Here is a 133,240-nt window from a genome sequence, read left to right on the forward strand (position 1 = left end):
GCTGTGAAATGAAATTTGGTGTGGAGCCTCCCCCACAATCCTTGGATCCAGCGTTCACTCAACCATGCTACAAGCAATGTAATTACACTCTTTATAATCTTTTAGCTAAATTTTTCATTTTGGTTGATTAAATTAGTAATACTAATATACACATATTTGTACAGGCAAGGCCACTAAAGGTGTCTCCAATGGCGGACGTCCCGGTAGGACGTCGCCGACGTCCTACCCGACATCCGCCGTAGTGAAGGGGAAGGGCGCCCACGCCCGTCCCATGTGCCCGTCCCATGTCCTCGCCCCTCAGCTCGACGTCCTACCTGACGTCCACCACTGTGGCGTGGGTAGGACGTCCCACCGAAAATTATTTAAAAAAAAAAAAACTCAATAAATACTGCTCGTGTCGAAATTTTAATTCCGTAAATTTTAATTTTAATTGTGAATTTATTAATTTTATTGCGGCAAGTCCTAGTGGGAAGTCCTAGTGAAATGGGAAGTCCTAGTGATGACGTGGCATAAATTTTATATGGGAAGTCCTAATGGAAAGGGCGCAACTGGAGACACTCTAAAAGAAACCACAACTGCGGAAGCTAATGATGAACGTGGCTGTTTCATACTATAAACTTCCTACTTAAAACAATGTTTATCACTCTTTTCTCTCGCCTTTTGATCCTTCTAACTCTGTAAAGCTTTTTATTTTGGCATATCGATATTTGAAATTACTCTTCTACCTTTGTTGTTCTGATTATGTTTATTCGAACCACTTTCCATTTTCTTCTTTTCACCACCTTTGTTTAATACTTCCTTCATCCTACTGAAAATGTCCATATTTTTTAATGACACAAAATTTTAGGAGAAATTGTTAAGTGGAGTAAGTAAAGATAAAAAAAGTTGAATATTTTAATAAAGAAAAAGGAGAGAGAGAATTATTTTTAAATATAAAAAGTAGACATCTTGAATGAGACTAACTAAAAATGAAAGATGAACATTTTGAGTGGGTTGGAGAAGTATTTCTTAAAACCCGTGTTGAACTTGTATAAAATCAATGTAAGACCAATTTGACTGGGCACAAGTTTTAAGAAGTGTAGTAGAAAACGAGCGGGTAAGGTTAGTGGAAGATGGTCTTATTTTTATAGTATTAGTTTTATAGTGAAATGTGAGTGAAATAAAGTTTGAGCAACTCCAAAGGGAGAAGGTAAATAAAAAGGGTATATCATGTTTATACCTTCTCAAAAAGTGCAATATACCTTTCTAAAAATCAATCAACTCCAAGGATAAAAGTTATATAGAAAGGTATATCGTTTAAAAAAAATAAAATAATAGTACAAAAGCATTAAAAAAACATAAAGTGTAATACCTTCTCAAATACCTTCTCCCTTGGAAGATGATTTTTTATGAAAAGAAGGTAAATATGGTGGTTATATGATTTTACCTCTCCATTGATGGAGAGGTAAAGATACCTCTTCAAAATGGGAAAAGATATAATACCTTCTCAAATATCTATCCCCTTGGAGAATGATTTTTCATGAAGAAAAGGTAAATATGGTAGTTATATTAGTTTACCTCTCCATTTACCTCTCTCTTTGGAGAATGATTTTTTCATGAAGAAAAGTTAGTGGAATATGAGGACCATTATTAAAAGGAATAAAAAAAAGGAAATAAGATATTTATTGGTTTTTGGGATGAAATTCTAATTGAATTGGAATTTAATTTTACATGTAAAATGGGGAAAAAATGGAAATTTAGCTGAGGATAATTATTGATAAATGGATGGAGCATATATTAAAATGGACAAGTAATGAAGTAATTGAGGTTAATGGCAAACCATTTGGCTGAAAAAGTAGTTAGTTTTGTAGGGTTTAAGGGCAGCAGAGATGGGACTTTAACAGTCTTCCCACTTCACACTAATAATAAACACACATTTGGTGCTTTTGAATGAGATTAAACTATGAGGATCCTCCACTATTGAATATCATTTTACATTTATCTTTTATTTATATTTGTATGTATATGAAAGTGATTTCGCTTGATCTCATTTCCAGGAGTACATAATACTTGTGTTAAATTGGATGGTGTTGTGATATTCAACAAATTCTTTTTAATTAAAAGTTAGTTACTCGACCATAACTAAATTGCATATGTAAGTCATTTCCTTTTTTTAAAAAAAATAAATTGACCATATAAGTAAATTATATATGTAAGTCATTTTTTTTTTTTTTTTAAAATATGTTTTCTTATTTTATTATGCTATCTCTCCCTTTTCATCTCTCCATTTATTTACTCTCTTAATTTAATTATGCTCTATTTAACTCACTAAACATTACTCCATTTCTTAAACATTATGCTCAAAAGAATGCATCACTTAAATAAATAGAAGCGATAGAGTATTTATCTAAATCTACAATATATTCACGAGATGATTATTTTCAAGAGATGTTTTTAAAATTAAAAACTTAAATGTTAAGTGAAAATATCACTAAAGTCCCGAAGGCTCGAAATTCGAGTTCTAAAGCCTAATAAAGTTGGGCTCTGCACACCTGTGTCGGCCCATTTGTGACCATGAATTTAAAATCATTATAAAAATGTTTAGAAAATAAATCAATAAAGCATTGCATAAGATTTTATATATGCAGGTGAAGCCCTAGAGCACCCTGAGTAAATTTAATTTTAACTATATTATTATTATTATTATTATTATTATTATTATTATTATTATTATTATTATTATTATTATTATTATTATTATTTATATGTCTAATAAAATTCTTACTTAACATTGCATGCATTGTAGTTGGATAGTACATTCGCCTCGTGAATTTCACACATATTAATATTTATTCATATATAAATAAGTAAATATTTTTAATTTAAAATAATTTACAGTCCGAGGATTGAAAATAATCTTTTAATAACATAAGTATGTAAATAAATCGTACTCCTTCTGTCCCTGAAGAGTATGCACTATTTCCTTTTTTGTCCGTTCCCAAAAAGTATGAACATTCCAAATTTGGAAACTCTATTCTCTCTAATGAGGGACTCATTCTCTACTAACAATACTTAAAAAACTTTCTCTCTCTCTCTCTCTCTCTTACTTTACCAATAATGCATTAAAACCTGTGCCGAACCCAAAGTTCATACTCTTTGGGAATGGAGGGAGTATAAAAATTTCAGAGGAAAAAAGGAGAAAAAAAGTGTAGGAGGATAGAATGAGAAGAAGAAAGGAAAATGTGAGGTTACCAAAATTCTGAATAATCCCGAGCACTTGTACAATGTGCTCGCAATAATCCCGATCACTTTGGAGCTCACAATGTGCTTGGTAAAAAAATCTCAGAATTTGAGAAAACTACGAACAATATTATTATTGTTAATTAATTTATAAATTTTTTTATATATATCCCGAGCACTTTGGAGCTCTGCATTTTCCGAGCATTTATATGGTCCTCTGAAATCGGTAAAAATATTTCGGTCGAAAACATTATTATTGTTGATTAATTTATTCTACATATATATATTTATTTTGCATACCGCTAGCACTTTGTTGCTTGGCATTTTCCGAGAACATATACGGTGCTCGGTTATATCAGTGAAAAATAATTCGGACATAAGTTTAGCTGACAATGTATTGCATATATTCCAAGCATGTTTGTGGTGATTGTATGTTTCATAAGGGCCGAGCACATTCGGTGCTCGCAATAGTTCCTGACTAAAATTACTGAGCACAAGCATACCAAACATGTTCTTGAGATGCTCAAAATTTCTTTACCGCCAAAACTTTTGTTCGAGCATATTGATCGTGCTCGAAATTAATAGTGATTTTTTTGTAGTGTATAATTTACGTACAAACAAATTTATGATTTTTTACTAAAGGTCACAATACCACCTCTTACAAAACTTATAATAGTCACATTTTAAGAGACACTAGTATTAACATCCGAGCTATGCACGGGACATAAGAATTTCAAATAATACATATGAAATATTATAAATATATAGTAGAAAATAAGTATTGAAAGCAATATAGAGATTAAAAAAACAAAATGTATTTATTTTGTCTCACTCAAATTGAAGAATTTACTACTCTCCAGTGAATGAAATATTTATGCAATTTTAATTTATAATCTAAGTGGAGTAAAAACAATAAAATTAATGACAAAAATAAGATATGTGACTAATGATCAAAGAATATGAATTAATTAGAATAAGATATAGAAATAAAGAAAATATGTGTGAGTAAAGATGTTTATTGAAAGTGCTATACAACTCATTAATCCAAATTAAAGGTAAATTAATATATAAATTTAATAGCTTAATTTATAAAAAAATAATTTGAAAAACATATATGGAATATTAAACATATCCACATTAAATATATGAATAATTTAAATCATAAAAATTTAAAACTTCTTTGAGAAGTCAAGTTAGAAAATTTGTATTATCCAATAATTACATTTCAGTTGACTATTTATTACATTCTTTTAATTTCACACCATAGCATAACTTGATATACATTGCCAAAGACTAAATGATTTTTTTTATTGAAAAGAATAAATTTCTTACTTCCCAGTTCCCACCACATATGCGTATAAAAAGTAAATTACTACTATCACTTAAAATAATGATAATATTTTATGCATCTTGTTTGCTTTGAATAATGTGACAATTTATACTACTCGTTATATTAAGAAGTTATACAAACTTTATAAGTTAGATTTAATTTTAAATATATATAATTTTACTTTATTCTTTAGTTTAATCTATAAACTTAGTAGTATTGTTTAATTAGAGGCCAATTAAAATATTAGAATTAAAAACTTTAATTGAGTAAATATAGGATGAAAATTGTAAGCATTACATATATAAGTTGTCGTTTAGCTTGTGAATTAATTCGGAAAAAAAATATTGCAATAAATGATTAAATCTCAATTTTAACTTAAATAAATGGAAGACAAACTAAACTCTCTAGCACAATTCCAATTTAACTCAAATATAAGGCTAATTAATATATAACTTAATAACTTAATTATAAAAAAAATTAATGGTAGTGCACTATTTAAATGTGATTTAAAACTGCTTCAAGAAGTTAGTATTTTATTTGGCTATTATTTGTCCAATTGTTTTTGCCATAAAAAATTATTTTTGGATAGAAGATACCTCATCTTTCCATTTTCCCTCCAAAAAGGGCATTAAGGTCTTTTCATCAAACTTGCACTTTAGATTAGGAAAGATTTCAATTTTCTTCTGCATTTCCAATCCGATGAGTACTTTGCGCGCGCACACACATATTGAATGACATATACAACAAAATAGCGTTAAAGGCTTATAGCGATGAAAGAATGTAGAAATAATTTGCTCGAAATTTCTAGGTAATATTTTTATTAAAATTATTACAAAGTCAGGTTGTAATTGCAAAATTAGGTAGCGTAAAATGTTTAAACTCAGCTCTCTAAAATAATTATAATTAAAAACCGAATATGCAAATGCAAATCAATTATAGTAGTACTCCATAATTCATAGATACACCTACGCATGAATAAAATCAAAATATATCATATACTATTATTCTATTGGAAATCGCTTTCTACACAAAATCACAACTCGAACTGGAAATATTCTTTTCAAACTTGGAAATGGTCAATCACATACAATAAAATTCATTGAAATTTCAAAAGCATGCATGCTTCACACACCAATCATTGATCCCAAATCCAATGAGAATAAACCTAAAAATGAAACAAACAAAACTCATTTGGTAAAGAAAATCTCTATATTTCTTCAGTCAAACAGCCAGATTCATTTTCCACCTAGTTTTGGTAAATGAGGCAAGCCCTTTTTTTAATTCTAAAAATAAAATAAATACATTCTATTTCCAAGTTACCTCGTGTTATTTATTTTTCTCACAGGGAACCAAAGTTTCCCTCTTTATGTTACATGCATCAAGACAAAAAATCATCACCAATAATGATACAGCTTCGCTAGTCTGCCACTGGCATTTTCCTTCACTAGCTAGATATATAGGACAAGTTTATAGTAATTGATACAACTATGGAAATCATTTCATAAAAGTTGTTATAAAATTGGGAATGAGCTTTCAAGTATAGCAAAATAAGAGGTGAAAAGTGGATGCATCTTCCCCCACCATTTAAGAGGCTTTTTCCCTATCATCACATGGTAGTCCCATTCTTGCTTCTCTTAATTGTTAACTTTTGATAATCTAGGTCCATTTCTATCTTCCAAAGTACTGTCTTATATGCTAAGCTTGTGTCACTTCTAGCATGTGAGTTATAATGCCAAATACTACTTATTACATTACTTATTTCGACATTCTATGTATGTGGGCTTGGTGGTTATTATACTTCCATTTACTCACGTACATAATTTTTTTTCCCCAATTTGATAGTCTTTTTATAATTAAAGTGAAGAGTGAATATTTGTATCCGAGATATCAATCTTGTATACCTTAAGCTCCACCAATCATTTTGGTTTTACTAATCTTCTAAGACCATCTAATATATGATCATAACTAAGAACTATTTTGGTCGATAGAAATCCATAGGTTCCATCCTAAAATCAATTGGTGATAGAAGGAGGGACCCATGAGACTTATAGTTTTCAATTGGTGATAGAAGGAGGGGTCCATGAGACTTATATACTAGTTTCAGTTTTCTCTTGACATCGATGTGAGACAATTATATGTTACATTTTTAGTTTCAATTGCCAAGTGAACCTTGGAGGGGTTGGACTTTTTTCTAATCGATTGGACAATCGGCCCAATTTTTTTCGATTGGTTGGACCACTTGGCCCATATTTTAAGTCCAGATATACTGCTGGGTCAGTCATTTTTTCAGTTTCGGCCCAGATATACTGATGAGTCAGTTAAATTTGACCCACAGTCGGCGACCCGCTCTGATACCATGATAGAAATCCATAGGTTCCATCCTAAAACCAATTGGTGATAGGAGGAGGGGCCCATGAGACTTATATACTAGTTTCAGTTTTCTCTTGATACCGATTTGGGACAATTATATGTTAAATTTTTAGTTTCAATTGCCAACGGGTCCATTAGATTGTAAATAGTTGGTCTCCATATTCCTAACTTCATTATCAATTCATAGGTCATGAATATCAATTGGGGTGAAATGGATTCCGAAATATGTAAATCGACATTATTATTAAAGAATTGACATGCTTTAAAATGCAAACTGGTATGTTTTGCATTATAAATCGATATTCCTTGTTAGTGTTGAAAACAAGATAAAATTATTGTTAAGATACAGACTGATATTAATGAATCAGTGAACTCATTTGTTTTATTCCCTAATGAATTTACCCATTAACATGAATGTAATTTATGAATGCATATTTTCATTCAAAAGGGAAAATAGAAAATTATTTGGAAAACCTCACCGAGGGACCCTCTTAGCTATGGATTTAGGGTTTAGCTATAGATGGAATTGCGTAGGTAGACCAACGTCTGAATGGTCAGGTTGCGATCATTGAATTCATATCTTGTGATCATTTATCACGAGTTCAACAAAGATCCTATCATTACGAAAATTCGAATTTAATTTTGAATTAAAATACCTCGTCTTAAAATAATTGATGACAAATTGGGATTGACATAATTTCTAAGCATGGACCATCATTTATCACGAGTTGAACAACGATCCTATCATTGCAAAAATTCAGATTTAATTTTAAATAAGCAAATACTCATATTTCATTTTTGATTTGTCTCGTAAAAATAATCGCTCAATTTCAACTATATTTTCTCCTTCTCTTATTTTATCAATTATATATTAAAATTTATATCACGACTTAGTTCTATGAGCAGAGTTAGTATTAAAATACCTCGTCTTAAAATAATTGATGACAAATTGGGAGTGGCATAATATCTAAGCATGGGCCAACTGTCCTTCTAGTTTCCCGATGGTTATGTCAAATAAAAAAACTGGAAAATTGTTGATCACATCAAAGGTTACGAATTCGGCAAGATAGATTTTCGAAACTCAAAATACAAGATAAAAAATAGATAAAAATTACAAAGCCAACGCTAAAAAAAAAAAAATCCAATAATGACACTTTTTAATACTATTAGGAACGCTTATTTATATTCCCTCCATTTCATAGTAATAGAGTCATTTTGTCATTTTGGTACATTCTATAGTAATAGAGTCATTTCCCTTTTTAGTAAAAGTCAACACATTTTTCCACACCTACTTTACTCTCTTTTACTTTTTTCTCTCTTAATTTCTCTATCTTTTTATTTTCCACTTTGTTATTCATTTACTTAACTCATCTAACACAAATTTTCTTAATCTATGTACCGACAAGAAATGTGATATCCCTAACCCAAAACATGCATCATTTTACATAATTGCATGTTTTTATTATTATTATTATAGGACAAGTTTATGTTATATCAAGCTTAGTAGTATAAATGATATAAATATGTTATATAAAATATAGTATATATATATATGTATGTATTACATACTAGTTTTGGCAAAATGAATTATACAAAGTATGCACGTAATTATCTAATTTCATTAGATAGTGTATGAAAATAAGCATAATGCATAGAAATATAAAATAAGTCAAACACCTTGACAAATATGATTGGAAATAAAAGATAATTTCCTAGTAGTGACACATAGTTAGAAACATGTCTCACGTTAGCTTCCCTTGGTGATTAGCGTACTTGCTTTTTTTTTTTTAAAGAAAGTTTGGGATATTAAATCTTTTATTATTAAGTCGGTTACAAGAGGTATTATTTAAAATAGTAGAATTCTTGAAAAAAAAAAGGGAGAAACGAGAAAAAAGGGATAAACTTCTTCTCAAGGTTAACAATCTAATATTTTGAAGGTGATACTTATTCAATTTTTGTTTAGCCACATATGTACTCTATTAGCTTGATCTTTGAATAATAATATTAAATGATATTTCTTTGCCTAAGGTTCATAAAATACTCGTCGTGAATGGATCTAATTAGTAAACTAAAATATGTAATGATTTTTTTAACACGTGTGGTAAGCTAAATGGCTAATCTTATCCATAATTAAATAGTAATATAAGACATGTTAATAGAATCTGTACGTTTATGCAACATGTATGTGTACATATATATTGATATAATAAGTTAATATTCATTTTTCATATATATATGTATATATGTACGATTATATATATATATATATATATATATAGTGTGTTAGGCTCATTTGCATCCTAAGTGTCCTATTTCCTTCTTAATCTTAACCCTTGGATCCTTAAATTGGATGGTTGTGATCAATGCATTATTAGTCTATAATGTTGCATTATTAGCCACTGTGCATTATTAGAATGAAAATGTGCATTATTAGTCTATAATGTTGCATTATTAGCCGCTGTGCATTATTAGAATGAAAATGTGCATTATTAAATGACACGTGGCATTAATCTAACCGTCAGATGACAAAATCGTGGGGCTAGGATTAAGAAGGAAAAAGGACAAAAGATATGAAAAGGATTTGAATACATCCCTATATATATATATATATATATATATAGGTTTGTGTTAAAATGACAACTCCTCTTAAAATGACAACGTGACAACGCTTATACAGCAATATTATTAACGCTACACAGCAATATTCAATACGGTAGACATCAATCTATAGATTGTTGTATAGTGTGTCGGATATTGCTGTTCAAGAAAAATTGCTGTTTAAAGAACAGCAGATTGCTGCCCGTCTTTTTCCAGAATTTTTTTTTTTTTTGCCACGTGGCAGCTTATTATTCGTCCACGTGTACAAATGATTGGCTAGAAATGATGGTATGGTGTTATTTTAAGGGGTGGTGGCACCCTAACATGCCCCTATATATATATATATATATATATAGGAGTGTGTTAAAATGACAACACCTTTTAATATGACACCATACCACCAATATCAGCCCTAGGATCTAGAAATCAAATGGTTCATAGTCTGCCACATGGCAGGCGAAATTATATTTAAAAAAATTAAAAAGGGCATTTACGGAATTAACAATTCTAGCGCTATTTTCCATCATTCACGATCTTTTTCCTTATTTTGTTCCATCAAATCTCATAAGATAGATCTTGTTCCTTATTTTGTTCCATCAAATCTCATATGATATTCATCGTGATGATGAAGATAAATATTGAATTCACTCATCCCATTCAATATCTCTCTAATTAGTCGTTCAATTATTCAATCTCACATCCATTCTTAGTTCCAACGAATTTGGTTCCAGATTTCCTCCAAATCGGTGATAATTTGGGCACGATTTTGCATTTTGCTTCCACCAAATCAATTCGCCTACAATTTGTTCTGCAATTTTTATTCCAATTCAATCAAATTTCTTAAGTTTCTGCAAATTTGAGTGAAACCGGACAATTCTGCATTGCGATTCAAATTGCAAACGATATGACATGCGATTCGATTCTCAGTTTTGATTTGGATGTTTTTCCAGAAGGTGAGCAATTACTTGTTGTAGACAACAAATTGTTTTGATTTTGGATAATTATTTCTTAGATTTATTACGAAATTACATGTTGCAAATCATCGGGGTTTAGTTTTTACTTTTATATGAATTTAGTGATTATTTTTTTATCTGAAATTAGTTTTGATTTTGAAACTTAGTTATGTTGACTGTGATGGCGTTTAGAAATTGAGTACTCATCGAATTTATGATGTATTCTGATATGTGATTCTTATGATTTTATATCAATACTCTGTTTCTGAATCTGGTCTTCTATATGTATTAGATATTGCAGGTTTATGTATAAAATATTGCAGGTTTATGTATTAAATATTGCAGACACCTAATTGTTATTTGCATTCAATTGTATTTGAACTAATTCAAATTTTGTTTTATCGTGTGATCCAGCGTGCCTCGACGATATTCGACCCAAAGGTTCAACAAATGATTTTTGCAAGCCATTTGGTGTCCATGAGAGAGAATGCTATAAAGTTGAACAACAAACCATTATATCAGTGTAAAATATATGGAGAATTGGGTCACTATGACTCTAGGAACTGTGGCCGACAAGTTTACTTCACGAATTTCATATACAATTGTGTGCATAGTTTTGGAGTGTATTGTTAATTGAAATCCATGGATTTCGTGAATTTCATCATGCAAGTTGAAATATGTAATTGAACTCCATGAATTTTGATCTATAATTGATCTCCGTGAATTTAATCTGCTCAAATTTGCAGCAATTTACTTCGTATTCTCCCCTTTGATTTCTATGAATCTCTTCTTGCTCCATGTTATAAATGTTTCATTTTCTATGTGTTCGATGACTATTATTGAAATTTGGTTCTATCTTTTTTTTTGTTAGCACTAGTTCAGTTGTATATTCGATTTGTGTAGAAATTACATAGTATTTTACTGCCCAAATTCGCTCTGATTCATTTTTGATTCAATTCTTATGGCCATACTCTGTTTTTACCAGATTGCTACATTATATGGTACATATTGCAGTCCATACTCTGCCTAATGGTTAATTGGACTTGTTCAGTTGTGTGTGTCGATTTGTGTCGAAATTACATGGTGTTTTGCTGCCCAAATTCACTCTAGTTCATTTTTGATTCAGTTCTTATCGTCATACTCTATTTTTACCAGATTGCTGCATTATATGGTACATATTGCAGTCTACCATATGGCTAATTGCAGTTTATATATGATTTGCCTAATGATCAGTCTTTTCATTTTATCCTGTTGCAGTTTATATTTTGATGTACATGAGATCAAAATATTGATGTTTATTCTTTGACTACATTAAGCATCCAAAAGTTATAGAATTATAGAAGATCAAACAAGTACACAACAAAGGACATTCAAATTACATCTCCAACATTGTCTACATCATAATAAAACCACCATTTTTCAGTACGTGTAGCTACCAAATATACATCAACCAAACCAGAATTCATGTTCAAAACACCAAGAGTTCACATCAACTTTGTCGATGTGCTTGCAATCAGTCTCAGACCCTCCTATAGGTAGGCCACAAGCTACTGGATTGAAATATGCTACAAGCCAATACCCGAGTCTCGAAGGTATATAGTTCAATTTGAAGTTGATTAGGGCACCGAAGCCATTTCCATAATATCCCTCTTCTGCTTCAAGTTTAAGTATTCCACGATATTCGCAAACGATTCCGGCTCAGGGCCTGCCTTCACCCCCTTATTTACTTTCACCAAAACTACAAAAAAAGAAGAGTATTTCCGTCATGATAACCAAATATTGAAATATTCTAATGGTGCATTGCAATATTCTAAATGGTGCACTGCAATATTGTAAATGATACACTGCAATATTTGGTGATAAACAATACTGCAATATTGTAAATGATGCACTGCAATATATAACCAGCAAAACTGCAATATATAACTAGCAAAACTACAATATCAGTATCACATATTTAACAAGCACAACTCAGTACTGTTTAGGCATGCAACTATACAAATTTGTAAAAGATGAAATATATGAAACTGGAATTGCAAGATGCACATCATAATACACATGGATTCAAAATAGGGTACAATGCACTACACAAAATCCACAAATCAGTCAGGAAACAAAAAGCATAAAGCAAGCAACATAATTCATATTCATCAATGTTTAGTAATAATCAAAGTTTAGTAATACTTAACATAGTACAAAACTCAGAATTTTCATTAGTTTGAGAAAGCAAACAATTGAGTCATGGATCGAAATTGAGAAACCAGATATTCAAAGAATAACCACAAACATGCACTATATAATGCATTAGTATGCAATCACTTAATATAAGACATGCTATTTTTCAAAACAAACATGAACAACATAAAATAGAATAACAAACCTACCAAAATGAACATAACATAATCAAAATCTTCCTAATCAAAGTAATTAGCTAGCAGAAAAAACAAAAAAGAAAAAGAATCAAGCACAAAATCCACAAATCAGATAGCAAGTAAAAAGCATTCAACAAGCAACATAATTCAGATTCATCAATGTTTAGTTATACTAAACAGATTGCATAACTCTAATTATCAATAGTTTGAAAGAACAAGCAATTGAGTCATGGATAAGGATTGAGAAGCAAACATAGTTAGAAACTAATCAACTCAGAATTGAGAAACACAAACTCTCCAATTGCGCCGCTAAACAGAGTAACTCAGAAATTTACCTAGGTGTAGTCGGAGAAACAAGCAGTTAAACTCCGTTCACAATCACCAACAAATATCCTTCGTTTCGCCAAGCAAATCCCTTCTAATCGTCGGTGATATTGGATTTTCGAGGGTTTCCTTTCGATTCGCCGTCGCCGTCCCTTCATAATCGCGATTATTCACCGATCGTTGATGGGAATTAACTTTTGGTTTCAGATCGCCGATTCTCGAAGTAGTTGTGGCTGGAAATCGCCAATTCTCGAAGTAGTTGTGGCTGGAAATCACCGATTCATGGCGTAGAGGCGGAGGCGGCAGATTTTGTGTGAGATTTTCATAATTTTAGGGTTTCTATCGATTATTTGAGGGTTGAAGAAGAATTAATTGCAGCGTGGAGAAAGAGAGAATGAGAGAGAGAGAGAGAATGTAGAGAATGACGTGATTGTGAGGAATATCCCCCAATCTGATTTGATTTTTAAATTAAGAAATGACCAAAATGCCCCCGCCAGCAATTCATAATACATTTGACAGCAATCTGTAGTCTGTTTGCGAAACTTAATCTTGTGCGTTGGATTTCCAGATCCTATGGCTGATATTGGTGGTATGATGTTATTCTATCTATGGTGGCACCATAGTGCACCCCTATACATATATATATAAAAGATCAGATTATGTTTAATTATAGTTATAGTTGTATATTTGTACATGATAAATTTTTACATTTTTTTCAATAATAAAGTAGATATTATATATATGCAAATAGTTTTATTAAATTAAATATGTATGTATTATATAGGATCAAGGGCTATAGATCGAGAAACAGGAACCAATACCCTACCAGATTATCTATCTTAATCAGGTGTGTATAAATCACACTTTTAATTTCATATGTTTTATGTGCTTCTTTGCTTGGTATTTACATAATGTGAATAATTGGATTATATGATGTGACTCCGATATGATTATGTGTTATTTGATATCAATGGTAGAATATGAGATTGATATTTAATTGATGCAATTAATATGTTCCCACATGGTTTTAGAATTATCTGAATCATTGGATTAAAGAGGATCTGTGACATTCATGCACTGGGTCTGATATCAATGGCAATGGACCTACGGGTCACATATATACAATGGCAATGGACCTTCGGGTCATATATATGTATACAATGGCAATGGGACCTCCGTGTCATATTATACAATGGCAATGGACCTATGGGTCATATATATACAATGGCAATGGGACCTTCGGGTCATATTATACAATGGCAATGGACCTACGGGTCATATATATACAATGGCAATGGGACCTTCGGGTCATATACAATGGAATCTCGGGCAGATACCAGGCTTGATTTGTCACAGAATAATAAGCTGAACAAAGTGACATGTGCATATGCATAGAATTTGTTTTTATTATTTATGGGTTATTGCTATATATATCGGTTGAAGAATATGTGCGATATTTTGGGATATGGAATTAAAGGTAAGATTTATATACACTGAGTTGTGGCTCATATAAACCACTATTATTTTTCAGGAATAAGATATCAGTAAAGCTTTTTGGTTGACGTGGGTCGTAGGAACTGCACGTATCATCAGGTTCGGCGGCTGACGCGTTTTGGCAACCTTCTCCTCCTCATCATTTTTGCATGTAGATAAACGTGTAGTATATAGAGTGGTGAGAGGGTCCCACTACGGTTTAGAATGTTTTGAAATATGTACTTGATAAATGTAGGTATTCATAATTTTATAATGTGTGTTTTATTTACTTGATGTGTGGATTATTTAAATTAAACTTTGAATTTATTTTATAGTAGGTTTATAAGTCATAAGTGTTGAGGTGTGACAAGAAACGTCTCCATATTACTATGGAACGGAGGGAGTATAACTAATTTTACCACCAACGTTTCCTAAATGGTTTTTATTGTTAGTGTGCCAAATAAAATTAGGAGACACAAATAGAAACGTCCTAAAAGCAAAAAGATTAAAATGATATGCTATCAACTTAGGGATACTTTCCTTTGCATCTTAAATTATATGGTTATTTTAAAAAATTTCCAAACGCTGGTAATTGTGTCTCAGTTTTTATGTCCCTAAAAGATAGTAAGTTATTTGTAATGCGAGTGAAAAGTTGAATTTCGTAAATTGTGTAGGACATACTAATACTCCCTCCGTCTTCAAAAGAATATTAACTATTTCCTTTTTCATCCGTCCCCAAAGAGTATGAACTTTCCAATTTTGAAATTTTCAAATAACATACTACCCCTACACATTATTTTATTTACAACTTAGAGCTCCGCTCTTGCTATTGGGTCGTTGCGATTACGGGTTGTCATCACCATTAACACTTATACCATTATAATAATGTGGACCTCACTCTCTACTAACATTATTTCCACTACCCTTTCTTTCTCTGTCTCTCTCTTACTTTTCCTCTTGGTTAATAAAATAATCCATACTGAACCTAAAGTTCATGCTTTTTGGGGACAAAGGGCGTATAATTCATGCGCCCAATATTTACTTTTGCAGTAAATGGATAAAATTAAGAAAATAGAGATAATAAAAGGGGAGCGAATTTTACTAATGAAAATCAACATGTTTTCTACAAATTGAATACATTGTAAAACAAACTGAACTTGACCACATTTTACCTTTGAAGCCTTGTATTAATAATTGTAACTTTTTTAATTTGTTAGATATTCCTAATGTTATCCAAAATAGAGACTTTGGGCGACTGTCATTAGCTTTATTGAAAATTGATAAAGTATAAGAGATAAAGAAAAAATAATTGAAGTAGTATTAACGAAATCCACGTCATTACTAGCGCATGAGAAAAATTTACGTGGTGCATGGTAATAGCGCGGCCTAAACAGTATCAAATTTCAGATGTGTCGCAACCGCCATACTAAAGATAGTAAACCATGGTTGAATCATGATTGGGAAGTGTTAAAAGCAAGGAAGAAATAAGGGATGGGGAAACAACGACAAAAATCAATTCAAAAAGACTTTATGATTATATTAACTCAAAACCATAAAAGAAATATTCGAACAATAGGGGGAATTAATCAATGCAGCGGAATCAATGTCTCATATTGTTGGGTTACAAACCCATCCCACATCGGATGAGTGAGGGAAGTTGGAAGGTGTATATAATTCCTGTCCAACCCCAATTAGTTTGAGGCCTTTTGGGAGTGACTCAAAAACAAATCCGTGCGGGCTTGACCCAAAGCGGACAATATCAAACTAATGTTGCAGTCGACCGTCCTAACAAGTGGTATCAGAGACAGGTTGCTTTGGGTTGGGCCTGGATGAGCCCCGTAAGGGTCGGGCCTTGAAAGACTCAGGTTAGAGTCGGGCCTTGGATGACCTAGGGGCCAGGGCTGGAACGACCCATGTTCGTGTCGACTGCGTTCCCGATGTAGTCTCGGTTTGAGGGGAGGTTTGGGTTACAAACCCATCCCACATCGGATGAGTGAGGGAAGTTGGAAGGTGTATATAATTCCTGTCCAACCCCAATTAGTTTGAGGCCTTTTGGGAGTGACCCAAAAACATATTCGTGCGGGCTTGACCCAAAGCGGACAATATCAAACTAATGTTGCAGTCGACGGTCCTAACAAGTGGTATCAGAGCCAGGTTGCTTTGGGTTGGGCCTGGATGAGCCCCGTAAAGGTCGGGCCCTGAAAGACTCAGGATAGAGTCGGGCCCTGGATGACATAGGGGCCAGGGCTGGAACGACCCATGTTCGTGTCGACTGCGTTCCCGATGTAGTCTCGGTTTGAGGGGAGGTTTGTTGGGTTACAAACCCATCCCACATCGGATGAGTGAGGGAAGTTGGATGGTGTATATAATTCCTGTCCAACCTCAAATAGTTTGAGGCCTTTTGGGAGTGACCCAAAAACAAATCCGTGCGGACTTGACCCAAAGCGGACAATATCAAACTAATGTTGTAGTCGACATTTTTCTTTTTGGGTCACTCCCAAAAGGCCTCAAACTAATTGGGGCTGGACAGGAATTTTATACACCTTCCAACTTCCCTCACTCATCCGATGTGGGATGGGTTTGTAACCCAACAAACCTTCCCTCAAACCGAGACCACCACGGGAACACACAGTCGATACATCGAGACATTACGGGTCCGACTCAAACTAGAGTCATCCATGCCCCACTCGATCCTGGGTCATCCAGGCCCGACCCTTTGGTCACACAGGGCCCGACCCAAAGCCACCTGGGCTCTGATACCACTTGTTAGGATCGTCGACTGCAACATTAGTTTGATATTGTCCGCTTTGGGTCAAGCCCGCACAGATTTATTTTTGGGTCACTCCCAAAAGGCCTCGAACTAATTAGGGATGGATAGCACTTATATACTAATCCAACTTCCCTCACTCATCCGATGTGGGATGGGTTTGTACCCAAACATATGACATAGTATCGTCGGAGTACACATATCGCCAATGGAAGACTTATAAAATGAACGAAACATGACAATGAAATATAGTCTATCGAGAGTCAAAGAGTAAAGCTCATGTATGGAGACAAGATGCACTCGGAAATCATCAAAGCTCATCTCAACATCCGTTGTGCCATCATTCTTAAACTGCGCGTAAGGAAAACATATGCAGGGTTGAGTATTTGATATACTTAGTGGACATATTGCCAAAACATTCTATCAACAGATATGTCACTCATACCACAACGAACTCGAATTTTACTTTATAAATAATAATCGAGAATCACTAACATTTCATGGACTGCAGTCAACTCTCTTCATTCTCATCAATCTTCCGTCACAACCTCTTTCCATAGTGCGACAAAAGTGTGGCCACATTTTTCGCCTACGAAACCGGCCAACTAGCAAGGACGGCTCCCGACCCCATCCCCTCATTCACAAGCCTGGTAGGGATTGAGGCCCATACTGAGGCTTGAATTCGTTTCACATAACCATACAATGTTCTATTGTTTTAAATTAATCTGCAATAATTTACTAATTAAAGGCAACACCACACATAACCATACTCAGTCCTGAAGACTGAAGTTCACAGCCAACGCCTTACATGCAACACAAAGAAAAAGGAAAAAAGCTCTTTCAATCTTGCCAACACCACACATGCAATGCAACACAAAGAAAAGCCCTCTCAATCTCCCTTTATCTCTTTTTCTCTTTTACCTTTTGTTTTTCTTGTAATTTTCATAGTTACAGTGTGCATGTTGCAAAAGTGTGTTAGGATCGTTGTCTTATAATTAGACTGAAGCAAACATTCAACAGTGAAATGTAAAGGGCATAATACACTACTAGAACTGGTTACAAAATTAAAATAAATGCCTTAATTAGGAGTTGAGAAAACCAACTTCCTTCTAGGCAAGGACGGTAACGTTGCCTTGCTACTCAACTCTAATGCCGCTAGGTCTTGAATGGCCTCACCGATGAGATCCTTGAATATTAGTCGTTCGATGTCCAAGATGGCCTCGGACATCTCCAACGGGCAATCCTCCCAACCAAAGATCCCGTCTCCAGCTAAGTCTTTCTTGAGTACGCCACAAATGGTGCCAAACAGATCCTGAGCTGTGTCACTCTCCCTCTCCCTCACTCTTTGGAATTCCGACCACACCTTGTCCAAAGACCCAGATGAGGGCACCTTCCACGGCGGCAACCGCCTATTCCTATCGAGGATCTCGTGCACAGTATCGAAGATGAGCTTCCTCTGCAGCCTCGACACTTTGCCTGTGTCCTTTCCTTTGAGATACTGTTGGTTCTCTAGCAACAGGAAGCAGTCCGACTCTTGTGGTAGATAACGGGATGCCCTTACAACATCTGAGACGTACATGAAATCATAGTCTTGTGATGCGACGATCTCAGAGGTCCATTCCTCTTCATCCAGTCCAACACACTCATTTGTTTGCATCATTCAAACAACAAATTCATCTTGTAATGTTTTTATTTAGAGCAAAGGTGTGCATTAGTTACATTTTCCATATCGAAAAATATGGTTCCTAAAACAGTAGACTACACCATTAAATTTGAGATTTTTTTATGACAAGATGCAAGATTGTTACTAACCAGAGCATCATATATATGTATACAATGGCAATGGGACCTCCGGGTCATATTATACAATGGCAATGGACCTACGGGTCATATATATACAATGGCAATGGGACCTCCGGGTCATATTATACAATGGCAATGGACCTACGGGTCATATATATACAATGGCAATGGGACCTTCGGGTCATATACAATGGAATCCCGGGCAGATACCAGACTTGATTTGTCACAGAATAATAAGCTGAACAAAGTGACATGTGCATATGCATATGAATTTGTTTTTATTATTTATGGGTTATTGCTATATATATCGGTTGAAGAATATGTGCGATATTTTGGGATATGGAATTAAAGGTAAGATTTATATACACTAAATTGTGGCTCATATAAACCACTATTATTTTTCAGGAATAAGATATCTGTAAAGCTTTTTGGTTGACGTGGGTCGTCGGAACTGCACGTATCATCAGGTTCGGCGGCTGACGCGTTTTGGCAACCTTCTCCTCCTCATCATTTTTGCATGTAGATAAATGTGTAGTATATAGAGTGGTGAGAGGGTCCCACTACGGTTTAGAATGTTTTGAAATATGTACTTGATAAATGTAGGTATTCATAAGTTTATAATGTGTGTTTTATTTACTTGATGTGTAGATTTTTAAATTAAACTTTGAATTTATTTATAGTAGGTTTATAAGTCATAAGGGTTGAGGTGTGACAGTTTAGGTGGTATCAGAGCGGGGATAGAATCCCGCTGGGACATAACATTCATGCATATAATATGATAAGTTTTGGTTATAAGTTGCAATGCATTTGAATAATAAGGAACATGGATATTCATGAACATGCGTCACCGAGGAGAGAAGGGTCAGCCGCCTTGCATCATTCATTCACTGTTCAAGGATCTCATATACCTGCTGCATCATCTGGGGATAACCAGCATACACCTAGACTGGTTAAACAGGAAGTACAAGGGCCAGTGTTGAGGCAAAGAGGTAGAAACTTTAAAGAACTCCGAAAAATGGGAGCTGTTGACTTTTATGGGACCATTGATCCAGCTGAGGCTGAGGTATGGCTGAAGAGGACAGAGCGTGTCTTTAATCAGATGGGTTGTATTCTAGAAGAACGTTTTGATTATGCAGTGTCTCTTCATCAAGGTGATGCTTACAATTGGTGGGAAACAGTCCTGCACGCTATGATACAACCTCCAGTACTCAGTTGGGATGACTTTCTTAGAGAATTCAGTGACAAATATATGCCAGCAGTTTATCGTGATGAGAAGCAGAGAGAGTTTTTATCCCTTAAGCAGGGAGCTATGTCGGTTGCTGACTATGAAGTGAAATTTACTCAGCTTTCTCGATATGCATCTGCAATGTTGCCTACAGAACAAGATAAGTGCAGACGTTTCGAAGAGGGGTTGATATACGAGATAAGGAGCAAGATCACACCTTCAGACCTTCATTCTTATAGTGATTTGCGTGAAGCGGCTATTCGAGCTGAGAGACTGGTAAAAGAAAGACATGTTTATCTTCAGAGACAGAAGAGAGGACCACCACAATATGCCAATGAGTCGAGTCCCAGATTTGCTAGACGACAAGGCTCTTTTTCTACAACATCTAGTTTCAGTAGAGGAGGTCCATCTATTCAAAGAGGTGGACGTGCACCATCTTTTAATACTGAGTGGGCACAGGGATTCGGTATGACAACATATACACGATCTTTGTGCGTACACTGTGGAAGACCACATGTGGGGGAGTGCCGAGCTATTACAGGAACTTGTTTTTATTGCGGGCAGCAAGGGCATTGCTATAAGGAGTGCCCCTCACGACCTGATAAAATTTCCAGTGGTAGAGCAATGACACAACCTACGGTATAACCTGCAGCATCGAGTACTAGTTTTGGCCGAGGTCATGGTAGAGGGCAAACTATGAATGCTCCTATGGGTAGAGGACGAGGACAGTCAGAGGCACAAGGATCTACACTTCAGGGACATGCTCATGTGTTTGCTATAACCCAAGATGAGGCATCAAGAGCACCAGAGGTCATTACCAGTAAACTTTACTTATTTGACACTATGATATATACATTGATAGATCCGGGATCTACACATTCATTTATATCACCTGTCATAGCATCGCATTTGCATAAAGCATCTGAACCTCTGGAACATAGCTCAGGTGTACACACACCTTTGGGTGAAGTGATTATAGTATACACAGTTTACCGAGATTGTATAGTACGAGTTAATTCAGTAGACCTGCCAGCAGATTTGATTCCCTTGTTCATACATGAGTTTGATATCATCCTGGGTATGGATTGGTTGTCACGTCACCGAGCTAAAGTAGATTTTTATGCTAAAGAAGTAGTGATAGAATCGCCCGGACGAGATCAAGTGATATTCTATGGCAATCGACAAACTGTTCCAACTTGTCTTATTTCAGCTACATCAGCTTTTCGATTAATACAAGGTGGACGTGAGGCATACCTTGCTCACGTTATAGAGTGTGCTACAGTTCTTGATAATGTAAAAGATATTCCTGTTGTTAGAGATTTTCCTGATGTTTTTCCTGAAGATTTACCTGGGTTGCCACCTGATCGAGAGACAGAGTTTACAATTGAGTTGCTACCAGGTACCGCATCTATTTCGATTTCTCCTTATCGAATGTCTCTACTTGAGTTGCAAGAGTTGAAGAAACAATTACAAGAATTGTTAGATAAGGGATTTGTACGACCTAGTGTTTCACCTTGGGGAGCACCAGTATTATTTGTGAAGAAGAAAGATGGCACATTGCGACTTTGTATAGACTATCGAAAGTTGAATCAAGTGACGGTGAAGAATAAATATCCATTGCCGAGAATAGAAGATTTGTTTGATCAGCTTCAAGGTGCACAAGTGTTTTCAAAGATAGATCTTCAATCAGGATACCATCAGTTGAAGATAGCCAAAGAGGATATTCCGATGACAGCTTTTCGAACACGATATGACCATTATGAATTTTTGGTAATGCCTTTCGGACTGACAAATGCACCTGCAGCTTTTATGGCACTAATGAACAAAGTATTTCAACCATTTCTGGATCAGTTTGTGATTGTTTTTATCGACGATATATTGGTTTACACGCGAAGTAAGGAGGATCATGTCAATCACTTGCAATTAGTACTACAAGTTCTGCGAGATAAACAACTTTATGCAAAGTTGAGTAAATGTGAGTTTTGGCTAGATCATGTGGTATTCTTGGGACATGTGGTGTCAGGTCGAGGAATAGAAGTGGATCCTCATAAGGTTGAAGCAGTTTTCAAATGGAAAGTTCCTACTACAGTCACAGAGGTTCGAAGTTTCCTAGGTATGGCGGGATATTACAGACGTTTTGTGGAAGGGTTCTCGATTATTGCAGGGCCAATGACAAAGTTGTTACGAAAGAATGCTCCTTTCATACGGAGTAAAGGATGTCAGAAAAGTTTTGATGAGTTGAAGTATCGATTGACCACAGCACCTATATTGACTATTCCCACAGGTACAGGAGGGTTTGTTGTTTATAGTGACGCTTCTCAACAGGGACTCGGTTGTGTTTTAATGCAAAATGGAAAGGTAATCGCTTATGCCTCACGACAACTACGATTACATGAAGTTTCTTATCCTGTTCATGATCTGGAGTTGGTAGCTATTGTTTTTGCTTTGAAGATTTGGCGTCATTACCTTTATGGAGAAACGTTTCGAATTCTGACCGATCATAAGAGTCTAAAATATTTGATGAGTCAAAAGGAGTTGAATATGAGACAAAGATGGTGGATGGAATTGCTTAAAGATTATGATTGTACCATTGAATACCATTGACATACTTGGATTTTACATGGTTTTAGAGGGTGGTTATGTATGAATTTGATCATATTTTGTCTATTATTGGACATGTTTATATCTACTACTCTATTATGTTGGTATGTTGACCATTTTGTTAAGAATGTATAGAAAAAGGTACAAAATATGTGGATGTGCAGCAGCCTTGCTTTGAGACAATATTTACTTGAGATTTTGAAGTCCAATCAGCCCATAATACATATCATTCTCTTCGTCTTTGAAAGAGCTTCGCGTGGGTATCTTGCACGCCTCAATCGGAGTTCAGTAGAAGAAGTTAAGGCTGTTACAAGAGCACTGCGCCATCCAGAAGCTTACACGCGGCCGGGTGAATTATTACACTGTAAATTCACCCGGCCGGGTACTGTAATTCTGCGCGAAAATGGCCAGAAAGGAGTCGAAAATGACCACCCGGCCGGGTGAATTTTTCTCTTTATAATTCCACCCGGCCGGGTACGCTATTTTGGCGTATTCTTTTGCCAAAAACGCGATTTTTTATGGGAGATTAAAGGGAAAACGCCTAGGGTTAAAGAGGATTCTACACTTACCGCCTCCAACACTCACACACACCCCCAAGAACACCTTTGAGAGAGGAAATTGAAGATTAAAGACTTCCAATCGGAAGATTGAAGTTGCCATTCCATAGATTCATTCTCACATGAGTATCTTAATCTTTTCTCCATGTATTTCATAGAATCTTTTGTTTTGAACATGGTTTTTATGAAGAACATGAGTAGCTAAACCCTGTTTTATAGAATTCTTGGTGATGATGCATTGATTTCATAGTTTTTATCCAATTAATTTTGTTCTTACCTTGCTCTTGTAGTTATTTGATTATTCTTGGGCTTATTCCTTTCAATTGCTTGATCGCCACTTGATTGTGTAGGATTAATTAGATTAATCGGGAGATGAAATAATTAATCTAGAAATAAGAATAATTCACACCTTAATGCAATAAAACTCGGGAAAGTTGAGGTTTTGAGTGAGGTCTTTGACCTAATCGAGCTTTTGGGAGTTAGGGGTTTTAGGATTAGAAGGGGACTTCAATCTTAGCACCTAATCTACAGGTTTCTCACCTCGGGAGGAGGTTTAATCTATTATTGAGGTCGACTTAGTAACTCTAGAGACATCAAAAGGTAAGGCAATTTGATTGGATAAGAGCTTGGAATTGTGCATCGGATCCTTGAGTTCTACAATTTTCTCCATATTATCTTTTGACTACGTGTTTACTTGCTTTTATTTATTTATTTGTTCATTATATGCTTTTCGTAGTGTTAGAACAAAACCAAACATTTCCCGATTCTCTAGATAGTAGTCAATATTTGTTCGTGGTACTTAAGTTGATACAAATTAGTCTCTGTGGGATACGATACTCTTGCTTGCTAATTGCTACACCAGCCCCGTACACTTGGGTATCACTTGTGTTAAAATAAGTTGAGTCAAGTTTTTGGCGCCGTTGCCGGGGACTATTTTGTGTCGTTAGAGCTTAATATCGTGATAATAATTGAGGTTACTAGTCTAGATTTTATTTGCTTTATTTTCATTTTCATTTTTATTTTATTTTTTTGAGTTCTCTAATCTTGGTGTTTCTTTTCTCGGGTTGTATGCACACTCGTTCTAATGGTCCACCTTTAGAACCCATCGATCCCGAGATCGAAGCATCCAACAGGAGGAGGAACGCCCAGAGGAGGTTGAACCAGAGGATCCGCGTATCTTCACCGGGTCATAGGCGTCCACCATCCCCCGTTCAGAGAACTCCAGTACCTATTCCTTCTCCACCTCCAACACCTATACAGTACGAGCATAATTCTCCAATCCTAATGGAGAACAATGAGAACAACAATGAGGATCCAGTTATTCGTCAACTCCGAGATCAAATGGCCAACATGCAGAGGCAGTTGAATGAGCGGAACGCGAGACCACCAGTTCAGCCCGTGCAGAATCTGTATGCATATAGACGAGTTGCTAATCCACCAATCAATAATGCCGGGATTGCGGCCAACAGCTTTGAGTTAAAGTCGGGATTGATAAACAGGGCAGAAGCACATGCATTTGGTGGAACAGTTTCGGAAGATGCCAACAAGCATTTGACCAAGTTCATACAAATCAGCAACACGGTGAAGGCTAATGGGGTCTCCGATGATCAGATTCGCCTCAGACTGTTCCCTTTTTCTTTGAAGGATGATTCTAGGGATTGGTACGATAGCATGGATCCCAACTCAGTCGAAACTTGGGATGCAATGGTTGAGCTCTTCTTGGATAAATACTACCCACCGAGCGAGGCACTCAAGCGCCAAGCTGAAGTCATCTCTTATGCAATGCATCCTCAGGAGAATATTCACGAGGCATGGAAGAGATTCAAATACCTGATGAAGAGATGCCCCAACCACGGGTTAAGCCCGGGGCAACAGGTTGTAACTTTCTACAGGGGAGCCACTCCGGAGGCAATACGCGAGTTGAATATGAGCGCAGGGGGGTCACTCCTTAAGTTGGGAGAAGACGATGCATTAGAGGTGATTGAGAGGGTGGCCTCCAACGATGATGGGTGGAAGAATGAGAGAAGCAAAGCCTACAGGATGGCGTCCGCATCGGATGTTGACAAGATGGACATGATGTCCAAGCAGCTGGATTTCCTGACTACTAAGTTTGGCTATATGGAATCAGAGCCAACCGGGCTTGAAAGTGAAGCGGTGAATTACGTGCATCAATGCGGCAACAATCAGAATTTCAACAACAACAACGGCCACAATCAAGGGGGTGGTAACTTCAACAACTTTGGGAATAGAGTGTTGGTGCACGCAGCGGAAGAGCATGTAAATAAATCACATAATAATCAGATCTATTTAGCAGATTATTTAGACAAAATCTATTCGCGTAATTATCACATGTATCATGCTCATAACTTGAATTAATCATGCTTTAAGAATATTGAAAACCTAAAACATGCTTTTCTACGGAGTAGAATAATACCTAATTAATTCTCCAAAGAATTGAAGATGGCTAGCGACTTCTCCACGTGTAGCTTTAAGTACTAGACCACAAATCTTCTCTCTGGTTCCCGAACTGTACTCTAATATCAGTGTGGGCTGATCTTACTAGAATACTAGGACTTAAATAAAGAAGACAGAAGAAATCCTTTTTGGAATAGGACTCAAATTCGAAATCTCCTACAGCTGGGAGAGATCGAAATTTTCGAAAATTGCAATATGAGATATTGTGTATTTTCTGTCTCCTTTATTCTCCTATTTATATTAAGTTCCTTTTGGGCCCAGACAGGGATCTATGGAAGGCTTTGGATATGGGCTCATCCAATTTACTTTTTACTAATTAAATTGAACCCACAATTTAATATAAGTTATAATTGGAATATTACGAGCAGCCACTACAGAAGTAATATTGAACTCTCCCCATCCAAATCCGAAATTATAAGTAATCCGGGTTTCCGTTTATCTTTCATTTCCCGTGCTTAAGATTAATATGTCCATTAATTAATTAATGTCTGCTATTGACTTAATTAATTAACTTCTTATTAATTCCAAGAGTGGACTTAGCATGAAACACTCATTTATTATTCATAGAGTAATCATACTCCAACTAGCTAGGTTCCGAATAATAAAACTTAGTTTCGCGCTCCTCTTGAGGACATTATCAAACGAGACTCACCTCGTGCACGATTCAATATAATAGCAATCCTAGCACCGCTAGATATCGATCACCACTGCCCAATATATCAGGATAATTGGGCTACGAAAAACCCGCACCATTTGATAAGTCAAAGCAATGCATAATCAATACCGTATGCTCAATGCTAACCTACATTGATTAAGAAATAAATATTTATCAAGACCTCGCCTTTCAGTAGATAGCCCAAGGCAAGTCTTGCTGTTAGATCCGTTCAGTGCTATACCACACCAATGTCATCTTATTTCAGTAAGGCTTAGAAATATACGGACTGACATTGCAACCTTTCTCGATGGGTAGTCTAATTCCATCTAGGTTGTGAAATTCATATTTTTCTTTGTTTAGAACTGACCGTATTACCTTAAAGTGGACGACGCCCACAACCGGTCTACTAAAACAAAGACTTAGACTTTGTTAAGTTAACTTATACATTTAAACATGCATTAACATCCATTAAATGTAAAACATAACAACATTATGACAAAAATAATCTGTTTTATTCATTGGAAAATAAAATAAGAGTTTTACAGTATTCAATCACTCGAAACGTGATTTCTAGTATACAAACTCTAACAATCTCCCACTTATACTCAAAACACTTTCGAGTATACAAAATGTGCTAACGTCTAAATCTCCCACTTATACTGAAAGCGGATTGAGGTCTTGAATTAGTCGAACTCCCATTCCTTCAACATGGCTTTCATACGGCTTTACCGCTAACGCCTTCGTGAAAGGATCTGCCAGGTTGTTTTCTGACTCAATCTTGACCACTTGTATGTCTCCTCTCTGCACTATATCTCGAATGATATGATACTTCCTCTCTATGTGCTTGCTCGCCTTATGAGCCCGTGGTTCCCTCGAATTTGCCACAGCACCAGAGTTATCACAATAAACGGTGATGCGCTTGGGCATATTCGTAACCACACCTAAGTCCAGAAGGAAGTTCTTAAGCCATACAGCCTCCTTTGCAGCCTCCGAAGCGGCTACATACTCGGCTTCCATGGTAGAGTCTGCAATGCATTTCTGCTTTACACTCTTCCAAACTATAGCTCCACCTCCTAAGGTAAACACATATCCGGAAGTTGATTTTCTCGAATCCAGATCAGCCTGAAAGTCTGAATCTGTATATCCTAAAGGACAGAGCTCGGCTGCATTGTAAACTAGAACATAGTCCTTAGTCCGATTAAGGTACTTGAGTATGTTCTTTACGGCAGTCCAATGTCCTTGGCCGGGATTTGATTGATATCTTGCTACCATGCCAACAGCAAAGCAGATATCGGGTCTAGTACAAAGCATAGCATACATGAGACTACCAACTGCCGAGGCATATGGTATTCTTCTCATCTCTGCTATCTCAGATGCTGTCTTAGGACACATCTCTTGAGACAACTGGATGCCATGTCTAAAAGGTAGGAAACCTTTCTTGGCATCTTGCATGCTAAAGCGTCTAAGTACCGTTTCGATGTAAGATTCTTGGGATAAGCACAACATTTTCTTACCTCGGTTCCTAAGAACCTTGATACCGAGAATGTGTCCCGCATCACCCATATCTTTCATCTCGAACTGGCTGGACAACCAAGTTCGCACTGATGACAACATCTTTTTATTGTTTCCAATTAGAAGAATGTCATCTACATACAAAACTAAGAACACAACATTTCCTTTTTCAACCTTCTTATACACGCAGCTTTCATTAGGGCATTTTTCGAATCCAAACTTTTGAACAGTTTGATCGAAACACTGGTTCCATGATCTAGATGCTTGCTTGAGACCATAAATGGCCTTCTTAAGCTTCCAAACCATGTGTTCCTTGCCCTTCACTACATAGCCTTCGGGTTGTTCCATGTAGATGGTCTCCTCAAGACTCCCGTTTAGAAACGCAGTCTTAACGTCCATCTGCCATACTTCCCAATCCATGTAAGCTGCTATAGACAAAAGTATACGGATCGATTTGAGCATGGCCACTGGGGAGAAGGTCTCATCGTAATCGATACCTTCCTTTTGGGTATACCCCTTAGCCACTAGTCTTGCCTTGAAGACTTTAACTCGTCCATCGGGTCCACGTTTACGTTTGTATATCCACTTGCTCCCAATGGCAGTACAGCCTTCGGGTAGGACAGACAAATCGTAGACGTCTTTGTCTAACATAGATTGTAGTTCCGAATCCATTGCTTTCACCCATTCGCAATGATCGACATCAGCCTGCGCCTCTGCAAAATTCCAGGGATCCAGTACATTGCTGTCCGAGGAGTGATCCATACACTCACCCAAACCAATGTATCTATCGGGCTCATGAGAGACCCTCCCACTGCGGCGCGGCACTACAATATCTGGAGTATTAGTTGAAGTTTCTGGAATTGTTGTTACACTTGGTAATTGTTCTTGGTTAATGGAAGTTGAAACTTGAGTTAGCTCTTCTAGAGCAATCTCACTGCTGGACTTATGATTCATTACATAGTCTTCCTCTAAGAATGTGGCATGAGTGCTCACAATCACTTTCTGATCTCTGAGACTATAGAATTCATAAGCTTTCGTTCCTCTAGGGTATCCTATAAACACGCAAACCTCAGTCCTAGATTCCAGCTTAGTTGGATCCTTTTCCAATACATGAGCCGGACACCCCCATACTCTGAGATGTTCTAGATTGGGCTTACGCCCATTCCACAACTCATATGGGGTAGTAGGAACAGATTTAGAAGGTAAGACGTCTAAGAGATAGTTTGCAGAAGGCAAAGCATGACCCCAAAACGAAACAGGTAACCGTGCATAACTCATCATCGATCTGACCATATTTAATAAGGTCCTATTCCTTCTTTCAGCCACGCCATTCTGCTGGGGTGTGCCCGGCGCAGTCGTTTGGGATTCAATCCCAGCTACCGATAAATAGTCCAAAAACTCGGCACTTAGGTATTCGCCTCCGCGATCAGATCGCAGGCATTTGATACTCTTACCATGTTGCGTCTCTACTTTAGCCTTAAACTCCTTGAACTTGTCAAAAGTTTCAGACTTGTAGCGCATCAAATAGATGTATCCGATTTTCGAGTAGTCATCTGTAAAGGTGACGAAATATCGAAAACCGCCCCTTGCCTCGGTTGACATTGGTCCACACACATCAGTATGAATGAGCTCAAGTACTTCTTTGGCCCTATTCCCCTTTGATCTAAAAGATCTCTTAGTCATCTTGCCTTCGAGACAGGACTCACACTTCGAAAACGGTTCCTTCTCAAGACCTTTAATAAGATCTTGATCAACCATCGCATGAATCCTTCTTTCGTTGGCATGACCAAGTCTAAGGTGCCATAAGTACGTTTCATTCATTGAAGTTGAAGGTTCTTTTCTTTTCTTAGAAATTTTCGATGTAGCATTGAGTTCTGATTTACGTTGATTAAATTGTGTAGAAGTGATCGTGTACAGATTGTTTTCCATGATACCACGACAGATATAAGAGCCATCTTTCTTAATAACGCAATTGTCATCAAAAGAAATCGAATATCCATCAAAAGACAATTTAGAAACTGAAATTAAATTTCTTCTAAAAGAAGGTATCAACAAAACATTCTTCAAAATCAAAAATCTATCACTAGAAAAACGTAAATAAACGTCTCCCACTGCAACGGCCGCCACTTTCGTAGCGTCGCCCAGCTGGACCTCTATCTCACGATCATGTAGCCGTCTTGTCACCTGCATCAAGTCAGGATCAAAACATATATGATCAGTTGCTCCAGTATCAATAACCCAAGTATGAGTAGATGTCAAAGCCAAACATGACTCGACTACTAGAGCATGGTGCATACCTGTAGCCTTGCCCTTTTTAGGACAATCTGGCTTCCAATGACCTTTCTCTCCACACTTGAAGCATTTTCCAGTTTGCTTCTTGTCACCCCGCTGTTTCTTCTTTCCCTTAGCATTGTTGACTGCTACTTGGTTCGGTGCCTTTTTCTTTCCTCTTCTAGCCTTAGAGCCAGAGGAATTAGGCGCGATACTCATCATAGCTACTTTAGCTTGAACCATAAGGTCCTCCGCCGACTGAAGTTCAGTCAGCAACTCTGCTAAAGTATAATTCCGTTTGTTCATCTCAAAGTTGAGCTTGAACTGCTGGAAGCTAGGGGGAAGACTCTGAAGGATTATAGTAACCTGGGACTCGGGATCGATCGTCCCTCCCAATACCTCAATCTGGTTGAGGTGACTCATCATCTCGAGGACGTGTTGCCTCACAGACGAGCCTTCCTTCATAGACTTCGTCATGATACTCCGAAAGGCTTGAGACTTAGCCGTTCGATTCTGAGTACCAAAAAGATTTGCGAGATTTGTCATGATCTCGGCGGCAGTTTCCATGGCAGAATGCTGATGCTTGAGTACTGATGACATAGAAGCCAACATGTAGCACTTAGCCATCTCATTCGCCTTATGCCACCGTCTATGCGCATCTCGCAATGCTTGGCTGGCACTAGCAGCCGGGACAGCTGGGCGTGGAGTAGTGAGTACGAACTTGTACTCTTCTGCTGTGAGAACGATATCCAAGTTTTGTTTCCATTCGATGTAATTTTGGCCTTCGAGTTTGTTTTCTTTGAGAATGGCAGAAAGAGGATTAAAAGACATCTTGACGAATTTTATTGCACTGCAAACAGAAGATTTTACTATTTGTCATAAACTTATGTAAGGAAATTGAGTAGATTAACCATAAAACTTTTCAAAATCTTACAACAGCCAAATTAATAAATTGTATCCTCCTCTGGAGGTTAATACGCATTAAAATTTTGACAATTTACTGGTCACAACACCGACATATCAATAGCTTCCTCCTCTGGAGGTCGACATATCTAATGCTGCCTAAGCACGACCATCAGGTTTAGCATTACAGAATTTTATTTCTACAACACACTCCCATAACAATGTTCATGTGTTGATAACAAAACCAAGCTATCTCATAAATTCTGATTGAACCCTGAAACTCGCAGTTCCTTAGGATTATTGTCCCTACTCTGTAGGTGGCGATAATATTAGGAACCACTTTCTAGTTCATTCTATTTATTATTTGAGAAGTCCGCCCTTATGAACTTACTGTTTTCGTAGGATTATTGTCCCTACTCTGTAGGTGGCGATAATATTAGAAAATCAGCTTCACAAAATGTGGCAGTCCAACCGATGGAGACCATATATAAACTATAAGTTCATAATTATCGCTTAGACATTTGGGTTATGGTTTTAATTAATTATCCTTTAGCCTTAAGGCAGATTAAGACTAATTAAATTCTGTTGGTATTTAATTTACTGGATAATTAAATCTTTTATTATCTTTAATATCTTAGTTTAGGAATTATTGTTCTAGAATTTAATTCTTATTCACGTCATTCTATAAGATATATCTAAAATAAAGTACATTATTTATAATCTTAATTAGACATGAAAAATTAAATTCATATAATTTCCAAGTTCAAGATTAGGAAGAAAATTAAAATATATTATTTAATGTAATCTTATATATATCTTATCTTATTATAGATTCTAGATATATTATATTTAGGAAACTATTAAATTATTCTTATCTATATCATCTAGGATATAAAATATTCATAGATATAGAAAATAATCCAAATATTCCTAAAATCTAGGGAAATCTTCCCAAAATATTTTATTTCATTAAATAATATTATTTTTAATGATTTCTATTAATTTAGGAATTAAATAATCATTAAAATAATCTTTCGTCATTATCTTGCGATTCGAGGTTTGCACGAATCAACACGACGAAGATTTGAAGACTCCTCCCGGAGATGCTCGCCGGAGCGGCGTGTTCGCCGCCCGACCACCGCCGACAGTTCGCACCGATGGCGCGCTGCTTCCTTCTCCCTTCCGCGGCATCGCCGCATCTCCCTCCGTCAACGTCAAGCCAGAAAGCACAGCCGGAGCCGCGACTTTCCGGCGATCTCCCACTGCCCAACGAGCTCGCGCGCTCCAGCAGACGCCGCCTGCCGGCGTTGCTGCTCTCGGTTGCGCCTCGTTAGGGCTGGGTCGACTAGGATTCTAGGGTTAGGGTTAGGGTTTCGTCGGATTCTTGGCGCCTCGGCAGCTCTCGGACGAGCCACCACGCCGTTTTCCTTTGCACGACGTCGCAGGCTGCCGGCCAAGGATCGTGGTCTCGACCGGCGACGCGCACGAGCCCATGCTCGTCGGCGTGTCGCCGCGTGATCGCGTCCTTCGGCTCCCTAATTTACGTCGGCGATAGTCGAGTTTTGGTCGGGGCCGGCTAGGGTTTTGCGGGTTCGGCCGGTGGCGCGCGCGAGTCCAATCTCGCCGGCGCGTCGCCCCTTGCCCGTGACTCTCGGCTCCCACTCAATTCGACAACCCTACTTCGATCGAACATAGTGTGATTCGTCCCGGCGCAAGCGCCGACGAATCACACATCTAGTACGTTCGAATAATTCAAGTTCTATGATTCGAAAGTTCTTGAGTTCATCATGCATAATCAAAAATAACAAAAACACAAGAACATGCTTCGTAATCAAATAAGACATGCATACATGAATTTCGCGAAATTTAAATCCAAATAATCAGAGCCAAAGACTGGCTCTGATACCAGTTGTTGGTGCACGCAGCGGAAGAGCATGTAAATAAATCACATAATAATCAGATCTATTTAGCAGATTATTTAGACAAAATCTATTCGCGTAATTATCACATGTATCATGCTCATAACTTGAATTAATCATGCTTTAAGAATATTGAAAACCTAAAACATGCTTTTCTACGGAGTAGAATAATACCTAATTAATTCTCCAAAGAATTGAAGATGGCTAGCGACTTCTCCACGTGTAGCTTTAAGTACTAGACCACAAATCTTCTCTCTGGTTCCCGAACTGTACTCTAATATCAGTGTGGGCTGATCTTACTAGAATACTAGGACTTAAATAAAGAAGACAGAAGAAATCCTTTTTGGAATAGGACTCAAATTCGAAATCTCCTACAGCTGGGAGAGATCGAAATTTTCGAAAATTGCAATATGAGATATTGTGTATTTTCTGTCTCCTTTATTCTCCTATTTATATTAAGTTCCTTTTGGGCCCAGACAGGGATCTATGGAAGGCTTTGGATATGGGCTCATCCAATTTACTTTTTACTAATTAAATTGAACCCACAATTTAATATAAGTTATAATTGGAATATTACGAGCAGCCACTACAGAAGTAATATTGAACTCTCCCCATCCAAATCCGAAATTATAAGTAATCCGGGTTTCCGTTTATCTTTCATTTCCCGTGCTTAAGATTAATATGTCCATTAATTAATTAATGTCTGCTATTGACTTAATTAATTAACTTCTTATTAATTCCAAGAGTGGACTTAGCATGAAACACTCATTTATTATTCATAGAGTAATCATACTCCAACTAGCTAGGTTCCGAATAATAAAACTTAGTTTCGCGCTCCTCTTGAGGACATTATCAAACGAGACTCACCTCGTGCACGATTCAATATAATAGCAATCCTAGCACCGCTAGATATCGATCACCACTGCCCAATATATCAGGATAATTGGGCTACGAAAAACCCGCACCATTTGATAAGTCAAAGCAATGCATAATCAATACCGTATGCTCAATGCTAACCTACATTGATTAAGAAATAAATATTTATCAAGACCTCGCCTTTCAGTAGATAGCCCAAGGCAAGTCTTGCTGTTAGATCCGTTCAGTGCTATACCACACCAATGTCATCTTATTTCAGTAAGGCTTAGAAATATACGGACTGACATTGCAACCTTTCTCGATGGGTAGTCTAATTCCATCTAGGTTGTGAAATTCATATTTTTCTTTGTTTAGAACTGACCGTATTACCTTAAAGTGGACGACGCCCACAACCGGTCTACTAAAACAAAGACTTAGACTTTGTTAAGTTAACTTATACATTTAAACATGCATTAACATCCATTAAATGTAAAACATAACAACATTATGACAAAAATAATCTGTTTTATTCATTGGAAAATAAAATAAGAGTTTTACAGTATTCAATCACTCGAAACGTGATTTCTAGTATACAAACTCTAACATAGAGCACATCCCAACTTGTCTTATGGGAATCCTAACAATGCCCTATAGCCACCTCCGGGGTTTCAAGTGTCGAATGGACAAGTCGTTGAGCCGAAGAAGAATGAGCTTGGAGATGTCTTGATGACGTTTATGAAGCAGACAGGGGAAATTATGGCCAATTCTGATAAGAGACTGAAGCAGGTAGAGACAGATGTGCAGAGCTTGAGTATTCACATGAAGAGCATCGATACTCAGATGAGCCAGATTTCACAGGCTGTGGGTATTCAACATCAACCGGGCCAGTTTCCCTCACATACCATTGTCAATCCCAAAGACTGCAAGGATTGCAAAGCCATCTGTGCGACCATTCAACCCGATGAAGTGGAAAAAGAGGTGGATGAAGAGACTGCAGAGGATAATGTTGTTGAGAAAGAGAAGAAACAACCTGAACCACCTCGATTGGAGCCATATACTCCTAAGATACCGTTCCCTAGCCGAATCAAGAAGAAGGTTGTGGATGAGAAATTTGAGAAATTGTTGAACATCTTTAGGAAGGTGAATGTGGATATCCCACTAGTAGAGGCTCTTCAACAAATGCCTATGTATGCAAGGTTCCTAAAAGACGTGATCTCCAAGAAGAAAAAGTGGGTAAACTACGAAACAGTGAGCATGTCGGAGAATTGTAGTGCCATAATCCAGAAGAAATTGTCGGCAAAGCTTAAGGACCCTGGAAGTTTCAACATATCATGTGCCATTGGTGACGACAAACACATGAAGGCACTTTGTGATTTGGGGGCGAGCATCAACTTGATGCCCCTATCCTTCTTTAGGAAGATGAAAATCGGCACTCTCAAGCCGACTAGAATCACGCTCCAAATGGCCGATAGATCCGTCACCTATCCTGAAGGGATCATAGAAGATGTGTTAGTGCGGGTAAATGACTTTATATTTCCCGTTGATTTTGCCGTGCTTGACATGGAAGAAGATAGGAATGTGCCGCTTATCCTTGGTCGGCCATTCTTAGCGACGGGGAAAGCATTGATTGATGTTTCAAGGGGAGAGCTTACCCTCCGCATGGGCACCAAACACCATATCTTCTCCATCTACAATGCCATGGGGAGTCATAAGGTGGAAGAGCTTACTATGAAGAAAGAGTGCAAAGTTGTGCCCGTTGTACAGGTTCAGAAGGATCAAATGGTAAAGCCCAAGGTCGAGAATATTTCCTTACCACAGTGTCTATTTGGCCCATGTGGTGGATCAATTCACTGCAAAGGAAGACAAAGAGAGCCCAAGAAGGCGAAGGAAAAGGAAGCAATAATATCGATCACACCGAAAGTAGAGCTCAAATCAAATGATAACATGGTGAAGAAGACTTGGTGGAAGAAGAGGTTGTTGGCAAGAATGTACCTGGTTGAACACGAAGAAGAAGCCAACAATCCCATTGATATGGGAGTGAAATGATGAAAGCTGTATGAAGACGTCGAGCCAACGACGATAACCAAAGGCACTATAGGGGAGGTAACCCCTAGTAGGTAACTTTCAGATTATTTTTGCTTTAGTTTGCCTATCATATAAGTCTCCCTTCTCCACCAACTTTTCAAACTTATTCTTTGCATAGCCTTGAATAAGTTTGGGGGGTGATATGGTGGATAGTGAGCCTTATGAGGTATTTTACTACTTTATTTTTGTTTCAAATTGATTAGTTATCTTTTGTTGCTTTTATTTATGTTTTAGGGTAGATTTGTTTTGCTTTAGACCTCTGTGAGTTGTTTTGGTTTTGGTTGTTGTGGAATTGAATTTTGATTTTCTTGGGATAAAGACTAGTTGTTAATGATAAAAACTTAATCCATCTTTTAAGCTATCATGGTTTTTGACTTAAGAGTTTGAGTAATAAGTGCATAAGTAACGAATTGCTTGTTTGCCTTGATTCATGCTATTACCCGAGTGAGATTTGAGCCAAAACTTCTTTTTTTGTGTGATTTTATCATATGCTTGTTGTTGTTTCTAGAACTTGCTCCTAATCATATGAAATCAACATAGTGAATGTGAATTTAGGAGATGACGTTAGGCATTCTTTGTTCTCCCCTTCACAAGTGTATATATTTTTGTCTTAATCCCTAGTTAGCCCTCCTAGCCTAAAAAGTGTCACGATGTCAAATAATTGTTAAGTCACCGTCAAGAGTGATAAGCCTACAAACTTGGAAGCACATATGGGGCGTTGTAAAAAATAATAATAATGGAGGTATAAGCTAGACGAAGTCTAGAGGAACAAGAAAAAAAAAACAATAAATTTGTGGAGGTATAAGCTAGACAAAGTCTAGAAGAGTTATTGGTTGGGTTTCTAAATAAGTGGGGACCGGATGGGAGGAAGAAGTTCGACAAAGTCTTACTTATCTGAGATTTGTTATGGAAAATGGTCTTTTGTTGGGATTTGTATTATGCGAGTACTTGGGCTTCTCTTACTTTTCAGCCACTTTAGCCAAAATGTTCCCTACCGTCCAAAAAGCCACATTACAACCTTAATAAAGTTCTTTCTGATTTTAGATTCACATTCACATTCTAGTAGAGGAGATGTTTGATTTGGAACAAGCCTATGGTAAACACTACTTGTATTTTGATTTGAGAGTATTATTTCTATACATACACTTTTGAGAGTGAGATACACACACACATATCTTGAGAGAAGCATGAATCCAAGGTGATATACAAGTTAGTAGTAAAAGTGCACTCAACGGCTTGACTTAATATAATTTGTATTTTGATATGCTCTTTTATTCCATACTCTTTGAAACAGTGATGATGTCTAAACCCCTTTAAATCCAAGTCTTCTTTTAGTTCTTTTTCTTCATTACTCGAGGACTAGCAATTATTTAAGTTTGGGGGAGTTGACATAATTGGATTTTACATGGTTTTAGAGGGTGGTTATGTATGAATTTGATCATATTTTGTCTATTATTGGACATGTTTATATCTACTTCTCTATTATGTTGGTATGTTGACCATTTTGTTAAGAATGTATAGAAAAAGGTACAAAATATGTGGATGTGCAGCAGCCTTGCTTTGAGACAATATTTACTTGAGATTTTGAAGTCCAATCAGCCCATAATACATATCATTCTCTTCGTCTTTGAAAGAGCTTCGCGTGGGTATCTTGCACGCCTCAATCGGAGTTCAGTAGAAGAAGTTAAGGCCGTTACAAGAGCACTGCGCTATCCAGAAGCTTACACGCGGCCGGGTGAATTATTACACTGTAAATTCACCCGGCCGGGTACTGTAATTCTGCGCGAAAATGGCCAGAAAGGGGTCGAAAATGACCACCCGGCCGGGTACGCTATTTTGGAGTATTCTTTTGCCAAAAACGCGATTTTTTATGGGAGATTAAAGGGAAAACGCCTAGGGTTAAAGAGGATTCTACACTTACCGCCTCCAACACTCACACACACCCCCAAGAACACCTTTGAGAGAGGGAATTGAAGATTAAAGACTTCCAATCATCGGAAGATTGAAGTTGCCAATCCATAGATTCATTCTCACAGGAGTATCTTAATCTTTTCTCCATGTATTTCATAGAATCTTTTGTTTTGAACATGGTTTTTATGAAGAACATGAGTTGCTAAACCCTATTTTGTAGAATTCTTGGTGATGATGCATTGATTTCATAGTTTTTATCCAATTAATTTTGTTCTTACCTTGCTCTTTTAGTTATTTGATTATTCTTGGGCTTATTCCTTTCAATTGCTTGATCGCCACTTGATTGTGTAGGATTAATTAGATTAATCGGGAGATGAAATAATTAATCTAGAAATAAGAATAATTCACACCTTAATGCAATAAAACTCGGGAGAGTTGAGGTTTTGAGTGAGGTCTTTGACCTAATCGAGCTTTTGGGAGTTAGGGGTTTTAGGATTAGAAGGGGACTTCAATCTTAGCACCTAATCTACAGGTTTCTCACCTCGGGAGGGGGTTTAATCTATAATTGTGGTCGACTTAGTAACTCTAGAGACATCAAAAGGTAAGGAAATTTGATTGGATAAGAACTTGGAATTGTGCATCGGATCCTTGAGTTCTACAATTTTCTCCATATTATCTTTTGACTACGTGTTTACTTACTTTTATTTATTTATTTGTTTATTATATGATTTTCGTAGTGTTAGAACAAAACCAAACATTTCCCGATTCTCTAGATAGTAGTCAATATTTGTTCGTGGTACTTAAGTTGATACAAATTAGTCTCTGTGGGATACGATAATCTTGCTTGCTAATTGCTACACCAGCCCCGTACACTTGGGTATCACTTGTGTTAAAATAAGTTGAGTCATGTTTTTGGCGCCGTTGCCGGGGACTATTTTGTGTCGTTAGAGCTTAATATCGTGATAATAATTAAGGTTACTAGTCTAGATTTTATTTGCTTTATTTTCATTTTCATTTTTATTTTATTTTTTTGAGTTCTCTAATCTTGGTGTTTCTTTTCTCGGGTTGTATGCACACACGTTCTAATGGTCCACCTTTAGAACCCATCGATCTCGAGATCGAAGCATCCAACAGGAGGAGGAACGCCCAGAGGAGGTTGAACCAGAGGATCCGCGTATCTTCACCGGGTCATAGGCGTCCACCATCCCCCGTTCAGAGAACTCCAGTACCTATTCCTTCTCCACCTCCAACACCTATACAGTACGAGCATAATTCTCCAATCCTAATGGAGAACAATGAGAACAACAATGAGGATCCAGTTATTCGTCAACTCCGAGATCAAATGGCCAACATGAAGAGGCAGTTGAATGAGCGGAACGCGAGACCACCAGTTCAGCCCGTGCAGAATCTGTATGCATATAGACGAGTTGCTAATCCACCAATCAATAATGCCGGGATTGCGGCCAACAGCTTTGAGTTAAAGTCGGGATTGATAAACAGGGCAGAAGCACATGCATTTGGTGGAACAGTTTCGGAAGATGCCAACAAGCATTTGACCAAGTTCATACAAATCAGCAACACGGTGAAGGCTAATGGGGTCTCCGATGATCAGATTCGCCTCAGACTGTTCCCTTTTTCTTTGAAGGATGATTCTAGGGATTGGTACGATAGCATGGATCCCAACTCAGTCGAAACTTGGGATGCAATGGTTGAGCTCTTCTTGGATAAATACTACCCACCGAGCGAGGCACTCAAGCGCCAAGCTGAAGTCATCTCTTATGCAATGCATCCTCAGGAGAATATTCACGAGGCATGGAAGAGATTCAAATACCTGATGAAGAGATGCCCCAACCACGGGTTAAGCCCGGGGCAACAGGTTGTAACTTTCTACAGGGGAGCCACTCCGGAGGCAATACGCGAGTTGAATATGAGCGCAGGGGGGTCACTCCTTAAGTTGGGAGAAGACGATGCATTAGAGGTGATTGAGAGGGTGGCCTCCAACGATGATGGGTGGAAGAATGAGAGAAGCAAAGCCTACAGGATGGCGTCCGCATCGGATGTTGACAAGATGGACATGATGTCCAAGCAGCTGGATTTCCTGACTACTAAGTTTGGCTATATGGAATCAGAGCCAACCGGGCTTGAAAGTGAAGCGGTGAATTACGTGCATCAATGCGGCAACAATCAGAATTTCAACAACAACAACGGCCACAATCAAGGGGGTGGTAACTTCAACAACTTTGGGAATAGAGCACATCCCAACTTGTCTTATGGGAATCCTAACAATGCCCTATAGCCACCTCCGGGGTTTCAAGTGTCGAATGGACAAGTCGTTGAGCCGAAGAAGAATGAGCTTGGAGATGTCTTGATGACGTTTATGAAGCAGACAGGGGAAATTATGGCCAATTCTGATAAGAGACTGAAGCAGGTAGAGACAGATGTGCAGAGCTTGAGTATTCACATGAAGAGCATCGATACTCAGATGAGCCAGATTTCACAGGCTGTGGGTATTCAACATCAACCGGGCCAGTTTCCCTCACATACCATTGTCAATCCCAAAGACTGCAAGGATTGCAAAGCCATCTGTGCGACCATTCAACCCGATGAAGTGGAAAAAGAGGTGGATGAAGAGACTGCAGAGGATAATGTTGTTGAGAAAGAGAAGAAACAACCTGAACCACCTCGATTGGAGCCATATACTCCTAAGATACCGTTCCCTAGCCGAATCAAGAAGAAGGTTGTGGATGAGAAATTTGAGAAATTGTTGAACATCTTTAGGAAGGTGAATGTGGATATCCCACTAGTAGAGGCTCTTCAACAAATGCCTATGTATGCAAGGTTCCTAAAAGACGTGATCTCCAAGAAGAAAAAGTGGGTAAACTACGAAACAGTGAGCATGTCGGAGAATTGTAGTGCCATAATCCAGAAGAAATTGTCGGCAAAGCTTAAGGACCCTGGAAGTTTCAACATATCATGTGCCATTGGTGACGACAAACACATGAAGGCACTTTGTGATTTGGGGGCGAGCATCAACTTGATGCCCCTATCCTTCTTTAGGAAGATGAAAATCGGCACTCTCAAGCCGACTAGAATCACGCTCCAAATGGCCGATAGATCCGTCACCTATCCTGAAGGGATCATAGAAGATGTGTTAGTGCGGGTAAATGACTTTATATTTCCCGTTGATTTTGCCGTGCTTGACATGGAAGAAGATAGGAATGTGCCGCTTATCCTTGGTCGGCCATTCTTAGCGACGGGGAAAGCATTGATTGATGTTTCAAGGGGAGAGCTTACCCTCCGCATGGGCACCAAACACCATATCTTCTCCATCTACAATGCCATGGGGAGTCATAAGGTGGAAGAGCTTACTATGAAGAAAGAGTGCAAAGTTGTGCCCGTTGTACAGGTTCAGAAGGATCAAATGGTAAAGCCCAAGGTCGAGAATATTTCCTTACCACAGTGTCTATTTGGCCCATGTGGTGGATCAATTCACTGCAAAGGAAGACAAAGAGAGCCCAAGAAGGCGAAGGAAAAGGAAGCAATAATATCGATCACACCGAAAGTAGAGCTCAAATCAAATGATAACATGGTGAAGAAGACTTGGTGGAAGAAGAGGTTGTTGGCAAGAATGTACCTGGTTGAACACGAAGAAGAAGCCAACAATCCCATTGATATGGGAGTGAAATGATGAAAGCTGTATGAAGACGTCGAGCCAACGACGATAACCAAAGGCACTATAGGGGAGGTAACCCCTAGTAGGTAACTTTCAGATTATTTTTGCTTTAGTTTGCCTATCATATAAGTCTCCCTTCTCCACCAACTTTTCAAACTTATTCTTTGCATAGCCTTGAATAAGTTTGGGGGGTGATATGGTGGATAGTGAGCCTTATGAGGTATTTTACTACTTTATTTTTGTTTCAAATTGATTAGTTATCTTTTGTTGCTTTTATTTATGTTTTAGGGTAGATTTGTTTTGCTTTAGACCTCTGTGAGTTGTTTTGGTTTTGGTTGTTGTGGAATTGAATTTTGATTTTCTTGGGATAAAGACTAGTTGTTAATGATAAAAACTTAATCCATCTTTTAAGCTATCATGGTTTTTGACTTAAGAGTTTGAGTAATAAGTGCATAAGTAACGAATTGCTTGTTTGCCTTGATTCATGCTATTACCCGAGTGAGATTTGAGCCAAAACTTCTTTTTTTGTGTGATTTTATCATATGCTTGTTGTTGTTTCTAGAACTTGCTCCTAATCATATGAAATCAACATAGTGAATGTGAATTTAGGAGATGACGTTAGGCATTCTTTGTTCTCCCCTTCACAAGTGTATATATTTTTGTCTTAATCCCTAGTTAGCCCTCCTAGCCTAAAAAGTGTCACGATGTCAAATAATTGTTAAGTCACCGTCAAGAGTGATAAGCCTACAAACTTGGAAGCACATATGGGGCGTTGTAAAAAATAATAATAATGGAGGTATAAGCTAGACGAAGTCTAGAGGAACAAGAAAAAAAAAACAATAAATTTGTGGAGGTATAAGCTAGACAAAGTCTAGAAGAGTTATTGGTTGGGTTTCTAAATAAGTGGGGACCGGATGGGAGGAAGAAGTTCGACAAAGTCTTACTTATCTGAGATTTGTTATGGAAAATGGTCTTTTGTTGGGATTTGTATTATGCGAGTACTTGGGCTTCTCTTACTTTTCAGCCACTTTAGCCAAAATGTTCCCTACCGTCCAAAAAGCCACATTACAACCTTAATAAAGTTCTTTCTGATTTTAGATTCACATTCACATTCTAGTAGAGGAGATGTTTGATTTGGAACAAGCCTATGGTAAACACTACTTGTATTTTGATTTGAGAGTATTATTTCTATACATACACTTTTGAGAGTGAGATACACACACACATATCTTGAGAGAAGCATGAATCCAAGGTGATATACAAGTTAGTAGTAAAAGTGCACTCAACGGCTTGACTTAATATAATTTGTATTTTGATATGCTCTTTTATTCCATACTCTTTGAAACAGTGATGATGTCTAAACCCCTTTAAATCCAAGTCTTCTTTTAGTTCTTTTTCTTCATTACTCGAGGACTAGCAATTATTTAAGTTTGGGGGAGTTGACATAATTGGATTTTACATGGTTTTAGAGGGTGGTTATGTATGAATTTGATCATATTTTGTCTATTATTGGACATGTTTATATCTACTTCTCTATTATGTTGGTATGTTGACCATTTTGTTAAGAATGTATAGAAAAAGGTACAAAATATGTGGATGTGCAGCAGCCTTGCTTTGAGACAATATTTACTTGAGATTTTGAAGTCCAATCAGCCCATAATACATATCATTCTCTTCGTCTTTGAAAGAGCTTCGCGTGGGTATCTTGCACGCCTCAATCGGAGTTCAGTAGAAGAAGTTAAGGCCGTTACAAGAGCACTGCGCTATCCAGAAGCTTACACGCGGCCGGGTGAATTATTACACTGTAAATTCACCCGGCCGGGTACTGTAATTCTGCGCGAAAATGGCCAGAAAGGGGTCGAAAATGACCACCCGGCCGGGTACGCTATTTTGGAGTATTCTTTTGCCAAAAACGCGATTTTTTATGGGAGATTAAAGGGAAAACGCCTAGGGTTAAAGAGGATTCTACACTTACCGCCTCCAACACTCACACACACCCCCAAGAACACCTTTGAGAGAGGGAATTGAAGATTAAAGACTTCCAATCATCGGAAGATTGAAGTTGCCAATCCATAGATTCATTCTCACAGGAGTATCTTAATCTTTTCTCCATGTATTTCATAGAATCTTTTGTTTTGAACATGGTTTTTATGAAGAACATGAGTTGCTAAACCCTATTTTGTAGAATTCTTGGTGATGATGCATTGATTTCATAGTTTTTATCCAATTAATTTTGTTCTTACCTTGCTCTTTTAGTTATTTGATTATTCTTGGGCTTATTCCTTTCAATTGCTTGATCGCCACTTGATTGTGTAGGATTAATTAGATTAATCGGGAGATGAAATAATTAATCTAGAAATAAGAATAATTCACACCTTAATGCAATAAAACTCGGGAGAGTTGAGGTTTTGAGTGAGGTCTTTGACCTAATCGAGCTTTTGGGAGTTAGGGGTTTTAGGATTAGAAGGGGACTTCAATCTTAGCACCTAATCTACAGGTTTCTCACCTCGGGAGGGGGTTTAATCTATAATTGTGGTCGACTTAGTAACTCTAGAGACATCAAAAGGTAAGGAAATTTGATTGGATAAGAACTTGGAATTGTGCATCGGATCCTTGAGTTCTACAATTTTCTCCATATTATCTTTTGACTACGTGTTTACTTACTTTTATTTATTTATTTGTTTATTATATGATTTTCGTAGTGTTAGAACAAAACCAAACATTTCCCGATTCTCTAGATAGTAGTCAATATTTGTTCGTGGTACTTAAGTTGATACAAATTAGTCTCTGTGGGATACGATAATCTTGCTTGCTAATTGCTACACCAGCCCCGTACACTTGGGTATCACTTGTGTTAAAATAAGTTGAGTCATGTTTTTGGCGCCGTTGCCGGGGACTATTTTGTGTCGTTAGAGCTTAATATCGTGATAATAATTAAGGTTACTAGTCTAGATTTTATTTGCTTTATTTTCATTTTCATTTTTATTTTATTTTTTTGAGTTCTCTAATCTTGGTGTTTCTTTTCTCGGGTTGTATGCACACACGTTCTAATGGTCCACCTTTAGAACCCATCGATCTCGAGATCGAAGCATCCAACAGGAGGAGGAACGCCCAGAGGAGGTTGAACCAGAGGATCCGCGTATCTTCACCGGGTCATAGGCGTCCACCATCCCCCGTTCAGAGAACTCCAGTACCTATTCCTTCTCCACCTCCAACACCTATACAGTACGAGCATAATTCTCCAATCCTAATGGAGAACAATGAGAACAACAATGAGGATCCAGTTATTCGTCAACTCCGAGATCAAATGGCCAACATGAAGAGGCAGTTGAATGAGCGGAACGCGAGACCACCAGTTCAGCCCGTGCAGAATCTGTATGCATATAGACGAGTTGCTAATCCACCAATCAATAATGCCGGGATTGCGGCCAACAGCTTTGAGTTAAAGTCGGGATTGATAAACAGGGCAGAAGCACATGCATTTGGTGGAACAGTTTCGGAAGATGCCAACAAGCATTTGACCAAGTTCATACAAATCAGCAACACGGTGAAGGCTAATGGGGTCTCCGATGATCAGATTCGCCTCAGACTGTTCCCTTTTTCTTTGAAGGATGATTCTAGGGATTGGTACGATAGCATGGATCCCAACTCAGTCGAAACTTGGGATGCAATGGTTGAGCTCTTCTTGGATAAATACTACCCACCGAGCGAGGCACTCAAGCGCCAAGCTGAAGTCATCTCTTATGCAATGCATCCTCAGGAGAATATTCACGAGGCATGGAAGAGATTCAAATACCTGATGAAGAGATGCCCCAACCACGGGTTAAGCCCGGGGCAACAGGTTGTAACTTTCTACAGGGGAGCCACTCCGGAGGCAATACGCGAGTTGAATATGAGCGCAGGGGGGTCACTCCTTAAGTTGGGAGAAGACGATGCATTAGAGGTGATTGAGAGGGTGGCCTCCAACGATGATGGGTGGAAGAATGAGAGAAGCAAAGCCTACAGGGTGGCGTCCGCATCGGATGTTGACAAGATGGACATGATGTCCAAGCAGCTGGATTTCCTGACTACTAAGTTTGGCTATATGGAATCAGAGCCAACCGGGCTTGAAAGTGAAGCGGTGAATTACGTGCATCAATGCGGCAACAATCAGAATTTCAACAACAACAACGGCCACAATCAAGGGGGTGGTAACTTCAACAACTTTGGGAATAGAGCACATCCCAACTTGTCTTATGGGAATCCTAACAATGCCCTATAGCCACTTCCGGGGTTTCAAGTGTCGAATGGACAAGTCGTTGAGCCGAAGAAGAATGAGCTTGGAGATGTCTTGATGACGTTTATGAAGCAGACAGGGGAAATTATGGCCAATTCTGATAAGAACTGAAGCAGGTAGAGACAGATGTGCAGAGCTTGAGTATTCACATGAAGAGCATCGATACTCAGATGAGCCAGATTTCACAGGCTGTGGGTATTCAACATCAACCGGGCCAGTTTCCCTCACATACCATTGTCAATCCCAAAGACTGCAAGGATTGCAAAGCCATCTGTGCGACCATTCAACCCGATGAAGTGGAAAAAGAGGTGGATGAAGAGACTGCAGAGGATAATGTTGTTGAGAAAGAGAAGAAACAACCTGAACCACCTCGATTGGAGCCATATACTCCTAAGATACCGTTCCCTAGCCGAATCAAGAAGAAGGTTGTGGATGAGAAATTTGAGAAATTGTTGAACATCTTTAGGAAGGTGAATGTGGATATCCCACTAGTAGAGGCTCTTCAACAAATGCCTATGTATGCAAGGTTCCTAAAAGACGTGATCTCCAAGAAGAAAAAGTGGGTAAACTACGAAACAGTGAGCATGTCGGAGAATTGTAGTGCCATAATCCAGAAGAAATTGTCGGCAAAGCTTAAGGACCCTGGAAGTTTCAACATATCATGTGCCATTGGTGACGACAAACACATGAAGGCACTTTGTGATTTGGGGGCGAGCATCAACTTGATGCCCCTATCCTTCTTTAGGAAGATGAAAATCGGCACTCTCAAGCCGACTAGAATCACGCTCCAAATGGCCGATAGATCCGTCACCTATCCTGAAGGGATCATAGAAGATGTGTTAGTGCGGGTAAATGACTTTATATTTCCCGTTGATTTTGCCGTGCTTGACATGGAAGAAGATAGGAATGTGCCGCTTATCCTTGGTCGGCCATTCTTAGCGACGGGGAAAGCATTGATTGATGTTTCAAGGGGAGAGCTTACCCTCCGCATGGGCACCAAACACCATATCTTCTCCATCTACAATGCCATGGGGAGTCATAAGGTGGAAGAGCTTACTATGAAGAAAGAGTGCAAAGTTGTGCCCGTTGTACAGGTTCAGAAGGATCAAATGGTAAAGCCCAAGGTCGAGAATATTTCCTTACCACAGTGTCTATTTGGCCCATGTGGTGGATCAATTCACTGCAAAGGAAGACAAAGAGAGCCCAAGAAGGCGAAGGAAAAGGAAGCAAGAATATCGATCACACCGAAAGTAGAGCTCAAATCAAATGATAACATGGTGAAGAAGACTTGGTGGAAGAAGAGGTTGTTGGCAAGAGTGTACCTGGTTGAACACGAAGAAGAAGCCAACAATCCCATTGATATGGGAGTGAAATGATGAAAGCTGTATGAAGACGTCGAGCCAACGACGATAGCCAAAGGCACTATAGGGGAGGTAACCCCTAGTAGGTAACTTTCAGATTATTTTTGCTTTAGTTTGCCTATCATATAAGTCTCCCTTCTCCACCAACTTTTCAAACTTATTCTTTGCATAGCCTTGAATAAGTTTGGGGGGTGATATGGTGGATAGTGAGCCTTATGAGGTATTTTACTACTTTATTTTTGTTTCAAATTGATTAGTTATCTTTTGTTGCTTTTATTTATGTTTTAGGGTAGATTTGTTTTGCTTTAGACCTCTGTGAGTTGTTTTGGTTTTGGTTGTTGTGGAATTGAATTTTGATTTTCTTGGGATAAAGACTAGTTGTTAATGATAAAAACTTAATCCATCTTTTAAGCTATCATGGTTTTTGACTTAAGAGTTTGAGTAATAGGTGCATAAGTAACGAATTGCTTGTTTGCCTTGATTCATGCTATTACCCGAGTGAGATTTGAGCCAAAACTTCTTTTTTTGTGTGATTTTATCATATGCTTGTTGTTGTTTCTAGAACTTGCTCCTAATCATATGAAATCAACATAGTGAATGTGAATTTAGGAGATGACGTTAGGCATTCTTTGTTCTCCCCTTCACAAGTGTATATATTTTTGTCTTAATCCCTAGTTAGCCCTCCTAGCCTAAAAAGTGTCACGATGTCAAATAATTGTTAAGTCACCGTCAAGAGTGATAAGCCTACAAACTTGGAAGCACATATGGGGCGTTGTAAAAAATAATAATAATGGAGGTATAAGCTAGACGAAGTCTAGAGGAACAAGAAAAAAAAAACAATAAATTTGTGGAGGTATAAGCTAGACAAAGTCTAGAAGAGTTATTGGTTGGGTTTCTAAATAAGTGGGGACCGGATGGGAGGAAGAAGTTCGACAAAGTCTTACTTATCTGAGATTTGTTATGGAAAATGGTCTTTTGTTGGGATTTGTATTATGCGAGTACTTGGGCTTCTCTTACTTTTCAGCCACTTTAGCCAAAATGTTCCCTACCGTCCAAAAAGCCACATTACAACCTTAATAAAGTTCTTTCTGATTTTAGATTCACATTCACATTCTAGTAGAGGAGATGTTTGATTTGGAACAAGCCTATGGTAAACACTACTTGTATTTTGATTTGAGAGTATTATTTCTATACATACACTTTTGAGAGTGAGATACACACACACATATCTTGAGAGAAGCACGAATCCAAGGTGATATACAAGTTAGTAGTAAAAGTGCACTCAACGGCTTGACTTAATATAATTTGTATTTTGATATGCTCTTTTATTCCATACTCTTTGAAACAGTGATGATGTCTAAACCCCTTTAAATCCAAGTCTTCTTTTAGTTCTTTTTCTTCATTACTCGAGGACTAGCAATTATTTAAGTTTGGGGGAGTTGACATAATTGGATTTTACATGGTTTTAGAGGGTGGTTATGTATGAATTTGATCATATTTTGTCTATTATTGGACATGTTTATATCTACTTCTCTATTATGTTGGTATGTTGACCATTTTGTTAAGAATGTATAGAAAAAGGTACAAAATATGTGGATGTGCAGCAGCCTTGCTTTGAGACAATATTTACTTGAGATTTTGAAGTCCAATCAGCCCATAATACATATCATTCTCTTCGTCTTTGAAAGAGCTTCGCGTGGGTATCTTGCACGCCTCAATCGGAGTTCAGTAGAAGAAGTTAAGGCCGTTACAAGAGCACTGCGCTATCCAGAAGCTTACACGCGGCCGGGTGAATTATTACACTGTAAATTCACCCGGCCGGGTACTGTAATTCTGCGCGAAAATGGCCAGAAAGGGGTCGAAAATGACCACCCGGCCGGGTACGCTATTTTGGAGTATTCTTTTGCCAAAAACGCGATTTTTTATGGGAGATTAAAGGGAAAACGCCTAGGGTTAAAGAGGATTCTACACTTACCGCCTCCAACACTCACACACACCCCCAAGAACACCTTTGAGAGAGGGAATTGAAGATTAAAGACTTCCAATCATCGGAAGATTGAAGTTGCCAATCCATAGATTCATTCTCACAGGAGTATCTTAATCTTTTCTCCATGTATTTCATAGAATCTTTTGTTTTGAACATGGTTTTTATGAAGAACATGAGTTGCTAAACCCTATTTTGTAGAATTCTTGGTGATGATGCATTGATTTCATAGTTTTTATCCAATTAATTTTGTTCTTACCTTGCTCTTTTAGTTATTTGATTATTCTTGGGCTTATTCCTTTCAATTGCTTGATCGCCACTTGATTGTGTAGGATTAATTAGATTAATCGGGAGATGAAATAATTAATCTAGAAATAAGAATAATTCACACCTTAATGCAATAAAACTCGGGAGAGTTGAGGTTTTGAGTGAGGTCTTTGACCTAATCGAGCTTTTGGGAGTTAGGGGTTTTAGGATTAGAAGGGGACTTCAATCTTAGCACCTAATCTACAGGTTTCTCACCTCGGGAGGGGGTTTAATCTATAATTGTGGTCGACTTAGTAACTCTAGAGACATCAAAAGGTAAGGAAATTTGATTGGATAAGAACTTGGAATTGTGCATCGGATCCTTGAGTTCTACAATTTTCTCCATATTATCTTTTGACTACGTGTTTACTTGCTTTTATTTATTTATTTGTTCATTATATGCTTTTCGTAGTGTTAGAACAAAACCAAACATTTCCCGATTCTCTAGATAGTAGTCAATATTTGTTCGTGGTACTTAAGTTGATACAAATTAGTCTCTGTGGGATACGATACTCTTGCTTGCTAATTGCTACACCAGCCCCGTACACTTGGGTATCACTTGTGTTAAAATAAGTTGAGTCATGTTTTTGGCGCCGTTGCCGGGGACTATTTTGTGTCGTTAGAGCTTAATATCGTGATAATAATTAAGGTTACTAGTCTAGATTTTATTTGCTTTATTTTCATTTTCATTTTTATTTTATTTTTTTGAGTTCTCTAATCTTGGTGTTTCTTTTCTCGGGTTGTATGCACACTCGTTCTAATGGTCCACCTTTAGAACCCATCGATCCCGAGATCGAAGCATCCAACAGGAGGAGGAACGCCCAGAGGAGGTTGAACCAGAGGATCCGCGTATCTTCACCGGGTCATAGGCGTCCACCATCCCCCGTTCAGAGAACTCCAGTACCTATTCCTTCTCCACCTCCAACACCTATACAGTACGAGCATAATTCTCCAATCCTAATGGAGAACAATGAGAACAACAATGAGGATCCAGTTATTCGTCAACTCCGAGATCAAATGGCCAACATGCAGAGGCAGTTGAATGAGCGGAACGCGAGACCACCAGTTCAGCCCGTGCAGAATCTGTATGCATATAGACGAGTTGCTAATCCACCAATCAATAATGCCGGGATTGCGGCCAACAGCTTTGAGTTAAAGTCGGGATTGATAAACAGGGCAGAAGCACATGCATTTGGTGGAACAGTTTCGGAAGATGCCAACAAGCATTTGACCAAGTTCATACAAATCAGCAACACGGTGAAGGCTAATGGGGTCTCCGATGATCAGATTCGCCTCAGACTGTTCCCTTTTTCTTTGAAGGATGATTCTAGGGATTGGTAGATAGCATGGATCCCAACTCAGTCGAAACTTGGGATGCAATGGTTGAGCTCTTCTTGGATAAATACTACCCACCGAGCGAGGCACTCAAGCGCCAAGCTGAAGTCATCTCTTATGCAATGCATCCTCAGGAGAATATTCACGAGGCATGGAAGAGATTCAAATACCTGATGAAGAGATGCCCCAACCACGGGTTAAGCCCGGGGCAACAGGTTGTAACTTTCTACAGGGGAGCCACTCCGGAGGCAATACGCGAGTTGAATATGAGCGCAGGGGGGTCACTCCTTAAGTTGGGAGAAGACGATGCATTAGAGGTGATTGAGAGGGTGGCCTCCAACGATGATGGGTGGAAGAATGAGAGAAGCAAAGCCTACAGGGTGGCGTCCGCATCAGATGTTGACAAGATGGACATGATGTCCAAGCAGCTGGATTTCCTGACTACTAAGTTTGGCTATATGGAATCAGAGCCAACCGGGCTTGAAAGTGAAGCGGTGAATTACGTGCATCAATGCGGCAACAATCAGAATTTCAACAACAACAACGGCCACAATCAAGGGGGTGGTAACTTCAACAACTTTGGGAATAGAGCACATCCCAACTTGTCTTATGGGAATCCTAACAATGCCCTATAGCCACCTCCGGGGTTTCAAGTGTCGAATGGACAAGTCGTTGAGCCGAAGAAGAATGAGCTTGGAGATGTCTTGATGACGTTTATGAAGCAGACAGGGGAAATTATGGCCAATTCTGATAAGAGACTGAAGCAGGTAGAGACAGATGTGCAGAGCTTGAGTATTCACATGAAGAGCATCGATACTCAGATGAGCCAGATTTCACAGGCTGTGGGTATTCAACATCAACCGGGCCAGTTTCCCTCACATACCATTGTCAATCCCAAAGACTGCAAGGATTGCAAAGCCATCTGTGCGACCATTCAACCCGATGAAGTGGAAAAAGAGGTGGATGAAGAGACTGCAGAGGATAATGTTGTTGAGAAAGAGAAGAAACAACCTGAACCACCTCGATTGGAGCCATATACTCCTAAGATACCGTTCCCTAGCCGAATCAAGAAGAAGGTTGTGGATGAGAAACTTGAGAAATTGTTGAACATCTTTAGGAAGGTGAATGTGGATATCCCACTAGTAGAGGCTCTTCAACAAATGCCTATGTATGCAAGGTTCCTAAAAGACGTGATCTCCAAGAAGAAAAAGTGGGTAAACTACGAAACAGTGAGCATGTCGGAGAATTGTAGTGCCATAATCCAGAAGAAATTGTCGGCAAAGCTTAAGGACCCTGGAAGTTTCAACATATCATGTGCCATTGGTGACGACAAACACATGAAGGCACTTTGTGATTTGGGGGCGAGCATCAACTTGATGCCCCTATCCTTCTTTAGGAAGATGAAAATCGGCACTCTCAAGCCGACTAGAATCACGCTCCAAATGGCCGATAGATCCGTCACCTATCCTGAAGGGATCATAGAAGATGTGTTAGTGCGGGTAAATGACTTTATATTTCCCGTTGATTTTGCCGTGCTTGACATGGAAGAAGATAGGAATGTGCCGCTTATCCTTGGTCAGCCATTCTTAGCGACGGGGAAAGCATTGATTGATGTTTCAAGGGGAGAGCTTACCCTCCGCATGGGCACCAAACACCATATCTTCTCCATCTACAATGCCATGGGGAGTCATAAGGTGGAAGAGCTTACTATGAAGAAAGAGTGCAAAGTTGTTCCCGTTGTACAGGTTCAGAAGGATCAAATGGTAAAGCCCAAGGTCGAGAATATTTCCTTACCACAGTGTCTATTTGGCCCATGTGGTGGATCAATTCACTGCAAAGGAAGACAAAGAGAGCCCAAGAAGGCAAAGGAAAAGGAAGCAAGAATATCGATCACACCGAAAGTAGAGCTCAAATCAAATGATAACATGGTGAAGAAGACTTGGTGGAAGAAGAGGTTGTTGGCAAGAATGTACCTGGTTGAACACGAAGAAGAAGCCAACAATCCCATTGATATGGGAGTGAAATGATGAAAGCTGTATGAAGACGTCGAGCCAACGACGATAACCAAAGGCACTATAGGGGAGGTAACCCCTAGTAGGTAACTTTCAGATTATTTTTGCTTTAGTTTGCCTATCATATAAGTCTCCCTTCTCCACCAACTTTTCAAACTTATTCTTTGCATAGCCTTGAATAAGTTTGGGGGGTGATATGGTGGATAGTGAGCCTTATGAGGTATTTTACTACTTTATTTTTGTTTCAAATTGATTAGTTATCTTTTGTTGCTTTTATTTATGTTTTAGGGTAGATTTGTTTTGCTTTAGACCTCTGTGAGTTGTTTTGGTTTTGGTTGTTGTGGAATTGAATTTTGATTTTCTTGGGATAAAGACTAGTTGTTAATGATAAAAACTTAATCCATCTTTTAAGCTATCATGGTTTTTGACTTAAGAGTTTGAGTAATAGGTGCATAAGTAACGAATTGCTTGTTTGCCTTGATTCATGCTATTACCCGAGTGAGATTTGAGCCAAAACTTCTTTTTTTGTGTGATTTTATCATATGCTTGTTGTTGTTTCTAGAACTTGCTCCTAATCATATGAAATCAACATAGTGAATGTGAATTTAGGAGATGACGTTAGGCATTCTTTGTTCTCCCCTTCACAAGTGTATATATTTTTGTCTTAATCCCTAGTTAGCCCTCCTAGCCTAAAAAGTGTCACGATGTCAAATAATTGTTAAGTCACCGTCAAGAGTGATAAGCCTACAAACTTGGAAGCACATATGGGGCGTTGTAAAAAATAATAATAATGGAGGTATAAGCTAGACGAAGTCTAGAGGAACAAGAAAAAAAAAACAATAAATTTGTGGAGGTATAAGCTAGACAAAGTCTAGAAGAGTTATTGGTTGGGTTTCTAAATAAGTGGGGACCGGATGGGAGGAAGAAGTTCGACAAAGTCTTACTTATCTGAGATTTGTTATGGAAAATGGTCTTTTGTTGGGATTTGTATTATGCGAGTACTTGGGCTTCTCTTACTTTTCAGCCACTTTAGCCAAAATGTTCCCTACCGTCCAAAAAGCCACATTACAACCTTAATAAAGTTCTTTCTGATTTTAGATTCACATTCACATTCTAGTAGAGGAGATGTTTGATTTGGAACAAGCCTATGGTAAACACTACTTGTATTTTGATTTGAGAGTATTATTTCTATACATACACTTTTGAGAGTGAGATACACACACACATATCTTGAGAGAAGCACGAATCCAAGGTGATATACAAGTTAGTAGTAAAAGTGCACTCAACGGCTTGACTTAATATAATTTGTATTTTGATATGCTCTTTTATTCCATACTCTTTGAAACAGTGATGATGTCTAAACCCCTTTAAATCCAAGTCTTCTTTTAGTTCTTTTTCTTCATTACTCGAGGACTAGCAATTATTTAAGTTTGGGGGAGTTGACATAATTGGATTTTACATGGTTTTAGAGGGTGGTTATGTATGAATTTGATCATATTTTGTCTATTATTGGACATGTTTATATCTACTTCTCTATTATGTTGGTATGTTGACCATTTTGTTAAGAATGTATAGAAAAAGGTACAAAATATGTGGATGTGCAGCAGCCTTGCTTTGAGACAATATTTACTTGAGATTTTGAAGTCCAATCAGCCCATAATACATATCATTCTCTTCGTCTTTGAAAGAGCTTCGCGTGGGTATCTTGCACGCCTCAATCGGAGTTCAGTAGAAGAAGTTAAGGCCGTTACAAGAGCACTGCGCTATCCAGAAGCTTACACGCGGCCGGGTGAATTATTACACTGTAAATTCACCCGGCCGGGTACTGTAATTCTGCGCGAAAATGGCCAGAAAGGGGTCGAAAATGACCACCCGGCCGGGTACGCTATTTTGGAGTATTCTTTTGCCAAAAACGCGATTTTTTATGGGAGATTAAAGGGAAAACGCCTAGGGTTAAAGAGGATTCTACACTTACCGCCTCCAACACTCACACACACCCCCAAGAACACCTTTGAGAGAGGGAATTGAAGATTAAAGACTTCCAATCATCGGAAGATTGAAGTTGCCAATCCATAGATTCATTCTCACAGGAGTATCTTAATCTTTTCTCCATGTATTTCATAGAATCTTTTGTTTTGAACATGGTTTTTATGAAGAACATGAGTTGCTAAACCCTATTTTGTAGAATTCTTGGTGATGATGCATTGATTTCATAGTTTTTATCCAATTAATTTTGTTCTTACCTTGCTCTTTTAGTTATTTGATTATTCTTGGGCTTATTCCTTTCAATTGCTTGATCGCCACTTGATTGTGTAGGATTAATTAGATTAATCGGGAGATGAAATAATTAATCTAGAAATAAGAATAATTCACACCTTAATGCAATAAAACTCGGGAGAGTTGAGGTTTTGAGTGAGGTCTTTGACCTAATCGAGCTTTTGGGAGTTAGGGGTTTTAGGATTAGAAGGGGACTTCAATCTTAGCACCTAATCTACAGGTTTCTCACCTCGGGAGGGGGTTTAATCTATAATTGTGGTCGACTTAGTAACTCTAGAGACATCAAAAGGTAAGGAAATTTGATTGGATAAGAACTTGGAATTGTGCATCGGATCCTTGAGTTCTACAATTTTCTCCATATTATCTTTTGACTACGTGTTTACTTGCTTTTATTTATTTATTTGTTCATTATATGCTTTTCGTAGTGTTAGAACAAAACCAAACATTTCCCGATTCTCTAGATAGTAGTCAATATTTGTTCGTGGTACTTAAGTTGATACAAATTAGTCTCTGTGGGATACGATACTCTTGCTTGCTAATTGCTACACCAGCCCCGTACACTTGGGTATCACTTGTGTTAAAATAAGTTGAGTCATGTTTTTGGCGCCGTTGCCGGGGACTATTTTGTGTCGTTAGAGCTTAATATCGTGATAATAATTAAGGTTACTAGTCTAGATTTTATTTGCTTTATTTTCATTTTCATTTTTATTTTATTTTTTTGAGTTCTCTAATCTTGGTGTTTCTTTTCTCGGGTTGTATGCACACTCGTTCTAATGGTCCACCTTTAGAACCCATCGATCCCGAGATCGAAGCATCCAACAGGAGGAGGAACGCCCAGAGGAGGTTGAACCAGAGGATCCGCGTATCTTCACCGGGTCATAGGCGTCCACCATCCCCCGTTCAGAGAACTCCAGTACCTATTCCTTCTCCACCTCCAACACCTATACAGTACGAGCATAATTCTCCAATCCTAATGGAGAACAATGAGAACAACAATGAGGATCCAGTTATTCGTCAACTCCGAGATCAAATGGCCAACATGAAGAGGCAGTTGAATGAGCGGAACGCGAGACCACCAGTTCAGCCCGTGCAGAATCTGTATGCATATAGACGAGTTGCTAATCCACCAATCAATAATGCCGGGATTGCGGCCAACAGCTTTGAGTTAAAGTCGGGATTGATAAACAGGGCAGAAGCACATGCATTTGGTGGAACAGTTTCGGAAGATGCCAACAAGCATTTGACCAAGTCCATACAAATCAGCAACACGGTGAAGGCTAATGGGGTCTCCGATGATCAGATTCGCCTCAGACTGTTCCCTTTTTCATTGAAGGATGATTCTAGGGATTGGTACGATAGCATGGATCCCAACTCAGTCGAAACTTGGGATGCAATGGTTGAGCTCTTCTTGGATAAATACTACCCACCGAGCGAGGCACTCAAGCGCCAAGCTGAAGTCATCTCTTATGCAATGCATCCTCAGGAGAATATTCACGAGGCATGGAAGAGATTCAAATACCTGATGAAGAGATGCCCCAACCACGGGTTAAGCCCGGGGCAACAGGTTGTAACTTTCTACAGGGGAGCCACTCCGGAGGCAATACGCGAGTTGAATATGAGCGCAGGGGGGTCACTCCTTAAGTTGGGAGAAGACGATGCATTAGAGGTGATTGAGAGGGTGGCCTCCAACGATGATGGGTGGAAGAATGAGAGAAGCAAAGCCTACAGGGTGGCGTCCGCATCGGATGTTGACAAGATGGACATGATGTCCAAGCAGATGGATTTCCTGACTACTAAGTTTGGCTATATGGAATCAGAGCCAACCGGGCTTGAAAGTGAAGCGGTGAATTACGTGCATCAATGCGGCAACAATCAGAATTTCAACAACAACAACGGCCACAATCAAGGGGGTGGTAACTTCAACAACTTTGGGAATAGAGCACATCCCAACTTGTCTTATGGGAATCCTAACAATGCCCTATAGCCACCTCCGGGGTTTCAAGTGTCGAATGGACAAGTCGTTGAGCCGAAGAAGAATGAGCTTGGAGATGTCTTGATGACGTTTATGAAGCAGACAGGGGAAATTATGGCCAATTCTGATAAGAGACTGAAGCAGGTAGAGACAGATGTGCAGAGCTTGAGTATTCACATGAAGAGCATCGATACTCAGATGAGCCAGATTTCACAGGCTGTGGGTATTCAACATCAACCGGGCCAGTTTCCCTCACATACCATTGTCAATCCCAAAGACTGCAAGGATTGCAAAGCCATCTGTGCGACCATTCAACCCGATGAAGTGGAAAAAGAGGTGGATGAAGAGACTGCAGAGGATAATGTTGTTGAGAAAGAGAAGAAACAACCTGAACCACCTCGATTGGAGCCATATACTCCTAAGATACCGTTCCCTAGCCGAATCAAGAAGAAGGTTGTGGATGAGAAATTTGAGAAATTGTTGAACATCTTTAGGAAGGTCAATGTGGATATCCCACTAGTAGAGGCTCTTCAACAAATGCCTATGTATGCAAGGTTCCTAAAAGACGTGATCTCCAAGAAGAAAAAGTGGGTAAACTACGAAACAGTGAGCATGTCGGAGAATTGTAGTGCCATAATCCAGAAGAAATTGTCGGCAAAGCTTAAGGACCCTGGAAGTTTCAACATATCATGTGCCATTGGTGACGACAAACACATGAAGGCACTTTGTGATTTGGGGGCGAGCATCAACTTGATGCCCCTATCCTTCTTTAGGAAGATGAAAATCGGCACTCTCAAGCCGACTAGAATCACGCTCCAAATGGCCGATAGATCCGTCACCTATCCTGAAGGGATCATAGAAGATGTGTTAGTGCGGGTAAATGACTTTATATTTCCCGTTGATTTTGCCGTGCTTGACATGGAAGAAGATAGGAATGTGCCGCTTATCCTTGGTCGGCCATTCTTAGCGACGGGGAAAGCATTGATTGATGTTTCAAGGGGAGAGCTTACCCTCCGCATGGGCACCAAACACCATATCTTCTCCATCTACAATGCCATGGGGAGTCATAAGGTGGAAGAGCTTACTATGAAGAAAGAGTGCAAAGTTGTGCCCGTTGTACAGGTTCAGAAGGATCAAATGGTAAAGCCCAAGGTCGAGAATATTTCCTTACCACAGTGTTTATTTGGCCCATGTGGTGGATCAATTCACTGCAAAGGAAGACAAAGAGAGCCCAAGAAGGCGAAGGAAAAGGAAGCAAGAATATCGATCACACCGAAAGTAGAGCTCAAATCAAATGATAACATGGTGAAGAAGACTTGGTGGAAGAAGAGGTTGTTGGCAAGAATGTACCTGGTTGAACACGAAGAAGAAGCCAACAATCCCATTGATATGGGAGTGAAATGATGAAAGCTGTATGAAGACGTCGAGCCAACGACGATAACCAAAGGCACTATAGGGGAGGTAACCCCTAGTAGGTAACTTTCAGATTATTTTTGCTTTAGTTTGCCTATCATATAAGTCTCCCTTCTCCACCAACTTTTCAAACTTATTCTTTGCATAGCCTTGAATAAGTTTGGGGGGTGATATGGTGGATAGTGAGCCTTATGAGGTATTTTACTACTTTATTTTTGTTTCAAATTGATTAGTTATCTTTTGTTGCTTTTATTTATGTTTTAGGGTAGATTTGTTTTGCTTTAGACCTCTGTGAGTTGTTTTGGTTTTGGTTGTTGTGGAATTGAATTTTGATTTTCTTGGGATAAAGACTAGTTGTTAATGATAAAAACTTAATCCATCTTTTAAGCTATCATGGTTTTTGACTTAAGAGTTTGAGTAATAGGTGCATAAGTAACGAATTGCTTGTTTGCCTTGATTCATGCTATTACCCGAGTGAGATTTGAGCCAAAACTTCTTTTTTTTGTGTGATTTTATCATATGCTTGTTGTTGTTTCTAGAACTTGCTCCTAATCATATGAAATCAACATAGTGAATGTGAATTTAGTTAATGACGTTAGGCATTCTTTGTTCTCCCATTCACAAGTGTATATATTTTTGTCTTAATCCCTAGTTAGCCCTCCTAGCCTAAAAAGTGTCACGTCTGTCAAATAATTGTTAAGTCACCGTCAAGAGTGATAAGCCTACAAACTTGGAAGCACATATGGGGCGTTGTAAAAAATAATAATAATGGAGGTATAAGCTAGACGAAGTCTAGAGGAACAAGAAAAAAAAAACAATAAATTTGTGGAGGTATAAGCTAGACAAAGTCTAGAAGAGTTATTGGTTGGGTTTCTAAATAAGTGGGGACCGGATGGGAGGAAGAAGTTCGACAAAGTCTTACTTATCTGAGATTTGTTATGGAAAATGGTCTTTTGTTGGGATTTGTATTATGCGAGTACTTGGGCTTCTCTTACTTTTCAGCCACTTTAGCCAAAATGTTCCCTACCGTCCAAAAAGCCACATTACAACCTTAATAAAGTTCTTTCTGATTTTAGATTCACATTCACATTCTAGTAGAGGAGATGTTTGATTTGGAACAAGCCTATGGTAAACACTACTTGTATTTTGATTTGAGAGTATTATTTCTATACATACACTTTTGAGAGTGAGGTACACACACACATATCTTGAGAGAAGCATGAATCCAAGGTGATATACAAGTTAGTAGTAAAAGTGCACTCAACGGCTTGACTTAATATAATTTGTATTTTGATATGCTCTTTTATTCCATACTCTTTGAAACAGTGATGATGTCTAAACCCCTTTAAATCCAAGTCTTCTTTTAGTTCTTTTTCTTCATTACTCGAGGACTAGCAATTATTTAAGTTTGGGGGAGTTGACATAATTGGATTTTACATGGTTTTAGAGGGTGGTTATGTATGAATTTGATCATATTTTGTCTATTATTGGACATGTTTATATCTACTTCTCTATTATGTTGGTATGTTGACCATTTTGTTAAGAATGTATAGAAAAAGGTACAAAATATGTGGATGTGCAGCAGCCTTGCTTTGAGACAATATTTACTTGAGATTTTGAAGTCCAATCAGCCCATAATACATATCATTCTCTTCGTCTTTGAAAGAGCTTCGCGTGGGTATCTTGCACGCCTCAATCGGAGTTCAGTAGAAGAAGTTAAGGCCGTTACAAGAGCACTGCGCTATCCAGAAGCTTACACGCGGCCGGGTGAATTATTACACTGTAAATTCACCCGGCCGGGTACTGTAATTCTGCGCGAAAATGGCCAGAAAGGGGTCGAAAATGACTACCCGGCCGGGTACGCTATTTTGGAGTATTCTTTTGCCAAAAATGCGATTTTTTATGGGAGATTAAAGGGAAAACGCCTAGGGTTAAAGAGGATTCTACACTTACCGCCTCCAACACTCACACACACCCCCAAGAACACCTTTGAGAGAGGGAATTGAAGATTAAAGACTTCCAATCATCGGAAGATTGAAGTTGCCAATCCATAGATTCATTCTCACAGGAGTATCTTAATCTTTTCTCCATGTATTTCATAGAATCTTTTGTTTTGAACATGGTTTTTATGAAGAACATGAGTTGCTAAACCCTATTTTGTAGAATTCTTGGTGATGATGCATTGATTTCATAGTTTTTATCCAATTAATTTTGTTCTTACCTTGCTCTTTTAGTTATTTGATTATTCTTGGGCTTATTCCTTTCAATTGCTTGATCGCCACTTGATTGTGTAGGATTAATTAGATTAATCGGGAGATGAAATAATTAATCTAGAAATAAGAATAATTCACACCTTAATGCAATAAAACTCGGGAGAGTTGAGGTTTTGAGTGAGGTCTTTGACCTAATCGAGCTTTTGGGAGTTAGGGGTTTTAGGATTAGAAGGGGACTTCAATCTTAGCACCTAATCTACAGGTTTCTCACCTCGGGAGGGGGTTTAATCTATAATTGTGGTCGACTTAGTAACTCTAGAGACATCAAAAGGTAAGGAAATTTGATTGGATAAGAACTTGGAATTGTGCATCGGATCCTTGAGTTCTACAATTTTCTCCATATTATCTTTTGACTACGTGTTTACTTGCTTTTATTTATTTATTTGTTCATTATATGCTTTTCGTAGTGTTAGAACAAAACCAAACATTTCCCGATTCTCTAGATAGTAGTCAATATTTGTTCGTGGTACTTAAGTTGATACAAATTAGTCTCTGTGGGATACGATACTCTTGCTTGCTAATTGCTACACCAGCCCCGTACACTTGGGTATCACTTGTGTTAAAATAAGTTGAGTCATGTTTTTGGCGCCGTTGCCGGGGACTATTTTGTGTCGTTAGAGCTTAATATCGTGATAATAATTAAGGTTACTAGTCTAGATTTTATTTGCTTTATTTTCATTTTCATTTTTATTTTATTTTTTTGAGTTCTCTAATCTTGGTGTTTCTTTTCTCGGGTTGTATGCACACTCGTTCTAATGGTCCACCTTTAGAACCCATCGATCCCGAGATCGAAGCATCCAACAGGAGGAGGAACGCCCAGAGGAGGTTGAACCAGAGGATCCGCGTATCTTCACCGGGTCATAGGCGTCCACCATCCCCCGTTCAGAGAACTCCAGTACCTATTCCTTCTCCACCTCCAACACCTATACAGTACGAGCATAATTCTCCAATCCTAATGGAGAACAATGAGAACAACAATGAGGATCCAGTTATTCGTCAACTCCGAGATCAAATGGCCAACATGCAGAGGCAGTTGAATGAGCGGAACGCGAGACCACCAGTTCAGCCCGTGCAGAATCTGTATGCATATAGACGAGTTGCTAATCCACCAATCAATAATGCCGGGATTGCGGCCAACAGCTTTGAGTTAAAGTCGGGATTGATAAACAGGGCAGAAGCACATGCATTTGGTGGAACAGTTTCGGAAGATGCCAACAAGCATTTGACCAAGTTCATACAAATCAGCAACACGGTGAAGGCTAATGGGGTCTCCGATGATCAGATTCGCCTCAGACTGTTCCCTTTTTCATTGAAGGATGATTCTAGGGATTGGTACGATAGCATGGATCCCAACTCAGTCGAAACTTGGGATGCAATGGTTGAGCTCTTCTTGGATAAATACTACCCACCGAGCGAGGCACTCAAGCGCCAAGCTGAAGTCATCTCTTATGCAATGCATCCTCAGGAGAATATTCACGAGGCATGGAAGAGATTCAAATACCTGATGAAGAGATGCCCCAACCACGGGTTAAGCCCAGGGCAACAGGTTGTAACTTTCTACAGGGGAGCCACTCCGGAGGCAATACGCGAGTTGAATATGAGCGCACGGGGGTCACTCCTTAAGTTGGGAGAAGACGATGCATTAGAAGTGATTGAGAGGGTGGCCTCCAACGATGATGGGTGGAAGAATGAGAGAAGCAAAGCCTACAGGGTGGCGTCCGCATCGGATGTTGACAAGATGGACATGATGTCCAAGCAGCTGGATTTCCTGACTACTAAGTTTGGCTATATGGAATCAGAGCCAACCGGGCTTGAAAGTGAAGCGGTGAATTACGTGCATCAATGCGGCAACAATCAGAATTTCAACAACAACAACGGCCACAATCAAGGGGGTGGTAACTTCAACAACTTTGGGAATAGAGCACATCCCAACTTGTCTTATGGGAATCCTAACAATGCCCTATAGCCACCTCCGGGGTTTCAAGTGTCGAATGGACAAGTCGTTGAGCCGAAGAAGAATGAGCTTGGAGATGTCTTGATGACGTTTATGAAGCAGACAGGGGAAATTATGGCCAATTCTGATAAGAGACTGAAGCAGGTAGAGACAGATGTGCAGAGCTTGAGTATTCACATGAAGAGCATCGATACTCAGATGAGCCAGATTTCACAGGCTGTGGGTATTCAACATCAACCGGGCCAGTTTCCCTCACATACCATTGTCAATCCCAAAGACTGCAAGGATTGCAAAGCCATCTGTGCGACCATTCAACCCGATGAAGTGGAAAAAGAGGTGGATGAAGAGACTGCAGAGGATAATGTTGTTGAGAAAGAGAAGAAACAACCTGAACCACCTCGATTGGAGCCATATACTCCTAAGATACCGTTCCCTAGCCGAATCAAGAAGAAGGTTGTGGATGAGAAATTTGAGAAATTGTTGAACATCTTTAGGAAGGTGAATGTGGATATCCCACTAGTAGAGGCTCTTCAACAAATGCCTATGTATGCAAGGTTCCTAAAAGACGTGATCTCCAAGAAGAAAAAGTGGGTAAACTACGAAACAGTGAGCATGTCGGAGAATTGTAGTGCCATAATCCAGAAGAAATTGTCGGCAAAGCTTAAGGACCCTGGAAGTTTCAACATATCATGTGCCATTGGTGACGACAAACACATGAAGGCACTTTGTGATTTGGGGGCGAGCATCAACTTGATGCCCCTATCCTTCTTTAGGAAGATGAAAATCGGCACTCTCAAGCCGACTAGAATCACGCTCCAAATGGCCGATAGATCCGTCACCTATCCTGAAGGGATCATAGAAGATGTGTTAGTGCGGGTAAATGACTTTATATTTCCCGTTGATTTTGCCGTGCTTGACATGGAAGAAGATAGGAATGTGCCGCTTATCCTTGGTCGGCCATTCTTAGCGACGGGGAAAGCATTGATTGATGTTTCAAGGGGAGAGCTTACCCTCCGCATGGGCACCAAACACCATATCTTCTCCATCTACAATGCCATGGGGAGTCATAAGGTGGAAGAGCTTACTATGAAGAAAGAGTGCAAAGTTGTGCCCGTTGTACAGGTTCAGAAGGATCAAATGGTAAAGCCCAAGGTCGAGAATATTTCCTTACCACAGTGTCTATTTGGCCCATGTGGTGGATCAATTCACTGCAAAGGAAGACAAAGAGAGCCCAAGAAGGCGAAGGAAAAGGAAGCAAGAATATCGATCACACCGAAAGTAGAGCTCAAATCAAATGATAACATGGTGAAGAAGACTTGGTGGAAGAAGAGGTTGTTGGCAAGAATGTACCTGGTTGAACACGAAGAAGAAGCCAACAATCCCATTGATATGGGAGTGAAATGATGCAAGCTGTATGAAGACGTCGAGCCAACGACGATAACCAAAGGCACTATAGGGGAGGTAACCCCTAGTAGGTAACTTTCAGATTATTTTTGCTTTAGTTTGCCTATCATATAAGTCTCCCTTCTCCACCAACTTTTCAAACTTATTCTTTGCATAGCCTTGAATAAGTTTGGGGGGTGATATGGTGGATAGTGAGCCTTATGAGGTATTTTACTACTTTATTTTTGTTTCAAATTGATTAGTTATCTTTTGTTGCTTTTATTTATGTTTTAGGGTAGATTTGTTTTGCTTTAGACCTCTGTGAGTTGTTTTGGTTTTGGTTGTTGTGGAATTGAATTTTGATTTTCTTGGGATAAAGACTAGTTGTTAATGATAAAAACTTAATCCATCTTTTAAGCTATCATGGTTTTTGACTTAAGAGTTTGAGTAATAGGTGCATAAGTAACGAATTGCTTGTTTGCCTTGATTCATGCTATTACCCGAGTGAGATTTGAGCCAAAACTTCTTTTTTTTGTGTGATTTTATCATATGCTTGTTGTTGTTTCTAGAACTTGCTCCTAATCATATGAAATCAACATAGTGAATGTGAATTTAGTTAATGACGTTAGGCATTCTTTGTTCTCCCCTTCACAAGTGTATATATTTTTGTCTTAATCCCTAGTTAGCCCTCCTAGCCTAAAAAGTGTCACGTCTGTCAAATAATTGTTAAGTCACCGTCAAGAGTGATAAGCCTACAAACTTGGAAGCACATATGGGGCGTTGTAAAAAATAATAATAATGGAGGTATAAGCTAGACGAAGTCTAGAGGAACAAGAAAAAAAAAACAATAAATTTGTGGAGGTATAAGCTAGACAAAGTCTAGAAGAGTTATTGGTTGGGTTTCTAAATAAGTGGGCACCGGATGGGAGGAAGAAGTTCGACAAAGTCTTACTTATCTGAGATTTGTTATGGAAAATGGTCTTTTGTTGGGATTTGTATTATGCGAGTACTTGGGCTTCTCTTACTTTTCAGCCACTTTAGCCAAAATGTTCCCTACCGTCCAAAAAGCCACATTACAACCTTAATAAAGTTCTTTCAGATTTTAGATTCACATTCACATTCTAGTAGAGGAGATGTTTGATTTGGAACAAGCCTATGGTAAACACTACTTGTATTTTGATTTGAGAGTATTATTTCTATACATACACTTTTGAGAGTGAGGTACACACACACATATCTTGAGAGAAGCACGAATCCAAGGTGATATACAAGTTAGTAGTAAAAGTGCACTCAACGGCTTGACTTAATATAATTTGTATTTTGATATGCTCTTTTATTCCATACTCTTTGAAACAGTGATGATGTCTAAACCCCTTTAAATCCAAGTCTTCTTTTAGTTCTTTTTCTTCATTACTCGAGGACTAGCAATTATTTAAGTTTGGGGGAGTTGACATAATTGGATTTTACATGGTTTTAGAGGGTGGTTATGTATGAATTTGATCATATTTTGTCTATTATTGGACATGTTTATATCTACTTCTCTATTATGTTGGTATGTTGACCATTTTGTTAAGAATGTATAGAAAAAGGTACAAAATATGTGGATGTGCAGCAGCCTTGCTTTGAGACAATATTTACTTGAGATTTTGAAGTCCAATCAGCCCATAATACATATCATTCTCTTCGTCTTTGAAAGAGCTTCGCGTGGGTATCTTGCACGCCTCAATCGGAGTTCAGTAGAAGAAGTTAAGGCCGTTACAAGAGCACTGCGCTATCCAGAAGCTTACACGCGGCCGGGTGAATTATTACACTGTAAATTCACCCGGCCGGGTACTGTAATTCTGCGCGAAAATGGCCAGAAAGGGGTCGAAAATGACTACCCGGCCGGGTACGCTATTTTGGAGTATTCTTTTGCCAAAAATGCGATTTTTTATGGGAGATTAAAGGGAAAACGCCTAGGGTTAAAGAGGATTCTACACTTACCGCCTCCAACACTCACACACACCCCCAAGAACACCTTTGAGAGAGGGAATTGAAGATTAAAGACTTCCAATCATCGGAAGATTGAAGTTGCCAATCCATAGATTCATTCTCACAGGAGTATCTTAATCTTTTCTCCATGTATTTCATAGAATCTTTTGTTTTGAACATGGTTTTTATGAAGAACATGAGTTGCTAAACCCTATTTTGTAGAATTCTTGGTGATGATGCATTGATTTCATAGTTTTTATCCAATTAATTTTGTTCTTACCTTGCTCTTTTAGTTATTTGATTATTCTTGGGCTTATTCCTTTCAATTGCTTGATCGCCACTTGATTGTGTAGGATTAATTAGATTAATCGGGAGATGAAATAATTAATCTAGAAATAAGAATAATTCACACCTTAATGCAATAAAACTCGGGAGAGTTGAGGTTTTGAGTGAGGTCTTTGACCTAATCGAGCTTTTGGGAGTTAGGGGTTTTAGGATTAGAAGGGGACTTCAATCTTAGCACCTAATCTACAGGTTTCTCACCTCGGGAGGGGGTTTAATCTATAATTGTGGTCGACTTAGTAACTCTAGAGACATCAAAAGGTAAGGAAATTTGATTGGATAAGAACTTGGAATTGTGCATCGGATCCTTGAGTTCTACAATTTTCTCCATATTATCTTTTGACTACGTGTTTACTTGCTTTTATTTATTTATTTGTTCATTATATGCTTTTCGTAGTGTTAGAACAAAACCAAACATTTCCCGATTCTCTAGATAGTAGTCAATATTTGTTCGTGGTACTTAAGTTGATACAAATTAGTCTCTGTGGGATACGATACTCTTGCTTGCTAATTGCTACACCAGCCCCGTACACTTGGGTATCACTTGTGTTAAAATAAGTTGAGTCATGTTTTTGGCGCCGTTGCCGGGGACTATTTTGTGTCGTTAGAGCTTAATATCGTGATAATAATTAAGGTTACTAGTCTAGATTTTATTTGCTTTATTTTCATTTTCATTTTTATTTTATTTTTTTGAGTTCTCTAATCTTGGTGTTTCTTTTCTCGGGTTGTATGCACACTCGTTCTAATGGTCCACCTTTAGAACCCATCGATCCCGAGATCGAAGCATCCAACAGGAGGAGGAACGCCCAGAGGAGGTTGAACCAGAGGATCCGCGTATCTTCACCGGGTCATAGGCGTCCACCATCCCCCGTTCAGAGAACTCCAGTACCTATTCCTTCTCCACCTCCAACACCTATACAGTACGAGCATAATTCTCCAATCCTAATGGAGAACAATGAGAACAACAATGAGGATCCAGTTATTCGTCAACTCCGAGATCAAATGGCCAACATGCAGAGGCAGTTGAATGAGCGGAACGCGAGACCACCAGTTCAGCCCGTGCAGAATCTGTATGCATATAGACGAGTTGCTAATCCACCAATCAATAATGCCGGGATTGCGGCCAACAGCTTTGAGTTAAAGTCGGGATTGATAAACAGGGCAGAAGCACATGCATTTGGTGGAACAGTTTCGGAAGATGCCAACAAGCATTTGACCAAGTTCATACAAATCAGCAACACGGTGAAGGCTAATGGGGTCTCCGATGATCAGATTCGCCTCAGACTGTTCCCTTTTTCATTGAAGGATGATTCTAGGGATTGGTACGATAGCATGGATCCCAACTCAGTCGAAACTTGGGATGCAATGGTTGAGCTCTTCTTGGATAAATACTACCCACCGAGCGAGGCACTCAAGCGCCAAGCTGAAGTCATCTCTTATGCAATGCATCCTCAGGAGAATATTCACGAGGCATGGAAGAGATTCAAATACCTGATGAAGAGATGCCCCAACCACGGGTTAAGCCCAGGGCAACAGGTTGTAACTTTCTACAGGGGAGCCACTCCGGAGGCAATACGCGAGTTGAATATGAGCGCACGGGGGTCACTCCTTAAGTTGGGAGAAGACGATGCATTAGAGGTGATTGAGAGGGTGGCCTCCAACGATGATGGGTGGAAGAATGAGAGAAGCAAAGCCTACAGGGTGGCGTCCGCATCGGATGTTGACAAGATGGACATGATGTCCAAGCAGCTGGATTTCCTGACTACTAAGTTTGGCTATATGGAATCAGAGCCAACCGGGCTTGAAAGTGAAGCGGTGAATTACGTGCATCAATGCGGCAACAATCAGAATTTCAACAACAACAACGGCCACAATCAAGGGGGTGGTAACTTCAACAACTTTGGGAATAGAGCACATCCCAACTTGTCTTATGGGAATCCTAACAATGCCCTATAGCCACCTCCGGGGTTTCAAGTGTCGAATGGACAAGTCGTTGAGCCGAAGAAGAATGAGCTTGGAGATGTCTTGATGACGTTTATGAAGCAGACAGGGGAAATTATGGCCAATTCTGATAAGAGACTGAAGCAGGTAGAGACAGATGTGCAGAGCTTGAGTATTCACATGAAGAGCATCGATACTCAGATGAGCCAGATTTCACAGGCTGTGGGTATTCAACATCAACCGGGCCAGTTTCCCTCACATACCATTGTCAATCCCAAAGACTGCAAGGATTGCAAAGCCATCTGTGCGACCATTCAACCCGATGAAGTGGAAAAAGAGGTGGATGAAGAGACTGCAGAGGATAATGTTGTTGAGAAAGAGAAGAAACAACCTGAACCACCTCGATTGGAGCCATATACTCCTAAGATACCGTTCCCTAGCCGAATCAAGAAGAAGGTTGTGGATGAGAAATTTGAGAAATTGTTGAACATCTTTAGGAAGGTGAATGTGGATATCCCACTAGTAGAGGCTCTTCAACAAATGCCTATGTATGCAAGGTTCCTAAAAGACGTGATCTCCAAGAAGAAAAAGTGGGTAAACTACGAAACAGTGAGCATGTCGGAGAATTGTAGTGCCATAATCCAGAAGAAATTGTCGGCAAAGCTTAAGGACCCTGGAAGTTTCAACATATCATGTGCCATTGGTGACGACAAACACATGAAGGCACTTTGTGATTTGGGGGCGAGCATCAACTTGATGCCCCTATCCTTCTTTAGGAAGATGAAAATCGGCACTCTCAAGCCGACTAGAATCACGCTCCAAATGGCCGATAGATCCGTCACCTATCCTGAAGGGATCATAGAAGATGTGTTAGTGCGGGTAAATGACTTTATATTTCCCGTTGATTTTGCCGTGCTTGACATGGAAGAAGATAGGAATGTGCCGCTTATCCTTGGTCGGCCATTCTTAGCGACGGGGAAAGCATTGATTGATGTTTCAAGGGGAGAGCTTACCCTCCGCATGGGCACCAAACACCATATCTTCTCCATCTACAATGCCATGGGGAGTCATAAGGTGGAAGAGCTTACTATGAAGAAAGAGTGCAAAGTTGTGCCCGTTGTACAGGTTCAGAAGGATCAAATGGTAAAGCCCAAGGTCGAGAATATTTCCTTACCACAGTGTCTATTTGGCCCATGTGGTGGATCAATTCACTGCAAAGGAAGACAAAGAGAGCCCAAGAAGGCGAAGGAAAAGGAAGCAAGAATATCGATCACACCGAAAGTAGAGCTCAAATCAAATGATAACATGGTGAAGAAGACTTGGTGGAAGAAGAGGTTGTTGGCAAGAATGTACCTGGTTGAACACGAAGAAGAAGCCAACAATCCCATTGATATGGGAGTGAAATGATGCAAGCTGTATGAAGACGTCGAGCCAACGACGATAACCAAAGGCACTATAGGGGAGGTAACCCCTAGTAGGTAACTTTCAGATTATTTTTGCTTTAGTTTGCCTATCATATAAGTCTCCCTTCTCCACCAACTTTTCAAACTTATTCTTTGCATAGCCTTGAATAAGTTTGGGGGGTGATATGGTGGATAGTGAGCCTTATGAGGTATTTTACTACTTTATTTTTGTTTCAAATTGATTAGTTATCTTTTGTTGCTTTTATTTATGTTTTAGGGTAGATTTGTTTTGCTTTAGACCTCTGTGAGTTGTTTTGGTTTTGGTTGTTGTGGAATTGAATTTTGATTTTCTTGGGATAAAGACTAGTTGTTAATGATAAAAACTTAATCCATCTTTTAAGCTATCATGGTTTTTGACTTAAGAGTTTGAGTAATAGGTGCATAAGTAACGAATTGCTTGTTTGCCTTGATTCATGCTATTACCCGAGTGAGATTTGAGCCAAAACTTCTTTTTTTTGTGTGATTTTATCATATGCTTGTTGTTGTTTCTAGAACTTGCTCCTAATCATATGAAATCAACATAGTGAATGTGAATTTAGTTAATGACGTTAGGCATTCTTTGTTCTCCCCTTCACAAGTGTATATATTTTTGTCTTAATCCCTAGTTAGCCCTCCTAGCCTAAAAAGTGTCACGTCTGTCAAATAATTGTTAAGTCACCGTCAAGAGTGATAAGCCTACAAACTTGGAAGCACATATGGGGCGTTGTAAAAAATAATAATAATGGAGGTATAAGCTAGACGAAGTCTAGAGGAACAAGAAAAAAAAAACAATAAATTTGTGGAGGTATAAGCTAGACAAAGTCTAGAAGAGTTATTGGTTGGGTTTCTAAATAAGTGGGGACCGGATGGGAGGAAGAAGTTCGACAAAGTCTTACTTATCTGAGATTTGTTATGGAAAATGGTCTTTTGTTGGGATTTGTATTATGCGAGTACTTGGGCTTCTCTTACTTTTCAGCCACTTTAGCCAAAATGTTCCCTACCGTCCAAAAAGCCACATTACAACCTTAATAAAGTTCTTTCTGATTTTAGATTCACATTCACATTCTAGTAGAGGAGATGTTTGATTTGGAACAAGCCTATGGTAAACACTACTTGTATTTTGATTTGAGAGTATTATTTCTATACATACACTTTTGAGAGTGAGGTACACACACACATATCTTGAGAGAAGCATGAATCCAAGGTGATATACAAGTTAGTAGTAAAAGTGCACTCAACGGCTTGACTTAATATAATTTGTATTTTGATATGCTCTTTTATTCCATACTCTTTGAAACAGTGATGATGTCTAAACCCCTTTAAATCCAAGTCTTCTTTTAGTTCTTTTTCTTCATTACTCGAGGACTAGCAATTATTTAAGTTTGGGGGAGTTGACATAATTGGATTTTACATGGTTTTAGAGGGTGGTTATGTATGAATTTGATCATATTTTGTCTATTATTGGACATGTTTATATCTACTTCTCTATTATGTTGGTATGTTGACCATTTTGTTAAGAATGTATAGAAAAAGGTACAAAATATGTGGATGTGCAGCAGCCTTGCTTTGAGACAATATTTACTTGAGATTTTGAAGTCCAATCAGCCCATAATACATATCATTCTCTTCGTCTTTGAAAGAGCTTCGCGTGGGTATCTTGCACGCCTCAATCGGAGTTCAGTAGAAGAAGTTAAGGCCGTTACAAGAGCACTGCGCTATCCAGAAGCTTACACGCGGCCGGGTGAATTATTACACTGTAAATTCACCCGGCCGGGTACTGTAATTCTGAGCGAAAATGGCCAGAAAGGGGTCGAAAATGACCACCCGGCCGGGTACGCTATTTTGGAGTATTCTTTTGCCAAAAACGCGATTTTTTATGGGAGATTAAAGGGAAAACGCCTAGGGTTAAAGAGGATTCTACACTTACCGCCTCCAACACTCACACACACCCCCAAGAACACCTTTGAGAGAGGGAATTGAAGATTAAAGACTTCCAATCATCGGAAGATTGAAGTTGCCAATCCATAGATTCATTCTCACAGGAGTATCTTAATCTTTTCTCCATGTATTTCATAGAATCTTTTGTTTTGAACATGGTTTTTATGAAGAACATGAGTTGCTAAACCCTATTTTGTAGAATTCTTGGTGATGATGCATTGATTTCATAGTTTTTATCCAATTAATTTTGTTCTTACCTTGCTCTTTTAGTTATTTGATTATTCTTGGGCTTATTCCTTTCAATTGCTTGATCGCCACTTGATTGTGTAGGATTAATTAGATTAATCGGGAGATGAAATAATTAATCTAGAAATAAGAATAATTCACACCTTAATGCAATAAAACTCGGGAGAGTTGAGGTTTTGAGTGAGGTCTTTGACCTAATCGAGCTTTTGGGAGTTAGGGGTTTTAGGATTAGAAGGGGACTTCAATCTTAGCACCTAATCTACAGGTTTCTCACCTCGGGAGGGGGTTTAATCTATAATTGTGGTCGACTTAGTAACTCTAGAGACATCAAAAGGTAAGGAAATTTGATTGGATAAGAACTTGGAATTGTGCATCGGATCCTTGAGTTCTACAATTTTCTCCATATTATCTTTTGACTACGTGTTTACTTGCTTTTATTTATTTATTTGTTCATTATATGCTTTTCGTAGTGTTAGAACAAAACCAAACATTTCCCGATTCTCTAGATAGTAGTCAATATTTGTTCGTGGTACTTAAGTTGATACAAATTAGTCTCTGTGGGATACGATACTCTTGCTTGCTAATTGCTACACCAGCCCCGTACACTTGGGTATCACTTGTGTTAAAATAAGTTGAGTCATGTTTTTGGCGCCGTTGCCGGGGACTATTTTGTGTCGTTAGAGCTTAATATCGTGATAATAATTAAGGTTACTAGTCTAGATTTTATTTGCTTTATTTTCATTTTCATTTTTATTTTATTTTTTTGAGTTCTCTAATCTTGGTGTTTCTTTTCTCGGGTTGTATGCACACTCGTTCTAATGGTCCACCTTTAGAACCCATCGATCCCGAGATCGAAGCATCCAACAGGAGGAGGAACGCCCAGAGGAGGTTGAACCAGAGGATCCGCGTATCTTCACCGGGTCATAGGCGTCCACCATCCCCCGTTCAGAGAACTCCAGTACCTATTCCTTCTCCACCTCCAACACCTATACAGTACGAGCATAATTCTCCAATCCTAATGGAGAACAATGAGAACAACAATGAGGATCCAGTTATTCGTCAACTCCGAGATCAAATGGCCAACATGCAGAGGCAGTTGAATGAGCGGAACGCGAGACCACCAGTTCAGCCCGTGCAGAATCTGTATGCATATAGACGAGTTGCTAATCCACCAATCAATAATGCCGGGATTGCGGCCAACAGCTTTGAGTTAAAGTCGGGATTGATAAACAGGGCAGAAGCACATGCATTTGGTGGAACAGTTTCGGAAGATGCCAACAAGCATTTGACCAAGTTCATACAAATCAGCAACACGGTGAAGGCTAATGGGGTCTCCGATGATCAGATTCGCCTCAGACTGTTCCCTTTTTCATTGAAGGATGATTCTAGGGATTGGTACGATAGCATGGATCCCAACTCAGTCGAAACTTGGGATGCAATGGTTGAGCTCTTCTTGGATAAATACTACCCACCGAGCGAGGCACTCAAGCGCCAAGCTGAAGTCATCTCTTATGCAATGCATCCTCAGGAGAATATTCACGAGGCATGGAAGAGATTCAAATACCTGATGAAGAGATGCCCCAACCACGGGTTAAGCCCAGGGCAACAGGTTGTAACTTTCTACAGGGGAGCCACTCCGGAGGCAATACGCGAGTTGAATATGAGCGCACGGGGGTCACTCCTTAAGTTGGGAGAAGACGATGCATTAGAGGTGATTGAGAGGGTGGCCTCCAACGATGATGGGTGGAAGAATGAGAGAAGCAAAGCCTACAGGGTGGCGTCCGCATCGGATGTTGACAAGATGGACATGATGTCCAAGCAGCTGGATTTCCTGACTACTAAGTTTGGCTATATGGAATCAGAGCCAACCGGGCTTGAAAGTGAAGCGGTGAATTACGTGCATCAATGCGGCAACAATCAGAATTTCAACAACAACAACGGCCACAATCAAGGGGGTGGTAACTTCAACAACTTTGGGAATAGAGCACATCCCAACTTGTCTTATGGGAATCCTAACAATGCCCTATAGCCACCTCCGGGGTTTCAAGTGTCGAATGGACAAGTCATTGAGCCGAAGAAGAATGAGCTTGGAGATGTCTTGATGACGTTTATGAAGCAGACAGGGGAAATTATGGCCAATTCTGATAAGAGACTGAAGCAGGTAGAGACAGATGTGCAGAGCTTGAGTATTCACATGAAGAGCATCGATACTCAGATGAGCCAGATTTCACAGGCTGTGGGTATTCAACATCAACCGGGCCAGTTTCCCTCACATACCATTGTCAATCCCAAAGACTGCAAGGATTGCAAAGCCATCTGTGCGACCATTCAACCCGATGAAGTGGAAAAAGAGGTGGATGAAGAGACTGCAGAGGATAATGTTGTTGAGAAAGAGAAGAAACAACCTGAACCACCTCGATTGGAGCCATATACTCCTAAGATACCGTTCCCTAGCCGAATCAAGAAGAAGGTTGTGGATGAGAAATTTGAGAAATTGTTGAACATCTTTAGGAAGGTGAATGTGGATATCCCACTAGTAGAGGCTCTTCAACAAATGCCTATGTATGCAAGGTTCCTAAAAGACGTGATCTCCAAGAAGAAAAAGTGGGTAAACTACGAAACAGTGAGCATGTCGGAGAATTGTAGTGCCATAATCCAGAAGAAATTGTCGGCAAAGCTTAAGGACCCTGGAAGTTTCAACATATCATGTGCCATTGGTGACGACAAACACATGAAGGCACTTTGTGATTTGGGGGCGAGCATCAACTTGATGCCCCTATCCTTCTTTAGGAAGATGAAAATCGGCACTCTCAAGCCGACTAGAATCACGCTCCAAATGGCCGATAGATCCGTCACCTATCCTGAAGGGATCATAGAAGATGTGTTAGTGCGGGTAAATGACTTTATATTTCCCGTTGATTTTGCCGTGCTTGACATGGAAGAAGATAGGAATGTGCCGCTTATCCTTGGTCAGCCATTCTTAGCGACGGGGAAAGCATTGATTGATGTTTCAAGGGGAGAGCTTACCCTCCGCATGGGCACCAAACACCATATCTTCTCCATCTACAATGCCATGGGGAGTCATAAGGTGGAAGAGCTTACTATGAAGAAAGAGTGCAAAGTTGTGCCCGTTGTACAGGTTCAGAAGGATCAAATGGTAAAGCCCAAGGTCGAGAATATTTCCTTACCACAGTGTCTATTTGGCCCATGTGGTGGATCAATTCACTGCAAAGGAAGACAAAGAGAGCCCAAGAAGGCAAAGGAAAAGGAAGCAAGAATATCGATCACACCGAAAGTAGAGCTCAAATCAAATGATAACATGGTGAAGAAGACTTGGTGGAAGAAGAGGTTGTTGGCAAGAATGTACCTGGTTGAACACGAAGAAGAAGCCAACAATCCCATTGATATGGGAGTGAAATGATGAAAGCTGTATGAAGACGTCGAGCCAACGACGATAACCAAAGGCACTATAGGGGAGGTAACCCCTAGTAGGTAACTTTCAGATTATTTTTGCTTTAGTTTGCCTATCATATAAGTCTCCCTTCTCCACCAACTTTTCAAACTTATTCTTTGCATAGCCTTGAATAAGTTTGGGGGGTGATATGGTGGATAGTGAGCCTTATGAGGTATTTTACTACTTTATTTTTGTTTCAAATTGATTAGTTATCTTTTGTTGCTTTTATTTATGTTTTAGGGTAGATTTGTTTTGCTTTAGACCTCTGTGAGTTGTTTTGGTTTTGGTTGTTGTGGAATTGAATTTTGATTTTCTTGGGATAAAGACTAGTTGTTAATGATAAAAACTTAATCCATCTTTTAAGCTATCATGGTTTTTGACTTAAGAGTTTGAGTAATAGGTGCATAAGTAACGAATTGCTTGTTTGCCTTGATTCATGCTATTACCCGAGTGAGATTTGAGCCAAAACTTCTTTTTTTGTGTGATTTTATCATATGCTTGTTGTTGTTTCTAGAACTTGCTCCTAATCATATGAAATCAACATAGTGAATGTGAATTTAGGAGATGACGTTAGGCATTCTTTGTTCTCCCCTTCACAAGTGTATATATTTTTGTCTTAATCCCTAGTTAGCCCTCCTAGCCTAAAAAGTGTCACGTCTGTCAAATAATTGTTAAGTCACCGTCAAGAGTGATAAGCCTACAAACTTGGAAGCACATATGGGGCGTTGTAAAAAATAATAATAATGGAGGTATAAGCTAGACGAAGTCTAGAGGAACAAGAAAAAAAAAACAATAAATTTGTGGAGGTATAAGCTAGACAAAGTCTAGAAGAGTTATTGGTTGGGTTTCTAAATAAGTGGGGACCGGATGGGAGGAAGAAGTTCGACAAAGTCTTACTTATCTGAGATTTGTTATGGAAAATGGTCTTTTGTTGGGATTTGTATTATGCGAGTACTTGGGCTTCTCTTACTTTTCAGCCACTTTAGCCAAAATGTTCCCTACCGTCCAAAAAGCCACATTACAACCTTAATAAAGTTCTTTCTGATTTTAGATTCACATTCACATTCTAGTAGAGGAGATGTTTGATTTGGAACAAGCCTATGGTAAACACTACTTGTATTTTGATTTGAGAGTATTATTTCTATACATACACTTTTGAGAGTGAGATACACACACACATATCTTGAGAGAAGCACGAATCCAAGGTGATATACAAGTTAGTAGTAAAAGTGCACTCAACGGCTTGACTTAATATAATTTGTATTTTGATATGCTCTTTTATTCCATACTCTTTGAAACAGTGATGATGTCTAAACCCCTTTAAATCCAAGTCTTCTTTTAGTTCTTTTTCTTCATTACTCGAGGACTAGCAATTATTTAAGTTTGGGGGAGTTGACATAATTGGATTTTACATGGTTTTAGAGGGTGGTTATGTATGAATTTGATCATATTTTGTCTATTATTGGACATGTTTATATCTACTTCTCTATTATGTTGGTATGTTGACCATTTTGTTAAGAATGTATAGAAAAAGGTACAAAATATGTGGATGTGCAGCAGCCTTGCTTTGAGACAATATTTACTTGAGATTTTGAAGTCCAATCAGCCCATAATACATATCATTCTCTTCGTCTTTGAAAGAGCTTCGCGTGGGTATCTTGCACGCCTCAATCGGAGTTCAGTAGAAGAAGTTAAGGCCGTTACAAGAGCACTGCGCTATCCAGAAGCTTACACGCGGCCGGGTGAATTATTACACTGTAAATTCACCCGGCCGGGTACTGTAATTCTGCGCGAAAATGGCCAGAAAGGGGTCGAAAATGACCACCCGGCCGGGTACGCTATTTTGGAGTATTCTTTTGCCAAAAACGCGATTTTTTATGGGAGATTAAAGGGAAAACGCCTAGGGTTAAAGAGGATTCTACACTTACCGCCTCCAACACTCACACACACCCCCAAGAACACCTTTGAGAGAGGGAATTGAAGATTAAAGACTTCCAATCATCGGAAGATTGAAGTTGCCAATCCATAGATTCATTCTCACAGGAGTATCTTAATCTTTTCTCCATGTATTTCATAGAATCTTTTGTTTTGAACATGGTTTTTATGAAGAACATGAGTTGCTAAACCCTATTTTGTAGAATTCTTGGTGATGATGCATTGATTTCATAGTTTTTATCCAATTAATTTTGTTCTTACCTTGCTCTTTTAGTTATTTGATTATTCTTGGGCTTATTCCTTTCAATTGCTTGATCGCCACTTGATTGTGTAGGATTAATTAGATTAATCGGGAGATGAAATAATTAATCTAGAAATAAGAATAATTCACACCTTAATGCAATAAAACTCGGGAGAGTTGAGGTTTTGAGTGAGGTCTTTGACCTAATCGAGCTTTTGGGAGTTAGGGGTTTTAGGATTAGAAGGGGACTTCAATCTTAGCACCTAATCTACAGGTTTCTCACCTCGGGAGGGGGTTTAATCTATAATTGTGGTCGACTTAGTAACTCTAGAGACATCAAAAGGTAAGGAAATTTGATTGGATAAGAACTTGGAATTGTGCATCGGATCCTTGAGTTCTACAATTTTCTCCATATTATCTTTTGACTACGTGTTTACTTGCTTTTATTTATTTATTTGTTCATTATATGCTTTTCGTAGTGTTAGAACAAAACCAAACATTTCCCGATTCTCTAGATAGTAGTCAATATTTGTTCGTGGTACTTAAGTTGATACAAATTAGTCTCTGTGGGATACGATACTCTTGCTTGCTAATTGCTACACCAGCCCCGTACACTTGGGTATCACTTGTGTTAAAATAAGTTGAGTCATGTTTTTGGCGCCGTTGCCGGGGACTATTTTGTGTCGTTAGAGCTTAATATCGTGATAATAATTAAGGTTACTAGTCTAGATTTTATTTGCTTTATTTTCATTTTCATTTTTATTTTATTTTTTTGAGTTCTCTAATCTTGGTGTTTCTTTTCTCGGGTTGTATGCACACTCGTTCTAATGGTCCACCTTTAGAACCCATCGATCCCGAGATCGAAGCATCCAACAGGAGGAGGAACGCCCAGAGGAGGTTGAACCAGAGGATCCGCGTATCTTCACCGGGTCATAGGCGTCCACCATCCCCCGTTCAGAGAACTCCAGTACCTATTCCTTCTCCACCTCCAACACCTATACAGTACGAGCATAATTCTCCAATCCTAATGGAGAACAATGAGAACAACAATGAGGATCCAGTTATTCGTCAACTCCGAGATCAAATGGCCAACATGCAGAGGCAGTTGAATGAGCGGAACGCGAGACCACCAGTTCAGCCCGTGCAGAATCTGTATGCATATAGACGAGTTGCTAATCCACCAATCAATAATGCCGGGATTGCGGCCAACAGCTTTGAGTTAAAGTCGGGATTGATAAACAGGGCAGAAGCACATGCATTTGGTGGAACAGTTTCGGAAGATGCCAACAAGCATTTGACCAAGTTCATACAAATCAGCAACACGGTGAAGGCTAATGGGGTCTCCGATGATCAGATTCGCCTCAGACTGTTCCCTTTTTCATTGAAGGATGATTCTAGGGATTGGTACGATAGCATGGATCCCAACTCAGTCGAAACTTGGGATGCAATGGTTGAGCTCTTCTTGGATAAATACTACCCACCGAGCGAGGCACTCAAGCGTCAAGCTGAAGTCATCTCTTATGCAATGCATCCTCAGGAGAATATTCACGAGGCATGGAAGAGATTCAAATACCTGATGAAGAGATGCCCCAACCACGGGTTAAGCCCAGGGCAACAGGTTGTAACTTTCTACAGGGGAGCCACTCCGGAGGCAATACGCGAGTTGAATATGAGCGCACGGGGGTCACTCCTTAAGTTGGGAGAAGACGATGCATTAGAGGTGATTGAGAGGGTGGCCTCCAACGATGATGGGTGGAAGAATGAGAGAAGCAAAGCCTACAGGGTGGCGTCCGCATCGGATGTTGACAAGATGGACATGATGTCCAAGCAGCTGGATTTCCTGACTACTAAGTTTGGCTATATGGAATCAGAGCCAACCGGGCTTGAAAGTGAAGCGGTGAATTACGTGCATCAATGCGGCAACAATCAGAATTTCAACAACAACAACGGCCACAATCAAGGGGGTGGTAACTTTAACAACTTTGGGAATAGAGCACATCCCAACTTGTCTTATGGGAATCCTAACAATGCCCTATAGCCACCTCCGGGGTTTCAAGTGTCGAATGGACAAGTCATTGAGCCGAAGAATAATGTGCTTGGAGATGTCTTGATGACGTTTATGAAGCAGACAGGGGAAATTATGGCCAATTCTGATAAGAGACTGAAGCAGGTAGAGACAGATGTGCAGAGCTTGAGTATTCACATGAAGAGCATCGATACTCAGATGAGCCAGATTTCACAGGCTGTGGGTATTCAACATCAACCGGGCCAGTTTCCCTCACATACCATTGTCAATCCCAAAGACTGCAAGGATTGCAAAGCCATCTGTGCGACCATTCAACCCGATGAAGTGGAAAAATAGGTGGATGAAGAGACTGCAGAGGATAATGTTGTTGAGAAAGAGAAGAAACAACCTGAACCACCTCGATTGGAGCCATATACTCCTAAGATACCGTTCCCTAGCCGAATCAAGAAGAAGGTTGTGGATGAGAAATTTGAGAAATTGTTGGACATCTTTAGGAAGGTGAATGTGAATATCCCACTAGTAGAGGCTCTTCAACAAATGCCTATGTATGCAAGGTTCCTAAAAGACGTGATCTCCAAGAAGAAAAAGTGGGTAAACTACGAAACAGTGAGCATGTCGGAGAATTGTAGTGCCATAATCCAGAAGAAATTGTCGGCAAAGCTTAAGGACCGTGGAAGTTTCAACATATCATGTGCCATTGGTGACGACAAACACACGAAGGCACTTTGTGATTTTGGGGCGAGCATCAACTTGATGCCCCTATCCTTCTTTAGGAAGATGAAAATCGGCACTCTCAAGCCAACTAGAATCACGCTCCAAATGGCTGATAGATCCGTCACCTATCCTGAAGGGATCATAGAAGATGTGTTAGTGCGGGTAAATGACTTTATATTTCCCGTTGATTTTTTCATGCTTGACATGGAAGAAGATAGGAATGTGCCGCTTATCCTTGGTCGGCCATTCTTAGCGACGGGGAAAGCATTGATTGATGTTTCAAGGGGAGAGCTTACCCTCCGCATGGGCACCAAATACCATATCTTGTCCATCTACAATGCCATGGGGAGTCCTAAGGTGGAAGTGCAAAGTTGTGACAAAAATGTATCATAATATGAGACAACATTATTGGTGGCCGAAGATGAAGAAAGAGGTGGCAGAGTTTATTTCAAAGTGCCTAACGTGTCAACAGGTTAAGGCAGAACATCAAGCACCAGTAGGTTTATTGAAACCTTTAACGATTCCGGTCTGGAAATGGGAACGCATTACGATGGATTTTGTTATAGGGTTACCAAGAACACAAAAGGGAAATGATGCTATTTGGATTATTGTAGATAGGCTGACTAAATCAGCACACTTTTTACCTATACGATGGGGTTGTTCGTTAGATCAGTTAGCTGAAATGTATGTGAAGAAAGTGGTACGTTTGCGTGGTATTCCAGTTTCTATTGTGTCTGATAGAGATCCACGATTTACTTCTCGATTTTGGAAAATGTTTCAGACAGCTATGGGAACTCGCTTACATTTTAGTACTGCTTTTCATCCTTAGACAGATGGTCAATCAGAGAGAACTATACAGACGTTGGAAGAAATGCTTCGTGCGTGTGTTATTGAATTTCTGGGCTCATGGGATAAGTATATTCCGCTGATGGATTTTGCTTATAATAATCAATTTCAAAGCAGTATAGGAATAGCAACATATGAAGCATTATATGGCAGGAAATGTAGAAGTCTAGTATATTGGGACAGGGAAGGCTTGGAGATCCTAGAGGGACCAGAGATTGTTCAAGAGACTCTTTCCAAGATTGACGTCATTAAAAGTAGGTTGAAGGCAACACAAGACAGACAGAAGAGTTATTATGATAAGCATCGGAAAGAGATGGAATATAAAGTGGGGGGGATAAAGTGTTTCTGCGAGTTTCACCATGGAAAGGAGTCATGCGCTTCGGGCAAAAAGGTAAGTTGCGTTATATTGGGCCGTATGATATTGTCGAAAGAGTTGGACCATTGGCATACAAGTTAGCACTACCACCAGAGTTAGAGCAGATTCATAATGTTTTCCACGTTAGTATGCTTCGACTTTATCGATCTGATCCCTCACATGTTCTGAAAGATCCTGATATGAGAATTTGAGTTATATAGAAGAACTTGTTAATATAGTGGACCGTCAGATCAAACAACTGCAAAGAAAAGCTATTCCAATGGTTAAAGTTATTTGGAAAAATCACGGGGTCGAAGAATCGACTTGGGAAACTGAAGAAAAGATGAGAAAGGACTATCCACATCTATTTATTGGTTAGCAGTTTCTTTGGGTATATTAACTTAGAAAGAAGTGAATTTTGCGGACAAAATTCTTAAAGGGATGAAGAATTGTGATATCCCTAACCCAAAACATGCATCATTTTACATAATTGCATGTTTTTATTATTATTATTATAGGACAAGTTTATTTTATATCAAGTTTAGTAGTATAAATGATATAAATATGTTATATAAAATATAGTATATATATATATATATATATGTATTACATACTAGTTTTGGCAAAATGAATTTGGTTTTTTTATATTGTCAAAGAGTTGAACAATGGTTTTTCGTGTTGTCAAAGATTTGAACAATGAAAATAGATGGCGAGTGCCTGATCAAATTAATCAAGTCATATAGGAACAAAGTTCAAATCTATCGGTCTGTTAGGATGCCTCAGCTGCATACATCACTGCACTTCCACTTGACTGCACTTCCACTTGACTACAAAGTATGCACGTAATTATCTAATTTCATTAGATAGTGTATGAAAATAAGCATAATGCATAGAAATATAAAATTAGTGAAACACCTTGACAAATATGATTGGAAATAAAAGATAATTTCCTAATAGTGACACGTAGTTAGAAACATGTCTCACGTTAGCTTCCCTTGGTGATTAGTGTACTTGCTTTTTTTTTAAAGAAAGTTTGGAATATTAAATCTTTTATTATTAAGTCGGTTACAAGAGGTATTATTTGAAATAGTAGAGTTCTTGAAAAAAAAGAAGAAGGGAGAAACGAGAAAAAAAAGGAGGGATAAACTTCTTCTCAAGGTTAACAATCTAATATTTTGAAGGTGATACTTATTCAATTTTTGTTTAGCCACATATGTACTTATTAAAAATTAGTAGTTTGAAGGTTACTTAGATCCCTAAATATATATATACACTCTATTAGCTTGATCTTTGAATAATAATATTAAATGATATTTCTTTGCCTAAGGTTCATAAAATACTCGTCGTGAATGGATCTAATTAGTAAACTAAAATATGTAATGATTTTTTTTAACACGTGTGGTAAGCTAAATGGCTAATCTTATCCATAATTAAATAGTAATATAAGACATGTTAATAGAATCTGTACGTTTATGCAACATGTATGTGTACATATATATTGATATAATAAGTTAATATTCTTTTTTCATATATATGTATATATGTACGACTATATTTATATATATATATATATATAGGGATGTACTAAGATGACAACGCTCTTTATTGTAACACCATACCACCATTTTAGGTTATTGGATCTGAAAATCGTGTGCTTGTCATGCTGCCACGTGTAAAAACACGGAGGGGTAAAATAGGAAATTTCTAATTTTACGTTACCAGATTGCAGTGCTGTCCATTGAATATTGCAGTCTTACCACAACAATATTGCAGTTTACCACGACTGCAATATCTAATACAGTAGACTGCAAACCCGTGTTTTTTCACGAAACTTAATCCTAGGCGTCCATAGATGAGATCTAACGGACTATATTGGTGGTATGATTTTATTTTAACTATGGCGGCACCATAGTGCACCCCTATATATATATATATATATATATATATATATATATATATATATTTATAAGATCAGATTATGTTTAACTATAGTTATAGTTGTATATTTGTACATGATAAATATTTACATTTTTTTTCAATAATACAGTAGATATTATATATATGCAAATAGTTTTATTAAATTAAATATGTACGTATTATATAGGATCAAGGGCTATAGATCAAGAAACAGGAACCAATACCCTACCAGATTATCTATCTTAATCAGGTGTGTATAAATCACACTTTTAATTTCATATGTTTTATGTGCTTCTTTGCTTGGTATTTACATAATGTGAATAATTGGATTATATGATGTGACTCCGATATGATTATGTGTTATTTGATATCAATGGTAGAATATGAGATTGATATTTAATTGATGTAATTAATATGCTCCCACATGGTTTTAGAATTATCTGAATCATTGGATTAAAGAGGATTTGTGACAGTCATGCACTGGGTCTGATATCAATGGCAATGGACCTATGGGTCATATATATACAATGGCAATGGACCTTCGGGTCATATATATGTATACAATGGCAATGGGACCTCCGGGTCATATTATACAATGGCAATGGACCTACGGGTCATATATATACAATGGCAATGGGACCTTCGGGTCATATTATACAATGGCAATGGACCTACGGGTCATATATATACAATGGCAATGGGACCTTCGGGTCATATACAATGGAATCTCGGGCAGATACCAGGCTTGATTTGTCACAGAATAATAAGCTGAACAAAGTGACATGTGCATATGCATATGAATTTGTTTTTATTATTTATGGGTTATTGCTATATATATCGGTTGAAGAATATGTGCGATATTTTGGGATATGGAATTAAAGGTAAGATTCATATACACTGAGTTGTGGCTCATATAAACCACTATTATTTTTCAGAATTAAGATATCAGTAAAGCTTTTTGGTTGACGTGGGTCGTAGGAACTGCACGTATCATCAGGTTCGGCGGCTGACGCGTTTTGGCAACCTTCTCCTCCTCATCATTTTTGCATGTAGATAAACGTGTAGTATATAGAGTGGTGAAAGGGTCCCACTACGGTTTAGAATGTTTTGAAATATGTACTTGATAAATGTAGGTATTCATAATTTTATAATGTGTGTTTTATTTACTTGATGTGTGGATTATTTAAATTAAACTTTGAATTTATTTTATAGTAGGTTTATAAGTCATAAGTGTGGAGGTGTGACAAGAAACGTCTCCATATTACTATGGAACGGAGGGAGTATAACTAATTTTACCACCAACGTTTCATAAATGGTTTTTAGGAGACACAAATAGAAACGTCCTAAAAGCAAAAAGATTAAAATGATATGCTATCAACTTAGGGATACTTTCTTTTGCATCTTAAATTATATGGTTATTTTAAAAAGTTTCCAAACGCTGGTAATTGTGTCTCAGTTTTTATGTCCCTAAAAGATAGTAAGTTATTTGTAATGCGAGTGAAAAGTTGAATTTCGTAAATTGTGTAGGACATACTAATACTCCCTCCGTCTTCAAAAGAATATTAACTATTTCCTTTTTCATCCGTCCCCAAAGAGTATGAACTTTCCAATTTTGAAAATTTCAAATAACATACTACCCCTACACATTATTTTATTTACAACTTAGAGCTCCGCTCTTGCTATTGGGTCGTTGCGATTACGGGTTGTCATCACCATTAACACTTATACCATTATAATAATGTGGACCTCATTCTCTACTAACATTATTTCCACTACCCTTTCTTTCTCTGTCTCTCTCTTACTTTTCCTCTTGGTTACTAAAATAATCCATACTGAACCTAAAGTTCATGCTTTTTGGGGACAAAGGGCGTATAATTCATGCGCCCAATATTTACTTTTGCAGTAAATGGATAAAATTAAGAAAATAGAGATAATAAAAGGGGAGCGAATTTTACTAATGAAAATCAACATGTTTTCTACAAATTGAATACATTGTAAAACAAACTGAACTTGACCACATTTTTACTTTGAAGCCTTGTATTAATAATTGTAACTTTTTTAATTTGTTAGATATTCCTAATGTCATCCAAAATAGAGACTTTGGGCGACTGTCATTAGCTTTATTGAAAATTGATAAAGTATAAGAGATAAAGAAAAAATAATTGAAGTAGTATTAACGAAATCCACGTCATTACTAGCGCATGAGAAAAATTTACGTGGTGCATGGTAATAGCGCGGTCTAAACAGTATCAAATTTCAGATGTGTCGCAACCGCCATACTAAAGATAGTAAACCATGGTTGAATCATGATTGGGAAGTGTTAAAAGCAAGGAAGAAATAAGGGATGGGGAAACAACGACAAAAATCAATTCAAAAGGACTTTATGATTATATTAACTCAAAACCATAAAAGAAATATTCGAACAATAGGGGGAATTAATCAATGCAGCGGAATCAATGTCTCATATTGTTGGGTTACAAACCCATCCCACATCGGATGAGTGAGGGAAGTTGGAAGGTGTATATAATTCCTGTCCAACCCCAATTAGTTTGAGGCCTTTTGGGAGTGACCCAAAAACAAATCCGTGCGGGCTTGAACCAAAGCGGACAATATCAAACTAATGTTGCAGTCGACGGTTCTAACAAATGGTATTAGAGCCAGGTTGCTTTGGGTTGGGCCTGGATGAGCCCCGTAAGGGTCAGGCCCTGAAAGACTCAGGTTAGAGTCGGGCCCTGAATGACCTAGGGGCCAGGGCTGGAACGACCCATGTTCGTGTCGACTGCGTTCCCGATGTAGTCTCGGTTTGAGGGGAGGTTTGTTGGGTTACAAACCCATCCCACATCGGATGAGTGAGGGAAGTTGGAAGGTGTATATAATTCCTGTCCAACCCCAATTAGTTTGAGGCCTTTTGGGAGCGACCCAAAAACATATCCGTGCGGGCTTGACCCAATGCGGACAATATCAAACTAATGTTGCAGTCGACGGTCCTAACAAGTGGTATCAGAGCCAGGTTGCTTTGGGTTGGGCCTGGATGAGCCCCGTAAAGTGATGTGTAATTTTAGGTCTATCAAAACAAAATAATTTTGCACTCAAGTTCAATTAATTAACCCAAATATTACCACTTTACTGCAAGATTACAGCTTCGTGTGTAGAAATTTAAGGTGTCGATCCGCAGGGAAGGTAAGTTTGTCTAACTTCACTAAAAATACAAAACATTTTAAATGTAGGTTCTTGATTGGAGAAAGATTTTTAAACAAAAGAGACAAAGTTTAAATTTCAAATTACACAAGAGAGACGAAAGTTACTCCAAACAATCGTAGACAACAAGAGGATTTATCTTATATATTCGATTCTATATCATAACATTCGGGGCAATTAAGAGCAAACTAAAGTGTAGGCACTAAACATGCTAAACACAAATGATCAAAAGAATGGCTAAACACTGATTCTTAAAACCAAGTTCCACAATTCTAGAAATCTTACGAAAGCGCGAGATTCAAAGAACGATTTCAAAAATGCTCAACATCCAATATCAATTTGTCATCTAAACGAATCCAATTGATAATCCAAAACTACTTTGATCCATCTTATTTCAAGCTAAAGAGGCATTAAAATAAGATTGCAAAACTATCACTAAAGATGCACCTAAAGAGATAGATTAATTCAAAGAACAAGTAGTAAAAGCGAGTATGAAATAGAAACGAACATAGGATAAATCACAAAATTACATTGTCTAACACATGTTTGGAGCAACACAATATTCTTAGCCTAACATGATCAAACTAAGAACAAAGATAATGGAGATGAAAATCCTTGAAACCATGGAGCTTGAAGATGATGATTTTGACTTTGGAGAATTCTTCCTTTTGCAACTTCACCAACCAAAACACGTATCAATCCACTCTAAATTCTCACCCCTTTTCTCACTCCGATTCGTCTTTCTCCTTTCTCTCTCTTCGTCTACTTTTTTTATTCCCAGCCAACCGCCCAAGAAACTGCAGAGATGCAGTTAGAATTGCTCTACCCGGCCGGGTATATTTCGAAACTACAAATTCACCCGGCCGGGTGACATAAAATCACCCCTCTCTGGACTCTTCACGCCTTCCGAATCTTACCCGGCCGGGTATATTTCAAAGCTGAAAATTCACCCGGGCGGGTGACATAAAATCAGCCCTCTCTGGACTCTTCACGCCTTGAAGAAGCTGCCCGGGCGGGTGTATTTGTTGGTATGAAACTCACCCGGGCGGGTGGAGCTTTGCTGCGCGAAGCACTTCCGCGGGTCGCCGGGTTTGTCGGGGCACCCAATCGGCGGAGAGCCGGCTCAGTTTGTGGTTGAGTCGTGAGGTTCGTTTCTGGAGAGGTGACTCAGCAGCTGCTGTTTGTTGTGTTAAAACACAGTGCACACCAATTGTTCGATGAAATGCCTCAACGAAAATTCTTCACTTGTCTTTTGCACAGCACACCAAATGTTCGATGGAATGTTTGAGTGAGCTCTAATAAGCTTTTTACAACCTAAAAATCGATGAAAACAATAATTTGATGAGTCATAATTACATAAAAATGTAAAGCACTAAGGGGAATAATATAGAAAATATGCTTCGCATCAAATACCCCCAAACTTGAGCTTTTGCTTGTCCTCGAGCAAGATTAATTTCAAGCACAATAACTCAACAAAGTTTAACACATAAAATTTATTTCAAAAGTTTTCATCACAAAGAATCAAGTAAAGACATGAATGACAAATACTAAACCCCCAACATTTTCCAATCAAGATTTCCCACTATCAAGAACACTCACCCATCCACTTCGAACTTCAAGTCAAGGTGCACTTCAAAGTAAGTTCAAGCATAAGATCTTACAACTCAAACCGTCATCGTTGACTCGTCAAGCATTACTTATCACATAGACTCGCGGATTTCAAATCAAACTTCTTCAACTCTACTAAGCTATTTACAAAACATCCACAATGTATCAACAATAAGGTCCAAGGTCTTAATTATAGGTTGTAATGGGGCTAAGGATGAGGTAGGATAAATATGGATAGTGAGCTCAAAAAACTACACATTTGAGTGCCAAATTCTTCCCTCCTACAACTTCCTTCCAAAGAATCAACTAACAAGACTTTACAACCAAATATTCACTCCCCCAAACTTGAGATCATTCAAGACAAAATTACATCTTAAAAAAAAATAGAAGCTCTATCTTTATTTCATCAAACTCTTTTTTTTTCTTTTTTTTTTTCGAAAGACCTCGACTTTTGCAATTTTTGGAGGCCGTCTTTTTCATTTCTACTAAGAACTTCATTCTCAATTATACATTACATCGAGTCTCAAAATCTCTACACTTTTATAGAACACCACCCAACACTCACAACTCAATCAACAAAGCACAAGACTTGTATTTAGCACTCAAAAAGTAGCAAGGATCAATGACGAGGCTAAAATGAGGCTTATTTTAGTAGCTAAGTGATTGGCTAAGTGTTTGCACAAAACAATAGAGATTACGCTCAAAGTGGCTTCTAGGGGATCATATGTTGGACTAGGCATGTGATCATTTGGCCATGGAGTTCATCCTAATGCCTTATCTTCCCCTATCATTGACACACATGAATGCAAGCACGTAACTCAATAAAGCAAATCGATCCAAGATAATTTCCAAAAGACATGTGACTTTCATACTCTCCTCAACTCAAGAAATCAGTTGTAATCACAAAATGCTCTTTCAAATAAATCAATGCACAAATTCCATCCATCCTGAGCTTCAAAGATCAAGTAAAATCAAGCAAGATTTCCCAACCAGAAAGCCGAAGATAAAGCATGCACCCGTCAATTACATTGATTCAAAAACACATTTAGCAAATAATACACCCCACAAACATGCTTCATGCATAGAAACTCATTCAAACTCATTCAACCCCCCCCCCCAAACTTGAATACTTCATTGTCCTCAATGCAAGCAAAAAGAACATAAAAAGTAAAGGGAAAAGAAGACTCCCCCAAACTTGGCATGATATCCATAGTGCATTCGGGTGGGAGGGTGGGTGTATATTGCTTTGCAAGTGTGCTTCCTAACAAGCTCCAATATGAGTCCTATCTCCATGTTGCTCCTACACACAAGAAACAAAAGATAAAACACACAAAAAGAAACACTCAATTCAAAATAAATGTTAGAGGAAAGAATTGAGCAAACAAAACCTCCAACATATGATAATAAAAATAAAAGAAAAATAAAACTTGAGTTGCCTCCCAATTAGCGCCTTTGTTTATAGTCGTTGGCTCGACTTTCTTCATCCTTGATCTACACTTTCGGTTCCACTAGTGCAGCCACTTCTCTTGCTTCCATACCACTTTCACCTCCAACATATGCCTTCAAGCGTTGGCCATTCACCTTCCAAAGATTGTCATTTTTCTGATCTCGAATATCAACAGCACCATAGGGATACACCTTGTGCACCACATAAGGACCCCACCATCTTGACTTGAGCTTGCCCGGAAAGAGTTTCAGCCGAGAGTTGTACAATAGGACCAACTGTCCTTCATGGAAATGACGAGGCTTAACGGCTGCATCATGTATCTTTTTAGCACGCTCCTTGTAGAGATCAACACTCTCATATGCACAAAGCCTAAACTCATCCATTTCATTCATGTCAAACATTCTCTTCTCTGCTGCAGCATCATAGTCCAAATTAAGCTTTTGCAAAGCCCAATAAGCTTTATGCTCAAGTTCCACCGGCAAATGACAAGCTTTTCCAAACACCAACTTGTATGGAGAAGTTCCAATCGGGGTCTTATATGCCGTTCGATATGCCCACAAAGCATCATCTAGCTTTTGAGCCCAATCCTTCCGAGACGGCTTTACAACTTTCTCAAGCACCCGCTTTATCTCTCGATTGGAGACTTCAACTTGGCCACTAGTTTAAGGATGATAAGGGGTAGCAACCTTGTGTTGGACACCATATTTTCCTAGGAGGTTTTCGAATAGCTTGTTGCAAAAATGACTTCCTCCATCACTGATTATAGCTCGTGGTGTCCCAAAGCGGTTAAAGATATGATTTTTTATGAACTTCAACACAACTTTGGCATCATTGGTTACCGAGGCCACTGCCTCTACCCACTTAGAGACATAATCGACAGCTACAAGAATGTATTGTTGCCCATTAGACTTGGGAAACGGTCCCATGAAGTCTATTCCCCAAACATCAAAGAGTTCTACCTCGTGAATATTATTCATTGGCATTTCATTTCTCCACGAGATATTGCCAGTTCTTTGGCAACTGTCACATCTCTCTACATAGGATTTTGCATCCTTGAAGATAGATGGCCAAAAGAATCCGGACTGAAGCACTTTAAATGCAGTTCGACGTGCTCCGAAATGGCCGCCATACTCAGAATCATGGCAAGCAGACAAAATCTGAAGGTGCTCATGCTCTCCAACACACCTTCGAATGACTCCATCACTGCAAATACGGAAGAGAAATGGATCTTCCCAAACATACATACGGGTGTCACTAAAAAATTTCTTCTTTTGGTTAGAAGACAACCCTTCGGGTATAATGCCCGTAACAATGTAGTTTGCCAAGTTAGCAAACCACGGCACATATGTTTCCCGAGCCTCCACTTGAAACACTTGTTCATCGGGAAATTTTTCATTGATCCTTTTCTTTTTCTCATCTTCCGTCTCTTCCACGCCTTCTAATCTAGAAAGATGATCAGCTACCAAATTCTCGGTCCCCTTTTTATCTTTGATTTCCACATCAAATTCTTGTAATAATAGGACCCATCTCACCAAACGAGGTTTTGCATCTTTCTTGTTCATCAAATATTTGATAGCTGAATGGTCCGTGAACACTACCACCTTCGTGCCAAGTAAATATGCACGAAACTTCTCAAAAGCATACACAACTGCTAACATTTCCTTCTCCGTCGTGGTGTAGTTCAATTGGGCATCATTGAGTACCTTGCTAGCATAGTAGATGGCATGTAGGACTTTCTCTCTTCTTTGGCCTAAAACGGCTCCCACAGCGTAGTCCGAAGCATCACACATCAACTCAAATGGTTTCGACCAATCAGGTGTGATAATAATAGGAGCTTCGACTAGCTTCTTCTTGAGCAAATCAAATGCCTCAAGGCATTTATCATCGAAGACGAACTTGGCATCCTTCTCAAGTAGATTGCAAAGAGGTTTTGCAATTTTTGAAAAATCTTTTATGAATCTTCGGTAGAATCCCGCATGACCAAGAAAACTACGGATGCCCTTCACATTTGTTGGAGGAGGTAACTTAGAGATTACTTCAATCTTAGCCTTATCCATCTCCAATCCCAACTCCGACACCTTGTGTCCCAAAACAATACCTTCCTTCACCATAAATTGACATTTCTCCCAATTAAGCACTAGATTCGACTCTTCACATCTTTGTAGCACACGACCCAAGTTGTGTAAACAACAGTCAAAAGATGAGCCAAACACGGAGAAATCATCCATGAAGATCTCCATAATATCCTCATTCATGTCGGAGAATATTGCCATCATACAACGTTGAAATGTAGCCGGAGCATTGCACAAACCAAACGGCATCCGGCGGAAGGCATAAGTTCCAATAGGGCAAGTGAATGTCGTCTTTTCTTGATCTTCCGGGGCAATTGCAATCTGATTATACCCCGAATATCCATCCAAGAAACAGTAATGAGAATAACCCGCAATCCTATCAAGCAACTGATCCAAAAATGGCAACGGAAAATGATCTTTTCTTGTCGCCTTATTCAATCTTCTGTAGTCCATACAAACTCTCCATGAGTTCACCAATCGAGTTGCTAAGACTTCATTCTTTTCATTGACTGTCACGGTTATTCCTCCTTTCTTGGGTACACATTGCACCGGGCTAACCCACTCGCTATCGGATATAGGATAGATCATCCCAAATTTCAACAATTTCTTCACTTCTTTTTCCACCACTTCTTGCATAAGTGGGTTCAACCTTCTTTGTCTCTCTCTTACCGGCTTAGCTCCATCTTCCATCAAGATTTTATGCATACATATTGTCGGGCTAATTCCTTTGATATCGGCTATAGACCATCCTAGAGCTTGCTTGTGCAACTTAAGTAGCTCTATTAACTTGGATTCTTCTTCATTATTCAACTCAGCCGATACCACAACCGGTAAAGTTTCATCATCACCAAGGAAGGCATATTTCAAATTTTTCGGGAGGGGCTTCAATTCTAACTTTGGTGGTACTTCAACTGAAGGTCTCACATCTGCCACAAAAGTATCCACCACGCATTCATTTTCCAGATTTGGTTGATCAACTTGATAATCTTCTGTTTCATCAAAATTTACTTTGATTGTCGAACCAAAATCTCTCTCCAAACTCCCTTTCTCATATACACTTCCTTCAATTCTTGATGAGCAACACATCTTGTCAAATATGCATTTATCGAGGACATCAACTCTAAAACACGCATTGGCATCACTAGGGTGCTTCATTGTCTTCTCCACATTAATGGTCACTTGCTCACCATTAATTCTGAATGTGACAGAGTTGTCTTTAGCTCCAAGCAACACATCTCCCGTGGCAAGAAATGGTCTACCAAATAGAATTGGTACCTCTTTGTCATCGGGCATATCCAAGACTATAAAGTCAACAGGGATGATGAATTTGTCAACTTTGACCAAGACATCCTCTACTATTCCACTAGGCTTTACTATCGAGTGATCAGCCAATTGTAGAGCAATGTCTATAGGCTCCATCCTATCCTCTAGTCCAATGGCACGTGCAGTTTTCAATGCCATAAGTGAGATCCCCGATCCTTGATCCAATAAGCATTTTGTGAAGATTGTATTGCCAATCTCACAAGGAATCACACAACTTCCGGGGTCCCTCTTCTTCATTGGCATCATTCCTGAAATCAATTGTGAGCAATTCATGCTCAAAGCCACTATCCCCTCATCTTGTAGTTTCTCCTTGTTTGCCATCATATCCTTGAAAAACTTAGAGAACTTGGGAAAATTAGTGAAGAGGTCCACTAATGACACATCCACATTCACTTTTCGGATTACATTCATCATCCACTCAAAACTTTTCTCTTTTGGGACTCTTTTCTTCCTCTTGGGTGGATATGAGGAATATGATCTGGAAAGTTAAACTTGCTCTTAGGATCTTGTGCCGGACTTGTCATCATCTTTCTCTTTGATTCCATCTCTACTATCTTCTTTCCTTTCTCTTCTGCTGAAATCTTTCCACTAGAATCAGATTCTACACCATGTTCCTTGCTGCCGGATGCAGCCTGTTCTTGACCATGTTGGGCCCCATGCACCAACTCGGGACTTCCCTTACATGCCTCGTCCGCCCCTGCGTGCGAGGAATGCAAGCCTAACATCTCATCCGCCCCTGCGTGTGAGATGCCGGAAGTACCTTGGCCGTCCATTAATGGTCTCGAACCCAACTCACGACCACTTCTCTATGTAACTACCTTGCAATGTTCATTGCCTTTGGGATTGGGCACAGTATCACTCGGAATAGTTGCAGGAATTCTTGTATGAGATGATGTAGCAAGCTGCCCAATTTGAGTCTCAAGAGTCCTCATAGTAGCCTCGAGTTGTCCAAACTTCTCCACAGTTTTATCTCTGAAATTCTCATTCTCCTTTTGACTTTTAGTCATAAAAGAGAAAATCTGTCCCAATTGATCTTCTTGTGATGACTTCTTCTCAAAACCCGGAGGTTGGGTATTACTTCTCCATTGATTTCCTGCAGTGTTGCTAGAACCAACTTGATTCCAGTTTCCTTGTTGAGGTCTCCAAATCTGTTGATTGCTATATTGATTACCTTGGTTGAAACCTTGACGGTTGTTACCAATGTAATTCACGTCCTCCACCAGTGGTCCTTGAAGACTTGGACATTGATCAGTATGATGTCCACCTTGGCACAAACCACACTTCAACACAGCCACTGCTTGAGGTTGAGGAGTCAATTGAAAAGATTTGACAGCATTTGTCATTGAAGACATTTGAGTGCTTATATCCGCCAATTGGGCCTCTATTGCTGTCACTCTCTCTGCATCCTTGGTAGCACCAAATGTATCTCCTGCCTTATCAGCCGCTCTTCTTGGATTATGCCAATTCCTCTGATTGTTTGCTAATCTCTGAAATAAGGCTCTCACTTCATCATGAGTCAAATCATCTAAGTTTCCACTTGAACCTGCGGTAACTAATCCCGTGCCTTCATTATTGAGTCCTTTGTAGAACTTCAAAAGATCATGCCCCGGAGCTAGACCATGGCTTGGGCATTTCCTTAGCAAATCTGTAAACCTCTTCCAAGCTTCGGCAAATGACTCATCATACTTTTGCCGGAATGAAGTGATCTCCTCTCTCAACTTCTCGATCTTCATTGGAGAGTTATATTCCAAAAGGAATTTCGATTTCAACTCCTCAAATGTTGCTATGTTGTAGCCCGGTAATGAGTCGTACCATTCTCTTGCTTTCTCTCTCAATGAGAAAGGAATTAATGCTCTCTTAATCCGATGATGCTCTACATTTGGAGGTCTATGAGAGTTCGTCAATTCATAAAAGGCATTCAAATGACTCATCGGATCTTCTTCATCTCGTCCATGGAAAAGATTTCCACCGTTCACCAAACTAATGTAGTGAGGTGGGATGTTAACATTATCATGTGCATAGGCAAACTCTCCCGGGTGATTAATTCCCGATCTGAGGATGTCACCAAACCTTCCCATGGGTGGTGGAACATTATTGTCGTCTTCAGCCATAGACTCAACTTCTGAATCACTACTACCCTCAACGTCTTGATGTGTACCAATCACAGTGGAATTCTGTCCTCTTCTATGATATATCAATAACCAAAATTGCGGTGTACCCTTAGATCTGGTTTGCATCCACTGATTTTCGTTTTTCTGTTTTGATTTTATAGAATACCTACACAACAGAAAATAAACCAAACACAACACAAATATACTACTCCTACCGAAAGCGAGACATCTCGACAACTTCGGGGTTAGTCTTATAAAATGTGTGTGCTTTGTATACACTAAACTAAAAATTAGAAAGATATCACTTAATATAAACACTCCTTCGTCTTCAAGTCCAGACGTGGTAGATGGCTATCACTCCCAAGAACACGAAGTAAGTACCTACAAAATAAAAAGAAAGATCAAATAAAATAAAACACAAATTAACAAACTAGAAGTTAAACAACCTATTGCCTTCCCTGGCAACGGCGCCAAAACTTGATGTGTAATTTTAGGTCTATCAAGACAAAATAATTTTGCACTCAAGTTCAATTAATTAACCCAAATATTACCACTTTACTGCAAGATTACAGCTTCGTGTGTAGAAATTTAAGGTGTCGATCCGCAGGGAAGGTAAGTTTGTCTAACTTCACTAAAAATACAAAACATTTTAAATGTAGGTTCTTGATTGGAGAAAGATTTTTAAACAAAAGAGACAAAGTTTAAATTTCAAATTACACAAGAGAGACGAAAGTTACTCCAAACAATCGTAGACAACAAGAGGATTTATCTTATATATTCGATTATATATCATAACATTCGGGGCAATTAAGAGCAAACTAAAGTGTAGGCACTAAACATGCTAAACACAAATGATCAAAAGAATGGCTAAACACTGATTCTTAAAACCAAGTTCCACAATTCTAGAAATCTTACGAAAGCGCGAGATTCAAAGAACGATTTCAAAAATGCTCAACATCCAATATCAATTTGTCATCTAAACGAATCCAATTGATAATCCAAAACTACTTTGATCCATCTTATTTCAAGCTAAAGAGGCATTAAAATAAGATTGCAAAACTATCACTAAAGATGCACCTAAAGAGATAGATTAATTCAAAGAACAAGTAGTAAAAGCGAGTATGAAATAGAAACGAACATAGGATAAATCACAAAATTACATTGTCTAACACATGTTTGGAGCAACACAATATTCTTAGCCTAACATGATCAAACTAAGAACAAAGATAATGGAGATGAAAATCCTTGAAACCATGGAGCTTGAAGATGATGATTTTGACTTTGGAGAATTCTTCCTTTTGCAACTTCACCAACCAAAACACGTATCAATCCACTCTAAATTCTCACCCCTTTTCTCACTCCGATTCGTCTTTCTCCTTTCTCTCTCTTCGTCTACTTTTTTTATTCCCAGCCAACCGCCCAAGAAACTGCAGAGATGCAGTTAGAATTGCTCTACCCGGCCGGGTATATTTCGAAACTACAAATTCACCCGGCCGGGTGACATAAAATCACCCCTCTCTGGACTCTTCACGCCTTCCGAATCTTACCCGGCCGGGTATATTTCAAAGCTGAAAATTCACCCGGGCGGGTGACATAAAATCAGCCCTCTCTGGACTCTTCACGCCTTGAAGAAGCTGCCCGGGCGGGTGTATTTGTTGGTATGAAACTCACCCGGGCGGATGGAGCTTTGCTGCGCGAAGCACTTCCGCGGGTCGCCGGGTTTGTCGGGGCACCCAATCGGCGGAGAGCCGGCTCAGTTTGTGGTTGAGTCGTGAGGTTCGTTTCTGGAGAGGTGACTCAGCAGCTGCTGTTTGTTGTGTTAAAACACAGTGCACACCAATTGTTCGATGAAATGCCTCAACGAAAATTCTTCACTTGTCTTTTGCACAGCACACCAAATGTTCGATGGAATGTTTGAGTGAGCTCTAATAAGCTTTTTACAACCTAAAAATCGATGAAAACAATAATTTGATGAGTCATAATTACATAAAAATGTAAAGCACTAAGGGGAATAATATAGAAAATATGCTTCGCATCAAATAAGGTCGGGCCCTGAAAGACTCAGGATAGAGTCGGGCCCTGGATGACATAGGGGCCAGGGCTGGAACGACCCATGTTCGTGTCGACTGCGTTCCCGATGTAGTCTCGGTTTGAGGGGAGGTTTGTTGGGTTACAAACCCATCCCACATCGGATGAGTGAGGGAAGTTGGATGGTGTATATAATTCCTGTCCAACCTCAATTAGTTTGAGGCCTTTTGGGAGTGATCCAAAAACAAATCCGTGCGGACTTGACCCAAAGCGGACAATATCAAACTAATGTTGCAGTCGACGTTTTTCTTTTTGGGTCACTCCCAAAAGGCCTCAAACTAATTGGGGTTGGACAGGAATTTTATACACCTTCCAACTTCCCTCACTCATCCGATGTGGGATGGGTTTGTAACCCAACAAACCTTCCCTCAAACCGAGACCACCACGGGAACACACAGTCGATACATCGAGACATTACGGGCCCGACTCAAACTAGAGTCATCCATGCCCCACTCGATCCTGGGTCATCCAGGCCCGACCCTTTGGTCACACAGGGCCCGACCCAAAGCCACCTGGGCTCTGATACCACTTGTTAGGATCGTCGACTGCAACATTAGTTTGATATTGTCCGCTTTGGGTCAAGCCCGCACAGATTTATTTTTGGGTCACTCCCAAAAGGCCTCGAACTAATTAGGGATGGATAGCACTTATATACTAATCCAACTTCCCTCACTCATCCGATGTGGGATGGGTTTGTACCCAAACATATGACATAGTATCGTCGGAGTACACATATCGCCAATGGAAGACTTATAAAATGAACGAAACATGACAATGAAATATAGTCTATCGAGAGTCAAAGAGTAAAGCTCATGTATGGAGACAAGATGCACTCGGAAATCATCAAAGCTCATCTCAACATCCGTTGTGCCATCATTCTTAAACTGCGCGTAAGGAAAACATATGCAGGGTTGAGTATTTGATATACTTAGTGGACATATTGCCAAAACATTTTATCAACAGATATGTCACTCATACCACAACGAACTCGAATTTTACTTTATAAATAATAATCGAGAATCACTAACATTTCATGGACTGCAGTCAACTCTCTTCATTCTCATCAATCTTCCGTCACAACCTCTTTCCATAGTGCGACAAAAGTGTGGCCACATTTTTCGCCTACGAAACCGGCCAACTAGCAAGGACGGCTCCCGACCCCATCCCCTCATTCACAAGCCTGGTAGGGATTGCGGCCCATACTGAGGCTTGAATTCGTTTCACATAACCATACAATGTTCTATTGTTTTAAATTAATCTGCAATAATTTACTAATTAAAGGCAACACCACACAAAATCATACTCAGTCCTGAAGACTGAAGTTCACAGCCAACGCCTTACATGCAACACAAAGAAAAAGGAAAAAAGCTCTTTCAATCTTGCCAACACCACACATGCAATGCAACACAAAGAAAAGCCCTCTCAATCTCCCTTTATCTCTTTTTCTCTTTTACCTTTTGTTTTTCTTGTAATTTTCATAGTTATAGTGTGCATGTTGCAAAAGTGTGTTAGGATCGTTGTCTTATAATTAGACTGAAGCAAACATTCAACAGTGAAATGTAAAGGGCATAATACACTACTAGAACTGGTTATAAAATTAAAATAAATGCCTTAATAAGGAGTTGAGAAAACCAACTTCCTTCTAGGCAAGGACGGTAACGTTGCCTTGCTACTCAACTCTAATGCCGCTAGGTCTTGAATGGCCTCACCGATGAGATCCTTGAATATCAGTCGTTCGATGTCCAAGATGGCCTCGGACATCTCCAACGGGCAATCCTCCCAACCAAAGATCCCGTCTCCAGCTAAGTCTTTCTTGAGTACGCCACAAATGGTGCCAAACAGATCCTGAGCTGTGTCACTCTCCCTCTCCCTCACTCTTTGGAATTCCGACCACACCTTGTCCAAAGACGCAGATGAGGGCACCTTCCACGGCGGCAACCGCCTATTCCTATCGAGGATCTCGTGCACAGTATCGAAGATGAGCTTCCTCTGCAGCCTCGACACTTTGCCTGTGTCCTTTCCTTTGAGATACTGTTGGTTCTCTAGCAACAGGAAGCAGTCCGACTCTTGTGGTAGATAACGGGATGCCCTTACAACATCTGAGACGTACATGAAATCATAGTCTTGTGATGCGACGATCTCAGAGGTCCATTCCTCTTCATCCAGTCCAACACACTCATCTGTTTGCATCATTCAAACAACAAATTCATCTTGTAATGTTTTTATTTAGAGCAAAGGTGTGCATTAGTTACATTTTCCATATCGAAAAATATGGTTCCTAAAACAGTAGACTACACCATTAAATTTGAGATTTTTTTATGACAAGATGCAAGATTGTTACTAACCAGAGCATCACTATCTTATCTGGACAAACTTAAAGTTCACGAGTTTAGTCCAATAACAACTAGTGTGAGTCGTTTTCAATTGATTATGAATCAAACACAAGCATCACGGTCCACCCCACGTGACTTCAAATGTTCATTCACATCCTCTATCCCCTAATCAAGAAACAAAGCATATAGTATGCATTAAGAAAGTTGTACCTTTGAAATTAAATTTAATATTACGCCTTGTCGTGATGGGTGAAGGGGTCGATAGCTCGTCCTTGTACAGGGACGAATCAAGAACCGACACGGGGCTAGACTGCATTTCGGTCGCAGTCATCTCCGCTATGCTTTGCAGCAGCTTATCACACCTCTCTAATAAGCTGCGCCCCTCGCTTTTACACCTCTGCATTAACCAACCAACCTCATTAAATTTTTATTAAGCTCTAATTAACTTTAATTAAGCCTAGTTATCTATAATTACCTCACTGCCACCGGAAATTGACCATGATCCATCCTCTGCCTTCCCCTCTCTCCGATCGCCGTTCCTTGGCGATATTGCACTGGCAGGTGCTTCCCGTCCGTTTCTTCTCGGGTTGAGCTTCGGATTTGGAGACACCTGCCGGTTTTCATGTGAATGCGTTTCGACGCTCAACGGTTTAGGCTTTGGCACTGAGTTGGACCGCCTTCCGATTGCATTACCTCCGGTCTGAGCAGGATTCCGGTCACGTCGAGGTGAATTTTCTCCAATCCTCATGCCACCTCCGCGGGCGTGATTTCGACCGAGCGGCGGGGAATAATCGTATGACAATTTCCGACTGAATGGCGTAGAATTTGGCGATCGCGACGGTTTCGTTACGACGATCGGGGAATCGTCGTAGACGAAGTTGCGGTGGCGGATTTGGTGGTGCTCCGAGCGTTTTCTGGAATGTAAAAGTCCTTTGAGTTGCAGAGCTTCGAGTATTTGCTTCAATGTTTCCAAATCCGTGGAGGATTCCTCAATTCCTCGCAATTTCAATCTGTTGTCGGTCTCGGCGTGGATAGAAACCGCCTGTTTAGTCTCGGGGAAGAAGTCGCCGGAATCGAAGAAGCTTTTGCGGTGACGAGGAGCGCCTCTGTTGTTGAACGGTTTCGGCGTATCGACTTTACTAGCGTTCTTCAGCAAAAAGTTAATCGGATCTGAAAATCGCGGTGAGTTGTCGTCGGCGGTGGAGGGGAAATTGGTTAATCGAGAGTGGAAGAGATCTCTGGAGACTCTGGATTCAGAGGCGGATCTCCGGAGCTCGGGTTCGAAGCAGGATGAATCGAGGCCCATGAGCCTGGCGATGACGCTGGGAGAGTGGAGAGTGCCCTTGGCATCTGTGGTGGTTCTGCTGTCGAGCGACAGGCGTGAGGCTTCTTTGCCGAATTTCCACGAACACTTGGTGCCTTCCAGCATCGGCGATGGTTTCGCGAGTTCCATGGAGATCGCCGGCGAGGAGGGGGTAGACTTCTCTGACTCGGATGTTGTTGTATCGAATACCTGAAAAACAGCGGTGAGATGGAGATGAAATGGTTGTGAATGAATGCGGAAGGAAATGGTACCGGCGAGGGAGGGAGGGGTTTGGCGGAGATAATCTGGTGGCGATCAAAGATTTGAAGGAAGCCGGTGATGCAACCAATTTGTTTCCCTTGGAAGCTCTGCTCCTTCACCATGCCTGCAACACAATTTTCACCTAGGCTAGCTTCATCTCTCTCTCTCTCTAGCTATTATGTGGAAACTGAGCTCCCGCTGGTTGCTGTTTTGATTCTGTTGAAGGGGATAATAAAGGAGCCAGATTAGTGAAGTGGAATAACGATTTTTAATAAACCCAATTTACTTATTTTAATTCCAAAATTGTTTATGAATAAAAATCTCCAATGGTATATTTTAATTTTAATTTTTCCCCTATAAATATAATCATTCCACCCTCCTAACTCTTCATAATATTCAATCTTTTCTATATTAATTATCTATAAAGTCTTCGACTCTTTTTCTTTAACACTGTGTCTCCAAATTCCTTACTTGTTTCAACTCGATAATTATCTTAGATAATTAGAGTCGATGTATCAGGATTTGATCAAACACTAACCATCTTAATGTGCTACTACTTGCTAACTAAATCAACACAATATATTAAAAATGTCAACACAAATTTGTGTTGACATTTATGACATTTTATAAATGTCAAGATAAATATGTATTGACATACTCATGTTATTGTGTTAACATTTTTAATACAATGTATTGATTAGTGAACAAGTAGCATATTACGCAAAATTTGTTTTAACATACGCATGTTATTGTATTCACATTTTCAACCCTGGTATACCATCCTCAACTTTGATTCTACATATCCATCAATTCCTCCAACTCTTATTAATCAAATTATATTTCAAATTCTAAAGAACTGGGTGAATCTGAACAGCATAATTAGGAAGCAAAACATAACACAAGAGGAGATGGACCTCAAAATGCTATGTAAAACGTGGATATTTTTCATATAAAGTTTGGTCATAATGATTAATAATTTATTATGATCACAACATATGTCAGTGTCGACGAAATTAGTTTAGTCAGAGAAGTAGTAGTAGTAGTAGTAGTATATACCACTGGTAATATAATACTCCATGTTTATAAAATGACTAGATAACTATAATAATTCAGAGATTGTGCTTAAAATAAAATAAAAGCCTATCTCATCCCATCACATGGTGAGGGGAATCCTTTCTGCAACGTATATTGTTTCTAACAGAAATTTGGTGATTGGTGTTCACTTTGGATTTGGGAATGCGAATTCAATCATCAACAAGGATAACTAGATTCTGATTCCTCTCTCTCCATGTGGTACAATTGAATCGTTCAATTCGGTATTTGATTTATTACGGTCAAATTGATGTGGTATAAAATTAGAGAAATAGAAGAGAAAGGATAAGTTTTTGAAAAAAAAAAAATGAATCAACTGCCATGGGTGGGACGGTAGAAATGAAATTTTGACCCAACTACTATTTGATTTATTACGGTCAAATTGATGTGGTATAAAATTAGAGAAATAGAAGAGAAAGGATAAGTTTTTGAAAAAAAAAAAATGAAACTACCATGGGTGGGACGATAGAAATGAAATTTTGACCCAACTACTTTGAGAAGAAGAGAGCATTAGTATTTTTAATTAAAAGCATTCACAATGGTTGCGGTGGGCTATAAATCCGTTTGTCTCCATTCTTCTCCTACTAGTTTATTTTACTAACTTTATTTTTTACTTCTTCCGTCCCAATTAAGATGACGCATTTTTTAGTTTGCCTTAACCAAGATGACACATTTCTAATTTTAGTGATTTTCTCTCTCCAATTAAGATACTCAATCATTTTTTTTTCTCTCTCTTCAATTAAATATTTAACTTCTTTTATCTCTCCACTTAATACATACACCTACTCTTTCTCTCTCTCCAATTAACTATATTAACCAACAACTCTTAAATCTCGTGCCGACTAAGAAATGTGTCATCTTAGTCAGAACGGCGGAGTATGTCTTTTTTTTTCTTTATAACTTTCTTTTGAAATTAAGTATGTTTTGGTTTTGCCTCCGTCCCAAGGTAATTAATGCATTTCTTTTGGACACCAGATTTAATAAATTGATGTGTTAAAGGTTAAAGTAGATAGAGCGAAGTAAGAGAGGGATAAAGTAACAACAATTGAGAGAGAGTAAAGTATGAGAGAGGATAAAATTTTTGCTAAAAAATGAAATAACTCAACTATTTTGGGACAATCCATAAAGGAATACGACTCAACTACCTTATAAATGATAGATTATTATTTTTGATATTTTATTTTATTTGATAACATAAAATTTTTTAAAAATAAAAAGAATGTTGACGTGGAAAATGTGGATGGACGGCTTTATTAGAGACGAATTTAGAATGTTATTGCGGGTGTTGGGGCATGAAGATAAGTACTGGTATGGCAGGAGAAGAATGGAGATGAGCGGATTTATAATGCGGGTTTATAGTCTCGGCACTTTCATGGTGGAGTATAAACCAACAGATGCACCGATAGTTGCCAATCATGGACTACAGATAACCGATGGAGCCCAACTAGCCGACATGGAGATATATCAAAGGTTAGTAGGAAAATTAATTTACCTAAAACACAACCCGATATAGCATAAGTTGTAAGTGTAAACAGTCAGTTTAGGCACCGACCACAAGATAATCATCTAGAAGCCGCATTGAGGATAGTCTGGTATCTCAAAGGAACCTTTGATTATGGAATAATATTTAAAAAGAACGAAATCTACAAATCGATGGTTATATGGATGTAGATTGGGCTGGAATCCAGTAGACCAAAGATCCACTTTTGAGTACTTCGCAGTTGTTGGAGGGAACTTGGTTACCTAGAAGAGCAAGAAGCAGAAGGTCGTGGCTAGGCCTGAAAATTTAATCCGCGGGTTTCGGGTATTCCCGACCCAGTCCCAATACCCGACGGGTTTTGGGTACCCGAAACCCGAAATTATGGGTTCGGGTATGAGTTTGGGTAGTTAATGTTAGAATTTTTCGGGTTTAGGGTACCCAAAACCCGTATTAGGGTACCCGACCAATACCCGATTAAACCCGATTAATTATGTATTTGTGATAAATATTTTTATTTAGTATAGGGCCTATGGCCCGTAGGGTAAATCAAGGGTAATTTTATTTAATCACATGTAGATTTAATACTTCTTTATATTCGTGTTCGGTCCATGTTGCATTATTTATGTTCTTACTTGTTATCTTTTGAAAATAGTATATATTTAATTAGTTATTATTTCTCCATTTTATTTACATGTTCATTTAATGTCTTAAAAAAATATTTTAATCTCTTTTATGTTTCAAATTATACCAAAAAAAAATTATTTTAAAATTAAGTAGTGTCTATTTGTCTAATGTCTATGTCTATTTTATATAATATAGAATTATTGTCAATAAATAGTAAGTATTGTGTTATTTTTAATAATTTCTATTCTCATCACAATTTAATTTATATAAAAGAATAAATTTTAAATATAATAATTCCAGGTTTATGGGTACCCGATTAGTTGCGTTCGGGTACCCACATCGGGTATTAGGGTACCCGAATTCACATACGGGTCGGGTATTGAGTATGATATTTTTCAGATTTCGGGTTCGGGTACCCGAATTTTCAGCTTTGGGTACCCGCGGGTATCCGAATTTACACCCCTAGTCGTGGCGCTTTCAAGCGCAGAAGCAGAGTTTAGAGGAATCATAATTGGACTGACTAAAGTATTGTGGTTGAGAAGATTGTTGGATAAGTTGGGTTTTTTGTTTGAGAAAACCTGCAAAGTGTTCTTTGATAATAAGGTTGCAATTAGCATCTCGAAGAATCTAGTCCAACATTATCGAACAAAACACGTTAAAGTAGATAGACATTTCTTCAAGGAAAAGATTAAAGCTGGGATAGTGAATTTTCCTTTTGTCCGATCTTTGGCAGATATTCTAACAGAGGCGGAGGGGGGTATAATCAAGCAATACAATACATGATTCAATCCTATACCGTTTAACAGAAAAAAGATGACAATATTGAACAAATATAAGTGCAATTCTCTCGAATTAACAATAATAGACAAAAATAAGTAACGAAACAACAAAAAAAATCGAAATCTTATTGTTTATTGCAGGAAATTCACGAGAATTGTTAAAAAATGTGAAGAGGTAGTTCTCTGACATCGTTATAGGAATGAGAAAAAAAAACACTGTTAATGTGTTTTAATTTTCGAAAGATGCATTCAAACAGAATGGATATTTAGAATGGCATTGTTGGGAATGCGTCTTTCTTTAAAGAGCATTCAATGAATGCGTTTTCCTTGTTTTGCAAATTAATAATAATAAAAAAAAAAAGGTATAATTGCTCGGGCCATGCCGACACTAACCCCAGTACTAACATTAGAGCATCCGCAATGGTGCTTAGGCCAGCCATAGGCCAGCCATTCTCTCCTCTGCCACGTCAGCAACACTAAAAAAATCACCTGCCACGTCAGATTTAGGCCAGCCATAGGCCAGCCGCAATAAAAATAATTCAAAATATACTACATTTTACGGAATTAAAATTGCGATATACGGAATTAAATTTACGACACATATACGGGAAAAATAATCCATTCCATTAAAAAAAAAAGTACTAAGATTTAAAAAAGAAAGTACATGATTTTTTTTTAAAAAAAAGGGCTTCAACAAACGAGCCCCGCCACTCTCTACTCCTCATCGCCGTCGCCGTCGTCCTCGTCGTCGCCGCCGCCGCCGCTGCCGCCACCCGTGGTATCTGAGCCCACGTCGGAACCCCCCAGCCGTGACCTCGCGATCTCTAAATCAGCACGCATGCTCTCGAGCATCTCGTAAAGAAACCTCTTCTCCGTGGGGTCAGTGGCGTTCTTCCACTCTCGGAAGACCTGTAACATCTGAGTCCGCGTTTGGTTACGCGAATGGAGAGTGTACTCGAGTGGGACGGCTGGGAGGGCGGAGGACTGGACCTCGCGGGGCGATAGGGGGGATCCGCCCCTCGCAGCCCGCTGCGCCCGCTTGTGTCCAACCGGCCGGGGGCGACCAGTAAATGAAGAAGGGGATAGAAACTCCTCAGCATCCGGGGGGAGGTCATGGGATCCTCCGCTGCTGCCGCTGTAGTCGCCGCTATAGTTAAGTCGCTGCTTCTTCGGCCACCCAACCCGGAACTTCTCGGAGTCCTTCAACAACAAGAAGCACTCCCAGAAGGTGAACTCCTTATACTTCCCCTCCAAGGGGAACTGACTCGCGGCGATCCTCCGGGCGTCGTCCTCAGTCTGCCCACTTCTGAGCTGACGGAGGGCGTTGGCGTACAAATTCGCAAAACGGCCCACCGCGGCCCTGGTGCGCTCCCACCCTTTCCGGACCTCCTCGTTGCTGTAGTCCTTCCCGTGCGGGCAGTGGCTCTTATAGGCAGCCCTGATCTTCGCCCACATGTTGACGACCCGCTGGTTGTTCGCAACCAGTGGATTGTCGCACACCTCCAACCACCCCTTGGCCACCGCGGCGTACTCATCCTCCGTCCACTTCCTCCGGCCAGTGGCAGCGGGCTGCGATGACTCGCCGACCGCCTTGCCCTTCCCCTTCCCCCTCGTCTTCTTCTTCGGCGCGGCCGGCGTCGCTGGAACGGGAGTATCATCGTCCCCGAGATCGATCCCCATATCATGCAATGACAGAAGGTCATCGCCAGAGAACTGCGTCTCTGCAGCATCATCTGCTGCTGCATCTGGGGCATCCCCCCCACCCGCCGCTCCCCTGCCCGCCGCCCGGCATCCCCCACGGCATACCCCCCGGCATACCCCCCTGGTTCCCCCCCATCGCCCCCCCCCCCCCCCCCCGGCGCACCAGCCATCATCCCCATCATCTGATTCCAAGGGATGTTAAATCCCGGGCCCATCTGCCCCCATCCAGATCCCACGGGTACTGTGGGAGTCTGAGAGCCGCTCGTCGCCGGACTGGACTCGTTGTTGTGATCCATCACTCGATGATGCTCTTGAACAGAAAGTTAGAGAGAAAGAAAACTCGTTAAAACAAGCGGTGCAAATGAAAATGAAACGAAAATCGCGTTTATATATGATTTAAAAAAAATATATATATATTTCGAAAATCGACGCTGGCCGATCGCTGGCCGATCGGGCCTCCACAATGGCGGCTAGCCGATCGGCTAGCGCTTCGGCCAGCGACGAGCGATCGGCCAGCCCACGCCGATCCGCTCGCTGAAATCGCGTTTGCCGATTGCAATGGTTCGGCTAGCCGATCGGCTAGCGCGACGAATCGGCTAGCCGGTCGCTAGCCGACCATTGCGGATGCTTTTAATTTGGAGTCTGGACTTCAGCATAACAATTTTGGGCTTGATTAAACAAAACTAGTTTTAATCAGTTATGTTTTATTAGAAGAAGAAATAGAATTTGTAATGTTTTTAAGGCGACAGTTTTTCTTCAGCATGATGTGAGCACATTATGACGTAGTATCATTTTATGTATATTATACTATCATAAAATTTTCTGTCAGGTATTCAAATAATTGAATGTTTAATTTCAATTTAACGAAAGGGCACAGTGATTAGTTGTCATATTTGTCAAGTAGTATGGGGGAGAAGGTGACAATCATTAAATTAAAATGTATAGACACAAATATAATGGCATATCAATATCTAAGCTCAATCTGTGATTTCAGTCAAAATTAGTTGATGGAATGTGTTATTCGAGGCAGACAATGTTGTCAGGAATGTGGAGAACAATGTAGTGTAATTTAATTTATCATTTTGTTTTATAAAGATAGGACTATATATTATCTGTTTGCTTAGACACATGATAATCATAGTACATCTGAATAGTTATAAGAAATGTGACAAAGGAGACGTCAAAAAGCTTTTTACTTTATCACGTGAATCATCATTTTACTGATTAGGACTTGCATAAATTCATAATATGTTATCCTAATTAATTAATTTTATTGCTTCACTTCATCCTCACTACCTTCCACGGACCACGCTCCAACCTAAATTAGCTGTTACCATTATGATTAAGTTTGATTTTTCAGTTAATTATCAATCTACATAATTAATTAAAGAATGAACTACAAAATTGACCTCTACGTATGACAAGTCGAACACTAGAGGTACCCATGTTTAAAAAAATGCATTGTAAGCCTTTACGTATGGGTATAATATCATTTCAGACCCTTTTTCACTATTTTGAGTCTTTTATACCATTTTCCTCTCACTTTTAACTTAAATGAAATACTAAGGATGTTTTAGTCTTTCTCATTTTTATTACTATGTACTATGTGTATTTTATATTAAAATATTATTTTCAGTTAATCCATAAATATTGTAAATTTAATTAGATTGATAAATTAAAATACTTATAAATAATTATTATAAGAAGAGTGAACTACAAAAATGATCCCTGGACTATGGGTTTATCTCGCCCATAGTCCCTGGACTTAAAAATATCGTCAGTAGTCCCTGTACTAAGGGTTTATCTCGAAATTAGTCCTTTTGGTTTTTTTTGGTACGAAAATGCCCTTTTGGGGGATTTTTTTGGGGGGGGGGGGGGTTTGGGCAATTTGGTCTTTTTACACTTTTAATATTTAAAATATGATATTATTTCAGTTATGTACTCCCTCCGTCCCGGCTAAGATGACACATTGCTTAGCCGGCACGAGATTTTATGAGTTATTGGTTAAAGTGTTTAATTGGAGAGAGAGAAGGTGGGGATTTTGGGAGTTATTGGTTAAAGTGTTTAATTGAAGAGAGAGAAGGTGGGTGTAGGTATTAAAGTAGAGAGATGAAGATAGATGGATATTTTAATATGAGTGAGAAAAAGTTGTTTAGTGTATTAATTGGAGAGAGAAGGTTACCAAAAAAGGAAATGTGTCATTTTAGTTGGGACAAACTAAAAAGGAAAACGTGTCATCTTAAGCGGGACGGAGGGAGTACTAAATTTGATATTATTTCAAAATTATCATTCTTCTTCCCTTTTGTCATCCTTCACTTTGTTTCTTTAATTCAATATTAGATTTAATTTTATAAAATTTTAAATTTTAATTTTTAAATATCAGTAAATTTTTTTAATTACAAAAATTAAATTTAAAATTTAATTTTATAAAATTAAATATAATATTGAAATAAAAAAACAAAGCGAAGGATGACAAAATGGAAGAAGAATGATAATTTTGATATAATATCAAATTTAGTACATAACTGAAATAATATCAGATTTAAAATGTTAAAAGTGTAAAAAGACCAAATTGCCCAAAACCCTCAAAATTCCCCAAAAGGGCATTTTCGTACCAAAAAAAGTCAAAATGACCAATTTCGAGATAAACTCTTAGTCCAGGGACTATTGGCGATATTTTTAAAGTCCAGGGACTATGGGCGAGATAAACCCATAGTCCAAGGACCATTTTTGAAGTTCACTCTTATAAGAATGATTTATATTTTTATTTTATTTTAAACTAAACTAAAAACATAAATCATTCTTATAATAACTATTGTAAAGAAGTAAAATATTTTAGTTAAACTAAAATTAATCCTAATTTCTCAATTATGTTAGTATTAAAATTAAATAGAAGATGTTTAACTAAAATATTAAACATATCCTAATATTTCGACGATCCTATCTTCTATTTAGTTTAATTAAAATAAAAATATAAATCATTCTTATGATAACTATTGATAAGTATTTTAATTTATCAATTTACTTAAATTTACAATATTTATGGATTAAATAAAATTAATATTTTAATATAAAATAAAAAATACATATTAATAAAAATGAGAAAGACTAAAACATTCTTGGTATTTCATTTATGTTAAAAGTGAGGGGAAAAGGGTATGAAAGTCTCAAAATAGTGAAAAGGGGTCTGAAATGATATATACCCCTATGTAGAGGCTTACAATGCATTTTTTTAAACATGGGTACCTCTAGCATTCGACTTGTCACACGTAGAGGCTAATTTTGTAGTTCACTCTTAATTAAAAAAAATATAGATATTTACATATACTTTAAGCCCCACGGAATTATTTCAAATCTAAATAAGCCTTTTAACTTCTAGATTTTTTTAATATAATTAATTTATTTTAGAATTTTATAATTTAAGTTAATTTGTTTAAGCCCCACGGAATTATTTCAAATCTAAATAAACCTTTTAACTTCTAGATTTTTTTTATATAATTAATTTATTTTAGAATTTTATAATTTAAGTTAATTTATTTCACAGCTTGTACACGAGCTAGTATATCATAGAATACAAATAAATATTTATTGAATCCAAAATTTTGATCATCTTGCGTTGAGCTATCTTCTCAATAAAATCTCCTTTATGTCATTCGCGACCCATACCATAAACTCATACCCCAAGTTGTCGTATCATTATCCACCACCTCAATTTTATATTAAATCATACTCCCTTCATCCCACAAAAGATGTCACACTTGTGAGACGGCACAAGATTTTAGGAGGTTTTATTTTGTATGATAAATAGAGAGAGAAAATATTATTTTTATATTCATATGAGAGAAGAAATGGAAATGTGACATCTTTTGTGGGACAAACTAAAAAGGAAAGTGTGACATCTTTTATGGGACGGAGGGAGTAACTCCTAGTACAGTTATCCTCAATTTGTATATTAATCTTAACTCCTACTACCTCATACTAAGGCTAGAAATTTTTGACTCGACTCAATAATCCGACACAAATCCGTACGAAAACAATGAGTTTGTGTCCAACCTTATTGGGTTCGTGTCCTTATTGGGTAGATCCGTTAAGAATCTAAAAATTACAGGTTGGGTTCGGATTGAATGCGGGTTGGATACAGATAACCCATTAAGAAATAATAATAATATTATTATTATTTTAAAAAAACTAATGCTTTACTTAGCTATTTAATTTCTTATAGATCAAGTTTAAATTGTGGAAAATAATATTTATCATGTAAATCAAGTCTAAAAATTAGATTTTATCGTGTAATATAATGTTTAATCATTTAATATCAGATTTTAATTTGGTAATATCGGGTCGTGTCGTGTCAATCCATATTATATCGTGTCATTAATGGATTCGTATCATATTCAGGTCGTGTTCAGGTTTAAAAATAGCAGGTCGGGTTCATGTTCAAATTTACAGTTTCCTTAAGAAGGAGAATTCAAATTAGACTTTATTGGATTGAGTCAATATCAAGTTGATCCAATAACAATCCAATCTGAACGATTTAGCCCCTACCTCAGACATCTAATCACATCAAAACACAACTTACTTTCTTCAACTAACAATCACATACGTCACATCAAAACACGATTTCTTTTTATCTATTAGTAGTATTCAAAATTATTCGACCCATCTCCCATACAAGATTAGGGGTGGGTCGATACGATATATCGTATCGAAAACGTTGTATCGTGTATCGTATCGAAAATATCGATATGAAAGAATTTCATATCGTTATCGTATCGAAAGTTTCGATATATCGAACTTTCGATATAAAAAAATTTCATATCGTTATCGTATCGATATTTCGATATATCGTACCGAAATTCGATATCATTAAATATCAATATATATCGAAAATTTTGATATATATCGAAAATAAAATATCGATATATCAAAAAATTTCGATATATATCGTATTTTCGATATAAAACGATATATCGCGATATAAGGAAATTCATATCGTTATCGTATCGAAAACTTACGATACGATATCGTATCGTATCGAAAATTACGATATATCGAAAATTCGATAATTTTTTGATATTTTTCAATACGATACAAGCGATATATCATTTTTTCGATATTTTTCCCCAGCCCTATATAAGATATTGATTGTCATTTATAGTTATCTAATTACAAATTATTGATTTCTCTTTTTAATAAAAGCAGTATATTTATCTTCTTCTTATTTTATTTTTTTATTTTATTATCTCTTCCATTTTTTTTCCTTTCTTTATGAACTCAATAAATATCATTTTCTTAAATCTCGTTCTCATAAGAAATTGACATCTTCAACCATTAACACTAATATGGATTACACTTTAGTGTAAATATTGATTTTACTTCAACAATATATACTAAATTCAAACTTCAAAAAAATTATCTATATTATACTCTTACCTTTTTTACTCAAAAAATTTGAAAAAGTAATTTGAATTTGTTTTAGTGTAAACCTAAAGATAGATATATTTTACTCAAAAACTAACAATGAGATTGATTTTAGAGTAGCATTGGAGCTGGCATCCACAACCCCCACCCCAAGTCCCCTTCACGTCATCATTCCCCTGATTTTCATCGCTAGGCCACAACTCCTACAACTTTGCAGGTCTCATTCAGGGCACAAACATTAAATTGCACTATTCACAACTTCAAACTATTTTACACTTAAATTGAAAATGCTGAACAATTATATTTCGAAAAATTCATTATTTATGCTAAAATTTATAAATTGCATACCCTAGAAATTAAAAATAATTACAAACCTATAAACTAAAAACTGTAAGTCCTATAAATTCAAAAAAATACAATTTCTAAAAATTGAAAATAATTTAAACTGTTGAACAATTATATTTCAGAAAATTCAAAGGAATAATGCAGGAAGAATAAAAATGTCATGGAGTTTAAGTAGGCATAAATTTTTTTAAAAAAAAATCAATTATAAAAATAGAGAAAAAGAAATGGAGTCCATATCCAGCCCGAGCCTCAGCAACTCCGGGACGACCGTAAACGGGGTGCGCTTGCAACGCTTGGTCGGACCGCAACTGGGCATGACCTCAGGCCCCTCCACCTACCGCAGTTGCAGCCTCCCTCACTTACAACCAGTGACGGAGCCAGAAATTTTATCATGAGGGGTCCAAAATTAAACTTAAAAGAAATACATAAATCAAATTATAAGGTTCAAAATGTAAAAATTAGATGTAATCACATCATAACATATGTCTTCTATTCTTCATCTTCTGAAATGTTGCATAATAGTTTCATTAGTAATTAACTTTAACAAACACATCTTTTTCGATGTAAGGAACCAAACAATCATTCAATAGTTGGTCTCCCATGCTATTACGTAGAGAAGTCTTTATGATCTTCATTGTTGAAAAGGCTCTTTCTACTGATGCAGTGGCAACAGGTAAGATCAATGACAACTTAACTAATAAATAAACCATTAAAAATACTCCCTCCGTCCCCCATTAGGAGTCACACTTCCGTTTCTGCACCCGTTTTATAAAGATAATACTATGTCACGACCGCACTTTGCTAAGGATAGCGAAAGTGGGTAAATCGCGACTAATGGGGGGATTAAAGAAACGGGGAAGAAAAGAGGGGAAAGAACTTGTGAATATTCTCGCAGCAATTCCTCTTCCTGAGTGAACAGGACTGCCACTTGGTGCTGAGTCTTCCGGCTCAACGCGTCTGCCACAACGTTGGCCTTGCCTGGGTGGTAATTTATGCCGCAGTCATAGTCTTTTACTAATTCGAGCCATCTCCTCTGTCGCATATTCAAGTCCTTCTGCTCGAAGAAGTATTTGAGACTCTTGTGGTCCGTGAAAATTTCACACCTAACTCCATATAGGTGGTGTCTCCAAATTTTCAAGGCGTGGACCACTGCCGCCAGTTCTAGGTCGTGTGTTGGATAGTTGAGATCGTGTGGCCTGAGTTGCCGTGATGCATAAGCAATCACCTTCCCGTTCTGCATCAACACACATCCAAGTCCGCTCTTGGAGGCATCCGTATAGACAACGTAGTCCGTCCCTGGCTCTGGGACTGCTAGTACGGGTGCGCTGGTCAACTTCTCCTTTAACAACTGAAAACTCGCCTCGCACTCAGGAGACCATGAGACTTTCGTTCCCTTCTTGAGTTGCTGAGTCATCGGCCGTGCAATCTTCGAGAATCCTTCAATGAATCTTCTATAGTAACCGGCCAGTCCTAAGAAACTTCGGATCTCGTTGGGCGTAGTTGGTACCTTCCAATTTCGTACCGCCTCCACTTTTGCAGGGTCCACTCGGATCCCTTCCGTTGTCACAATATGTCCAAGAAAATTCACCTCATTGAGCCAGAATTCGCACTTGCTGAATTTGGCATACAACTTCTCCGCCCGAAGCGTCTCTAGAGCAGTCCTTAAATGCTCCCCATGTTCCTTCCTATTCTTAGAGTATATCAACACATCGTCGATAAAGACTAGGATAAACTTGTCGAGGTAAGGGTGGAAAACGCGGTTCATCAGGTCCATGAACACCGCCGGTGCATTCGTTAGTCCAAACGGCACCACCGTAAACTCATAGTGACCATATCTGGTTCGGAAGGCCGTCTTGGGCACGTCCGCTGGTTTAATCTTCAGCTGGTGGTATCCCGACTTCAGATCCATCTTAGAAAATACGCTAGCTCCTTTGAGCTGGTCAAACAAATCGTCGATCCTGGGTAAGGGATACTTATTCTTGAGAATCAGCTTGTTAAGCTCTCGGTAGTCCACACACATCCTCATGGTCCCGTCTTTCTTCTTGACGAACAGTACAGGTGCTCCCCATGGCGAGACGCTAGGTCTGATGAATCCCAGGTCCAGGAGTTCTTGCAGCTGTACCCTCAGTTCATCTAGTTCTTTGGGGCCATTCGGTATGGTGCCTTTGATACTGGAGCAGATCCTGGTTCTAGATCTATAGTGAACTCCACTTGCCTGTCTGGCGGCAAACCCGGTAGTGTGTCAGGAAACACATCCGGAAATTCGCGAGCGATGTCGACCTCTTCCAATTTCTTTTCGTCTTTCTCCTCTTTGTTCAAGTAGACAAGGTATGCGGGGCATCCTTTCCCCATCAGCTTGTTGGCTTGCAACATTGAGATTACAGATTTTCGCGTTCCTAAAGAAATTTCGTGAAAGCGGGTAGCTTCACCTTCGGGGTTTCCAAAAGAAATTTGCCTCTCTTTGCAAAGGATCATGGCATGGTTTTCAGCCAGCCAGTCCATTCCTAGTATTATGTCCACATCCCACATGATCATAACACTCAAGTTGTTCGCTACAATCTTTAGTTCGCCCAGAGTGATCTCTAAGTTCGAGCAAGTACGAGAAATCTCTATACGACCTCCTACTGGGGAAACTACTTCCATTCTATGTTCTGACTCCTTAGTAGTGAGTTTCAAAGTAGCCACGCAATTTGCAGAGATAAACGAATGCGAAGCACCAGTATCAAACAGAAGCATAACAGGGGTATTGAAGAGCTTACCCATGCCTGCCAAGTTTCCCTGGTTCACCTCTGGCTGCTTCTGCCTTATTGCATAAGCTCGAGCCTGTGATGGGAGTTTTGGCCTCTGCTGCTGATTCTTTGGCGCCTGCTGTGGATTTGCTCCAGGTTGAACATTCATTGCGCGCAGTTGCGGGCGCTGAGCTGACGGGTGAGATTTTGCTCCCGTCCCTGAAGTCTTGTTTGGGCAGTATTTGGCAAAGTGCCTAGTCTTCCCGCAGTTGAAGCAACCATCAGTCCCTAACTTGCAGATGCCGATGTACAGTCTGTTGCATTTGGGGCATAAGTTGGACTTTGGGGTATTCCCCTTGAATGATCCAGGGGTAGTTTGATATCCGCCACCTTGTGGCTTGCTCGGTCCATATCCTCCCCGCTTAGGCTCAGATTGGGCCTGCGGTCCTTCCCATTTCCTCTTGTCCCTGAATGCTTGGGACTGTGCCGGAGGTGGAGCATGATTCACAGCTGACCCGGTTTTCTCTCCCGGCATAGCTGCCTCAATGTCCAGTGCTCGTCCTAGAACTTCAGTGTAGGACAGTCCTTCATGACTGGCCAGAGTCATCCTTATCTCGTACCTCAGACCGGTACAGAATTTCTCGGCCATCTTTTGGTCGGTGTCCACTTGATCTGGTGCGTATCGAGCCATCTCACAGAACATACGATCATAATCAGTCACTGACATCCGTCCTTGTTTCAGATGGTAGAATTCTACCTCCTTCTTCTTCCGGTAGCTCTTAGGGATATACTTGCCATAGACCTCAGCTTTAAATTCCTCCCAAGTCATCTCCCTGAGCTGCTCCGGAGTCATGGTCTTCTTCCTTGCTTCCCACCAGAAGTCAGCAGGTCCAATCAGTTGAAACGTCACGCGGGACAGACGCTCTTGGTCTGTGCAGTGCAGAAAGTTGAATATGCGCTCCAGTGCGCGTATCCAAGTTTCAGCAACAGTTGGGTCTCCTAACCCATTGAACACTGGTGGATTCTGTCTCAAAAACATCTCTTCGACCCTACGGTCCTGTGGCTGGGGTGGTGGTGGGGGTGGTGAAGGTGGTGGAACAGGTGATGGGGGTGGTGTCACTTCATACCAATCTCCTTGTACTTCCTCCTCCAAGATAGGGAGTTCCCTTCGGCCTCGACCTCGGCCTCTCCCACGTCCTCGGCCTCGTGGCCCATCAGCTCTCCTTGGAGGCATCCTAATTGTTCGTGCAATTACTCGTTAAGTACTAACAAAATTTTGAGGGCAGAACATAACAACTGAATCATAAAAGCGAGCACAACTTTTCCAACATAACTGATTTTCCATAAAAACCATCAAATCAGTACATCCTCAAAGGAATCAAAGAGTCTGCCTCGAAAGGACTTTTTACAAAAGATGAATCCTAAAACGTACACCCAAGTACGTATTGTGAAGCCCCGATACTGCGGAACATCACTAAAGTACTTAGCCACTGCCCTCCTTGATGGAACCGGCAGCGGAAGCGGGTGCATAAAACAAATCACATAATTATCAGATCTATTTAGCAGATTATTTAGACAAAAGCTATTCGCGCAAATTTCACATGTATCATGCTCATAACTTGAATCAATCATGTTTTAGAATATAGAAACCTAAAACATGCTTTTCTACGGAGCAGGAAAAATACCTTGTTTAATTCTCCAAAGAATTGAAGATGGCTAGCGACTTCTCCACGTGATGCTTTGAGTACTAGACCACAAATCTTCTCTCTGGTTCCCGAACTGTACTCTAATATCAGTGTGGGCTGATCTTACTAGAATACTAGGACTTAAATAAAGAAGACAGAAGAAATCCTTTTTGAAACAGGAGAGGAATTCGAAAATTCCTACAGCTTGTGAGAGCTGAAATTTTCGAAAATTTTAGCAAATAAAATTGTGTTATTTCTGTCTCCTTTATTCTCCTATTTATATTAAGTTCCTTTTGGGCCCAGACAGGGATCTATGGAAGGCTTTGGATATGGGCTCATCCAATTTACTTTTACTAATTAAATTGAACCCACAATTTAATATAAGTTATAATTGGAATATTACGAGCAGCCACTACAGAAGTAATATTGAACTCTCCCCATCCAAATCCGAAATTACAAGTAATCCGGGTTTCCGTTTATCTTTCATTTCCCGCGCTTAAGATTAAAATGTCCATTAATTAATTAATGTCTGCTATTGACTTAATTAATTAACTTCTTATTAATTCCAAGAGTGGACTCAGCATGAAACACTTATTTATTATTCATAGAGTAATCAAACTCCAACTAGCTAGGTTCCGAATAATAAAACCTTGTTTCGCGCTCCTCTTGAGGACATTATCAAACGAGACTCACCTCGTGCACGATTCAATATAATAGCAATCCTAGCACCGCTAGATATCGATCACCACTGCCCAATATATCAGGATAATTGGGCTACGAAAAACCCGCACCATTTGATAAGTCAAAGCAATGCATAATCAATACCGTATGCTCAATGCTAACCTACATTGATTAAGAAATAAATATTTATCAAGACCTCGCCTTTCAGTAGATAGCCCAAGGCAAGTCTTGCTGTTAGATCCGTTCAGTGCTATACCACACCAATGTCATCTTATTTCAGTAAGGCTTAGAAATATACGGACTGACATTGCAACCTTTCTCGATGGGTAGTCTAATTCCATCTAGGTTGTGAAATTCATATTTTTCTTTGTTTAGAACTGACCGTATTACCTTAAAGTGGACGACGCCCACAACCGGTCTACTAAAACAAAGACTTAGACTTTGTTAAGTTAACTTATACATTTAAACATGCATTAACATCCATTAAATGTAAAACATAACAACATTATGACAAAAATAATCTGTTTTATTCATTGGAAAATAAAATAAGAGTTTTACAGTATTCAATCACTCGAAACGTGATTTCTAGTATACAAACTCTAACAATCTCCCACTTATACTCAAAACACTTTCGAGTATACAAAATGTGCTAACGTCTAAATCTCCCACTTATACTGAAAGCGGATTGAGGTCTTGAATTAGTCGAACTCCCATTCCTTCAACATGGCTTTCATACGGCTTTACCGCTAACGCCTTCGTGAAAGGATCTGCCAGGTTGTTTTCTGACTCAATCTTGACCACTTGTATGTCTCCTCTCTGCACTATATCTCGAATGATATGATACTTCCTCTCTATGTGCTTGCTCGCCTTATGAGCCCGTGGTTCCCTCGAATTTGCCACAGCACCAGAGTTATCACAATAAACGGTGATGCGCTTGGGCATATTCGTAACCACACCTAAGTCCAGAAGGAAGTTCTTAAGCCATACAGCCTCCTTTGCAGCCTCCGAAGCGGCTACATACTCGGCTTCCATGGTAGAGTCTGCAATGCATTTCTGCTTTACACTCTTCCAAACTATAGCTCCACCTCCTAAGGTAAACACATATCCGGAAGTTGATTTTCTCGAATCCAGATCAGCCTGAAAGTCTGAATCTGTATATCCTAAAGGACAGAGCTCGGCTGCATTGTAAACTAGAACATAGTCCTTAGTCCGATTAAGGTACTTGAGTATGTTCTTTACGGCAGTCCAATGTCCTTGGCCGGGATTTGATTGATATCTTGCTACCATGCCAACAGCAAAGCAGATATCGGGTCTAGTACAAAGCATAGCATACATGAGACTACCAACTGCCGAGGCATATGGTATTCTTCTCATCTCTGCTATCTCAGATGCTGTCTTAGGACACATCTCTTGAGACAACTGGATGCCATGTCTAAAAGGTAGGAAACCTTTCTTGGCATCTTGCATGCTAAAGCGTCTAAGTACCGTTTCGATGTAAGATTCTTGGGATAAGCACAACATTTTCTTACCTCGGTTCCTAAGAACCTTGATACCGAGAATGTGTCCCGCATCACCCATATCTTTCATCTCGAACTGGCTGGACAACCAAGTTCGCACTGATGACAACATCTTTTTATTGTTTCCAATTAGAAGAATGTCATCTACATACAAAACTAAGAACACAACATTTCCTTTTTCAACCTTCTTATACACGCAGCTTTCATTAGGGCATTTTTCGAATCCAAACTTTTGAACAGTTTGATCGAAACACTGGTTCCATGATCTAGATGCTTGCTTGAGACCATAAATGGCCTTCTTAAGCTTCCAAACCATGTGTTCCTTGCCCTTCACTACATAGCCTTCGGGTTGTTCCATGTAGATGGTCTCCTCAAGACTCCCGTTTAGAAACGCAGTCTTAACGTCCATCTGCCATACTTCCCAATCCATGTAAGCTGCTATAGACAAAAGTATACGGATCGATTTGAGCATGGCCACTGGGGAGAAGGTCTCATCGTAATCGATACCTTCCTTTTGGGTATACCCCTTAGCCACTAGTCTTGCCTTGAAGACTTTAACTCGTCCATCGGGTCCACGTTTACGTTTGTATATCCACTTGCTCCCAATGGCAGTACAGCCTTCGGGTAGGACAGACAAATCGTAGACGTCTTTGTCTAACATAGATTGTAGTTCCGAATCCATTGCTTTCACCCATTCGCAATGATCGACATCAGCCTGCGCCTCTGCAAAATTCCAGGGATCCAGTACATTGCTGTCCGAGGAGTGATCCATACACTCACCCAAACCAATGTATCTATCGGGCTCATGAGAGACCCTCCCACTGCGGCGCGGCACTACAATATCTGGAGTATTAGTTGAAGTTTCTGGAATTGTTGTTACACTTGGTAATTGTTCTTGGTTAATGGAAGTTGAAACTTGAGTTAGCTCTTCTAGAGCAATCTCACTGCTGGACTTATGATTCATTACATAGTCTTCCTCTAAGAATGTGGCATGAGTGCTCACAATCACTTTCTGATCTCTGAGACTATAGAATTCATAAGCTTTCGTTCCTCTAGGGTATCCTATAAACACGCAAACCTCAGTCCTTGATTCCAGCTTAGTTGGATCCTTTTCCAATACATGAGCCGGACACCCCCATACTCTGAGATGTTCTAGATTGGGCTTACGCCCATTCCACAACTCATATGGGGTAGTAGGAACAGATTTAGAAGGTAAGACGTCTAAGAGATAGTTTGCAGAAAGCAAAGCATGACCCCAAAACGAAACAGGTAACCGTGCATAACTCATCATCGATCTGACCATATTTAATAAGGTCCTATTCCTTCTTTCAGCCACGCCATTCTGCTGGGGTGTGCCCGGCGCAGTCGTTTGGGATTCAATCCCAGCTACCGATAAATAGTCCAAAAACTCGGCACTTAGGTATTCGCCTCCGCGATCAGATCGCAGGCATTTGATACTCTTACCATGTTGCGTCTCTACTTTAGCCTTAAACTCCTTGAACTTGTCAAAAGTTTCAGACTTGTAGCGCATCAAATAGATGTATCCGATTTTCGAGTAGTCATCTGTAAAGGTGACGAAATATCGAAAACCGCCCTTTGCCTCGGTTGACATTGGTCCACACACATCAGTATGAATGAGCTCAAGTACTTCTTTGGCCCTATTCCCCTTTGATCTAAAAGATCTCTTAGTCATCTTGCCTTCGAGACAGGACTCACACTTCGAAAACGGTTCCTTCTCAAGACCTTTAATAAGATCTTGATCAACCATCGCATGAATCCTTCTTTCGTTGGCATGACCAAGTCTAAGGTGCCATAAGTACGTTTCATTCATTGAAGTTGAAGGTTCTTTTCTTTTCTTAGAAATTTTCGATGTAGCATTGAGTTCTGATTTACGTTGATTAAATTGTGTAGAAGTGATCGTGTACAGATTGTTTTCCATGATACCGCGACAGATATAAGAACCATCTTTCTTAATAACGCAATTGTCATTAAAAGAAATCGAATATCCATCATAAGACAATTTAGAAACTGAAATTAAATTTCTTCTAAAAGAGGGTATCAACAAAACATTCTTCAAAATCAAAAATCTATCACTAGAAAAACGTAAATAAACGTCTCCCACTGCAACGGCCGCCACTTTCGTAGCGTCGCCCAGCTGGACCTCTATCTCACGATCATGTAGCCGTCTTGTCACCTGCATCAAGTCAGGATCAAAACATATATGATCAGTTGCTCCAGTATCAATAACCCAAGTATGAGTAGATGTCAAAGCCAAACATGACTCGACTACTAGAGCATGGTGCATACCTGTAGCCTTGCCCTTTTTAGGACAATCTGGCTTCCAATGACCTTTCTCTCCACACTTGAAGCATTTTCCAGTTTGCTTCTTGTCACCCCGCTGTTTCTTCTTTCCCTTAGCATTGTTGACTGCTACTTGGTTCGGTGCCTTTTTCTTTCCTCTTCTAGCCTTAGAGCCAGAGGAATTAGGCGCGATACTCATCATAGCTACTTTAGCTTGAACCATAAGGTCCTCCGCCGACTGAAGTTCAGTCAGCAACTCTGCTAAAGTATAATTCCGTTTGTTCATCTCAAAGTTGAGCTTGAACTGCTGGAAGCTAGGGGGAAGACTCTGAAGGATTATAGTAACCTGGGACTCGGGATCGATCGTCCCTCCCAATACCTCAATCTGGTTGAGGTGACTCATCATCTCGAGGACGTGTTGCCTCACAGACGAGCCTTCCTTCATAGACTTCGTCATGATACTCCGAAAGGCTTGAGACTTAGCCGTTCGATTCTGAGTACCAAAAAGATTTGCGAGATTTGTCATGATCTCGGCGGCAGTTTCCATGGCAGAATGCTGATGCTTGAGTACTGATGACATAGAAGCCAACATGTAGCACTTAGCCATCTCATTCGCCTTATGCCACCGTCTATGCGCATCTCGCAATGCTTGGCTGGCACTAGCAGCCGGGACAGCTGGGCGTGGAGTAGTGAGTACGAACTTGTACTCTTCTGCTGTGAGAACGATATCCAAGTTTTGTTTCCATTCGATGTAATTTTGGCCTTCGAGTTTGTTTTCTTTGAGAATGGCAGAAAGAGGATTAAAAGACATCTTGACGAATTTTATTGCACTGCAAACAGAAGATTTTACTATTTGTCATAAACTTATGTAAGGAAATTGAGTAGATTAACCATAAAACTTTTCAAAATCTTACAACAGCCAAATTAATAAATTGTACCCTCCTCTGGAGGTAAATACGCATTAAAATTTTGACAATTTTACTGGTCACAGCACCGACGCATCAATATCTTCCTCCTCTGGAGGTCAACACGCCTAATGTTGCCTAAGCATGACCATCAGATTTAGCATTACAGAATTTTATTTCTACAACACACTCCCATAACAATGTTTATGTGCTGATAATAAAACCAAGCTATCTCATAAATTCTGATTGAACCCTGAAACTTGTAATTCCTTAGGATTATTGTCCCTACTCTGTAGGTGGCGATAATATTAGGAATCACTTTCTAGTTCATTCTATTTATTATTTGAGAAGTCCGCCCTTATGAACTTACTGTTTTCGTAGGATTATTGTCCCTACTCTGTAGGTGGCGATAATATTAGAAAATCAGCTTCACAAAATTTGGCAGTCCAACCGATGGAGACCATATATAAACATTTAGTTCATAATTATCGCTTAGATATTTTAGTTATGGTTTTTCATTAATTATCCTTTATCCTTAAGGCAGATTAAGACTAATTAAATTCTGTTGGCATTTAATTGACTGGATAATTAAATCTTTCATTATCTTTAGTATCTTAGTTTAGGAATTATTATTCTAGAATTTAATTCTTATTCATGTCATACTATAAGATATATCTAAAATAAAGTACATTATTTATAATCTTAATTAGACATGAAAAATTAAATTCATATAATTTCCAAGTTCAAGATTAGGAAGATGATTAATTATATTATTTAATGTAATCTTACATATATCTTATCTTATTATAGATTCAAGATATATTATATATTTAGGAAACTATTAAATTATTCTTATCTATATCATCTAGGATATAAAATATTCATAGATATAGAAAATAATCCAAATATTCCTAAAATCTAGGGAAATCTTCCCTAAATATTTTATTTCATTAAATAATATTATTTTTAATGATTTCTATTAATTTAGGAATTAAATAATCATTAAAATAATCTTTCGTCACTATCTTGCGTTTCGAGGTTGGCACGAATCTACACGACGAAGATTTTAAGATATCTGCCCGGAGACTCTCGCCGGGGCGGCGAATTCGCCGCCCGACAGCCGCCGGCCGTTTGCGCCGATCGGCGCAACGCTTCCTCTTCCGAATTTCTCCCCGGCGAAGTCATGCCGCGACTGATTCAGCCACGGCCTCGCCTCGACGCGGCTGCTCCGCATCACTCCGGCGATAACCCATCTCCACCGTCGACCTCGCTCGAACCAGCGACAGCCGCCAAGGGCGGTGCAGCTCCGGTTCGGCGTCGATAGCTTAGGGTTTGGCTAGGGTTTCGGTATTAGGGTTAGGGTTAGGGTTAGGTGGCGTCTCGGCAGCCCTCGGACGAGCCACCGCGCCGGTTGATCGCGCGACAGCAGATTCCGGCTCGGGTCGCGGTCTCGACTGGCGGCGCGCACGAGCCCATGCTCGCCAGCACGTCGCCGCGTGATCGTCGCTCCCGCGGCTCCTGCTTGATGTCGCGGCACGTCGAGTTCGATCGGGGCCGGCTAGGGTTAGATGGGTTCGGCTGGTGGCGCGCGCGAGTCCAATCTCGCCGGCGCGTCGCCCCTTGCCCATGACCCTCGGCTCCCACTCAATTCGACAACCCTCTTCGATCGATCATAGCGCGATTCGTCCCGGCGCAAGTGCCGACGAATCGCACATCTAGTTCGTTCGAATAATTCAAGTTCTATGATTCGAATGTTCTTGAGTTCAACATGCATAAAGATAAATAATAAAAACACAAGAACATGCTTCGTAATCAATTAAGACATGCATACATGAATTTCGCGAAATTTAAATCCAAATAATCAGAGCCAAAAACTGGCTCTGATACCAATTGATGGAACCGGCAGCGGAAGCGGGTGCATAAAACAAATCACATAATTATCAGATCTATTTAGCAGATTATTTAGACAAAAGCTATTCGCGCAAATTTCACATGTATCATGCTCATAACTTGAATCAATCATGTTTTAGAATATAGAAACCTAAAACATGCTTTTCTACGGAGCAGGAAAAATACCTTGTTTAATTCTCCAAAGAATTGAAGATGGCTAGCGACTTCTCCACGTGATGCTTTGAGTACTAGACCACAAATCTTCTCTCTGGTTCCCGAACTGTACTCTAATATCAGTGTGGGCTGATCTTACTAGAATACTAGGACTTAAATAAAGAAGACAGAAGAAATCCTTTTTGAAACAGGAGAGGAATTCGAAAATTCCTACAGCTTGTGAGAGCTGAAATTTTCGAAAATTTTAGCAAATAAAATTGTGTTATTTCTGTCTCCTTTATTCTCCTATTTATATTAAGTTCCTTTTGGGCCCAGACAGGGATCTATGGAAGGCTTTGGATATGGGCTCATCCAATTTACTTTTACTAATTAAATTGAACCCACAATTTAATATAAGTTATAATTGGAATATTACGAGCAGCCACTACAGAAGTAATATTGAACTCTCCCCATCCAAATCCGAAATTACAAGTAATCCGGGTTTCCGTTTATCTTTCATTTCCCGCGCTTAAGATTAAAATGTCCATTAATTAATTAATGTCTGCTATTGACTTAATTAATTAACTTCTTATTAATTCCAAGAGTGGACTCAGCATGAAACACTTATTTATTATTCATAGAGTAATCAAACTCCAACTAGCTAGGTTCCGAATAATAAAACCTTGTTTCGCGCTCCTCTTGAGGACATTATCAAACGAGACTCACCTCGTGCACGATTCAATATAATAGCAATCCTAGCACCGCTAGATATCGATCACCACTGCCCAATATATCAGGATAATTGGGCTACGAAAAACCCGCACCATTTGATAAGTCAAAGCAATGCATAATCAATACCGTATGCTCAATGCTAACCTACATTGATTAAGAAATAAATATTTATCAAGACCTCGCCTTTCAGTAGATAGCCCAAGGCAAGTCTTGCTGTTAGATCCGTTCAGTGCTATACCACACCAATGTCATCTTATTTCAGTAAGGCTTAGAAATATACGGACTGACATTGCAACCTTTCTCGATGGGTAGTCTAATTCCATCTAGGTTGTGAAATTCATATTTTTCTTTGTTTAGAACTGACCGTATTACCTTAAAGTGGACGACGCCCACAACCGGTCTACTAAAACAAAGACTTAGACTTTGTTAAGTTAACTTATACATTTAAACATGCATTAACATCCATTAAATGTAAAACATAACAACATTATGACAAAAATAATCTGTTTTATTCATTGGAAAATAAAATAAGAGTTTTACAGTATTCAATCACTCGAAACGTGATTTCTAGTATACAAACTCTAACACTCCTAACATCCCGGGTCTTATGTGCTAACAAAATGTGATCTACTGAAAGTCCTAGAAAGAAAAGAACAACTACATCAGAACGCCATCATACTAGGACGTTTCTGATGGTACAACCTCTCTACTGCTCACTGTCTGATCCCTCGGAGCTCACTCCTGAACTCCCCTCAAAGTCATCATCACTGTCCTCGACCAAGATAGGATCGTCCGCTACTGCTCCTGGTGGATCCTCGTGTGCGGGCTGGGGCACCTCTGGGAATAGAGCCTCATCTAGGTCCATCTCAACTCGGAGGGCTTGCAGCCAAGCCTCCCACTCCTCTGACTGTCGCCGCAGCTCGGCGTGAAAGTCCTCATCCCAGACGTGGGCCCGTGGTGGCGGGTGCACCTTGTGACATCCCTAACCCGAAACCTACATTATATTGCATATTATCATATTATATTGTCGTGACATATTTTATTGTCATTTATACTACAGAGATATGAGTGTGTCATAGAGAATATATTTATGGTTATGATCGACTCACTATAATCGAATATATAGATAGCTCTTATTTACGGAAATCATTAAATGAATGTATATATATATATATATATATATATATATATATATATTTTGTATTATAGTATAAATTAGTACATATATATATTAGTTATGTAAATGTGTGTGCATGTGTACTATATATGTAGTACTAGTATTTATGTACGTACATATTTATGTATATTAAATAGAAAATGATATTGATCCTAAACTAATATAAATAAATAATAATAGTAGCATAGTTTAAAAAATATAAATGTGTTAGTATGTACGTGGTAGTAGTTAGCAGTGCCACTAATCTTGTTGGACAAGTGTAACAAAAGTATAATATACAGCATGCATGTTGCTTTAATATTTATAATTAATATAAGTAGCTTTAAGTTATTGTTTTTGAATAACCGCCTTGCATGCTTATATATATGCGTAGAGTCAGTGAGCTTGAGGAAGGAAAAAAAAAGAAAAAGAAAAAGAAAAAGAAAACAGAAGAAAAATAGAGAGGGAGACGTGGATTAAAAAAACAAAATTTTATATAGTTATGCACTAAAATCAAATAGAATTGCACTATTTAGATTCAAGGATCGAGAAACTGATTAGGAGGCAGATTCAGAACTTGGTTAGCATGGCAGATTCAGAACTTGGTTAGATTTTCTGCCGTAATCAGGTGTGTATAAATCACACTTTTAATTTTACATATTTTATGTGGTTGATTGTCATATGTTAAATTGGAGTAAATATTTTAGTTATATGATGTGAGCCTGAAATGGTTATATGTTATTTGATATTGATGGTGGAATATAATGTGGTTTTGAAAGTACATGAATCATGTGATTAAAGAGGATTTGTGACGGTCTTGCCCTGGATCTGAAAAAAAAAACATAGAGAGACCTTCGGGTCATAGAGGGACCTATGAGTCCAATTACATAGGGACCTTCGGGTCATAGAGGGACCTATGAGTCCAATTACAGAGGGACCTTCGGGTCAAATACAGAGGGACCTATGAGTCCAATTACAGAGGGACCTTTGGGTCATAGAGGAATCCCGGGCAGATACCAGGCTTGATTTGTCACAGAATAATAAACTGAACAGAGTGGCATATGCATACGTATATGAAATTAATTTTAATATTTGCTGATTATTGTTTTATATATTGGTTAAAGAATATATTGATATCTGGGATGTGGAATTAAAGGTAATATTTATATACACTGAGTTGTGGCTCATATAAACCACTAATATTTTTCAGGAATAAGATATCAGTGAAATTATTCATTGACGTGGGTCATAAGAACTCCACATGTTATCAGGGTCGGCGGCTGACGCATTTTGGCAACCTTCTCCTCCTCATCATATTTGCATCTACATAAATGTATAGTATATAGAGTGGTGAGAGGGTCCCACTAGGTTTAGAATGTTTTAAAATATGTACTTGATAAATGTTTGTTTTTGAAATGATATAATATGTGTGTTTTATTTACATGACGAGTGGATTATTTATAAATAAATTTTGAATTTATTTATTATAAGTTTATACATCAGAAAGGATTGGGGTGTGACACACCTCTAGCATCTGCCCCTCCCTCTCGGGGGCTCTCTCCTGTGCTACCGCCGCACGGTCCATCCATGGCTCCCCTAGGTCCTCCTCCTCATCCATAGCAATCATCGAGGCCTTGCCCCGCCCCTCGGGGTCGTACCCTGCGCCATCTAGCCGACGCATCACTGGCTCTCGGCTGGCACCTGGGGGTAGATCTGTAACAGGCTGCCGGGACGACCCTGCCTCGTGGTCGTGAACTCCCCGTGTGCCGTCCTCGGGACGGATCGACGAGCGCCACTGAAGTGGGGGTGGCGGTAAGTCACCTTCCGCAATAGGTGGAACCTCTGGGTAGTGTACGGAATGTAGGAAAATGAAGGACACGAAGCCACGAAAATCCCCCACCTCCTCCTGGGTGTCGATCCTCCTATAGATATAGCTGCTGGACAGCCACTCGGCCCATGCTCCCCACTCCTCGGGCAGTACGGAGATCAGCTGATGGATGCCATCGAGCTCAGTAGCGCCGCCATACTGGTGGGTCCTCTCCCACAGCTGGTAAAACCTGCTCACGATCGGTACTACGCTCTCCCCTACGTACGGTCGACAAGCTCTGAACTCGCGGAGCGCGTACTCTGCGCAACTCTCATAAATACTCAACGGGAGTCTAGTGGGATCACGTCCCTCCATCTACACAAAGGGTACGTCACAGGTCAGAAGGGGGTACTCAAAGAAGAACGTAGCGTAAAAGCGATGCATGAGAGTCTAAGTCAAAGGAATCCTCAACTAGAGCCACTATACTGTGTGATCTAACGTCAACAAACTAAGTTCACACCTCAAATCTAACGTTTCTAAAGGTTCTCGCGAAACGTGATGGAATCGATACTCTCTTTCGAATCAAATCGAGTGGCATAGCCACCGTGAGGATCTATCTTGTGCTATTCCCTTATAGCATCGTTCCTCATTTTCCTTTTCAACATTTGCCCCTCTTGTGCTCTCGTGCACTGGGCGTCGGCTCTCCTCGCGCAAAAGTCGTGTCACCGCGGATCACGCTTTCGTGCCTAACTCTTTCTAGCATCGCCTCAAAATTGTTGCTTAGGAAAGCAATTATAGGATTTATAGTTCATCCTTTGTAGTCTCATCTCGAGCTACATTCTTCAAGGAAACTCTTTTTCACACTATGTTCTTTTCATGCTCGGCTGGGTATATCTTTTGTCACACTTGCCTCGGTCATCTCAAAATTTCACCTCTTTACTTCCAACTTGGTTGAACGTCATGGAGATTATCGAGTCGATTACTTGGAATGATCTAGTGAACAAGTCTAGATCTTGACTGAAGAAAGTTTGGATCTCAGAGCAAGAAAGAAACTGAGGGCTCTGATACCACTCTGTCACGACCGCACTTTGCTAAGGATAGCGAAAGTGGGTAAATCGCGACTAATGGGGGGATTAAAGAAACGGGGAAGAAAAGGGGGGAAAGAACTTGTGAATATACTCGAAGGCCCAGTCGAACATTTCATAGAATAGAAGCCAAAAGTACCATTTCATGGTCTTAGAACTAGAATGAATATTACATCAATAAATCAGAGTTCGAAGGTGAGATTCTAAGATGTCTCACTTCACAAAAGAGCAGCGGAATAAGTCCATACTAGACGATTTCGTGTATGAAGACACGAACCGTGAAAGATCCACTTGATTATTTAGTTGCATCGACTCCGATCATATCTCTATTCTCTTGACGTTCAACCTGCACATTTATAAATACATGCAGGGCTGAGTACAGGAGTACTCAGTGGACACATGCCGAAAACAAAACATACAATATATATAGTTGTCATCCATCCACAGTATCGCACGGGGGTTTTTCTTAAAAGGCCCGAGCATACTAAATTCTCTGTGATCTTAAAAGTCTGACTGCAGTCTAAGTTCTTTCAAAATTTCTACCATATCTGTGAATCGTGTACCGTGAAGGTGGCCACCTTCAGCGGACACATCGCCGGCCAACAGCTGATGGCTCACGGCTCTCGTGCACATTATTCCGAACAGGATTTGCGGTCCTATTGGGAACCGAATTCGTTAAACTCGGGCTGGCATCGCCAAAACCCACGGGCTATTACCCCAACAGATAGGCCTCAAAACAAACATTTTATGGCATGACAACAACTTTAAAATAATCACTGCTTCATTTTTGAGAAAATGATTTTTCATAACTTCAAAAGTATTTGCTTTATATCCACACTATAGTGCTGGATATTAAAAGAAAGCCCACCCGATATGCTTATGTCTCAACTCTATTACTCGCTTTGGCTTCACTCGCCCTTGAGCAATTTATCCCTTGAAAATAAATAGCGTAGCACGCTAATTAATACTTGAATTATTTCTCTCTAGAAAGAATGCATGCATCCTATTGGATAGCACCTACATCTCAGTCTCGGCCTATAGGATTTTTTTTCTTAATCCTACCTCGGCTTTACTACTCTGCAGAGTTTATTTATTCTCTTTATTAACTTGGAGAAATTCTATTTTCTCTAACTTAAATATTCGGGCACTTATTAATAAGAATAGGAATTCTTGGAAAGTCTCTTCTTAAATCCTTTTCTTCGGATTTTTCTTAAGGCCGCCCATGGCGTCGCGGGGCGACGCCGGTCGGCTTTCGCGTCTCCCACTTTACTACTTTATTTTCCCGGAATCTAAATAAATTATTTGGGAATTTATTCCTCGGCCTTCGAGCTCCAACTCTATTTTTCTCCATCTTTGGAAACTTAGTAAATCATTCGGGAATTAATTAATTGAGCTCCAACTCATTTCTTAAATTAAATCCCAACTTCTCATAATTTAACTCTCGGCCCAAACAATAAATCCACTGGCCCAAATCAATAGAAATTCCTTGGCCCAATTCTTAATTAACTACTAAGGCCCAACAACCATTTAAAATAAATTGGCCCAACTGCCAAAATTTAGAAATGGGTAGCCCACATTAGACTCCCTCACCCATCGGTCAACTCTCTCTTTTTCTCCCACATTTCTCAAAATCATTCCCAAATGACTCTCTCTCTAAAGAAGAAGAAGCAGCGGCGACAGCCACTCTTCCATCTCCGGCGTCGCCGGAGCCCTCTCCTTCTTCCCCTTATACATCTTCTCCCTTCAGACTCAATTATCTCAAAATTAGAAACCCTCTGTGAACAAGGGGACAGCGGCGGCTTCCCCTTCATCCCGGCGACCGGCGGTCTTCGCCGTCCTCTGTGTCGCCGTTCCCGTCACCTCTCGCGATTTCCATATCTCTTCTCCAAATTTCTCCCAGATTCGTCGAATTTCAAAATCCCTAAATTGGGAATCACATCGAAGAACCCGGCGGCGTCTCCTTCTCGTGCTCGCCACTGCTCCGGTCGGCGCCTCCTCTGCGTCGCCAGCAGCGCATAGCACGCACCGCCTCTGCTCCCTTCCTCTCGGAGGGATCGCGCCTCACCTGCGTCGCCGGCGAATTCGCCTCGGCGTTCTCCGACGAGTGCTCTTTGTCCAGAGCCGGCGTCCTTGGCGAACCTAGCGGCAGAGAGGAGGCATCGCCTCCTTCTCCCTCTCTCAGCCGCGACCTGCAGCTGCTCCGCGGGGGTTTTCGGACTCCGTCGACGCTCTTCCGTCGCCCGGCAGCCTCGTCCCTACTGCCGCCGTGATCCGCAGCTTCTCCGCGGAAGTTCTTCGGCTCCGTCGACGCTCGCCGTCGCCCGGCAGCCCCTCCGCCTAAGCTAAGTCTCCTCCCCCCCCCCCCCCTCTACTCAATTTCCAACGATAAAAACGAAAGCTTGGGGCTCTCTAACACTTATTGATTCGAACTTGGCTGCACTTAATCACTGGAAGGAGCTTGCTATTGTTTTTGCTACACTTAGTCTTGTTTATATGATTGTCATACTTGTGGTTTACTGATTTCGGAGTTTCCCATACTTGACTAAGCATTGGTATCATGTGTTGGTGTTTGGTTCTTTATGCTTGCTACTGTTATGACTATTCTATTGAGCTTCTACGAATCTAAGTTATTGGCTATCTATTGGTTGATCTACATGATGCGATGGAGATGGGTGTTGAGGTTGTTTACCTCACTTGTTTGAACTTGTATCGGTGGTGGCTGTCCTTGCCGTCACCACTCGCTGCCCTCTCCCTCCTCCCTCGCTGCTCTTCGCGCTTGGTGTGGTGTAGAATTTGTGGTGATGGAATGTGGTGGTGGAGGAGGTGAGGAGAGGCTGCTTATATGGTGCTAAGCTATTGAAAGCTAGGTTTGAGACTTGGAGTCAAAGACTCCTATTTTGGGCTTGTTAGCTCTCTTACTTTCGAGCTTGATGATTGTGAGATTCTTGCCGTTTTGGTGATTGTGGCTGATTCCCTTGGCTGATTTCTCGGCCTCGATCGACGGGGAGATGAGAGTTTGTCTCATCTTCTATTTTTGGGCTTGTGTAGGAGCTCGCTCTCCAATGCCCCTTTGTCTCGACTCCCTTTTGATGTTAGAGGAGATGGTGACCAAGATTTTCTTACCTCATGCTATACTTTGTAGCTTGCTTAGCTACATTATCACTAAATGCTCCATCTCTTTATTTAGCTTGTGCTTCCCTCTCTCTTTACTTGTGTGTCACTTCTAACCCCAATTTGGTGTAAACTTTGTAGGTACATGGTTGGAACTTTGGAGCCTTATGGGCTGAAAATCGAGAAGGATGGGGAAGAAGAAGAAGAGGGGATCTTATCCCTACTATGCTTGCATTCACATTCTTACTTCTAGCTTGGAGCCAAGGTCTTAGGTCTTGAGACCATTAGGATAGTGGTAGCTTGTCAATGTTCACTCTTGTACCAAATAAAGATGTATGTACTTAAATACTTTATTCTCATGCATTTCTATTTCTCCAAACATTTTCACATTTCTCTAGTGAAAGTATTTCCTCCACTTTTATTCTTGAACTAAATTTTCTTGCACTTTATTTCCTCCAACGAGAATACTTAAATTACTCCAAAGTCGAATACAACGAGGAAAAGTACGATTACACAACTTCTAAGAGAAAATTAGTT

The 133,240-nt window shown here is 39.3% G+C and overlaps 1 protein-coding gene, 1 long non-coding RNA gene, 1 other non-coding gene and 10 pseudogenes across 3 annotated transcripts; 11 read left to right on the top strand and 2 right to left on the bottom strand.

Annotated features, from left to right (window-relative positions):
- The first annotated feature begins 24,660 nt into the window (after positions 1 to 24,660).
- LOC148932667 (uncharacterized) lies at positions 24,661 to 35,791 on the top strand (annotated as a pseudogene).
- A 4,755-nt stretch (positions 35,792 to 40,546) lies between these two features.
- Positions 40,547 to 41,429, top strand: LOC148932668 (uncharacterized; annotated as a pseudogene).
- A 4,847-nt stretch (positions 41,430 to 46,276) lies between these two features.
- Positions 46,277 to 47,066, top strand: LOC148932669 (uncharacterized; annotated as a pseudogene).
- A 4,754-nt stretch (positions 47,067 to 51,820) lies between these two features.
- LOC148932670 (uncharacterized) lies at positions 51,821 to 52,703 on the top strand (annotated as a pseudogene).
- Positions 52,704 to 57,458: 4,755 nt separating this feature from the next.
- On the top strand, positions 57,459 to 58,341 carry LOC148932671 (uncharacterized; annotated as a pseudogene).
- Positions 58,342 to 63,098: 4,757 nt separating this feature from the next.
- On the top strand, positions 63,099 to 63,981 carry LOC148932672 (uncharacterized; annotated as a pseudogene).
- A 4,757-nt stretch (positions 63,982 to 68,738) lies between these two features.
- On the top strand, positions 68,739 to 69,621 carry LOC148932673 (uncharacterized; annotated as a pseudogene).
- A 4,757-nt stretch (positions 69,622 to 74,378) lies between these two features.
- Positions 74,379 to 75,261, top strand: LOC148932674 (uncharacterized; annotated as a pseudogene).
- A 4,756-nt stretch (positions 75,262 to 80,017) lies between these two features.
- Positions 80,018 to 80,900, top strand: LOC148932675 (uncharacterized; annotated as a pseudogene).
- A 9,162-nt stretch (positions 80,901 to 90,062) lies between these two features.
- Positions 90,063 to 95,650, bottom strand: LOC148932676 (uncharacterized; annotated as a pseudogene).
- Positions 95,028 to 95,134, top strand: LOC148932677 (small nucleolar RNA R71). Its single transcript, XR_016136092.1, has one exon. It is a non-coding gene; the product is annotated as a small nucleolar RNA R71 (small nucleolar RNA).
- Positions 95,651 to 99,118: 3,468 nt separating the features above from the next.
- On the bottom strand, positions 99,119 to 101,736 carry LOC125212475 (uncharacterized). Its single transcript, XM_089063556.1, has 4 exons — positions 101,521 to 101,736; positions 100,421 to 101,458; positions 100,156 to 100,342; positions 99,119 to 99,792 (listed from the first exon to the last, which is right to left on the bottom strand). The coding sequence occupies exons 1-4, from the start codon at positions 101,629 to 101,631 to the stop codon at positions 99,224 to 99,226; spliced, it is 1,905 nt and encodes a 634-aa protein (XP_088919682.1). The 5' UTR covers positions 101,632 to 101,736; the 3' UTR covers positions 99,119 to 99,223.
- A 25,412-nt stretch (positions 101,737 to 127,148) lies between these two features.
- On the top strand, positions 127,149 to 128,141 carry LOC148932678 (uncharacterized). The gene is made up of 2 exons (XR_016135181.1): positions 127,149 to 127,328; positions 127,911 to 128,141. It is a non-coding gene; the product is annotated as an uncharacterized LOC148932678 (long non-coding RNA).
- Positions 128,142 to 133,240: the final 5,099 nt, after the last annotated feature.

The sequence above is a fragment of the Salvia hispanica genome, chromosome 2, assembly GCF_029641045.1.
Source record: "Salvia hispanica isolate PSC_SH4W2 chromosome 2, Shi_PSC_v1, whole genome shotgun sequence".
Classification (NCBI taxonomy): domain Eukaryota; kingdom Viridiplantae; phylum Streptophyta; class Magnoliopsida; order Lamiales; family Lamiaceae; genus Salvia; species Salvia hispanica.

What these genes read in the sequence shown, in the direction of transcription:
- LOC125212475 (XM_089063556.1), bottom strand. Translation starts at nt 101,631, where the DNA reads ATGGTGAAGGAGCAGAGCTTCCAAGGGAAACAAATTGGTTGCATCACC. An exon ending in AACCCCTCCCTCCCTCGCCG is followed by an intron (nt 101,459 to 101,520) that starts GTACCATTTCCT and finishes GCTGTTTTTCAG; the next exon opens with GTATTCGATACAACAACATC. An exon ending in TATTAAATTTAATTTCAAAG is followed by an intron (nt 99,793 to 100,155) that starts GTACAACTTTCT and finishes TGATGCAAACAG; the next exon opens with ATGAGTGTGTTGGACTGGAT.